Raw genomic sequence first — 106,634 nt, 5'->3', positions numbered from 1 at the left:
TCATGCCATTCTCCTCCCTCAGCCTCCCGTGTAGCTGGGACTACAGGTGCCCACCACCCCGCCCGGCTAATTTTTTTTGTATTTTTAGTAGAGATGGGGTTTCACCATGTTAGCCAGGATGGTCTCAATCTCCTGACCTCGTGATCCGCCCATTTTGGCCTCCCAATTCTATTTTAATAATCAAGTCTCCCCTTTTCCTATCTCAAAATACTTTATCCTTTTTTTTTTTGAGTTGTTTTTAAGACAGGGTCCCTCTCTGTCTCCCAGGCTGGAGTGCAGTGGCACAATCACAGCTCACTGCAATTTCCTGGGCTCAAGTGGTCCCCCCATCTCAGCCTCCCGAGTACTTGGGACTATGGTGCGTGCCACCATATTTGGCTAATTTTTTTGTATATTTTGTAGAGATGGGGGTTTCACCATGTTGCTCAGGCTGGTCTCAAACTCTTGGGCTCAAACAATACACCCTCCTCAGCCTCCCAAATTGTTGGGATTACAGGTATGATCCCACACCCAGTTCAAAATACTTTATTCTTTTAAAATTCACTTACCACATTCCACATCACATTCTGTACAGATACCAACTTACCTCATCTCCTCTGCAAAACTTCCCCTGCCCCACTCTAATCTGTCTCTTCACCCCCATTTCCCAAGGCAGAACTGATTCCTCCCACCTTTTCACCTTAACTTTACCTTGTATATTGCTTTTTGTATTTATCACGGTCAACTACAATTTTTTAGTTGCATGTCTCTATCTCTCACAAACCTGAGAGCTCCTTGTTCATCTTCTTGGTCCCAACACCCAAAGGCTCCTAGCAGGTGCTCAGTGAACATTTGATGACTATGGAATGAATATATTGATTTGTCACTGTTCCTTCTTTCTGCTATGTTCTAAAGCCTGAGCTCTATGATTTAACTTATGAGGGGACCCTGGGGCTCCCCTGACACACATCTTCTTTCATATAAGGAATTCTACCTCAATGGCAAGAATTTCCTTATCTAATGATAGACTATTCCTCCTGGACTGTTAGAGCAAGAAGTGATTTTTAAGTACGAGTCTAATTCCTTCATTGTATACATGGGGAAACCATAGTTCAGAGAGGTGAAGTAACTTGCCCAAGGTCATTCAACTGGTAAAAGGCAGACCCCAAAGTTGTATTCAGTAAGTGTTCATTCCAGTACATGACACTCTTAACGCATGAGAAACTCCTATAGTAAATAGCTTTTCTTAAAAATGAGACTGAGAAGGAAGCTTTTCCCATCTCATAATTCTGGTAGAAGAAATGAGTCTTCAGTGGAAACAATGTAGAGGGTATTAGCACTGAAGATCACATGGGACTGAGAGCCAGGAGACCCAATCCTAATATTCACTTTCTTACCAACTTTCAGGGTGAACTTGGGTGACCCAAGTCTAGTTTTTACACCTTTCGGGCATTCAGTTTCATTAATAAAATGGAGATAACACCTACATCGTCTGTCTGCCTCACCCAGGAGTTATATATATATATATGCATATTTATATAAACCTATAGACACATAAGATCATTTTTATCATCCTTGTGTCTGATAGATCTTAAAAGCCATTCTTTCAATAGATATTTATTAAATGCCTACTATGTGCAAGACACTGTGCTGAATGCTGTGAGGATTACAGAGATGCCCCGGGCAGGTCTCTGGCCACTACCTGCCTACAGCCTTGTTGGAGGATAAGAGGTACGTTTGCAGAACCAAGATCAGTACTGCTGAGTGCGCAGAAAGTTAAGTGCCAAGGGGCACAGAGGAGGGCACTATCACATAGCAGAGCTTGAGATAAGCCTTGAAGGGTAGGCAGAATTTAAATGAGCAGAGATGCTAGGGAGGGATAGAGAGGAGGGCGAAGTTGAACAAAGGACACTCAAAACAGAAATGAGAGGACAGAAAAACCCAAAAGGTACTTGAGGACTGGCAAATAGATTTGTTTGGCTGGAGCTCGGTTTCATGGGGAGAAGCCATGGAGAATCAAATTGGAAATATGGCTATAATATCAGTGACCAAGAATACCATACCAAGGAATATGAATTTGATCTGGGAGTCTAGAAACTGAAGTTCTAGCTCTAGCTTTACCTTCACCTCATTGTGTGGTCTTGGTAAAATAACTTCCTTTCCTTATCTGTAAATTATGGGAAAACAAATGAAATGATTTATTAAGCCCCTTTCTACTTGGCTTTCTTAATTCTGTAATTCTTGACTTTTCCCCCTTAAGGCCATAGGGCCACTGAAGACTCTTATAGTGGGGGAGAGATGTGGGAATAGCTGCGCATGAACCATGGGGTCTTCAAGGGCAGCAAGTGCTTGGCACCTTGCTAGTGCTCCAGTGGAACAGATGGGGGATGCAACTGTGTTAGAGAAGCCAGGGGTACATTTCATGGGCACATCAAGCCAGCTTGAGAAAGTGAGGTTCCAAACCCGGGAGTCAGGCTATAATCGGTGCCAGTGGCATTGTAAAGGTAAGCCGCGCAGAAGGAAGAGAAGGAGAATCCCTTCCTAGGAAACAAACTCAGCTTCCTAATTAAGCCATTTTTGGGCAGGAAACAATTTTCTAGACAGCAAGAAGGAAATCCAGCCACTCCTTTTTTTCCAAAGGAAGACCTGAGTTTGCAATGCAGGGTTTTCCCTATCTAGGACATCACAGTTGCTGGCATCTGAGCTTCCTGCCCAGTTGCATCACTTTGCAGGGAAGCACATGGGCCTTCGGTTCTGCTGGAGGAAAAACCTCAGTTCAAAAGGTGGGCAGGTGAAGGCCCTTGCCACTGGCTGGTAGTGCTGGGAGCTTTGCCCCACTTGCAGTTCCAGCTACCTTCCTGGGAGACAGCAGGGTGGGATAGGCGGGGTAGTTGACTATCAGAAGCGTACATTTTCGCTTCCTTGTCCTCAAAGCTGCCAGCATGAGTGACATCATTTCCCTTTCCTGCGTTTTTTCATCATGCTCTGTTTAACCAGCTCAACTTGTTTCCAGGCTTTCTCCTGAGACTTCTTCTGACATAGCTGGATCCCCAAAGTTGGTTAATTCCTCCTGCCCCGTGCCTGCAGAGCAAGAGACACTGGGCATTTATTTCCTCCTCTGGAATTGGAGTTGGGAACAAAAATCCAGACAAGGACTTGACTTAACAGTTTCTTCACCTGAGAGAGTAGGGATGTACCAGTTCTTTCCCTTCTATTTTATTTTATTAATTTATTTTTTGAGACCGAGTCTCACTCTGTCACCCAGGCTGGAGTGCAGTGGCGTGATCTCTGCTCACTGCAACCTCCACCTCTTGGGTTTAAGCAATTCTCATGACTCAGCCTCCCAAGTAGCTGAGATTACAGGTGCATGCCACCATGCCTGGCTAATTTATGTGTTTTTAGTAGAGACAAGGTTTGACCATGTTGCCCAGGCTGGTCTCAAACTCCTAGGCTCAAGCGATCCACCTGCCTCAGCCTCCCAAAGTCCTGGGATTACAGGCATGAGCCACCACACCCAGCCAGTTCTTTTCCTTTTAATTTCACAAACAAGCACAGAGAGTCTCCCATGTGTGAGCACTGAGCTGGATTGACCCAAGGGCTACCAAAGTGGAAAAGATGTGGTCTCTTGGGACCCCCCTCCATGGGACCTCATAGCATCATGAAAGCAACAGACCCTCTAATGCAGGAGTTCTTAACTTGGGAGAAGGTAGATGAGAAGACACTATGTCTTTTTTTTTTTTTTGCTAACCTCTAATTGAAATTCAGCATTTTCTTCAATTATAAGGATAAGCAACAAATACAAACCACAATAGTATTAGCAGTACCAATGACTTTGCCACTGATGGAAATCACAAATATTTTTGTATCACATTACAGTGGTTTCAGGTATCTCAAAATATCACTTATATTCATTACTACTTAGAAATGTCAGCAGTTTGTAGGCCTACTGCTAGATCATGCATTAATGCATTAATAAAGAAGCACATATATATTACCTATTTGTCATTTCCACATTTTGATAGCTGTATTTTACTACTACCGGTTTCCTTTATAACCCTATTTCTTTTACTTTATGCATTTAGAAATATTATTCTGAGTTCATAAGCTTCACTGGCATGCCAAAGGAATCCATGGCACACAAAAGGTTAAGAGGCTTTGCTGTAATACCTGTGGGCATGGTGACCACAACTCCCCAGTTGTGACACACAGTCTGAGAAAAATGAGGCGACATAAAGGGGATGATGGGAAGGATTTTTGTTATCAGGACATTCCTAAAAAATTCAGTCTATGTTCATAATAGGCATTTGGGTGAGGAGAGGAGAAAGGCACTGAGATTCCTTCTGAGGGGCAAGGAGGGTATCTGAGATTTCTTAGAGAAAGTCTGGTTTGAGCAAGGGTTAGTATGTCACAAACCCATTGACAGACTAATGGGTTTGTGAGCTTTGAGGATGGAGAATGTGGCAGGGTCAGAAGAACCCTTACTCCTTCCAGTAAAGAAAAATGGAACAAAATTCCTGAGGCCAGAGAGCACTTCTACCTCCTGTACCTGAGGTATGGTGACCCGGGGATGCTGGGCGGGGTTCAGGAGCAGGTATTGAAGAAAGTTGAAAAAAACGGTGGAATTGCAATGAACTGTGAGCAAGAACTTGAGAAACTACACTCTGAGACGTTCTAAGAATCAGTGACTGTTTTCCTTTGGTAACCCACTCAGAATCTAGACCAACATCATCCATCATAATAGGTCAACTGACTTGCTTACTGATGTGTTTCCCTAATTTCAAATTCAAAGCACCTTTTTTTTTTAGAGAGACATATAGAGACAGGGTCTTGTTTTGTCATCCAGGCTGGGGTGCGGTGGTATAGTCATAGCTCACTGTAACCTCAAACTCCTGGGTTTAAGCAACTCTCACATCTTAGCCTCCTTAGTAGCTAGGACTACAGGCATTCACCACCATGCCTGGCTAATTTTTTATTTTTGTAGCTGTGGTGTCTCGCTATTTTGCCCAGGCTGATCTCAAACTCTGGCTTTCAAAGTACTTTTTCATTCACTGGTTTCCTACAGAGAGACTGAGATTTCTACTATCCAACAACTTTCACATTAGACACCATTTCTAGCCACCTAGTGGTATCAGAAGGACCCTGCCTGCACTCTGCCTCAGGGGTATCTCATCTAGACTTACACCTTGCTCTTCTTGAGTGAGGTGTGAGGGACATTTTGGAGCCATTGAGGAGGTGAGGAAGAAGAGGTGAAGTCTTGAGTTCTTTCTCCCCAGTCATAGGGCGGCTGGTCTGAAAAAGCTGAACCTCTGGCCCAAGTGAGAAGGTGCTGCTTCTGCCACTACTGACCTTGTCGGAACAGATGATGCCCTCTAGCCTGCACGCTTGGGACTGCACCACTCCTAGGTGAGAAGGGCCCCAGTTAGCAAGACACCCAGAGCCCTGGCCAGCCAAGGAGTTGAGTGGAGACACTAGTCTTCAGGCTTCAGGATGTGAAGTTAAGGACCATAGGACAATAATCAGGGGTGAAAGAGAAATGAAAGACAAGAAGGACAGACAGAAAACTGACTCCTTTGCCATGGAGCTAGAAATCAAGGACATGGAACAGAGGCAGAGGATCCAAGTGGAGGATAAAAGGAAGGCTGAGAAGTTCCGAAACCAATGACAAAGCCACAGGCTTCCTTTAAGTGGGCTCCGCCTTTGCTTCATGCATGTATTCATTCATTCAATGAACATTTATATACTGAGTGCAGCCATTTACAAAGTAGCTGTACCCTCGGAAGCTCAGAATCTGAGACAGGAAATGGATACTGAGGTATCTCTGACTTGTCAAGAACTGGAAAACCATTCTGGGTCCCAAGGAACACAACTAAGAGTGGAGGTAGAGAGGAAGGAGCAAGAGGAAGACGGCTTTCTGCCCTGGGGGAAGCGCTGCAGTTCTTGGGAAGTTAAGCCTGTGCTGGGGGTAGAGTTAAGATGCACTAGAAGGTGACCACAGGCTCTTTTGTTGTTTGTTTGTAGCACTTACTGTGTGCCAGGCACTATGGACTTCATGAAATACTAGTTCCTTTAATTCTCATGCAACCCCATGAAGTATGTGTGCTTATTCTCTTCATTTTCCAAATAAGGAAATTGAGGCACAGAGTGCTCTTACATAGTCTAGGGAAGTGATCAGCAGAGGCATCCAGACCAGAGTGTGCTGAGTCACACTTATCTCCTGATATGAAAGCTAGATTCTGAACCCACTCCCACTCCCATGATGGTCCTTCCATGGGACCTGGTTCTGGATCCAGCCTCATTTACAGCACTTGAATCTTCGCTGAAGGTGGTTCTGTGGCAGAGCTCTGAAACTGAACTAATTGAATGTCTTTCAGTAACAGAATGCGAAGTATATAGACGTCTCTAGAATGCTCTAGAGCAGGGGTCCCCAACCCCCAGGCCATGGACCAGTACCGGTTGGTGGCCTGTTAGGAACCAGGCCACAGTAGGAGGTGAGCTGCAGGCCAGCGAGCATTACTGCCTGAGCTCTACCACCTGTCAGATCAGCGGTGGCATTAGATTCTCATAGGATGTGAACCCCAGTGAACTACGCATGTGAGGGATCTAACTTGCACTCCTTATGAGAATCTAACTAATGCCTGATGATCTGAGGTGGAACAGTTTCATCCCAAAACCATCCGCCCTCCCCACCCTTGACCTGGTGGCAAAATTGTCTTCCACAAAACCAGTCACTGGTGCCAAAAATGTTGGAGACTGCTGCTCTAGAGAATGCTCTATCTTGGGCCGAGTGCTGTGGCTCACACCTGTAATCCCAGCACTTTGAGGTGCCAAGGCAGGCAGATCACCTGAGGTCAGAAGGAGTTCGAGACCAGCCTGGCCAACATGGTGAAACCCCATCTCTACTAAAAAAATACAAAAATTAGCCAGGTGTGGTGGTGCACACCTGTAATCCCAGCTACTCGGGAGGCTGAGGCAGGAGAATTGCTTGAACCTGGGAGGCAGAGCTTGCAGTGAGCCAAGATCACACCAGTGCACTCCAGCCTGGTCCACAGAGTGAGACTCCATTTCAAAAAAAAAAAAAAAAAAAGAACACTCTATCTCTGGAATGTCTTATCTCACCTGCTACTTAAGAAACAAAAACAAACAAAAAAACCAATGTAACTTGAGCTCATAGCAACTTTTTAAGAATTTATCCTCTCCCAAAGTCCTTGGCCAAATGTGACATGCTGACTCCTGCTGTGGACCTACATCCAGGAATAATTGCTTAGCCCTGCCACCCACAGTCAGGCATTGCTCATGGCTGCATGGGGAGTATTGAGTGCATCTTATGAGCTAACGGTTGTTCTAGGCATGACAATCAGTGCTGAACAAAGCAGGGGTCTGGATAGAGTCAAGGGAAGAGTCCCACACTGATGAGTACTGTGACAGAGGAAGAACAGAGCACTGGACCAGCCTGCGGGAGGGGTACCTGAGTAGCAGGGAGAACCAGGAAGGCTACCTGGAGCCTGGTTGGCCATGCAGAAACTACAAGAGCCATTGCCAGGACATGGCAGAGAGCCATCTGGAGATGCAGACCTAGAGGAAAGTACAGCTGCTCTGGGCCAGAGTCTCTTGCCTTCATACTTGCTAGTTATAAGTAAATAAATAAATGTACAAGTAAAACTCTCCTAAAACAACACTGTTACATGGGAAATAAAATCGGAAAGTTGAGAATAATTAAATAGGACAATCAACATTTATTAAAATTTTTAATTTTTGTGAGTACACAGCAGGTGTATATATTTATGGGGCACATGAGATGCCTTGACACAGGCATACAATGTGTGACAACCACACCATAAAAATTGGGGCATCCATCCCCTCAAGCACTTATCTCCCATGTTACAAACAGTCCAGTTATACTCTTCTAGTTATTCTAAAATGTACAAACAAATTACTATTGACTATAGTCACCTTGTTGGGTCATCAAACACCAGGTCCCATTCATTCTATTTTTTTTTTTTTACCCATTAACCATCCCCCCTTCCCCCCAAACCCCCTACTACTCTTCTCAGCCTCTGGCAACCATCCTTCTACTCTCTATCTCCATGGGTTCAATTGTTTTGATTTTTCAGTCACACAAATAAGTGAGAACATGTGATATTTGTCTTTCTGTGCCTGGCTTATTTCACTTAACATAATGATCTCCAGTTGCATTCATGTTGTTGCAAATGACTGAACCTCATTCTTTTTTATGGCTGAATAGTATTCCACTGTGTTTATGTACCACATTTTCTTTATCCATTCATCTGTTTACAGACACTTAGGTTATTTTCCAGATCTTGGCTTTTGTGAACAGAGCTACAGCAAACATGGGAGTGCAGACATCTCTTCAATACAATGTTTCCATTCCTTTGAGTACATACCCAGCAGTGGGATTGCTGGATTGTATGGTAGCTCTATTTTTAGTTTTGTGAGGAACCTCCAAACTGTTCTCTGTAGTGGTTGTACTAATTTACATTCCCACTAACAGTGTACGAGGGTTCACTTTTCTCCATATCTTTGCCAGCATTTATTATTGCCTGTCTTTTAGATATAAGGCTTTTTAACTGGAGTGACATGATATCTCGTTGTAGTTTTGATTTGCATTTCTCTGATGATCAGTGGCATTGAGCACCTTTCACATGCTTGTTTGCCATTTGTATGCCTTCTTTAGAGAAATGTCTATTCAAATCTTTTGCCCATGTTTTGATTGGGTTATTAGATGTTTTCCTAGAGAATTATTTGAGCTCCTTATATATTCTGATGATTAATCCCTCATCATATGGGTGGTTTTAAAATATTTTCTCTCATTCTGTTGATTGCCTTTTCACTTTGTTGATTGTATTCTTTGCTGTACAGAAAAACTTGATGTGATCCCATTCATCTATGTTTGCTTTGGTTACCTGGGCTTGTGAAATATTGCTCAAGAAATTTTTGCCTGGGCCAATGTCCTGGAGAGTTTCCCTAATGTTTTATTGTAGTAGTTTCATGGTTTGGGGTCTTAGATTTAAGTCTTTAATCCATTTTGATTTGAATTTTGTATATGGTGAAAGGTAGGGGTCTCATTTCTTTCTTCTGCGTATGGATATCCAGTTTTCCAAGCACCATTTATTGAAAAGACTGTCTTTTTCCCAGTGTATGTTCTTGGCACCTTTGTCAAAAATGAGTTCACTGTAAGTGTGTAGATTTGTTTCTGGGTTCTCTATTCTATTCCATTGGTGTATATGTCTGTTTTTATGCCAGTACCATGCCGTTTTGGTTACTATAGCTCTGAAATATAATTTAAAGTCAGATAATATGATTCCTCCAGTTTTGTTCTTTTTGCTTAGGATAGCTTTGACTATTCAGGGTCTTTTGTGGTTCCATATAAATTTTGGGATAGTTTTTCTATTTCTATGAAGAATGTCTGTATTTTGATAGGGATTCCATTGAATCTGTAGATTGCTTTGTGTAGTATGGACATTTTAACAATGTTGGTTCTTCCAATCCATGAACATGGAATATCTTTCCATTTTTTGGTGTCCTCATCAATTTCTTTTATCAGTGTTTTATCATCGTCATTATAGAGACTTTTCACCTCTTCTGTTAATCCCTAGGTATTTAATTTTATTTGTGCCTAGTGTAAATGAGATTACTTTCTTGATGTATTTTTCAGATTGTTCACTACTGGCATAGAGAAATGCAACTGATTTTTGTGTGTTAATTTTGTATCCTGCCACTTTACTGAATGTGTTTATCAGTTCTAATAGTTTTTGGTTGAGTCTTTAGGTTTTTCCAAATATAAGATTATGTCATGTGTAAACAAGAATAATTTGACTTTTTCTTTTCCAATGTGGATGCCCTTCATTTCTTTCTTTTGCCTGATTGCTCTAGCTAGCACTTCAAGTACTACATTTAATAACAGTGGTGAAAGTGGACATCCTCATGGTGTTCCATATCTTAGGGGAAAGGCTTTCAGTTTTTCCTCATTCAGTATGATACTCGCTGTGAGTATGTCCTATATGGCTTTTATTATGTTGAAGTATGTTCCTTCTATATCCAGTTTTTTGGGGATTTTTATGAAGGGATGTTAAATTTTACCAAATCCTTTTTCAGCATCAATTGAAATAATCACGTGGTTTTTATCCTTCATTCTGTTGATATGATGTATCACATGGATTCATTTGCATATGTTGAAACATCCTTGCATGCCAGGGATAAACCCCACTTGGTCATGATGAATGATCTCACTGTATTGTGAAATTCGGTTTGCCAGTATTTTGTTGAGGATTTTTGCATCAATAGTTATCAGAGATATTGGCCTGTAGTTTTCTTTTTTTGAGAGGTCTTTGCCTGGTTTTGTCTTTAGTGGTTCATAGTAACCACTAATGATCCTTTGAATTTCTGTGGTTCAGGAGCGTATTGTTTAATTTCCATGTATCTGTATAATTTCCAAAATTCCTCTTGCTATTGGTTTCTAGTTTTATTCCATTGTGGTCAGAGAAGATGCTTGATATTTCCTTTTTTTAAAAATGTTTTGACTTGTTTTGTGACCTAACATATGGTCTATCCTTGAGAATGAGCCAATGATAATACTGGCCTCATAGAATGAGTTTGGAAATATTCCCTCTTCCTCTATTTTTCAGAATAGTTTGAGTAGGATTGGTACTAGTTCTTCTTTAAATGCTTGTAGAATTCAGCAGTGAAGCCATCGGGTCCCGGGCTTTTTTTTCCACTGGGAGACTTTTTCTTACAGCTTTAATCTTGTTACTTGTTATTGGTCTGTTCAGGTTTTGGATTTCTTCAAAAGCTTGATAGGTTGTATGTGTCTTCAAGCTTGATAGGTTGTATGTGTCTAGGACTTTTTTCATTTTTTCATTTCTTCTAGATTTTCCAATTCGTTGGCATATAGTTGCTCGTAGTAACCCACTAATGATCCTTTGAATTTCTGTGGTGTCAGTTGTAATGTCTCCTTTTTCATCTCCGATTTTATTTATTTGAATCTTTTTTCCTAGTTAGTCTGGCTAAAGGTTTGTCCACTTTGTTTAACTTTTCAAAAAACCAACTTTTTGTTTCATTGATCTTTTGTATTGTTTTCTTCATTTCAATTTCTTTTATTTCTGCGCTGATTTTATTATTTCTTTCCTTCTACTAATTTTGGATTAGGTTTGCTCTTACTTCTCAAGTTGTTTAAGATGTATTGTTAGGTTATTTAGTTGACATTTCTCTTCTTTTTTCATGTAGGCACTTATAGCTATAAACTTACTTTTTAGTACTGCTTTTCCTGTATCCCATAGGTTTTGGCATCTTGTGTTTCTGTTATCATTTGCTTCAAGAAATTTTTCAATTTCCGTCTTCATTTACCTGCTGGTTATTCAGGAGCATATTGTTTAATTTCCATGTATTTGTATAATTTCCAAAATTCCTCTTGTTGTTCGTTTCTAGTTTTATTCCATTGTGGTCAGAGAAGATGCTTGGTATCTCAAATTTTTTAAAATGTTTTGCCTTGTTTTATGACCTAAAATGTGGTCTATCCTTGAGAATGAGCCATGTGCCTCATGAGGAAAAGAATGTGTTCTGCAGCAGTTGGATGAAATGTTCTGTAAATATCTATTAGGTTCTTTTGGTCTATAGTGCAGATTAAGTTTCTTTGTGGATTTTCTGTCTGGAAGATCTTTTCAGTGCTGAAAGTGGGCTGTTGAAGTCTCCAGCTTTTATTGTATCAGGGTCTATCTCTCTTTTGTTCTAATATTTGCTTTATATATCTGGGTGCTCCAGTATCAAGTTCATATGTATTTATAATTGTTATATCCTCTTGCTGAATTGACCCATTTTCATTATGTAGTGACCTTCTTTGTCTCTTCTTACAGCTTTTGTCTTGAAATCTATTTTGTCTGATTTAACTGTAGCCACTCCTGCTCTTTTTTGGTTTCCATTTGCGTGGAATATGTTTGTCCATCCCTTTATTTTCACTCTGTGTGTCTTAATAGATGAAATATGTTTCTTGTAGGTAGTAGATCGTTGGGTCTTTTTTAAAAAATCCATTCAGTCACTCTATGTCTTTTGATTGGAGCATTTAGTCCATTTACATTCAATGTTATTATTGATAAGTAAGGACTTACTCCTGCCATTTTGTGATTTGTTTTCTGGCTGGTTTGTGATCTTCCCTTTCTTCTGTCTTTCCTTCCTGTCTTCCTTTTAGTGAAAGCGATTTTCTCTGGTGATAGAATTTAGTTTCTTGCTTTTCATTTTTGTGCCTGTGTGTATCCATTGTATGTTTTTTGGTTTGAGGTTACCATGAGGCTTGCAAATACTATTTTATAGTCCGTTAATTTAACTTGATAACAACTTAACACTGTTTGCATAAACAAGGAAACAAAAAGCAAGCAAAAAAAAAAAAACTAATAAAGACTCTATGCCTTAACTTTGTTCCCACACTTTTTAACTTTTTGTTGTTACTATTTATATCTTATTGTACTGTCTGTGTCTCGAAAACTTGTTCCACTCCTCAAGTGGAAGTTACTATTTTTCATAATTTTTCATTGTTTAGTCTTTCTACTTAAGATAAAAGTAGTTTACATACCACAGTTACAGTGTTATAATATTCTGTATTTTTCTGTGCACTTACTATTACCAGTGAGTTTTTTACTTTCAAATGATTCCTTACTGCTTATTAACATCCTTTTCTTTCTGATTAAAGCACTCCCTTTAACGTCTCTTGCAGGACAGGTCTGGTGTTGATGAAATCCCTCAGCTTTTGTTTGTCTTGGAAAGTCCTTATTTCTTTTTCATGTTTGAAGGCTATTTTCACTAGATCTGATATTCTACAGTAAAAGTTTTTTACTTCAGCACTTTAAATAGGTCATGATGCCACTCTCTCTTGGCCTACAAGGTTTCCACTGAAAAGTCTGCTGCCAGATGTATTGAAGCTACGGTGTATGTTGTTTCTTTTTTCTTCCTGCTTTTAGGATCCTTTCTTTATCTTTGACTTTTGGGAGTTTGATTATTAAATGCCTTGACGTAGTCTCCTTTGAGTTAAATTTGCTTGGTGTTCTATAAACTTCTTGTACTTCAATATTAATATCTTTCTCTGGGCTTGAGAAGTTCTCTGTTATTATTCCTTTCAATAAATTTTCTACCCCTACCCCTGTACTTCCTCTTTAAGGCCAATAACTCTTAGATTTGCCCTTTTGAAGTTATTTTCTAGATCCTGTAGGCGTGCTTCATTGTTTTTTATTACTTTTTCTTTTGTCTCCTCTTGCTGTATATTTTCAAATAGCCTGTCTTCTGCTTGCTGAATTCTGCTATTAAAAAACTCTGATGTGGCCGGGCGCAGCGGCTCATGCCTGTAATCCCAGCACTTTGGGAGGCCGAGGCGGGCAGATCACGAGGTCAGGAGATTGAGACCATCCTGGCTAACATGGTGAGACCCCGTCTCTACTAAAAATACAAAAACAAAATTAGCCGGAAGCAGTGGCAGGTGCCTGTAGTCCCAGCTACTGGGGAGGCTGAGGTGGGAGAATGGCGTGAACCTGGGAGGCGGAGCTTGCAGTGAGCCGAGATCGCCCACTGCACTCCAGCCTGGGCAACAGAGTGAGACTCTGTCAAAAAAAAAAAAAAAAAACCAAAAACGAAAAACAAACTCTGACGTATTCTTCAGTATGCCAATTGCATTTTTCAGCTCCAGAATTTCTGCTTTATTTTTCTCATTATTTCAATCTCTCTGTTAAATTTATCTGATAGAATTCTGAATTCCTTCTCTGTGTGATCTTGAATTTCTTTGGGTTTTCTCAACGCAGCTATTTTGAATTCTCTCCCTGAAAGGTCACATATCTCTGTTTCTCCAGGATTGGTTGGTCCCTGGTGCCTTATTTATTTCACTAGGTGAGGTAATATTTTCCTAGATTATCTTGATGCTTGTAGATGTTTCTCTGTGTCTAGGCATTTAGCTATTAATTGTAAGAGGTAGGTATTGTAATCTTCACAGTCTGGGCTTGTTTGTACCTGTCCTTCTTAGGAAGGCTTTCCAGATGTTCAAAAGGACTTGAGTGTTGTGATCTAAGCTCAATCTGCTTTAGGGGGCACCCCAAGCCCAGTAACACTGTGATTCTTGCAGACTTGTAGAGGTACCACCTTGACAATCTTGGACAAGATCCAGAAGAATTCTCTGGATTACCAGGCAAAGATTCCTGTTTTCTTCCCTTACTTTCTCCCAAACAGTCTATCTCTCTGTTTTGAGACACCTGGAGCTCAGGGTGGAGTGACACAAGCACCCCTGTGGCCACCAAGGACTGTGCTGGGTCAGACCTGAAGCCACCACAGCACTGGGTCTCACCCAAGGCCTTCTGTAACCATTGCCTAGCTACTGCCTGTGTTTGCTCAAGGCCCTGGGGCCCTACAATCAGCAGGTAGCAAAGCCAGCCAGGCCTGTGTCATTCTTATCAGGGTGACAAGTTCCCCCAGGCCCCCAGAGGTGCTATCTGGGAGTCAGAGACTAGAGTCTTCTTATCAGGGTGACAAGTTCCCCCAGGCCCCCAGAGGTGCTATCTAGGAGTCAGAGACTAGAGTAAAAAACCTCAGGAGTCTACCCTGTGTTCTGTTCTTTATTGTACTGCACCTGAGCTGGCACTCAAATCACAAGATGTAGACTTTCCCACTCTTTCTACCGCTTTCCAAAGGCAGGAGAGCCTCATCGGATGGCTACCGCCACTTCAGGCCCACAGAGAGTACTGCCACACTACTGCCAGTGTTCCCAAGGGCTCTTCAGTCAGCTTGTGGTGAATGCTTCTAGGCCTGGGACTCACCCTTCATGGCTGTGGGCTCCACTGTTCCCCAGGGCAGGTTCAGAAATGCCATCCAAGAGCCAAGTCCTAGAATCAGGGACCCCAGGAGCCCAGTTGGTTCTGTACCCCATTGTGTCCAAGCTGGTACCTAAGGTGCAAAACAAAGTCCCCTTTACGTTTCCCTCCACTTTTCCCAAGCAGAAGAAGTCTCACCCCATAGCTACCATAGTTAGGAATGTGCTGAGTCTCATGTGAAGCCAGCAAGTCTCAGAGTCTCACCCAAGGCCGTCGACATAGTACCTGGATATCATTGCTGGTTATTCAGGGCCCAAGGGCTCTTCAGTTAGCCAGTGATGTATCCTGCCAAAACTGGGTGCTTCCCTTCTAGGCAACTGGTTCCCTTCTGGCCCAGGGCGTGCCTAGAAATGTCAAGTGGGAGCTAGGGCCTGGAAAGGGGGCCTCATGACTGACCAGTGCCCTATCCTTCTGTGGTTGAGCTGGTATCCAAGATACAAGACAAAGTCCTCCCTACTCTTTTGTCTCCACTCCTGAAGTGGAAGGAAGGAGTCTCATTATTTTGAACTATGAGCTGTGCAGCCTGGGGTTAGAGGAGGGGTAATGCTGGTACCACTTTAGCTGCCTTGGTTGATGTCTCAGTATATTGTGTGCATTCACACCCTAGTCTGCTGGCTCTGGGCCCAGTTCAACACTAGTACTTGCCTAGGAGTTGCAGTCCTTCTGGCCTAGACTGAATTTCAAGTTTATTTGGAACCCCAGAGCACTTTAGCCCACAGTGGTAAGGCTTGCAGAAACTCAAGTTCTGACTGTTGGGGTCAGTGACTCCCCTCTGGGTAGGGCTGGTTTAAATCTCCCTCCATGGGTGGCCATCAGGTGAATGTGTTCCAGTTTTGCTTTCTCCTGTAACAAGGACAGTACTGATTTCAATGCCTCACAATTGCTGCGCTCTCCCTCTCCCCAGAACACAAAACTGCTCTCTGCACCACACTGCCACTGATGGGGGATTGGGGACAGGGTGGCATCAGCGATTCAAGACTGTTTTTCCTACCTCTTCAGTGCCTTTTTCAGCAGTATGAAGTTTCAGCAGTATGAACATGTGTGGCTATTAACAATTTGCTCTGGAAGATGGAAGGAGGATAGAGCATCCCCAGGAGGAGCCCAGGCCTCAGCTGGGCCGGGAACATTGCGTGACATACTCAGAAGTTGGCCTCTGCTCCTTTGCTCTGTGTATGTCCATAATTTCATGTGTAACTTCAGAAGCTTGTGGCTAGTTAGTCCAAGCCCCTTTTGGTGCATCTGGGTTTAGTTATCTTCATTGCTGGCATTCAACATAGTAACCTGGGCCCTAGGTTATACAGTCTTGTCCAGGATAAAAGGAACTCCCCTAGCAGCAAAAGGAGAGGGCACCAAAGCCAGGAAGATGGGGCCTGGATTCATTTTCTGGATCTGCCATCCCAAAGCTTTGTGGACTTGGGCAAGCTCCCCCACCTCCCTGAGCCTGAGATGCCTTCACTGACCGTGTGAGGATAAGAACTCCAACCCCCTTGGCTTCCTCTGAGGCTTGAATGAGGTCCTATGTGTAAAGTACCTGTCATGGCCCTGGTGCGTGACATGGATTCCCTCCCCTTGCACCTTAGCAGTGGAGGTGAGCTCCAGATTTTTCAAGGGTACCTACTAGGGGCTGACAGAGGACTCAGCATGGTTTGGGAGATAATGTTACTCTTGGCTTCTTAGCATGTATTTCTTAAGCACCAGCTCTGTGAAGAAACACACACAAACACACACGCACACACACACACACACACCCCACTATGCCAGAACTACTGCGAACTCAAAAAGCATTGGGACATATTCTTCAAGTCTGAAAAAAGAGAAAGGAAAAGTAGACGGGGAAAGGAAGCAAACAAGAGACCTAGGAGAGTTTTAAGCAAGATACTAGCCATTTCAGAAAGGATGAGCTCTTCTTCAATTATCTTCCTCCTGCTCCTCCTCCTCTCCTACTAGTACTTCTACTACCATTGATAATAACAATATTTCCTACAGGTGCAGGTCATTATGCCAGTAAATCACCTTCTCTTGTGGGCTTCTTGTCACATGAGCAAGATGCACAAGCCACAAACCATCATGATGGAGGGCTCAGGCTTTGGAGTAGGACACCCGGAGTTTGAATCTCTGTTGTACAACTAGAAACATGGCCTTAGGTGTATTGTCAAACCTCACTAATCTCCAGACAATTTTTTTTTTTTTTTGAGACAGAGTCTAGCTCTGTCACCCAGGCTGGAGTGCAATGAAGCAATCTCAGCTCACTGCAACCTCTGCCACCCGAGTTCAAGCAATTCTCTTGCCTCAGCCTCCCCAGTAGCTGGGATTATAGGTGCCCGCCACCATGCCTGGCTATTTTTTCTATTTTTAGTAGAGACGGAGTTTCACCGTGTTGACCTGGCTGGTCTCGAACTCCTGACCTAGTGATCCACCCACCTCAGCCTCCCAAAGTGCAGAGTTATTCACATTATAATTATAATCGTACCTTAGAGAACTATCGTGAGGAGTAAAGGAGGAGCCATAAGTTAAGTTCTCACCTTGGTGCCTGGCACATGATGAACTCAACATATGTACATTATTGTGGACATTATAGTTCATTCTGGAATGTGGCTGCCTGGATTGGAAGCTCAGCTCTTCTACTTATGCGATATGTGGCCTAGGGTAAGTTACTTAAGCTCTCTGTGCCTAGTTTCCTTCTTAGGGTTTAATTATCCATACTGCTAACAATCAATGAGGTGGCCTTTTTCATTTTATTTCATTCTAAAAACCTACAATAGGATTGTTGTGAGAATTAAATGAAATATATATATATGTATTTATATTATATTATATTACAAGAAGTGTATTTCTTAGACTATCGGCTGGCATATAGGAAGCACTATATACATGTTTGTGGTTATTCACATTTCTTGAATAAATAATCTAGGTGAATTGTGAATTTAACACCTACTAAGTGCCAGGCAGTGAACAAACTAAACCATCCCTACACTCATGAAGCTTACATTCATGTGGAGGAGCAGCTAATAAACAAAATAGGATGCTAGATAAACAGGAAAGGGGTACAAAGTGTGCTGAAGGTGGAAATGGGGGGTTATCCTCCAATACGAGACCTTTGGAGTGAAGGTCTGAAAGACGTGGAGGTGCAAGCCATGCAGGTGTCCAGGGGAAGCACATCCCAGGGCAGTGATAAAAGATCAGAAATGCTATAACTGCCATCACCCAGCCTGCTCAGGGTGGGTGCCCATCCAAGGTCACTTTGGAAAAGTTAGGTCCTCAGCAAACAACCCTGCTCCCTAATAGCGTATGAATCCCATTAACGCATAATGTGTGGAGGGTTTGTTTTATTTTTTAACCCTACCTCAGTTTATGAGTGTGCATGTACACAAAGTGCATACACTGTATGGTGAGAACATGCCTGGTGTGTTTGCGAAACACAGAGCAAACAACTATGGCTGGGTCACAGTGAGCCTGGGGAAGGAGCAGGGACACAGTTAGGGAAAACAGCCAGGAGGGGTGTGTGTGCAGATATCAGGGTTGTCAAAGCCCTCATAATGACTCCAGCTTTTAAATGATTATAGAGGCAGGTGTGGTGGCTTAAGTCTGTAATGCCAGAACTTTGGGAGGCCGAGGAGGGAGGATTGATTGAGCTAGGAGTTTGAGACTACAGTGAGCTATGACCATGCCACTGTGCTCCAGCCTGGGTGACAAAGTGAGACCCTGTCTCCATAAATAAATAAATAATTATATGGAGCAGGTAGTACAGAAGGGTCAGTATCCACAATACTAACAACTAAGGACCAAAGAAATGTACTGACCTGCCCTGGGAAATTCATGGCAGGAGATGCCTTAGAACCAGAAGGTGGCCCCTGAGTCGGCAGTCTTTATATTGCACCGTGCTGTCTCCCACCCTGCTGAGGTCATGAGAGACCTTTTCCTTACTCGATGCTCACAGCAACACTACAGGACTGGTGTTAATATCTCCACTTTACAACAGAGGACACTGAGTCTTAGAAACGTTAAGTGCTTTGTTCAAAGTCACATAGGATTGGAACCAGATCAATTGGACTTCAGAGGTCTTGTTCTTTCCATTAAAGCATGTGATATGAAATCTGAAAGATACACATTTGTGCTCTGAATCATCTATGCAGTGTCCATCTAGATGTTGGTACCCTTTTCAGCCTCTCTACCCAGTGGCCTCTCTACTTACTTGTGTCTGTGCTTGTTCAGCTTTGTCACCATGACAACCATCCCTCTGTCAGAAACACCCTGTCCTCAGTCTTGACTGACTCTCCCTGAATGAAAAGATCCTTCCATTCATAGGTAAAATATGGAATTTATTCAGAAAAACCACTCAGTACAATGTGTACTACAGGATATCACTTGGCTCACATCACAGACATGGACTATATGACTTTACAATAAATTAGATGGGAAGGCAGCCCTTTACTCCCAGGATGGCCTGCAGGCCCTTTCAGCAGATAGAGTTTATTACAAATACCACAGTAGACTTTTTGGCTATTTTCAAGCGGAATAAGACAGCCTGAGGCCAGCCAGTGGGACTTTCAGCTGCAAGGGGCCTTCCCCATCTCCTTCCCCTTCAAGGTGGGCTGTCTCCCACAGTAAACCGCACAGGGGGTGTTCATCCCTGGATCACTATACAGGTTCCTTGTCATCAAGCTGAGAACATTACTTCATGATTCTTATTAATCCAGGCTAGAAAGACGTCGAGCTCTCCCAGGGATTTAATGGCAGCAGCGTGGACCTCCAGCTGAAATCAGAGATCAATGTAAGAACCCACCTTTCTAGACTGTGTAATGGTTTTCAAGTCACTTTCTTCATATGCTGGTTCCCACAAGGTTTTGTTTCTGTTTTTGTTTTTTTGTCACGAAATATATTTGCATAACATACAGACTCAATATTATTTTCCTCGCAGGCAACCAATTTTTTTCCCCACAAACAAGTAGTTAAATTATGTCAGCTCCTTATAAACAGAACTTTAAAATTCTTCATTCTTTTCCCTCAGGTTTTTTTTTCCTCTGTTTTTCACAGGAAAAAAAAATCTGCCTTACTGGCCAGTTCCGCTGATTTTCTTCTCCACACCAGCTTGCTTTAGTGCTTCTGTTATCCCAGAACATCTTTGTCCCTGAGGTGCTGGACAGTGGGTAGGGAGAGCATGTTGTCCTCATTTGACATATTAGAGCACTAAAGCCCCTAGAGCAAGTGTCCTACCCAATGTCACACAGCCAGTTAGTAACAGAGCTGGAAATGAAACCCAAGTCTCCTGCCTTATTCCACCTCCTTCCTCAGCAGACTGAGTTCATGCTTTTAGCGCGTCCTGTAGAGCCAGCCAGCGTGGAATTGAATCCTACCTCTGCCGTGCAGTTGCAGTGTGAACTTAGTTTAGTTACTTTACCTGCTCGAGCCTCAGTTTCTTAATGTATCCAATGCAGATAATGACTCATAGCATTGTTGGGAAGGACGAATGTGTGTTAATACTTGTTGTGTGCCTAGAGCAATACCTGGCTTATAGTAAGAACCATGTAACTCTTAGCTATTTCTATAACATTATCTTACAGAGTCTCTCCACAAAGAAGCAGAGCCCATAACAGACTCCCTAACTCTTGCTCTTCAAAGCATTGGTATCATTTGACAGTGTGATCTAAATGCAGAAACTCAGGCTCATCCCAGCCCTGCTGAGCCAGAATCTGCATTTTAACAAGATCTTGAACTGATGCTCATGAGAAACACTGCTTCTTCCTCTACCTCCACGTGAGATGTGCATTTTACACCAACATCAACATGAGAAGTACCATGTCTTCATCACTACACACAATATGGGGGGGCAGGTAGTGATCGCAGTGACGGCGTGCAGGTAACACGTTTCAGGCGTAACAGCTCACATTTCATGGGGGATCTTTGCTCCCTCTGTGTCATCCCATCTTAAGCAGTGGGTGCTTTCCCCAAATCATACAGGTCAGGCTTGATATATGAGGGTATGAGAAAATGGTGGAGGAATGATGGAGATGGGGAGCCCAGGAGATTAGCAAATGAGGTAAAATCAAAACTCTCTTTACAGACACAGAGAATTGAGGCCTGCCCACAATGGCTGCTTATAGAGTGAATGCATGAATTTAAGTGGAGAGGAGGCTGAAGGCCTGGCACCCTCCTGATCTACCTCTCATCTTCCATCTTCCCCAACCTCTTCCCAGATCTTACCTGATCATAGTTGTCATGGATGACTCTGGTGGCATTGGTGGCTTCCTGCCTGCAGTGACACTGCCTCTGTTCCTGCTGTGATAAAGTGGAGGAAGCTCCTATCAGAGGACATTTCCACTCTGGCCCTCTCTTACTCCTGCCTCCCCACATGAGAAGTGACATTTCTCCTCCCTCCCACAGTGAGAGTCAGATGAGTAAACTCAGGTGGGAGCAGCCACGGAAGAATAGAGCTTGTCTGTAGAGTCACCTGCATCTGCCCACGCCTTTTGTTTTTTCTGCATTTAGAACACATCAGACTGTCAGCACTAGGAAAGCAGGCACCATATCTGTCTTATCACCACTCTGAGTGCTGCATCCCACAGGGTAGGCACTCAACAAACATTTGTTAAATGTTAATTATTAATTAGATAATTAATTTTAACGAATTGTTAATTAAACAACTGGTTAGGTGAATTTATTTGAGTCCATTATCATATTAATGCAAGTAGGACAGGGGCCATCAACTCTTCTAACAATTTTAGAATCCGAGGCACAGAGAGGTGAAGTCACTTGCCACAAAGTCTCACAGGAAATCATTAGCAGGAATGGGGCTAGAGCCCAGGTTCTCTCCTGGTCTAAGTTTTTGTTGGTTTGTGTTGGTTTTGTTTCTGATGTTGGATTTAAATAGATCGCAATGAATTTCTAAGTAACCTTTAGGGATAGGCCATACCAAGGAACTACCCAGAGGTTTATTGATGTAAAGACACCAAAGGGCCAGAAATAAAGAAACCAGGGGTATGCTTACAGTAGAACTGGAGTCCTTGCCATGCCTCTTACTAAGGAATATGTTGACATAAGTTGGTCACCCCAGGAGGGTTATCTAGGAGGAGACCATCTGAGGAGTTGTCAGCAGGCAGGGAGCCCTGGGGAAGCAGTGGCCACTGGGAGAGGTTCTCCACAGTTCTCCCTGTGGACGTGCGCAGAGAATTTCCTTTGACTCCAAGCACCATATCAGGAGGCCGATGGGGGCCAGCACTTCCTGGCCTCTCCTTGGGCAGACAGGGAGCAGATGCTGGAATTCTGACCCAGTGACTCACACATTGCCGCAGAGTTTTCTGCATGTAGAGGAAAGAGTTGGCAATGCTGCTGATTTTTCTCAAGATTTTGGGGTTTGGCTCCTGATGATCCTTGAACACCCTGTCCACGTAGAACGCCAGGAGGTTCTTGGTCACGCAGCACACATCTAAGGGCTACAAACACAAATTAGGGAAACACTAGAGGCCTCTTCTCTCATTATGTTGGAGACCAGGGCAGTCCATTTGAGTAGGGGCAGCGACACATGAGAGAACTAAAAGTCATTTTGGAAAAATTCGTAATGGTCTCAGAGTGTTCATCCTCTCTTATTCCCATCAAAGCTACTTATGACAAAAATAGTGAGAAGAGATTCCAGTTCTCCCCTTTTTCTGTATGGCCGAGAAATACATTTACTAAGGATGGGGCCCAGAATCCATCATAGGCTAATTCTCTCTGCAGTATCCCTAGCGTGTCATCACTAACTTCCACTGAAATCTTTCCAGGAACCAGTTGCCTCCTTTTTAAAAGGACTGATGGCTGAGCAGCTTTCTTGAAAAGAACTTCCCTACACTACAGGGGCTGAAGTTGCCTCTCTGTTATGTCTCCCATCTGCCAACATGCAAGGGCTGTTGCATGCCAGTCATCCTGCTAGGTATGCATTCCTCCAACTGTAATCACATTGCATTCATTCTGGCCACCTTACTCTGGACCACACTGCTCAGCTCTCCTGTAGTCTGTCCTTTTAAAACCAGAAAGGTCATTGGAATGAGGCTGAGATTTGCAAGAGAGACCGACAGCTGCAGAAATGGGCATATTTGGGTAGGTCTGCAGCCTGCAGAGTGCAGATGTCCCAAAGAAATAGTCTCTAAATTCCCAGGCACAGCCCAGTGAAGTTGGCTAGACAGTTTCCTTCTAGAAGTTTGCCCGCCATCTGCCCTGAGAGCCAGTTACTCTGCAGAAGATTAACTGTTCAGTCTAAGCAGGGAGTGGTTAACGGTGGGACAGCACACCCATCTTCATTCAAGAAGCAAAGCCTCCTTGGCCCCAGTGTCAGCTTTTCCTAGATGGCAACACAAAAACCCTTCTCTTCCTTCACTGTTGCTGATTCTCTTAACCAGAAGGGCAAAATGTTACACCCCTCTGCACTATCAAAGACTGTGGTACTAGAAAAAGGAACACTGCAGAAAAAAGGAAGGTGGGAGTGAGAAAGGAAGGGAAGGAGAGAGGAAGGGAAGGGAAGGGAAGGGAAGGGAAGGGAAGGGAAGGGAAGGGAAGGGAAGGGAAGGGAAAGGAAGGGAAGGAACCTGAATCCTTATTGACTCCTTTTCTTATTCCACATGAGCTACTTCCCAACCTTGAGAGGAGAAAGAATCTGAAGATGGGGGCATATATTTGGGGGTCTGTTCCTAACTCTGCCACTAACTAGTCATGCTCCCTCCCAAGGTCTCACTGTCCTCATTTGAAAATGATGGTTTTGGAATAGATGGTCTTTTGGGTCCCTTCTAGCTGTCATATCTTCTGTGTCTATAATACAGTTGGCTAGAATATTATTTAGTAAGTGGCTACATCTCTTCACCACAAATAAATCACTGCTTAGAAGAATTATGAAGAGGTGTGTGTGTGTGTCTCTCACGTATGCAGAGAAACCTGAGAAAAAAGTAACTCAATACAAATATACCTTACACTCTGTCATACAAAATCCCTCCCAAAACTGGATCTGTCTAGAATACTTCCCAGGACTGGAGGAGCTCTCTTTTAAAGGCATCTCTCATGGGCCTTTTTGTAAAATGAATGATCACCTGGTAAGCCAGCTATTTTGTAACATACTTTCATCACCTCCTGTCTAGATGATTGGGCAGATCTTGTCACTGGCTTTCCTGCCTCACGTTGTCCATTGTAAGAACAGCACCAGATTGTCTTTCTAAAACAATTTATGATCATATAACTTTGGGCTCAAAAATCTCATTGACTCTCTATTGCTGCTATTATTTTCTTTTATTCTTTTATACCCCCATGGGGCCTTCCAAAATTACCCCTAAGCCACAGAAATCCTAATCCCCTCTGAGCACTGGGAGCTCCCAATCACTCTCTAGGAAGCGGCACTTCTTTAATTCCTCCCAGGGATTCCAAGTCCTTGGGACACTAGCATGCCCTAACACACATTCTTTTATTCTTTTTGGGTGTCTCAATCTGGCACCCAGGCTGGAGTGCATTGACACAATCATGGCTCACTGCAGCTTTGACCTCCCAGGCTCAAGCAATCCTCCCATCTCAGCCGCCCAAGTAGCTGGGAATAGAGTTGCATGCCACTATGCCCTGATAATTGTTTTGTTTTGTTTTGTAGAGACGAGGTCATGCTATGTTGCTCTGGCTGGTCTCAAGCCCCGATCTCAAGCAATCCTACCAGCCTCAGCCTCCCAAAATGCTGAAATTACAGGCATAAGCCACTGCACCCAGCCTATTGTCTGTATTATAAGCCTGAGGCTCAGCCTGGCTCCAGGGACCTTTATAAAATGACTCCAGGGTATTTTTTCACTTCATCTCCCACCACTCACTTATATGTCCTTTGGGTCACAAACCTGGTCACCTCTATGTCCGACCTTCACTGATCTTACACCCATTATCTTATCCTGCCCAAATTCCTTCCTCCCTCTTATTCACTGATCTACAACCTCCTCGGGTTAAGTCACCGTTTGTTTTCTTAGCTACCTCCATGGGACCTTCCAAAATTACCCCCAAGCCACAGAAATCCTGTCCCCTCTGAGCACCTGGCACCCCCAATCACTCTCTAGGAAGCAGCACTTCTTTAATTCCTCCCAGGGGTTACATATCCCTGGGACACTAGCGTGCCCTAACACATCATCTGACAAAGAAGCCTGGTGCATTTAGAGTACATTGGAGATTAGGAAAGAGAAGGGGACAAGGTAGGGATTTCTTTCTCAGCCCAGAGCCATTTAGACATGAAGATAAAAATACTGGAAAAAGCAGACACAGGCCAATACCTTAATGATCTGCAGAGTCTCCAATGTGGACAGGATAGTGACATTTGGGAAGGTGTCCTTAGCTTGCTGTGGAGGGAAACATAAGAACAGACATAAGCAATCGGTATCCTATGTTCTTCTGAGATGCAAAAGGCAATGAGAAGGAACTCATTTTCAAGCTAAGATGTAAGGGGAGGGATACTCCGTCATCCACACCTTTACACCAACCCATACTCACGATGGCTCTTTTGATTTCTTGGAAACTCTCTTCTATATGGTGCATGTCTGTGGAAATCAGACATCTCCTGAGACCGTGGTTGTCTACTGAGCACAATATCAGTATTGTACCCAGGAGCCAAAGGGAAACACACTGTAACTTCATGCCTGCAGAAAGGAGAGGAAGTCAGCTGTCCAGCCAAGAGTGGAGGGCAATGAAAAAGAAGACCCCTGATTGACGCTCCTTTCCAGCCTCGAAGGCAAGCCGGGAGGAATACAAGAAAACAACACTAAACACTTCAGCCTTGAGGAGTTACAGGGGTATGTATCTCCTCTGGTTTTCTTGAGTCAACTGGATATGAGTTCTTCCCCACCCTCACCCCATGCCCCCACCTCCACCCCAGAAAACACGATACACCACTCTCTTAAGTCCCAGGAAGCATACTTGTATGCATATCACTCTCCTATGACTCAACACAGCCTACTTTGTCAACAGGGGTGAAAAGCATTGTTTTTAATAAATTAAATAGGAAAAGCAGGGTTGGTAAGATGCCCTAGGAATTCGGCAACAGATGTGAAAAACCATAAAAACACACTTGGTTTTTGATGTTTGCCCCTGAAATAAGTAACACCCTTTTATTATAAACCTCAAGAGTGTATCTGCTTAAAATCATTTGTTTGAAGCCAGCTGTGGAGATTTCACCTTCTGGAGAGATGGGAAAGGGAGGCACAAGGCATCTTCAAGAACTAATTAGCCACAATAAGGAGCTAGGGGAAGAAGCCAAAGGTAGAGGGCAGCTTGGCAACTTCCCGTCGGTCACCTGCTGAGCCAAAGGGTATGAGGGGCATGTTTGCAGCTAGCTGCTTCATAGCCAGGGCCAGACCCTGAGAGGTTTGCCACCGCTTCTCATTCTCTTACCCTTCTTGCCTCTGTCTTTCTTGCTGCCTCTTCATTTAACCACTTTGTATTGTGCCACATAATGCGCACAGAGAAAAGTGCGTAAAATATAATGGTACAGCTTATGGGGTTATCTCTGTTTTCACCCACATTTCACAAGCTTATAAATAGAGCTTAGCCTTAACGCATGTCTTATGACAACACATGTGACGAGAGCAGCCCTCTGCTATGCACTTTGCATGGTGCCCACTGAGATCTCCCATTTACAGCTGTGTGTGCCAAGGTAAGTGTATCGTGTGTGGCCGTGGAGGAGAGGAGGGCATAAGACACAGGGAGCCAGCTGCGAGGACTGTAGAGCTATAGTTAAAGCTGCTGTAACTCACACGTGTGAGTGTGAACCCCAGCTGCCCCCACTCCCCATGCCTTCCTCAGGATTCCCAGCTCCTCTGGAAAGCCAGAAACAGCAAATCCTGTTTAGAAACCATTTTTGCCTGTCTCTCCTTAACTGGGCATCATTCCCAGGGAATAGACAGGTGTATGTCAAGACCTTACCACGTGGCAGGCATTAAGCCAAAGAGCTCCTTTCCTCTTTTATCAACCTCTCTTTCTGGCTAAACAAGGATGGGCCCCATTGCCAGGGAAGTTTGTAGAGAGTCCCCCAGAGCTCTGTCTCCTCAGAACGCTACTGGGGTGCTTCTAGAAAGCCAAGAAAGAGAGTGCAGTTTTTCTTCTGACAAGGTAACTCTCAGAAGCAGGCAGATATTGCCTGCTCATCCCATGCCAGGAGACTTGCGCATTTTGTGGAGGAGAAAGATGTCTCCCTTAGCTTGGTGAGGCAATTCCAGACATCTTGGCTAATTCAGATATTAGTAGTAAGTAACATTTATCCTGCGTGCCATGTGCATTGGGCACTGTCCCAAGAATTTTACGTAATTTTCTCATTTAATGCTCACAACCACCCTATGAAGTAGGCTCTGTTTCTGTTCCCATTTTACCAAAAAAATGAAGTAACCTGCCCAAGCCAGGGTTTGAGAGAAGGCGGGCCAGTCCCTGAGCTGGCTGTCTTTACTGCTACTCCACCCCACTTACAACATTGTTTCCCTCTGACATCATAGCCTGGGATCCCAGTAGCTCCCCTGACACCAGACAGACAGGAACCCATTTCTGAACCAGTGATGCTCCTTACATTTAAAAAGATATTTCACATTGCAAAGGATTAAACAATGATAACACATTATAAAGTGCCCAACACAGTTCTTGGAACAAAAAAGCAATAGTAAAGACATTAAATCCTTGACCTTTCCTTCCTTCACTCCTTCTTTCCCACTCTCTATCTCTTCTCGTTGAAAATAAGATACTAGAAAATTCACCTTTTCTATAGAGTACCCCTTCCCATTCTACCAAATGCCCAGCATCTGGAACATCATAGCCATACACAATGGTAACAGGTCACCTCCCTGCGGCAGTGAAGGAGGAGGGCTAGGATGGCGGTGCATAGGAGCCCCTGATGACGGACAGCGTGAGCCTCACCTCTCACTTGGTGCTTGCGGGCTGCTCCTTGTGTCTCCTCTCAGTGCTCTCTGCCATTTGGAAAGGGCTGGTCATTTTTATTCAGGTGGATAAGAGGAAATGCTGTCAAGGTTTGCTGGGTGGATCCACCTTGGGGAGATTGTTTTTTCCCCTTGTTTTCTTAGTATTGTATTTCCTTAATTGTTTTCTTTCTTCTTTAAGATATAGCTGATTAATCATTATTATGAAATGCCTCTTTCTTCTGGGTCTTGACATGCAGCTTCTAGGAAAAATAAACTCCCCATCTCCATGCAAATGAGAATTTTTTGCAATTCTATGTCCATGCAGAAAAATCCAACTTAGGTCACTTTCCTGAGAGCTGTGGCACGTTACCAAGTGTACCCTGCAGGCCAACTCACAAAAGCACTCTCAATCAGCCACACCCTGCAGCAGCCAGCCCATGAGGCTCTGCAGGTGCCTCTGGCTGCAGCACGATCCAGTTCTCCAATGCCTTAGGCAGCTATGAGTGTCTGCCATGTGCCAGGTGCTAGCTAACTGCTTTACCTGCATCATTTTGTTGAACTTCATGAGGAACACTTTTTCCCCTCATAAAGCAAGGATTTCTTTGCACATCATCTATTTCCCCTTCATCTTGTCCCCTGGAGGGTTCTCTCATTCTTGATTAATGCAGAGAGAGAGAAAATGAGACTGGAAAGAAGAGAGGTTTAAGATCAGCCAGTGGCAGAGCCAGGACCTGAAATCCTTATTCTTGGGCTAGAAGACTCTCTAACTAAATTACCTTTTTACATAAACTCTTTACCAAGAAGTTCTCTAGGGATCAGGTTTGGGGCAATGAAAAGATAGGGTATAAACAGTTTCTTCCCATTAAATAAAATTTCCAGGGGGTAATTGGTTTGGACTGAGTTACTGCACTAGGCCAATAGGCCAAACCTAAATGGAGTCGCTCATGCTGAATGAAGTTCCACACCACCAAGCTGAAACTAAACTGTTTATCTAACCTTCTGAGAAATCAGGAGAGAGAAAGATAATAGCCAAATCCTGAAACAAGCCAGTTTTAGCCAGCGTATAAGGAAGTCTCCTCTGCTCTAACCTTTACAAGGAAAGTAACTTTTAAATGACCAGTTTGCTTTTTGTTCTCTGTTTCTGCTTCCTCTAGCAGTTGTCTGCCCACAAAACCACTCTCCTCTGTCAGCTCATGGGACCACTCATTCTATTTTTATAAAATAGGATGTTGCCTGATTCTAGAATTGCAAATAAAAGCCAATTAAGATCTTTAAACTAAATGTGTTGTAATTTTGTCTTTTGACATCCCCAAACACAGACTCCCAGAATAAATGGAGCTTATTTTTAACCAAATGAAGTGACCTTGGGATGAGGTGCAATTATGAGACCCCACTGGGCTGGTACAAACCCTGTTCCTGCAGCCAGATTTGGGAGACAGAGAGGGCCACAGGGCACCGGCAGAGAAGGAAAAGGGACAGGAAAGATCAGGGCCTTTTACGGGACAGGTGCAAGGGAAAGAAACCCCAGGGACTTGATGTCTTGTGGTCCAGCATCTTGGACATAATAAAATGGTAAGTGTTGAGGGAAGTGGTAGACTATAGTGGTTCACAACGTAGTTCTGGATTTAAACCCTGGTTCACTCTCTTCTCTTCTTCCTTATCTCCCTTCTCTTCTTGGTAGCATGCCACAGCTCTCAGGAAAGTGACCTAACTTGGATTTTTCTGTATGAACATAGAATTGCAAAAAAAATCTCATTTGCATGGAGATGGGGAGTTTATCATTTTTCCTAGAAGCTGCATGTCAAGACCCAGAAGAAAGAGGCATTTCATAATAATGATTAATCAGCTATATCTTAAAGAAGAAAGAAAACAATTAAGGAAATAAGACGAGGGTATGGCCAGGCAGGTACCCTCTCTGCCTTGCTCAGAAAGGTTACCATGCCTATTGCCTTCTATGGGAATGAGGTTCCATGGAGTTGAGCAATATGTGGCCCTATTGCAGAGTCTGGATGAAATGCATTAGGTCTATAGACACTGGAAAAGCTACTTAAAGCCTTTCTGAAGCTCCATAAAATAGGTAAAATAAAACTGTGAGGATTTGAATGAGCTAAAGGACCTGTGTCATAGTAAGTACTCCTTAATAAATATTATGTATTTCTATCCTGTGTGCCAGGCACCTGGAAAAGGAGAAGACACCTTTGTTAGGAGCTAATGGACATCTTTCTGCTCCTTTGGAGAGGGTGCAAAGAGCTACTCTTGACCTCGGGAATCTCCCCTACTCCCACCCTTGTTTCCCCCAGAGGGGTGGGATGGAGGGAGGTGGGTGCTGTTTTCCCAGCAGGGCCTGAGCTGCCTGGCTCGGAGTCCCTCTGCACATGTGAGAATAGCAGCTCAGAGCCCAGCTGCACATGTAAGGGGATTTGCAACACTGTCCATGCTGAGTCTCACCCCACATTCACCCCTTGTGCTCAGGCTATATGTTCTGACCTAGCTTTCATTTCAGGGCAGATATGTCATATCAGGAAGCTTGCAGGGGAAGGGAAATAAGTGATGTGTTTATAGCTCCTCTTCCAGCATGTGGTGTACCATAATCGCTGGTACTGGAAGCTGGGTTGACTGGCTCTGCTTTCTATGGCTGTCAGACTGAAGGCAAGCCACTTAATCTCAGTGCCTGTTTACTCATCTGTAAAATGGTACACATCATGCCTACTGCACGTTCACCATGTAGGCGCAGCATGAAGATGAAGTGATTACACATAATTCCTCAGCACAGTACCTGGCGCATAATAAGCAACTTGAAAATGACATTTATTATCAATTTTATAATTCCCTTTAGAGCTCCTAAATCAGGAAGAAGGGGGAACAATAAGAAATAAGTTCTCTTCATCTTAAGCCTTGCTGCCTGACCCCTAATATCAAAAATAAGAATATAGATTGAGATAGAATGGCATCTTTCCCAGGATTGCAATTCAATTATGAATCTGGTCTCCAGACACAAGGTTGCATCTGCCTTAGAATTAGGACTTCTGGGACCAATGGACCCACCATTGAGATATCAGAGCTCAATTTTCCACTTGTTGAGTAGGGAAGCAGAAAGAATGTGAGGGAAGATTGGCGAGCCAGAATGGAGAATGCTTTGAGTTTGACATGTTCTGGACACAACTCTCTCATGTCTTCCAATTCCTTATCCCCGCCTAACATGCACTCCAACCTCATGAATTTTTCATAATGATGCCAGGGCAATTTCCTTCCCTTAAAAGAGTGGATCCTGGCCATTCCTAAGTACTGAGTCTTGAGCGCATACAAAAATTGCATAATTCCAGAGGGTACCATGCCTATTGCCTTCTGTGGGAATGAGGCTCCATGGACTTGAGCAATGTGTGGCCCATTGCAGGATTTAGATGAAATGTATTAGATCTATATGAGTAATTTTGGTTAGATTTGAGAAAGAACCTATCATTATGAGGACTATAAAACACGAAGAAGTATGACTGAGAACGAATTTGTAAAAAAAGAAACGTAGGCCAGGAGCGGTGGCTCACGCCTGTAATCCCAGCACTTTGGGAGGCCAAGGCGGGCGGATCACGAGGTCAGGAGATCGAGACCATCCTAGCCAATGTGGTGAAACCCCGTCTCTACTAAAAATACAAAAAATTAGCCTGGCGTGGTGGCAGTACCTGTAATTCCAGCTACTCGGCAGGCAGAGGCGGGAGAATGGCATGAACCCGGGAGGCAGAGCTTGCAGTGAGCCGAGACCGCACCACTGCACTCCAGCCTGGGCAACAGAGCAAGACTCCATCTCAAATATATATATATATATAAAACTGATAATGATGGATGGGTATTTTATTTGGGAAGCTAATAGGGATTTTAAAACAGAATACATAAATGTTTAAATGTCTTGGTAAATATATCTAGATCATAATGATATGTGTGAACTTCTGTATAGCTTTGAAAATAAAACAAAAAAAAAGGTGAGAAAAAGAACTGGGAAATTTAAACCTAAAGAAGTTTCTCCTTTGTTTTGTTTTTGTTTTTTTATCTTTTCTCTCTCTTTTATTCCTCATTTTCAGTGGGGTTGGCTCTCCTTTATTGTGATATTTGGAAATGAGAGTCAGAAAATATAACAGAGATAACTCAGTTCAATGTTCACATTACAGTGATGAAGAAATAGAGAAGTGAACCAGCCCTCCATGGCACCGCAAGGAAGTGGCACAACTGCTCTCAAACCTCTATCTCCTTACCTCTGGCTCAGCGCCCTTTCTAACCCCATGCTGCCCTTTCACTCTAGGATTAGGTAGAGTGGAAAGGAACCTAGACTTGTGAGGAACCTCAAGCCCATTCAGCAGAGGAGGTGACATAACTCTCCCAAGCCATGCTGTTCTGACTTGTCATTACCCAGGAAGCTGAGGACTTAAGGAAATCCAAACTGGCCACACCTGTGCTCCTGGGGAGGGAAGCACAAATCCACATTGGGCACCTATGCCACTTCAGCCTGTACTTCCTTCTCCTCCTCCTTTTTTGCCCACAGGGATCTTGGTCAAAGTCTGTTCAAAGCCTCAGACCCTGGGTGACACATCTTATGTCAATGGGCTCTGTGGTTCAAATGTTATGAAAGAGCCCCAGTGGTGATGGGATGGAGGGATAGTAATGGAAAGAGCCCAACTGATGCCTCCCCATTCCTCTCCTGAACAATCCACTCTTCCCTAGGTAGGTGGACTTTTTAAAATGCAAACCCAGTCTTGGAACTCTCCAGTCTAAAACTCCCAGCATAACGCCCTGGGGCCTCCCAGTAGCAGGAAATCTGCTCCCCACAGCATCCAGACCCATCACAGCCTGGACTTCGCCTACATTTTCCGCCTCATCTCTCTTGCAGATCTCCCACACCTCACAGGCTCATCTCACCTAGAAAGCCCCGCTGCCTCACCTACCTTGTAAACACCAACCTAACGTTCAAAACCTAGCTCCAGTGTGACTTCCTTTGTGAAACTTCTCCCCTCTTCCTTTCCTCTCCCCACTCCCCTCCTCCTCCCCACTTCAACCCTGGTTGAGTTGACCACTACTTTCCTTTTTTATATTCCCGCTGGATACAAGATGCATATTTAACTTTGAATTTCAATGAAAACATCTCAGTGTTTATCTACCTGAAATTCCAAGTTAACTGGGTGTCTTGTATTTGTATTTGCTAAATCTGGCCATGCATAGCTCATACAATTGGGTGGGGAGAGTCCTTTTAAGAAATTGAATTCAGGCTGGGCACAGTGGCTCACACCTGTAATCTCTGCACTTTGGGAAGCCGAGGTGGGAGGATCCCTTGAGGCCAAGAGTTTGAGACCAGTGTAGGCAACAAAGCGAGACCACATCTCTGAAAAAAAAAAAAAAAAAAAGCTGCATGTGTTGGCACATGCCTGCCTGTAGTCCTCATGCACACCTGTAGTCAGGAAGTTGAGGAGGCAGGACAATTGCTTGAGGTCAGGAGTTGAAGACTGCAGTCTGCTATAATTTCACCATTGCACTCCAGCCTGGGCAACAGAGTGAGACCCTGTCTGCGGGAAAATAAATTGAATTCAAAAATAGAAATACAAAATTAGAGACAAAAGTAAACGTTTATTTAGAAAGAGAAATTACAACAAATTACAAATCATAAAAGCTAACAAATACCACAAACACCACAAAATCCAGAAAAAAAAATCTTTATTCTTTAACTCCTGACAACTTTTTGTTTCCTTCTTCTATGTCAATACTTTTTTTTACTGTGCCTCTGGGAGAACCAGAGAATGGTATTGGGTTCAAATGTTTACGTACCTTTCACTCCAATTTCTAACATTTCTCATGGTCACATACTCAAGATGTTGCCAGAAAAGAGGATCCCAATCTAGACCCCAAGAGTGGGTTCTTAGATCTCACACAGGAAAGAATTGGAGCACAGACAAAGAAGCAAATTTATTGGAAACTACTCCATTAGAGAGTAGGGCATGCCCAGAAAGCAGGAGGAGGAACCCCTGTCCTTTAGGAACATCTCTGCTTATAAGAAACTATAAGGAGCTATGATTAAACTTGGAATGTGCAGATGTGCTCACTAAAGGTAGGGGCTGTTGGTGCTCTAGTGACCATTAATCCTTCAACTTGAGTCTGCTCATTGACGTTATCTCTGAGTAAAGTGGGCTGTACTTGGGACATCTGGACATTCTGCAGGCTTGGTGGGAGATGTCCTATATAGCCATCAATCTTCTGTAATTATAAGTGGTGGTGAGCTTAGAAATGTGTCACTCCAGTCATGTTTTATTAAACCAGAGGCCTGGTAAGCAGGAGTTCCTCTAACAAAATTCATAGACTAAAAGAGTAGACTCACACTAATAACTAACAAGTACTGAGCACATTTGCCACCCCAGGGTCTGTGTGAAGCATCCATATGCATTGTCTGTTTTCATCTTCACACCTATTCCATGAGGTCAATACTATTTTTGTGTCCATCATTTTGGATAAGGAAGATGAGACTTGGAGCTACCAAGTACTTCACCCAAAGACACCCAGGTGGGGTGTGGTACAGCTGCGTGCAGTCATAGGCAGCCCACTCCAGGGCTTCATTACACCAGACATGAAAGAGCATCTGGCCCACCCTTCTCATTTACAGATGAGGGAACAGCTGAGGCCCAGAGAGAAGCATTTTGTTCTTTTTGTTTTTTTTGTTTTGTTTTGTTTTGTTTTTTGAGACGGAGTCTCGCTGTCACCCAGGCTGGAGTGCAGTGGCACGATCTCGGCTCACTGCAGGCTCCGCCCCCCGGGGTTCATGCCATTCTCCTGCCTCAGCCTCCCGAGTAGCTGGGACTACAGGCGCCCACCACCTCGCCTGGCTAATTTTTTGTATTTTTAGTAGAGACGGGGTTTCACTGTGTTAGCCAGGATGGTCTCGATCTCCTGACCTCGTGATCCGCCCTCCTCGACCTCCCAAAGTGCTGGGATTACAGGCGTGAGCCACCGTGCCCGGCCGAGAGAAGCGTTTTGAATTTGAAAATTGAATTCAAAAATAGATGGACAAAATTAGAGACAAAAGTAAATACTTATTTAGAAAGAAATTACAACAAATTACAAATTCATAAAAGCTAACAAATAACACAAACACCATAAAATCCAGAAAAAAATAATATTTCTATTCATTAACTCCTGACAACTTTTTGTTTCCTTCTCCTATGTCAATACTTTTTTTTACTGTTATTTTCTATAAAGAGAATAAAAAAATATTCAGTCTGTCCTTTGCTATGGTTGTTTCCATCAGCTTACCCCAATGGAAGGTTAAGATTTAATTCTTTCATAACACTCCATACAAACCTGTTATTTCTTTCCCCCATCCCACCAACATAAGCGTATCACAACGGCACTTCTTTCTAGGCAATGTGTCACCCACATTGTATCACAACTTTCTGTTTCCTTCGTCAGACAACTGAGTAGTGGTGGAGCTGGGACCGGAGGCCACATCCCTGAACTCTCAGTCCAGTGCTCTTTCCATTCACAGAATCTTTGTCCTCTCTTCTCACTTCAAACTTCCTCCCTATAGAAACAGGCATCTCTTCCCTCCAAGCAAAGGAACAGCAGAACGGCAAATGGCATAGAGGATGGCTTGAGAGTGTCCTTCCCAACTGGCAAGTCCAGGCGTGTCAGGAGGAACTCTAATTCTGTGGAAATCGGATGTGGTTTTTTCCTCTTATTGTTAAAATAAATCATGTCAGTTGAAAAGAGCTTCTCCCATGGGTACTGGGAGCCAGGGAGTTCCTGGGGAGGGCTTCACCCCAGAGCCCTGGGAGGAGGAGAGGGTGGACTGGAGGCTGCTGGCCTGCTGCAGAGTTACAGAAAGCAGGTGGCAGAGTGAGAGCTGACTCATCTGAAATACTAAAGCGGTAAGGGCAGGCCAGGGACGAGGACTGCATCTTGCATCCACATTGTTTCCTGGAAGAAACCCCACCCAGCTGCCCTCTCCCCTACTACCATCCCAGCTCCTCAAATCCTGTCCTTTCAGAAAGCCAGCGGTGTAGTTCAGACTTCCTTTCCTAGAGGATTTTCTGCCCTGGGTTGTCTAAATCTCCACCATGTCCTGGGGACAAAGCCATTCAATATGGCAGACCAAATAGAAGCCAGCTGTCAGCATCTACTTAGAAGTTAGCTAGGATTTGCAGCTTAGGGCTAAAATTCAAAGCAAGGTACAATTCCTCTAGGAATCCCTCTCTCAGTGCCCTCACCGCATTATCTTCCCCTTGGTCTCCCCTCAGCCCTTGAGGACTTATTTTGAACTCTGTTCACTTTTACTTTAGATTGTTTGGGCCACTCTGAAATCTCTCTCCTATCAGACTTGAAGGTGGAGGAGGGCTGAGACCGTGTGTCCCAAGCAGAGGGTGTATAACAGTTAGTGGCCAGATGGCCCCATTTTTAAGTTGGTCTCTCAGTTTGAAGGTCAAGCTCTGGTTTGAATATAGACTCCACAAGGGCAGGGATCTTGTCTGTGTTGTTCATCACTTTATCCTCAAAATGTAGCACATACTGGGTCCTCCAAGTTTGTTGACTGAATGAAGGAATGACAGGGAATGAGACCTTCCAAAGGCAGGGACAATCGTGCAGTTCTTTGGTGTTTCCGCACATCCACCTGCACGGGGTTTTGGCGAGTTCCACATGAACAGCCTGCCTGCTAAGCTGGGTTCCTGGTGGGGAGGAGCCCCTGGATCTATGCTGTAGAAACATTATTCTTCTGTGCCCCTTCAGTGAAGCCCTTCCAGAGAAAAATCAGAAAGGTCAGGCCCAAAGAGTCTACATGCTTCTCTCCCAGTATCCAACATAACTAGATTCAGAAGGGGTTGGAGACAGGCAATCCTGGCTACTGAAGAGTTGAATTACAGTCTTTTTTCGTCTAGGGTTTGCACCTAAGTTGAAGATTAAACAAAATGTGGTATCAGAAGGAAAAATTTTGATCTTGACATCTTATAGATATTGAAGAGTTATTAAGCCAGGAGAAAGAAAAATTCAAGTTGGCCAGCTGCATCAAAGGCAATTCAATCATTTTGACTCACAGCCTTGAAGCACAGTAACAATTAAGCACATTTTAAGTGCCAGAGTAACTTGCCATCACTAAAGCTTTTCTTGTAGTATGATCAATGTTTAAATACAGAAAGAGTTACTTATGCACCAACTACAGGTCCAAGATTTCTGATTCATTTGAGAAGTTGATTCAATATATGGAATCCCTCTCCCCACAAAAATGTACACATATGCAAACTTTCCTTCTGATGTCTTTCTGAGAACCCCTCAAGAGTCCATGAACCCTAAATTAGTAACATTAAAAGATTTGGATTCAGGGGGCCTGGCGCAGTGGCTCATGCCTATAATCCCAGCACTTTGGGAGGCCGAGGTGGACAGATTGCCTGAGGTCAGGAGTTCGAGAACAGCCTGGCCAACACAGTGAAACCCCATCTCTACTAAAAATACAGAAAATTAGCAGGGTGTGGTGATGGGCGCCTGTAATCCCAGGAGGCTAAGGCAGGATAATCGCTTGAACCCAGGAGGCAGAGGTTGCAGTGAGCCGAGATCGTGCCATTGCACTCCAGCCTGGGCAACAAGAACAAAACTCCATCTCAAAAAAAAGATTTTTTTCTTTTAGACTCAGGTATAACTTTCACACTTGCTGGCTCTATAACTTCAGACAAATGAATTAATCTCTCTGTGCCTCAGTTTCCTCATCCGGAGAAATGGGGGTGATAATTCCTCCCCTACTCTTACTAGCTCTGTGATCTTGGGAAAACCAGGTCAGTCTATCTTCCCTTAGCCCCAGTTTTCTCATCTATAACATGTGGCAAATGAGGAACAGACAGTATAACATACAGGAAGCTCCTACAAGAAGGAGGAAATGCCATACATGTTTTTGAATCGGCAGATGCAAGAAACATAAACTTAACTCACTGAAGAGAGTCTATGTTTTCCTCTATTCCACCAATACTCTTCTCATTCACAAACAGCATCTGTCCATCACTTTATGATCTCCAGGGCATTTTTCACATATAGCATTACTTCACACTCGGAATTCCATGTCAACAGGGAAGATCTTCCATATCAATAGGGAAGATGTCCTCCTTTCTTTAGATGGGAAGGCTAAGGCTCAATGATTGAAGGATCATGCAGCCAGCTAGAGCTAGAACTCAGCCTACCTAGGCTTCTTAACTCCGTCCGAGCCTCCTCCCTGCCTTCCCCCTGGGGCAACAGCTAGGGTTGCCCTCCATCCAGGGGACCCAAGCCTCTGGAGAGAAATAATCCGCTGATATCAAGTAACAGTGCTTGAGTGAGCAGCAGGAGCAGCAGTTTTGCCCCTCAAAACACTCAGGACCATTTCTTGGCAAAAGATTCAAGGTTGAGAACATTCTTTCCCTCTGAAGACACGGCGATCCTGCTAAAACTGAAACTTGCCCAAGTCACATCCTTCTTAAGACGGAGGGAAGCAGGGCCTCCACCCCCATGGCTTTGAGCTTTGAGAATTCCCTTGGCAGGAACATCCTGTGAAACCTCCAACAGGCCTTGGAAGGCTGAGAAGCCTTCCCATCACACACTGTTTATTCCCTGCATTTCTTACCCATTCTTATCCTTCAGTGATGGCTCCTCACCTCCAGACAACGGAGAGTGTTATGTTTGTTTAATAACATTTTCTTTTCTCAGCCATTAGAAAAGTAATCCTTGCTTTGGTATGGAAAAATTATAGAGAACACAAAAATAAAATAGATAATGGAATAAAAAACTAGAAGGAAAGAAAAATGGTCATCCACAGTTATTCTATCCAGGAATAATCTTGGTGTCTTGGTGTCTTTTTTTTTTTTTAGACGGAGTCTCGCTGTCACCAGGTTAGAGTGCAGTGGCATGATCTCGGCTCACTGCAATCTCCACCTCCCGGGTTCACACCTTTCTCCTGCCTCAGCAACCCGAGTAGCTGGGACTGCAGGCGCACGCCACCACGCCCAGCTAATTTTTTTTGTATTTTTAGTAGAGAAGGGGTTTCACCATGTTTGCCAGGATGGTCTCAATCTCCTGACCTCGTGATCCGCCCACCTCAGCCTCCCAAAGTGCTGGGATTACAGGAGTGAGCCACCACACCCAGCCATCTTGGTGTCTTTTCTAACTTGGATCACCTAGAAAAAAAATGTTTAGGCCAGGTGCGGTGGCATATGCCTCCCAGCACTTTGGGATGCCGAGGCTAGTGGATCACTTGAGGTCAGGGTTTTGAGACCAGCCTGGCCAACATGGAGAAACCCCGTCTCTACTACAAATACAAAAATTAGCCAGGCATGGTGGCACATGCCTTTAGTCCCAGCTACTCAGGAGGCTGAGACAGGAAAATCACTGGAACCTAGGAGGTGGAGGCTGCAGTGAGCCGAGATCACACCACTATACTCCAGCCCAGGCAACAGAGTGAGACTTCATTTCAAACAAAAAAAAAAGAAAGAAAAAGAAAGGATCCATGCAGTGAAATATAACCCTAGACCCTAACCCCCACAAGGCTGCAACCACCTGAGCCCACCCTGGTCACTTACACATTCATTCAGCTGGGACCCTACAACAAGCCAGGCCCTGCACTAGGTTTGGGGGACACCGAAGCGTTGGGGGACACCAAAGTGGACAGCATATTCCCGGCCCCACAGACCTCACAGTAGTAGGAGAGACAGGCCATTAAACAGATGTCATGATCACTCTTACCAGTCAAGACCTGGGCTCTGTGCTAAGCATTTTCAATATATTAATTTATTTAATCCTTACAACCTTGTGAGAAGGTACTATCTTTAGCCACATAACACAGATTGATAAAACTGAAGTTAAAAGAGTTTAAACACTTGGACAAGGTTGTCGAGCTTGTAAGTGAGGAGCTGAGATCCAGACCCATGGAGACTGACTCCGGAATGGAATGAGGGTTATGAGGATCAGGAAAGGCCTCTCTAAGGAAGTGAGGTTTAACCTGAGACATGGAAGAGGAGCACAAGTAGAACATCTCAACCCCATTCTTTCCTCCATATCACCCACCAGCCTCCAGCATTCTCCTCCAGGATTCTTGTGCCAACTTTGCCCATAGCTATGGCTCTTCGTGGGCCCTGCAGCTGCCATTCCCACTTATCTTGCTTCTTAGCCCTTCTACCCAGGGGTGTTTCCCTATCGCCCTTCTCCATTTCCCCCTTCATGCAAGCCTCTTACTCAGGACCCTGCCCCGCTCATTCTCTCGAGGGCATCTTGGAAATTCCCCTTTCCCCCTTGCCCAGAATAATTTCAGGCTTAGCCCAGAACCCCCAGTTTTCCCAGCACCAAATATTAATCACAGTTCAGGCTAAAACTGCCGTGCTCAAGTTCCTCCAGATTCCAGGCACGGTGGGGCACGGACATGACGAGAGAACTCTGGGACTTGTCAGCTTCTGACTACCCCAGAAAGGCAGGGCAAGAACAAGGCCTGTGGGAACTTGAAGAACCTGGACACCTCTTCCAAATTAAGGTGCAGACCAAACCCTTTCCCAAAGTGTGAGGAGTTTTCATTTCAGTGGGCGGCTTTCCTTCCAGCCTTCCCACAAAGGACATCCTGGGGGAAAGGGAGCTGTTGATCCCAGGGTGGCGGCATACCAGAGCACTCTGTCCCTGAACTCACTTCTCCCTTTTCTTAGCCCTGCTGTGCCTGGGGAAGCTTAGAAGCACCTGGCAGGTGGTGATCCCTGCATCCACCTGCTGCAGTGGAAGACAATAGGAGCGAAGCTAATGGTGCTAGAGCAGGGACTGAGCCTTTGCCAAGAGAAAAACACATGCAGACTCTGTTAGTCTTGAACACACTTTCTCTTCCAGAGGATTCCTCCCAGGGAACTCCCAGAGGAGGAGGAAGTGCCAACGTTGTCCAAGGTCCCTGTTAAAGAAAAACCCTAATGGGAGAGCAAAAAGAACCTTTGGCAAAGACAGCTCTACACCTGAAAGCCGCAAGCATCGTAACAATGATAATAGCAACAACAAATGCTTATATGGCGCCTACTATTTGTGAGACAGTGCTCCAAATGCTTTATGGACTTGAACTCATTTAATCTTATGTCCAGTAGAACCTGCTTCACTGTGGCTCTTTACAGGTGCCAGGTCCTGTTGCTAATCTGGTATTTCGATAGTATCATTTTAACTTCCAGAACCTGTCATCATCATATCACTCATTGATTCAACAGATTGAGCACCCACTGTATCTTACACACTATGCTATGGTCTGGGAATGCAAAATGACAACAATTTCATCCCCTGAAGAGCTGAGGATCTCATGGGAAAGACAGGCAAACAAAGAGGATAATCCATTACAGTGGTATAAGTGCTTTGAAAAGGGGAAATAAAGCATGCTGTGGAACACAGTAGAGAGACAGTAATGCAAACCAAGTTGTGTGGGGGCAGGGGATATCAGGGAAGGCTCCTAGGTAGAGGTGACACCTTGGCTGAGTCTTTGAGGATTCATGGAAAAGGACAGGCACACTGGATGGAGCCCTAGAGATGGTCAATGATGGCACATTGTGGGAAACACATGTTGGTCAATATGGGCAGTGTTTGAAAGCGGGGTGGGGAGGAGGCGGCAGGAAGCCATGAGAAAAGCTGACAAGACTCTCAGAGTTGTGCTAGAGGAACCTCATTGTGCCAGTCCACAGCTGTTCTTTAAGCTCAGCCAATGCCACAGTAAAGTAGAGGCCCACTGTTCTCACCCAGCCATGTCCACATTTCAAATTCATCAGCAAATAAATGATTGCTATTATTTGAAGCCGCTGTTGTGGGATGGTTTGCTTTTAGCAACAAATTATCAAACAACCACTTTAGAGGTGAGGGCAGCAAGGAGGGCTAAGTGGAAATGACAAGCATCAACACTGGTGCCAATATCTTGATCTTTCTGGCCCTTATGTTTGGTTAGAAGCAAACATTGTTTGGCTAACATCTGGAAGTCATTTATAACCAGCATATGATTCTAGATGGTGCTAGTAGGTCTTTAGGCTCCAAATATAGAACATATCCCTCAGAATCTGGAGATAAGAGTAGAAATGGGTTGGTATGCTGGTATCTTGAAGGTTACAGACTGGTAAACTGATGTCAACCTCAAGCGGGAGGGTTTCTGATAGCCGACCACAGGCCTTCATCCTTTCCCTTGTCTTAGCAATGATTTTTATCGATCACTCAGATGAAGTTTAGGGGGGCCATATTTATCAAAGTCAGTAAATACATGAAGCTTGGAAGGCGAGTGAGCATATGGAATGACAGGATGAGGATCCTAAAATATTTTGACAATCTGGAGCAATAAGCTTAATCCAACAAGACAAAATTTAGGAGGGATAAATATAAGACTCCATGGTTGAATATGAAAAGAATCCTTCACAAGTATAGAAGGAAAGGGGGATGGCCCAGTCACAGGAGATATGAGACCCACATAAGAACTTAGGCTTTGGGGTTAGATAGACATAGGTTTACATGTTAGGTATACCAGTTAGTAACTGCGACCCTTGGAAAATTATTCAAGCTTCTCTTAGTCTTTCCCTGCAAGAATTAGAGATAATTCATATAAAGGACCTGGCAGTTTCTGGCAAAAGTAAGTGCTCAATAAGCGGCCAGTGAAAGATCTAAGTTGCTTGTAATAGTGCTGAGTCTCTACATAGCCCAGGAAAAAGCTATCCAAAAGAACTTTCTCTAATGGCAGAAATGTTCTATAATCTGAACTCTCCAATATGTTGGCCTCTAGCCACAAATGGCTATTGAGTTCTTGGAATGTGCCTATTGCAACTAAGGACTGAGTTTTCCTTTTTTTTTTTTTAGACGGAGTCTTGCTCTGTCACCCAGGGTAGAGTTAGTGTCACATCTTGGCTCACTGCAACCTCCGCCTCCCAGGTTCAAGGGATTCTTCTGCCTCAGCCTCCCGAGTAGCTAGAACTACAGGCACACACCAACACACCCGGCTAATTTTTGTATTTTTAGTAGAGATGGGGTTTCACCATATTGGCCAGGCTGATCTGGAACTCCTGACCTCGTGATCTGCCCGCCTCAGCCTCCCAAAGTGCTGGGATTACAGGCGTGAGCTACTGTACCCAGCCCAGTTTTACATTTTAATTGTAATTAATTTAAATTTGGATGGCCACTTGTGGCTAGTAGGTTATTATATTGAACAGTGTGGGTTAAGATGATGTTAAGAAATGCTAAACTCTGAGACAGGAGGATTGCTTGAGCCCAGGAGTTTGAGGCCAGCCCAAGCAACACAGCAAGACCCATCCCTTAAAAGAAAAAATAAGCTGGGTGTGGTGGCTCACGCCTGTAATCCCAGCACTTTGGGAGGCCAAGGCAGGCAGATCACGAGGTCAGGAGTTCGAGACCAGCCTGGCCAACACAGTGAAACCCCATCTCTACTAAAAATACAAAAATTACCTGGGCGCTGTGGCAGGTGCCTGTAATCCCAGCTACTCAGGAGGCTGAGGCAGGAGAATCGCTTGAACCTGGGAGGCGGAGGTTGCAGTGAGCCAAGATCATGCCACTGCACTCCAGTCTGGGCGACAGAACTAGACTCTGCCTCAAAAAAAAAAAAAGAAAGAAAAAGAAAAAAGAAAGAAAGAAAGAAAGAAAATACAAACTCTAAACCTAAGTAAGATCTGGAGCAGAGAAACAATTTTCACTTTTCTTTATAAACTTCTAAATGGGCTGACTTTTTATTGTAACGAAAGTGTACAATTTGATAAGCTTTGGCATATCCAGACATCCATAAAACCATCACCTCAATTAAACTGTGAACATACTCAGTAGCCCCAGCAGTTTCTCCTGCTCTATTTTAATCCTTTTCTCCTACCCTCTCACCCACATCCCCACTCCAACCCTGCTCAGGCAAGCACTAATCTGCTTTCCGAAAGTATAGACTAATTTGGGTTTTCTAGTATATTATGTAAATAGAATCATACAGTATGTAGTCTTTTTTGTCTGGTTTCAACTGAACATAATTATCTTGAGATTTGTCCATGGTGTTGCATGTATGACCAATTAATTTCTTTCTAATGCTTAGTAGTAGCCATTATATGGCTATGCCGCAATTTGTTTGCCCATTCTCCTTCTGATGGACATTTGAGCTACTTCCAGTTTATCGGCCCAGAATATGGTCTGTCTTGGTAAAGATTCTGTTTGCACTCAAAAAGGATGAACATTCTAATATTGTTAGGTAGAGTGTTCTATATATGTTAATTAGGCCAACTTGGTTGACAGTGTTATTTAAGTCTACTATATCCTTGCTAACTCTGCCTCCTTATTCTATGGATTATTGAGAAATGGGTATTGAAATCTTCTACCATAATTGGCCGGGCGTGGTGGCTCACGCCTGCAATCCCAGCACTTTTGGAGGCTGAGGCAGGCAGATCACTTGAGGTCAGGAGTTTGAGACCAGCCTGGCCAACATGGTGAAACCCCATCTCTACTAAAAATACTACTATTAGCTGGTAGTGGTGGCACACGCCTGCAATCTTAGCTACTCAGGAGGCTGAGGCAGGAGAATCGCTTGAACCCAGAAGGCAGAGGTTGCAGTGAGACAAGATTGCACCATTGCACTCCAGCCTGGGCAAAAGAGAAAGACTTTGTCTCAAATTAAAAAAAAAAAAAAAGAAATCTTCTACCATAATTGTAAATTTTTCTATATCTCCTTGTAGTTCTGTGAAGTTTTATCTACTTTAAAGCTCTGTTATTAGGTGCATAAACACTTAAGACTGTTATGTCCTCTTGATAAATTTACCTCTTTATCATTATGAAATGACCTTCTTTATCCCTGGTAATATGCCTCTCTGAAATATGTGTGATAGAGATATAGATGAGATTTATGCCTCTAGATAAATAGGTAGACATATGTAGATAGCCAGCTTTCTTTTGACCATTATTAGTGTTACTGCACAAAAGTGTCTTGCTGCTGGATGTGCTAGAAGCCAATATAATGACATTGAGTTTTTGAGAAAAGAAAAGCTTTATATTGCAAGTTGACTCACAAGAAAATAAGAGTGTCAAGCTCAAATCTGTCTCCCTGTGCTGGCTTCAAGACAATATTTATTTTAGGAAAAGTTCAGGGGGTAGATTCTGAGATCAGTAGGTGATTGGTGGAAGGAAAGGGAGGTCTGGAAAGTCCTTAGGCATGCGCAGTTATCTCTTCATGCTAGATCACAGGTCTCATGTGCAAATCAGGGGGAGTTAGTATGAAACATATGGTGGAAATTTAGGCTGTGATGTCAGCAAGCTCATTCTGTGCAAACTCCAGTAGGCCATCTTGGTTCCAACTGATTTCAGCCAGTTTTTTTTTCTTGATATCAGAAGCCAAGGGAGTTTCAGCGTTTCAGCAAGTTGCTTCTTATCTGATATCCTGCCAGCTCAAGAGTTTCTGTTAGTTACTGGTTTCTTACTCTTTGGTGCACAGTTTCAGTTTCAGCTTTTCAGCAAGTTGTTTCTTTTCTTATCTGCTATCTTATAAGCCCAAAAATTTAGTCATTGGTTTCTTTAACTCACTGAGGGACAGTTCATTAGCATAGTATATCTTTCTCCATTTTCTGCATTCTTTCACTGTTAACCTATTTGTGTTTTTAAAGTATGTCTCTCATATAGTTTGTTCTCACGTATTTTCTTTAAAAATTCAGTCTGATTATGTCTCCTTTTTAATGGTCATATTTAGGCCATTTGTATTTAATGTGATTATTGATATGGCTAGGTTTGGGGCTATCCTCTTGCTATTTGTTTTCTATTTGTACCATCTTTTTTTAAATACCTTTGCCCCTTTTTCTGCCTTCTTTTGATTTCATTAAGTATTTTCATTATTCCATTTTATCTCCTTTGTTGACTTATTGTATATAACTTTGTTTTATTATATTAGTGGCAGTGGCTGCTTTAGGGTTTCATATGTACCATATGCTTTTAACTCACCACAGTCTGCCTTCAAATCATACTATATATTTCATGTAAGGTATAAGAGCCTTATGATAGTGTACTTCCGTTTCTTCACTCCCAGCTTTTATGCTATTATTTTCATACATTTTACCTATACCTATTTTATAAATTCCAAAGTACATTATTTTTTAAAAATAATTATCTTTTAAAGATATTCTTAAAATCTTATACATTTACGCATGTAGTACCATTTCCAGTGCCCTTTATTTCTTTGCATATATTCAGAATTCCATCTGATATCATTTTCTTCCTGCCTAAAGGACATTAGTGCAGGTCTGCTGGCAATGCATTTTTTCAACTTTTATATGCCTGAAAAGCCTTTATTTCATCTTTATTTTTCAGAGATAATTTCACTGGATACAGAATTTTAGGCTGGCAGGTTTTTTTGTTTTGTTTTGTTTTGTTTTGTTTTCAGTACAGTAGGTCCTCAATGTCATCAGTAGGTTCTTGGAAACTTTAAACAAAACAACGTATAATAAAAGCATTTTTTTCTCATCAACATTGTAATGAAAAAATGTCGAAGGAAACAATGTTATTCGAGGGCCTGCTGTACATCATTTTGCTAAAAGTTGCCATTTTCAAGAACCTATCTACAATGTTAAGTGAGGACTTACTGTACTTTAAAGATACTGCTTTGCCATCTTCTTATTTGCATTACTTCCAATGAGAAATTTGCTATCATTTTTATCTTTCTTCCTCTCCCATGGATGTCTCTTTTATATAGTTGCTTTTAAGATATGTCTGGTTATGACTTGCTTGGTGTCATTTTCTTACCAAGACTACGTTTCATATAGGATTATGCTACTCCTATTTTGCTGATGTTAATCTCCAAAATCGTGGTGGATAATCAGGTAGGATTGACCTAACTGAGTCATAAATAATAGTAAAAAAAGGAATATTTTTAACTCAGGATTTTAAAAGGACTTGTGTGACTAAATCCACCCAATCCAAAGAGAACTACATACACTTTATTTAGCAGTTAACTTGGCCTATTAGGAATTCTCAAGAGTAAAATTTTGGCTGCCTGTTCTAATTATTTCCTCTGTGGCCATCTTAAAACATGGTACCAAAATTATTTGACATTCTTCCCACTGAGACATGACATCTATATCTCCTGCCCTCGAATCTGGGTACTGTGACCACTTAACTGATAGAATGCAGCAGAACCAAGTTTTTTTGGTCCAGACATTAAGACTCCATCAGTTTCTCATTTTCTCTCTCAGGCTGTTTGTTCTTGGAACCCAGCCATAAATGATCCCAAACATCCTGGAGATAGACTCACATGGGAAGGAGGTTCACAGCCCACTGCTCTGGCAGAGCTCCCAGAGAGCCAGCCTCAGCCATATGAATGAAATATCTTGAAAGTGGATCTGGCAGTCCTCATTGAGCTGTTTCAGCTAAAATTATATGGAACAGAAATGACCTATCTGTACTGAGCCCTGCCCAGATTGTATATTTGTGAGCAAAATAAATGATTGTTGTTGTTTTAGGTCTCTAAGGTTTCAGATGATTAGTGACACAGAACTGTCTCAAGTAAGTAACTTCTGCTGTGATCCAGGGTTGTTTCCTCTTTTCTAACTTCTAATCTTCTATTTGACCCAAGGGGTTCCATTTGCTTTTTCTTCTGCATTGACACAGTCCTGTCCTAGTAGGACTCACATTGCTATTCATAGAAAGTAGTCGTGCTTCCACTCTGCATATGTTCAAAGTGAATTGTGTGTGTGTGTGTGTGTGTGTGTGTGTGTGTGTGACAGAGTTTCACTCTGTTGCCCAGGCTGGAGTGCAGTGGCACAGTCTCGATTCACTACAACCTCCACCTCCCAGGTTCAAGTGATTCTCATGCCTCAGCCCCTCGAGTAGCTGGGATTACAGGGGGCCGTCACTATGCCTGGTTAATTTTTTGTGTGTTTTTAGTAGAGACAGGGTTTCGCCATATTGGTTAGGCTGATCTCGAATGCCTGGCCTCATGTGATCTGCCCACCTTAGCCTCCTAAAGTGCTGGGATTACAGGTGTGAGCCACCACGCCAGGCCCAAAGCATTCTGATTCCCTCCATTATCCTCTGCAGAATGCTGTTTACCTGCTCTATGTGTTAACCATTTTCTCTTGCTGCTCTTCTAAGCTACATACTTGGGTTTGGCATATTCTCTGCCTAAGCAATGTTCTATTAATATTTACTGGCTGCAATCTGTGCTCATAATTGCCGTTCAAACTTACACTTAGTATAGGAGTCTTTATTGAAAACTTCCAATTGTGCATTGCTTGAATCAGTTAGAGTTCAATCAGGAGATGGAAACCACAACAGTTTTTTAAATATATGCAAATAGGTACAAAGATACTAACTAGATAACTATATCAGCCAGGGATCTTCAGAAAAACAGAACCAGCATCTCTTACTATATATAAAAAGATTTATTTCAAGAAATTAACTGATACAACCATGGGGGCTAGCAAGCCTGAAACCTGTAGGGCAGATTGGCAGGCTGGAAACTGTCACGCAAGAGCTAATTTGCAGTCTTGAGAATTTCTTCTTCCTCCAGGAAACCTCAGTTTTTGCTCTTCAGGTCATTCAACTGATTGAATGAGGCCCGCCCACCCTATTGAGGGCCATCTCCTTTACTTAAAGTCAATTTAGTGTAGCTCTGCAACATACCTTCACAACAATACCTGATTAGTGCTTAATTAAATAACTAGGTACTACAGCCAAGCCAAACTGATATATAAAACTAACAACCACAGTAACTAAAAAAAGTTAAAAGAGAACTCTAAAATATCATAAAGGTTGCAACTGCTGAGAGCCAAGAGGCAAAGAGAAAAGGTTAAAATTATTAAAAATTAGAAACAGTAGAGAAGCCCCAAGGAACTGAAACTCAGATCTGTAAGAGGCATTGCTTGGCCAGTGCTTGTTGTCTTAGTTCACAGGGAGGGATCCAGGGTATTAGGATCCAAATCTCTGCAGAAGAGACACTGGCTGGCTATTGCTGGTGTCCCCAAGGGACACATGCTGAAGCTGATTCTGCAAGTCAGAAAAACTGAAAACTAGATTTAGCTGCTGCTACAAGGGAAAAAAAAAGTTATGATGAAGGAGCTTCTCTGGGGTAACACTCACAGGAACCACAAGCAGACGGGAAACCCTCAGGAAGCATATAGGAAGGAGAAAACCCCTTTTTCTGCCTCCAGCTTTGAAGTCTCCAGCTAGTGCCCCTATTGGCAGAGCCAACTGGCAATGCAGAAATGTGGTTTTTAGGGTCCGGTCTCTAGGATCACAAAGCAGACTATAGAAGGTTGGGTTTAGAACTGAGAGGCAATAACTGATACAGTCCACCCCTTTGGCTATTTAGCATCCATTACACTGCTCCACAAAAATTTGAACTTTTATACAACCACAAAACAATTCATTTCCTCCCAACAAAATGCAACTATTCAGCATATAAAACAGGCGAGCATCACCTTCTCCCCAAATTCAGGATTATAAAGTCTCAAGTCATTGTATCCGTTTGAATTACTTCTCAAATTCAGTCACAGTCCCATCTGAATATGTTTTCTAAAAACCAAATTGCAAAGTTAACTTCCAACAAAACCTGTATAAAATGATATGAATAAGAAGAAAGAATAAAATAATTAATATATACAAATACACACAGTAAGCAACTAACTAGTCATGAGGCCATAATTATATTTATAACTTCCTTCTTCCACTGCCTATTTTATGTTTCCTTTGCCTTCATCCAGCACCTCACACGGTTGGGGTTTTTTATGTGGTGGGGTAATCCATCTGGCCTGAAGGGTCTGAATCATCAGTGGTTATGCCTTTAGCCAGGGGCTGGGGAAGTGGTCATCTTCCATTAACTTTTACTATTGGACATGAAAATCCTAAAAGGCACCCCAGAAAATCCCACTGGGTTCCAGATATTGTCCTCTTTGGGCCCATGGAGTGGCAGCAATCCAATTTCACTTTGGTAATCAGTCGCCCCAGTCATAGAGTAACCTTCTTCTTAGCCTGTTGGTTTGGCATCATGAGGATCCCCAAATGGCCAAATGGTAGTCTCATCTTCCAAACCAATGGGACATTGATGTATTTCCTGGTAGAGACATTTGTTCCTTAGGAACCAAGACTCCAAACCAACAGAGTTCAAAGGCACAGGGATGAAAAGCAAAAATTCTGTGAGTAGGCTATGAGATGTGAGAGTGTGAAGAGCTAGTCCCTCTTCCACCCCTGATTCGCAGACCTGTGTAGTCTGGCTACAGGAAATATGGAACCATATAGTTGGTTCTGTGATTCAAAGTATAATCTACATCCTGTAATGTAGAACCCCATCCCTTCAGACTGTAATCTCCCAACTGGTACCATAACTGAATCTTCAGTAGACCATCAAATCTTTCTATTAAGCCATCTGCTTCTGGGGATTAGCATATGTGGTTGTACCAGTTAATTCCATGGGCATAAACCCATTGCTGCAGTTCTTTTGAAATTACTTTCTTGATCAGAAGAAATGTTGTATGCAGTACACCATATTTTGTAGTCACAGCTGCCAGAAGATTTTTGGACAGGAAAGCAAATCTGCACTCAGAATTCATATCTCCTGCACTAAGGAAACATTTTTCCTTCCCTCCATGATGGAAGGGTTGCACTGTAATCAATCTGCCCCTGGGGGCTGGCTGGGACTTTTAGGGAGTTGTACCATAACAGAGGCTTACTTTAGTTGGCAAGCTAGGAATTCAGCAGTGTTGGTATTCAAAAAAGCCTTGACTAGGGTAAGTCCATGTTGTTAAATCCATGCATAGTCCTCATCCCTGACATTATGGCCACTTTATGCTCAGGGCCATTGAGCAAGCACAAGAATAGCTGGAGAAAGATATTAACTGAAATCCACAGGATGCGTCATTTGTCCACCTTCAATCAAGAGATTCTAAGTCTGGAACTGGCCTAGGTCTGGAAATAGAATGAAAGGCAGCTCAAGTTTTTGGTCACCAAACTTTTTTTTTTTTTTTTTTTTTGAGACGGAGTCTTGCTCTGTCACCCAGGCTGGAGTGCAGTGGCGAGATCTCGGCTCACTACAAGCTCCACCTCCTGGGTTCTCGCCATTCTCCCGCCTCAGCCTCCTGAGTAGCTGGGACTACAGTTTCCTGCCACCACACCTGGCTAATTTTTTTGTATTTTTAGTAGAGGTGGGGGTCACCAAACTTTTTATATAGTTCAGATGACATTTTAGTAGCTGGCCATCTTTTTCATTCCTAGATGCACCATGATCAATTCGCCTCACTAAAAATCTCTAGGTTTCAAAACAGTTTGATTATCACTATGCCCTTTCTGTTTTTTATGGTATTTATCTTAGTCTATTTTGCATTTCTATACAGGAATACCTGAGGCTGGATACTTTATAAAGAAAAGAGGTTTATTTTGGCTCGCAGTTCTGCAGACTGTGCAAGAAGCATTGCACTGGCATCTGCTTCTGGTGAGGGATCCAGGAAGAATCCAATCATGGTGGAAAGCAAAGGGGGCATGTTACATGGTGAGATAGGAAGCAAGAGAGATGCCATGCTCTTTTAAACAACTAGCTCTCAGGTGAACAAATAGAGTGAGAACTCACTCGTTACTCTGAGGAGGGCACCAAGCCATTCATGAAGGATCTGTCCCCCTGACCCAAACACTTCCCAGTAGGCCCCACCTCCAACTCCAGCATTGGGGATCACATTTCAGCATGAGATTTGGAGGGGACAGGCATCCAAACTATGTCAGTATTTGCAGTCCCCTTGTCTCTAATGGTTAAATTATAGCATTTGGCCTCTGCTATATGGGAGTCTCATCATTTCTATTAAAATCAGAGATTCAACTCAATGGAGGTGTCTTTCACCATCATACCTGGCTTATAGAAGACAGCCACCACAGAGCTTTTCAGAGATGCAAGTGCTACCTTCGTCAATGTGTTTCTTAATGTCTTTATGAAAGGATTGTCCTCTAGGCATTCTGGGGGATGGATGTGAGGCTGGTAGATGTAGAGATTTCATGTGATAAAGTCACTCCATCATTCCTTCCTCCTTAAGTCTTGGATGCCTTCCTCTACATTGTGTCAGGGAAGTTCTGGCATTCCAGCCTTATTGAACATATGCCACCATTGAGTCCAAGGTTTAGTCAGCCAACCAAGAAATTTTAGAGCCACTTCCAGTTACAAGAGCTAGCTCACTAAACCCAGAATGTCTCATAAATACCCCCAATAAATTCAATCCAATCCAGTGCTATAGTCTATCCTCCTTGGTCTAACACCCTTAGAATCTATTCTCACACATATTTCCCAAGATTCTGCCAGTATTTATTAGTAAAGTCTTGCACTTCTTTTAGTGTATAAACTATTCTGAGTCGGACTTTGTCCATGCCCTCCAACCCCCAAAGAAGGGTGAGATCCGACCCTAATGGTGAGGCAAGTGGCAATAAAGAGAGGTTGGGATGGGTCTTGAGAAGGAGAATTCATTCCCTTGAAGGAAACTGCCCCAAGTGAAGTTGTTATAAGGTTTTTCACAAACGTGGTTGGGATGGTTGATTCCACACCTGGTGGTGATTGCTGAGCTGCAACATGCAATCTACTGATGAATCTGGGGAAGTTCCTGTCAGACTCATTATAAATGAAGGACAGTATCTTGCAAGTCATTTAATGGAAATTTGTCCTTATCATTATCCTGGGCCCAACCCCACCTCCCAGCTACTATATTTCTTGTTTGAAGCAGGTCTCATCTAATGCACCCAGGCTGCTACAGTGCCATCTAGTGCCAATTGCACAACCCGCCTTATACTTTACATGCTACTTACAGTAGATCAAGAGGGCAGATTCACCTTTTCTGGTGGTTTTCCTAAAACTAGTTAGATGCCCAGAGGTTGGTATGGTACTTTTTCAGTCTACAATGGTGCAGTATAAAATCATCTTTTGAAGTCCCTACCAGAACTGTGGGCTGGGCAGAGAAATATTCTACCCAGTTGGCCAACAGAGTCTTCCCTTGAAGCTGAGCTAAAGTGAAGACCTGCAGGAAAAGCCAGTGGAGGTCAGGCCCACAGACAGCATCTTCTGAAGTTCATGCCCACCCACCCCACACCAAGTACAACTAACAGTACAGACTAAAAAGCCTATCACATGTGGAGATCTCACATAGGTATGTGGAAATCATGCATTATTATCCCTTCCTTTCAGATGAGAGCAGTCTTAAGATAATGAACCAGCTTGGGTTTACACAGATAGCAAATAGCAGAGACAGGTATTCCAGCCCAGGTCTGCTGCCTAGGAATGCTGTATCTACCACTCTTCACAGCTCCTAGGTGAAGCAGTGGGGGCAACACCCATGGGGGCTGCTTTGAGGGACATCATGATCAACATATACAAAGACTGTTTGCCAAGAACAGAGAGCAGCTTTGCTCTCTCTCCCTAAACAAGACCTGCTTTTGAGTTCATGGGGAGTAGTACAAGTTTGTTTCCAGAACCTTCTGCCTTCCTTCTCTGTCATACAGAATCCTCATGCACCCTCTTCACTCATGATGTCCCACCCAGGCTGTCCTTTCCTGGCCAGCATCTCTAGCCCCTGCAGCCTCTTCACTACATCTGTCTCTCACCTTCTTTGTTGCACCACAAGGGGTCCTTATTGTCCACAGACCAAATGGGCTGGGAGCCTTTTCTTAGGACTCCTGCTAAGACTTGTGTCAACTGCAGGCACACATACATAGCAACAAGCCCCTCTAAGGTGGATGCTTTGTCCTCATGGCAACACTTTCTACACTACCCTCTGTGAGTTTAACCTACCGCGAGTTTTCTTGTACCTGGAAGTCTTAGGGGCTCCTCACCCTCCCACCTCACTCCATTTACTCTGTCTCAGTGCCAGATCTCTGCTCACCTAGTTTTTTCCTACCTCACCCCACCATGCGTGCACATGGGCACACACACACACACACACACACACGCACACACACAATTCCCTTCATACCTCTCCCTAATTTTCTGAATTCTATCCTTCCTTCAAGGCCACAGTCACTCTACATGCACGGTTAATTCTACTCTCAGAGCTTCACATCACATCAGTCAATATCTTTTGTTTGGTATGGTTTGTTTTTTGTTGTTGTTTATTTTTGTTTAGATGGAGTCTCGCTCTGTTTCTCAGGCTGGAGTGCAGTAGTGCAATCTTGGCTCACCGCAACTCCGCCTTCAGGGTTCAAGTGATTTTCGTGCCTCAGCCACCAGAGTAGCTGGGATTACAGGCATATATCACCACACCTGGCTAATTTTTGTATTTTTAGTAGAGACAGGGTTTCGCCATGTTGGCCAGGCTGGTCTTGAACTCCTGGCCTCAAGTGATCTGCCTGCCTCAGCCTCCCAAAGTGTTGGGATTACAGGCATGAGCTGCCACACCTGGCCTATATCAATTTTTATGGCACCAAATTAGGAACCAAAAGCACTATATAATGAATGTGTTTATTTACTGTTTTAAATATGCTTTCTGCTCCATTTTTTAACATCATAGTTCATCTCTTTAATAGAAAAAAAGTTTACCATCACCTTAGAAATTATAGTTAAATCAATTCCCATAACTTCTTTCTATATATTTGCTTCTATATATAGTTACACCATTTCAATGTTTCTTTTTGCCTTCCTCCTACAAATATAAATTGCACACCATTTCTTTGTCATACACAGTGCTAAGACCTGGGAATTCAGTGACAAATAAAATAAACATGGTCCCTGCTTTTGTGGGGTTCATACTCTAAGAGAAGACAAATGTAACACAACTAAACACATAAATATATAGCTACAATTTGTGATTAGTGGTCTGAAATAAGGGTGCCAAAAAAACAAAGGAAACTTATTTTCAGATTTTGAGACCAGAGAACATCTGAAGAGGTGATATAAGTAAGCTGAGATGTAATGAGAAAGAAGGAGCCAGGAAAAGAAAGGGTTGAGGGGAGAGAGTTCCAGGTTGAGGGAACAGCATGAGTGAAGGCCCTGAGAGAAGAAGGAGCTTAGCATGTGCACAGCAAGAACTGATCAGTGGCTATATGACTATAGCATGGTGAGTAGAGGATAGTGTGGCTGGGCTGGGAATAACTGCAGAGGTGGAATCAGGCAAGGTCTTGAAGGTCATAGTAAGGAACTTGAGTTGACTCTACATGCCATAGGATATGGTTTGGCTGTATCTCCACCCAAATCTCATCTTGAATTGTAGTTCCCATAATTCCCACATGTCATGGGAGGGACCTGGTGGGAGGTAATTCAATTATGGGAGCAGTTACCCCCATGCTGCTGTTCTCGTAATAGTGGGTGAGTTCTCATGAGATCTGCTGGTTTTGTAAGGGGCTTTTCCCTCTTTGCTCAGCACTTCTTCCTGCCACCATATGAAGAAGGACATGTTTGCTTCCACTTATGCCATGATTGTAAGTTTCCTGAGGCCTCCCCAGCCCTGCAGGACTGTGAGTCCATTAAACCTCTTTCCTTTATAAATTACCCAGTCTTGGGTATGTTTTTATAGCAGTGGGAGAACGAACTAATACCCATAAGAAGCTTTAAAATTATTTTAAGCAAGGAAGTGACATGATCTGGTTTACTAGACCATTGGATGACATGTACAAAATGGCTTAGAAGGGTTGAGAGTGGAAGAGACAGGCAACTTAATAGGCTGTGACAGTGGTCCGGATAAAATATGATATTGACTTGGACTAACACGATACCAGATTGATAGTGGAAAGGGGACCAAATCGTAATATATTTCAGAGGTAGAATGATAGGACTGGGTGATAATTTGTACCAACTCTAATTTATCCTTATTGTGATACATTTTTTACTGGCTTGCTCAGGGAGAGTTCCGGGAATTGTATTTTCCGAGTGCATACGTTATGAGTGACAATTTACCTAGGCATAGAATTCTCAGGTCACACAACTTCTTTCCTTCACAGATTAAAATACTTTGTTTCATTGTCTTCTCACATTTAGAGTTATGGAAAATAAATCTGAAAAATGCTTGACTTGTTTTCTCCCTGCCTATTTATTTATTGAGTTTTTGTAGTATTTTAGATGTAAAAGTTCTACCTGAATATATTTCAGAGTAGTAGCTCTTTTCTATCTGCCAATGTGATGTTATTTAGCCTACCTAGCATTCATCCCCCTTTCTTCTGAAAGTAGCAACCCCATTTTCCTCTGGGAAATGATATTTCCCTTATTTGCAGTCCATATGACTCTAGGTAAAGCTGACCCATCCTCTCATCCCAGGAGTGGGTGTGTGCTGCCGGTGAAATTAAGGCAACAACGCTTCTCAATTGCATAGATTGATTCAAGGGTGAGTACATGACCCAAGCCAAGCCAATCAAAATCAACGAGGATTAACCCAAGGTTAATGGTACATGTATTAGAACTCTCTTTTCCACTGGGATTGGTAAACTGGGAGAATGTGAGTCTGGAGATACTGAATGTCACCCTACAGGAACAACCCTCCCAAGAATGATGGCAACCCAGAAAAAAGCAAGAGCAGCAGGGATGGATTCCTAGTGAACCCTTGGACTTCATTAAGTGAGCCAGCAAAATTCCTTTTTTGTTTAAGCTGGTTTGAACTGAGCCTGACACGATCCAGACTCCTGATGAATACAGTAAGCGCATTCAGTTTTTAAAATAAGATTTTACTTAAAGCCATTATATTTTCTACATATGGCTTCTGCTCCAAAAGAATCTGTTCATTATCTTTAGGAACTCCTGTTATGTGTAGGTTAGCTCTTTGATATCTGTATTTCACGTTTACTCTATTCTTTCATTTTCATTTCTTTATCTTTTGCTTTTGTGTTCTAGGAAATTTATCTTCAGTTTGCCTTTTACTCATTAATTCAGTTTTCTGCAGTGTCCATTTGTAAGCTATGGCTTCCATTTTGGAGTTTAATTCAATAACTGTGTTTTCCAGCCTGATAAAATATTTCTTCCATTTGGATTGTTTCCTTTTTATAATGGCTTGCTCTAGTCACACAGATGTAAATTGTTTTAGCATCTAGCATATGGCATTCTTTGATAAACAGAAAAAAGTGAATGAGGTTATTATTCATTTTTCAGCTCAATGATTTTCCTGAATCTATCACTTAACTCCCCTTAGCCTGCTTTGTCTTTATAGCCTCTACCACCTGGTATATATCTGTATCAAGACCTAGAGCAATGGCTGCACAAGTTGGCACTAAAATCTATTTATTGGACATGTAAACGGATCAGTACAGATGTGTTTTCACTCTTAATTTGCTCAAAGTCCCATTGAGAAGGTAAAACTAGCACAAAAAGGTAAATAACCATCCCAGGCAGCTAACTGAGAGCTATCAGAAACACATACATGACTAATAGCTAAATAAATTGTGCCGATACAGGTGTGTACTCTAGAAGCAGAGCCAGGTATGCAGACAGCAGGTAGCAGGTGATCATTTAGTGCTTGAATGATCAGAACAGTGTCCACAGAGGATCCAAGGATTGAAAGGAACTTCAAAGAAGGGTATGATTTAGAAAGGAAGGAGTCTGGTGGATTCTTCTAAAGAGCATTTCTCTGGGATTCAGATAATTTCACCCATGCAGTTAGCACCCATTCTATCCTTGAAAGATACAGCTGCTCTTCCTATAAGGTAAGAGAATTTCAGGTTTGAACAGAGAATTTTAGATTGAAAAATTCAAGCCCATTTTCTATTCTTCCACCCGCAAACAAAGGTGCGGAAAGCAGTTGAGGAAACAGGCTGAGGTGAGTTTCCTTGAAGCCTTGCTCTCTTGCATCTCTGTTTGATCCCTGGGTCATTCCCTCAGGCATCTCTGGTCAGAAACACTTTTAAACCCCAAATCTCATTCTCACTGGGTTTGCATTGTACCTGGAAAGATGCTGACACCAATAAAAGCTTGTTGCTTAAAGACACAGCCTATGACTCACACAATGCACACTTTATACACCCTAATTCCTTCCATCTGTAGTAACTTTCAGCTTCTCATTACCTAAATTATTTCAGTGCACTCAACCTGGGGGTTATTGTCATATAGGGAATCAAATGAGGTGCCAGAAACAGATAAAAATCAAGAAAACAACAATTTGAAAAGGTTATCATTGGCATCAGGGAATGTCTGTGTTGGAAAGGATCTCCAGGTTCATTAGCCCCCACTCCCAGCACAGGAACCCTCTTTGTCATGACTCGGACAGATGTTATCCAATTCTGCTTCATGACTTTCAAGACCTGGGTGCCACATTCTGCAGTTGTCATCTGCAAACTTGATAGGCAGGTGAATGTGGCAAGCAACCCATATTTAAATATACCTGAAGCCCTCCTGGAATTTACACAGCTACATCTTTCCCTGTACTGCCCTGCAAGAAGCGTGAGAGAAGAAGCTCTTCTGAGCCTCCTGCCTGTTACAGAGAGCAAGAAAGGGAAGGGAAGAGACAGGGCGAAGAGAGAAAGGATTACTTGATATTGTAGTGTTCAAGCTGGAATAATTTTCCCTCCCACCTTGCTGGAGTGCTTTCCAAGTGCTATTTCCTAGAGCAATGCCAGATTAGTTGTTCCAGAATTCCCAGGGGGCTTTGCACAGAGTCCCAGACCCTGTCCCTGAGAGTTGAATTTTGTACATCTGGGATGAAGCCTGGGCATCTCTATTTGTTAAAGCTTAGGATTATTTTGAAGTGCAGTCAGTTTGAAAGTCACTTTATTAGAGGGCTCTGGACTAGGTCACCCCATTCCTGGTGGTTGAAAAACCTCATTGCAAGCAGATCACTCCTATGTCCTCCAGCAGTTTTCTGTAAGCATGTTTTTGTGTTGCTGAAGGCAGCCCCATCAGCCCCCAGGGGAATAATCCTTTCCTGTTCTCTCCAGCCATGCTCTGTAGGATCACCTGAGGCCTGTGTCTGGGCCTCTTTATCGCAGCACAGTACAAGCATCCAGCTTGTACTCTTTGTTGTGGGCTGGCCAAGATGCTGACAGGAACAAAAATGACTTGTTTTTGAGAGTAAAGATACAAGCTTTGACTCAGATGACGCACACATGTTCATGGAGGGAGACTCTCACATCCGACCTACCTTCTTCCGTCCACAGAGAGTCACGTTGCTACTCTAACCACATCACTAATTCCGAAAGATGGGGACTCCTACACAGGGCCTCCAGGTCAATGCCTCTGATTAGGGCAGGGAACTGGAAGGCATCCAACCCCGACTTCCTGGCACCCCAAGTTCTCTCAGCAGCAACAGCGAAAGCCCATGGATGTAACTGCATTACAGAAGCCAAGGCCCTCAATGTGTAGACTCTCTGGGGTGCTATTTTAAAAGGCAGACTCTCAAGCCCCACAAAAAGATGTTTTGAAGATTGGAGTGAGGCCAGAAAATCCACCTTTTGAGCAAGCAGGACTAGGGAATTCTGAGTAAGACTAGTATTTGAACTTTACCCATTTGGGACTGAACCTCAAAGGAAAAAAGGGATCTGGAAAAGGAAATGACGTCCCCCTCGCCCTTCCAGGGCCACAGCTGCTTCTGTTCTTGAGATATTGGCCAGGCCCCTTATTTCTTTGACATTCCCCTTGCTTTCCTGTCCCCTCGTCTTCCTTAACAGTCCTTCTTATCTGCCAGAAGATTGGTCTTTCTTTAAGGCTAGCAGTTAGCCTTGATTGGGGATCCAGTTCTATACATGTGGGCATAGAGGACAGAGCAAGAAGACAGGACAAGTGAGCAGAACTATACAGGGAAGGGAGGGACAGTGTTGGAAGAGAAGCCCAGGCTTGGAACTTGCCCATGGCAAAAAAAAAAGAAAAAAAAAATTGAAAATTTGTACCCTCATTATGTCACCAGGAATTGAAATTAAGTATGACTCACGATTTACCCATGAAGCTCTTTCCCAATTAGTCTGGGTTGTGTCACCAAAAGACCTGAATTTAAGTCATGACTCCATCACTTATTGGCTTCGTGATCTTGGGAAAATTATTGAACTCTCTGACATTTAGTTTCCTTATCTGTAAAATAGGGGTAATCGCTTGATAAAGGTGCTGTTCGTTTTGATGAGGTAATATATAAAAATGCTTAGCCCAGGTTTTGGTACATGGAAGGCAGAAAAAAAAACCACCCAGATATTATGAATAATATAATTCTGTCATGTACACCTTTCCTCTCACAACCTACTGACTTACTGTAGGCACCAGGCAACCTGAATTACTAGGTGTTCTCTAGGGCCCCAATAAGCCATGTGTTTTAAAGTCTAATGGAATGGTCTAATCCCATCTCCATCACCAACTCATAAGCTGTGTGACCTTCCTTCCTGGGCCTCTGTTCCCTTCTCTATGGATCAGTGCCAATACATCAAGTTTCTGCAAAGGCCTGGTGCATTCACTGATGCACACAAGGAGCCCAGGACCATGCTGGGAGCCCCCTGTGCTGCAGCCTCCCCTTCCCCTCCTTTCCTGCAAGCTCCCATGTTTGTCCATGCCTTTCTATGGAGGTGCCTTCGTTCAAACTGTTTCTTCCACCCAAATGTCCCTTCCCTTTTTCTGCTCACTGGAGTTCTTCCCAAAGCTGCCTTCATCCTACCTCAATCCCAACAGTCAAGATACCCAGGTAATCACCCTTCATTGACAAACAGAGTATGTATTGTGAGTCTGTGATGTGTCAGGCACTGTTGCTCATGACCAGGGATATAGAGATGATTAAGGTCTAGTCCCCAAGAAATTCAGTCTACTTAAGAACATAAGAACAATATGAACATAAGAACAGATAACTGTCCTCCAAGGAAGTGGGGGTAATAATAGAAGTGACTCAAAAGTGCTGGGACAGCACAGAAGAGGGAGCTCTTGGGTCTGACTCAGGTGGGATGGAGAAGCCTTTATAGAGACACAGAACTTTGACCGGAAGGATAAGTGATGCTTGACAGGGAGAGAAGAGGGAGTAGTTTGTCTAAGACTGACCCAGAGCCATAGAGGTCTGAGATAGGCAGTTGGGCCAACAGTGCTGGAGGCTGACCAGGAATGGGGAGGGCACAGAGACAGAGCTGGAAAGAGACAAGGACCAGGTGCCAATGGCCTTGAGTCTGGCCAGGGAAAGGTCCAGGAAGTTGCCTCCATTCCACCCCCCGCCTCCAGGCACATGAGGACAGTGGAGAGCAGATCTGTCATCTCCAAGGAACATTCCAGAGCAGGAGCAGTCCATGGAAATCCCTCATCTCTAGTCCCACTCATATCATTGGCTAGAAGGCCATGGGCTACAGGCTTGTAATTCAAAGGACACAGGGGTCTGGAGGCAGACATCTGTGGTTTTTTTTTTTTTTTAAACTACGAATGGACAACTTTCTTTGATTTCTTAAATTCAATTGCAAAATTTAGAAAATCCCACTCTACTAGGGAGAGAGTGAAAGTTAGAAGATCCAGTGCTTTCTGAGGAAGGTTGCAATTTGGGAGTGACAAATTTCACCAGAATCTCAGCATGCAGCCATCTCGCTCCATAAGCCAGAGGTCAACGACCACAGGCAGGAGTAATGTCTCATCCTAAGGCCTTCTGGAATATGTTTCTGGCCAGAGGTGGTTGGTCTCCAGGCTGTGCCTGGTCCTCATGCCCAGCCAACATCATTGCCTTCCAGACCCCAAGGCAATTGGCAGTGGCTACTTACCCACTGCCTCCCGGACTTAACACACACGGCCAGGAGGGGCCAGGGCCAATCTCCCCATTCTTTTCCCCATATTTTTTGTGTTCCAGATATACTAAATGTCTCACCTTCCTCCAGACACAGCAGCTCTTTCACAATGCCTAAAATCTTTTTCCAGATAAATGACTTCATCTGGAAGGGCTTGATCACCATCATTCCTGTCTCCTTTCCCCATCCCGGTTTCCTAAACACATGCACACTCACATACTCAACTCCCACTCTCCCTGGCAAACTCCTATTCACCCTTCAAGTTCAGTCATGTGTCACTGTTCTTAGCAAAACCTCCCTTGACCACACCCTCCTCCTCCAGGTGGTAAATCACTCTCTCTTTGGGGTCTTACGGCACTTCCTCCCCAACCCTTAACTAATAATACTGTCATGTTGCACAGCAACATATCGGAGCATTCATCTGTGACCTTCCCCCCTACCCCACCACCACTGCCCTGCCCCAGGGAGACAACTCCTCCAGGGCAATGCTGGAGACTTACACATTTCTATCCTTGGCACCCAGCTGAAAGCCTAGTTTAGAGGAAACGGTGTTGACTGATTGATGGTCTTCACCACTACACTGGAAGCTCAATGGGGTATGGACTTTGTCTTGTTCAGTGTTGTGTCCTCAGCAGTCTGGTGTGTAGAAGGCACTCAATAAAAATTGGTTGAATTAATTGCATTTAATCAAGCCTGGACAATTCAGTGAAATGAAACACTTGGCCAAGTTGCTTAAGTTCCTGAAAATTGATTTATCTGAAGATTATCAATGACTTTGGATAATTATTAAATATATCTTTTTTTGTGCAAGCTGTGAAATATATGGAGATAAACAAACTTGCTTATAGATAAGTGGGAGAGGGGATGAGATGTTTGTAAAAATAATAGTACACAAGATAGAAAGCAATACATGTCAAGAAGAGAAAGTGCTGTGGGTATTCAGGAGAGAGGTCACTTCCTCCATAGGATTGATCAGAGGGTCTTCACAGAGGACAAGCCATTTAACTTGGGACACCATTGATGATGTTTTCCACCCTGACCTTGGTCCACAGGCAGCCATGTGACCCTGGTCTCCTGGCTATAGCTGATTGGAAAGTGGACAACTGACCTAAGCTGTTCTGTTAGTCTCTGTCTCCCAGTAATTTGGTCTTGGGACTTTAGAGCACTAGTCAGTCTTGGCTGGTCCCTTGAATTAAAGACTGGTAGCCTCTAGAGCTGTGCAGTTGCAGTCCTCTGCAAACTGCTCAGAGATGCAGAGAAAGCTGCCAAGAAAAGCAGAAAGGAGTGACTACGTGGCCTCAGAGAGCGAGAAGCTGAGTTCTGGCTTTCTGATGACTTCTGCTCCTGGTTCCAGTCCCTCTGTGTCGTGCAGCAGCTTCCATCCCATGGATATTCTGAGACACCCCAGGCTCCTTACAGTAAATTCCCCCTTTTTGCTGCAGCTAGCTGGACTGTACCATTGCAGCTAGCAACCTTGGTGAAGACTCTTGTTGTGTGAAGAAATGGGCCATGACCAGTATGGGAGCTGATGGGGAAGGGGTATGCAGATATGGTTTATTTGTCTGCCTTTCCACCCTACACTCCCTCACTCACCCTCAGCATCTCCAGTATGGTGACCCCCCCTTCTCCCCTAAACCTGGCCAGCAGTCTGGCAATAAGGAACTTTATGACAGACAAAGGCAGTCCTGTCAGTTCATAGGTGTCTGAAAACCCAGTCTTCCAGAGTCTTGAAATAAACTGGATATCTCTGGTCCCAGAGAATGGCTCCACATCCAGGGTCCCTATAGCAGAAATTACTTACCCCGTGGAACAGAGCCCCAAAGCACTGGCACACACACATGGATATGTGTGTGCACATGTGTGAGTGGTAAGGAACACGCAGATCTGTGCGGAAACGCTCCCTCAGTGCACATTCTTGGACTCCTGTCAGTGTGTGCAAGCACCGCTCTATGGAGAAAATCATAGAGAGTCATCATTACAAAAAGGTACACTCAGCTCCCTCCTTCTGGTGGCTTTGAGGTCGGCAAAAGTGCACACACGGCAACCTCTTTACAAAAATTCAACCCAGCTACTCTGAACCGAATCACACCCTCAGTCAAGGCCTGTATTGTGTGGGAGAGCTCCAGGAGGACAGTGGTGTTTCTCGGTGCGCTGTGGGACTCTGACATTTGGTAAATCGGGTCGGGGAAGAGGGTGGCCAGATTTTATGGGGCCCAGAGGCATATATAATGGGAGGGAGAACTGTCTTTTAAGAAAAAAAAATGTGTATATAATTACTTTGGCTGTGGAAAGGACTAATGAAAGTAAGAGATCCTGAAGCTTTTATTAGCGTCACAGGAAATTGACTTGGGGGTGGGAAGGTGGGCGCTTAAAATTAAATCCCACTTTCCTTTGCTCTGTCCTTGTCATTTCTATACAAATTGAAGCCCCCCAAGGACTGCAGGTCCACAACAGCACCACTTCCCTTGCAGAGGGGATGCCTGGGCTGTAGTGTGGGCTTGCACACGCCCCCTGCAGGCTAGCGAGGTCAAGACTGGATGGAACAACGGGCCAGGTGAAGAATGTGAACTAGGCAGCTGCAGTGCACTATGATCGCACCTATGAATGAAGAGCCATTGCACTCCAGCCTGGGCAATATAGTGAGACCCCATCTCAAAAAAAATTAAAAGAGGAACTAGGCAGCAAGAGGTCTGGGGAATGTCATCTGTCCCCATGACCTACAGCAGGTGTGCCATGCTTCCTCCTTCAACTCCACCTCAACACAACCAAACACAGAAGGTGCTGGGCTCTCTGAGAAAGGACTGCCTGTCAGGAGGTCTGTGGCCTGTGAGTCACGGCTCTGCCACTAGCTAGCTCTGAAATCCACTTCTTCTGCCTGTAAAATCAGGGATTAGGTTGGATGACATCTAAGGTTTTTATCTTAACCCTCTTCAGAAATTGCTTCATCTCATAGTCACGTGGAGAAAGAGCCAGAAGTCAATATCCCTGAATGTGGCACTTCCTGCCAACCACGACACCTTCTCCAGACTCCCATCATGTCCCAGGGAGTCCTGATCCCTGTGGGGACATAGTCTGAAATGGCCAGCTGCTGTCCTCCTTTGGCCACGGAACCTCTAGGGTTTGTGAGTGATAAGAGTAGGTCTGGAGGAGGCAGCAGGAAATGTCCTTGAGAAAAAAGATCAGGAAAATGATTTTTCCATTTAAAGGGCAATGTTTCAAATAATTTTTTAAAGCAAATGAATGTAGACACCTGCCCATTCCCAATATACAAATTCCCAAACATTTTCTTGTTTTCCAGGAAAAACAGTAAAGGGCTCAGGATAAGCTACAGTAGCAGAAATGGAGACATTTGCAAGAATACCTGAACTCTCGGAGGTGGGGGATGTGTAAATGGGTGACTGCAGGTCAATGTGGAAACCCTCTGGTGCCTCTGACGTCCATGTGTCTGCTTAGGAGGATGTACGACATGACCTCCACCTCACCCCACCCTCCGCCATGAATTCCCTTCCTGCCTGAGAATTCTACACCAGTTGAGCAAGAAAGTACAAAGGAGGACTGACTTGGCAAAATCCCATGGGGCCCTGGTGAAATGAACAGGTTTGGCAATGATTGTGTCACTATGACCCCGGACAAGTGACTTAACTTGACCATGCAAAAGCCAAGGATGTTCACATCCTGTCCCGCAGCAAAGTCTCTACACTGCAGGGAGTGAGCCCTGACCCTTAGAGGCTGACCCCAGCGAAGGAGTCAGGGAAGGTTCTTCTTCCTCCAAGTCTTACCCCAGCCTCAGCACAAGGAGGCTTTGTGATCCGGTTTTCGAGCAATACTTCCCATTTACTGGGCTGTGAACATCCCTGAGTCTGTAGTCCTGGGCTGGACAAAGGGTGAGAATCCAGACAAAGATCACAAGACAGCCATTACTGTCTGGGCCTCCCAGAATGGTGGAGGAAGCTGCCAGACTAATGAAGGTGATATAGAACACATTAAAATACAGTCATGTGTCACTTAACGGTGGGGATATGTTCTGGGAGATGCCTTATTAGGAGGTTTTGTCATTGTGCAAACATCATAGAGTGTATTTACACAATAAGATAGGCCATACAGTAAGGCCTATTGCTCCTAGGCTACAAACCTGTACAGCATGATGCTGTACTGAATATTGCAGACAATTGTAACATGATGGTAGGTTATTTGTGTATCTAAACATATCTAAACATAGAAAAGGTATAGTAAAATACAGCATCATAATCTTATGAGACCACCATCATATATGTGGTCCATTATTGACAGACACCATTACTTGGTGTATGGCTGTAATCCTACAGGAACTCATGGGGGAAAAACAATGGTAAGTGAAAATTAACATAGTACAAGCCACCAGCCTCGTAAAGAATGGAGGATTGTGATGGCTAATTTATGGTCAACCTGACTGAATCACAGGATTTCCAGATGTCTGGTTAAGCATGATTTCTGGGTGTGCCTGTGAGAATGTTTCTGGAAGAGATTAGCATTTGAAGTTGTGGACCGAGTGAAGCAGATTGCCCCTGCCAGTGTAAGTGGGCATGGTCTGATCTACAAAGCGTAACAGTAGAACAAAAAAGTAGGGGAAAGGAGAATTCCCCTTTTCTGCCTGACTGCTTGGACTGAAACATCCATCTTCTCCTGCCTGGGAGCTTCTGGTTCTTAGGCCTTCAGACCTGAACTAGAATCTAGACCATGGGACTCTCCAACTGGCCTTCGAACTATACCATCGGCTTTCCTGGGTCTCCAGCTGCAGACAGGTGATCATGGGGCTTCTCAGCCTCCATAATCATGTGAGCCATACCTTATACCTTATAATAAATCATACACACACACACACACACACACACACACACACATATATATATTTATATTGGTTCTGTTTCTCTGGAAAATCCTCATACAAAAATGAACTGAATTAATCAAAGAAGGCTTCTTCTTGGGGAAGGTGAGTTTTAAGGCTGTTAATAGAAGGAATAAAAAGAAGGGAGTCTTTGATTCAGACACAACTGATGGAACAAGAGTGGGCTATGGGGGATAACTTGAGGGCAGGCTCTGATCCAGGAGCAGGAAGGTAAACAGTTATCCATGTGTAGTATGCAGAGGCTGTAAGAAGCTCATAGCAAATCGCCCCAAGTCTTGGGTCTGTCTGCCCATCCATAGAATGAGGAAGAAGGTAGACTAGCTAGTCTCTACAGCTCCTTCCAACTCCAGCATTCTACAGTTCACAATCCTAAAGGTGTGGGAAGGAGTCAAATGGTGAGTTGGCTTGGGTTGAGTAGAAAACAGATGGTCAGTAGGAGAGGAGTAGGCCAGGCTCTTGAGGCATCCAATCTGAGAGTAATTTAAGCATACCTGCTTGGGCTGAGCAAACTCAAACCTCATCCCTGACCAAACACCATCCAGGACTAGTTCTTATAAAGCAGCCTCAGAGCCAAAGGCAACTTGTGTATATGACAGAATACACCCAGCTGGATGCAAAGAGACTGAAATGTTCAAGAAGGTGGGCTTGGTCTAGAAAAGTGCTGCAGCTTCAAGGTGACATATCTGTCCCCTTTCACAACAGACTACTGCCCTCAGACTGTTGTCAGGCTGAACTGTACCAGCCTTGGTGGCCAGGTGTTACTGTACTTCCCAATTCTCCAGCTGGCCCTTGTGTCTGGATCTAGACTGGCCCCTATGCCTAAGCTTTTTGTGTGGAGAATGAAAGGCCCTGAAAGACACCTGGGCCAGAGCATAACAGCCAAGGTTGCTTTAGCTGGCATGGGGAAATGGAGGAAGTGTTTGGGTGATCTGCCAGGCACAAAGCAGTTTTGGGACCCCACATCCTGCCCTGAAGGATGCACTCACTGACCCTTTTCCCTGAGATTCCAATATTTTCCATCCCACAGCACTTTTGCCAATTCACATGAGTGCCATGGGCAGAAATAGGTATGGAAAGTGGGGAGCATAGCAGGATTCCAGCTTGACAAAGCACCGGGCTTGGTACAGGTCACAAAATGTGGTCCAGGGAAATCCCCAAACAGAAGTGCCCCAGATGGTTTCCCCATTACTTTGGGTAACTTTCCATTGCCACACACCCACCCCTACCCACCTCGCAGGTCTCTTCTAAAGAACCTATTGCTCACCTTGTGACTTGTCAGGCATGAGAATCAAAAGAAGCAATGAGCCCAGTTCCTGAACTTGAGAAGCTAAAATCTACGTGAGAAGATGAAACTTACACCCATGCTACAAGTAGGGAGGACCCAACAGGAGGACCCGGGGCCAACCATAGTATAAGAGCTCAGAGAGGGGGTGTCGACGTGAGCTGGAACAGTGGGAAGAGGCTTCACAAAGGAGGGACACGGGGTCATGGGAATCAGTGAATGTGTGGGAGGCAGGGCAGGAGTCATGGAACAGGTGACAGACAATGAAGTGTAAGATGTGACGGACCGTAGACAGAAATAGAGTGAAATAAACCACCACGCATTGAGTGCCTACTGTATGCCGTGCCAGGAACTTTCCATCTGTTATTTCATTTTATCCTCCCAATAAGAGCAGCAGTATCTTTATTTCCAAGTTGCAGGTGGGGAAACTGAAAGGTTCATATGAATTTAGAGTTGTTCTGGTGGCCAATGAGAAGTCTCTCCCAATGACCAAACTGGGGAATAACTTGAAGGTGATGGTGATGAAATGAGATTGGCCTGGCCATGGTGTCCAAGGTACTAGAGAACATTGCCCATCCACCACCTGAAGAGCCATGACCCAGGAGTCCCTAGATGTCTTTGGAACATTAAGTGGTGGTCTCTAACTTAGGGATCTGCCCTCTTGACTCAGGTGCTGTAACGCTAGCCTTAGCCCAGGCTTCCACCCACACCTCCCTGTCCCCACTCTCCTTCCCCTGCTACTCAGCCCCTCTTTCTTGTCAACAGGCACACTCCTCCCTAGCCCTTCGACCAGATGATGCCATTAATCACTACCAACAGTTAAGGAAGCCACCGAGGTGTTATCATAACAAGCACTCGAACTATGACTGTGACTAATCGAGTGGCGTTAGAGGTTCAGAAAGCATTAATAATTATTATAATTATTTTTTTCTGCCTCGTGTTTTTTTCTGTTGTTTGAGGTTCCAGGCATAAAATGGAGGGTGAAAGGAAGGCCCAACCTTTCTGGACTTGAGAGGATGTGCCATTTTGTTCAGCCTCCCAACCAGCCTTGCAGTGGGCAAGGGGATTGCCTGCTGCAGCCTCTTTGACTCTCCGAGCAGCACCTTGACAGAGGTCTGAGCGATGCAGGGTGAGTCAGGCCGGCTGGGGGAATCGGAGGCATTCGATCAGAGCACGACTGCCAGGCCGCACAGTCGGGGAATCCCTCAAGGGAACCAGGGGCCCATGCTGACCAAATCCAGCCCGTAGGAAAGCCCTGTCTTGCTACATGACCCCTGATTCATGGCTTTCCCCTCCTGGGGCCCAGCTCACGTGCTGCCCCTAAAGCAGCCATCACCAGCTGCCTTACATTATTTTTAAAACTGTTACCCCCAAAGTCCTCAGAGAACCAGCTCCCTGAGATGAAGAGACTGAAATGTCAGAAGCTATAAAAGTCATCGGCAGAAGTCCCCGTCGGGATTTAGCTCCAGGTATAAACCTCTGAGGATGGGGCTGACCAACCCTGAGGATTGTCAGTGGCTTGCGTGGGTGTCCCACAAGCGCATTCATGCACTCAGATGCAAATCCTTCTAACTCTAATGGATCCTGAAAGCCCTTCATTCCACAGTCATTAAAATGCAAACCATTCTTGGGGCAAGGGAACTAATATTTATTGTGGTACCTTTGTGCCAGGCACCACGAAGTACTTCATTTCAGCTAATTATATGCCAATTAGTTCCCCATAGCTCTGTTAAGGGACAGCAGAGTGTGGCCTCTGCAGCCACACTGCCCAGGATTCAATCCTGGTTCTGACACTTATCAGCTGTGTAGGCTTGGATTGGGCACATTACCTCTCTGAACTCAGATTCCTCACCTATAAGATGGGCTTAAGAGAGGTACATACATCTAGCCAGGCATAGTGGCTCACTTCCGTAATCCCAGCACTTTAGGAGGCTGAGGCGGGTGGATCATGAGGTCAGGAGATCGAGACCATCCTGGCCAACATGGTGAAACCCTGTCTCTACTAAAAATACAAAAATTAGCTGGGCGTGGTGGCATGCACCTCTAATCCCAGCTACTCGGGAGGCTGAGGCAGGAGAATCACTTGAACCCAGGAAGCGGAGTTTGCAGTGAGCCAAGATCATGCAATTCCACCCCAGCATGTGCGACAGAGCAAGACTCCATCTCAGAAAAAAAAAGGCGGGGTGGGGGGATTGTGAATGTACTAAACCACAAAGGGTCAATCAGAGCATCATGTTTTTGTCATTACACAATTTTTTCTAGGGTGGCCCTGTCAGGGAGCATCCATCACTGCTCATAAATACAGCCTTTAATGGAGGGGCAGAGGGGTATGAGGCCGTGCCAGGTTGGGAAAGGGAAGAAAAAGATGGTTAAGGAATTTAGGTCTGCCCCTGACTCAGGAACACTCAGCAATGTTCACTCAGGAAGTGGGTGGGCAGTTGGTTTGCTTGTATACTATTTCCAGGGTGGAATTTTTATGCTGTTCCCCAGGCTTTCTCAGAATCTTGGAACCAAGAGAAGGCATCTCAGACTCAGCCTTCAGAAGCCACAAATATTACCAGGATGGGGCAATTCCAGAGAAGTGGGCATCTGCCCGTGAGTGGCACTGCCCATCTTAAATGTTGGGAAAGGCAGAAGAGATGATAAATCCAACCAGCCTGGGAAGACCCAGGGCCTCCCCACCCACAGTTAAATGCACACACACACACACATGCACAGGACCAGGAACATTCCAATTTACTTAGACACCCTGTCTGGGATATTACCAGTGAAAACTACAAGTCTTTTTCTGGGATGGTGAGAGGTGCAGTTACAACCTATTTTTAAAAGTGTTCAGTTGGCCAGTTACCTTTAAGAAAACGGGGCTTTTACAGGGGGAGGAGAAAGGAGCCTCTGATGAGGGTGAAGTTTTGGTGAAGGAAACCACACTGAGGCTTTGAAAGCCAAAACGCTAGTGAGAGGCCACTGGGGCTGGGCATGGGGCACAGGAAGCTTTGGGACTGAGCACAGTGTGCAGACAGCCAAAGTCAAAACATAGGGACTGGGCATGGTGGCTCATGCCTGTAATCCCAGCACTTTGGGAGGCCAAGGCGGGCAGATCACTTGAGGCCAGGAGTTCGAGACCAGCCTGGCCAACATGGTGAAACCCCATCTCTACTAAAAATACAAAAATTAGCTGGGCATGATGGCCGGCGCCTGTGATCCCAGCTTCTCAGGAGGCTGAGGCAGAAGAACCGCTTGAACCCAGGAGGTGGAGGTTGCAGTGAGCCAAGATCATGCCATTGTACTCCAGCCTGGTCAACAAGACCGAAACTCCATCTAAAAAAAAAAAAAAAAAAACCTAAGGACCTCCTGGTCATACCCAGCAGCAGAGCTGCTGGGAATTTGCCCAGCTCCATCCTGATAATGAACAAATGACTTTCCAATTAGTCCTCTCTGTCTAACTCTACAGTTGTCCCTTGAAACAATCTCTTTCTTACCAAGAAGGAAAAGGAAAAGTTCACTCTGGCATTCTGACTGGTATCTGTTTATTGGTGGATACAACATACACGGTCCATCTTCGTATCTTGATCAGCAAATGAGGTGGTAAAACTGACCAGATGTGGGAAAGCCCCTCTGCCTAGAAATGCCTTACACACACAGGCACCACACAACAGAGAATAACTTAGCAAAAAAGAATGAAGAAAGATATCAAAGGTCATCTATCATGTCATCCTCAACTTTCTGGAATCTGTGCTAAAAGAAACCCCTATGGAATTGAGGCTCTTGCCTGCGTCCTGCCTGCACTGCCTTAGGTTGAGGCATGTGCTAAGCAGATTCTGGAGATGGTGAAAACCCTAACAACTTTCCAGCACCTCTAACTGCTTCTGCCTCCGCTAATCTGGTCCTGGGCAGTGGGGGGCAATGGGGGAAGGGGATGAGGTGTCAGAGGCCCGGACAAGTTCGTAAACCCCCAGACACCTGCCAGAGCCTTAAACTTGCGTCAGAGTCTGTCTCCACCAAAATGAAAGAAACCAAGAGTGCCACAACCAAATCACAGTAGCCGGAGTGGAAAATATAGCTCTGACACAGGCCGTTGGCTCTGGGGAAAATTCTGCCGATGAACCATACTGAGACTCAACGTTGTTTATCTTCTATAGTTGCCGAGCTTGGGTTTTTACATTTTACATTTTTTCCCTCTTTTTCTACCTGGGAGGTGCTGGGTATTTTCCTTCCCCTGCAGTAGACGGGGAAGGAATGACCATAAGCAGGCCACAATCAGAGACAGAAACAGAACGTGCCATGGGGCTCAGTTTTTTTTCTGGGATACTGAGAGGATGGCACAATGAGAGGACCGTGCCCTGATGACATTTTTCAGCCTTTTAAAAATTATTGGAAGAACCACAATGAGATACCACCTTACCCCAGCCAGAAAGGCCATTATTAAAAAGTCAAGAAACAATAGATGCCGGTGTGGAAGTGGTGAAAAGGGAACGCTTATACACTGCTGGTAGGAATGTATATTAGTACAACCTTTATGGAAAAGAGTATGGAGATTTTTCAAAAAACTAAAAGCACATTTACCACTCAATCCTGCAATCCCACTACTGGGTATCTACTTAAAGGAAAAGAAGTCACTATATATATCAAAAAGACAACTAACTGCACATATATGTTTACTGCAGCACAATTCACAATTGGAAAGATATGGAACTAACCTAAGTGTCCACCAACAAATTAGTGAAAAAAGAATGAGATCATATCCTTTGCAGGGACATGAAAGGAGCTGAAGGCCATTATCCTTAGCAAACTAACACAGGAACAGAAAACCAAATGCCACATGTTCTCACTTGTAAGTCGGAGCTCATTGATGAGAACACATGGACACATAGAGGGGAACAACATACACTGGGCCTATTGGAGGGTGGGAGGAGGGAAAGGATCAGGAAAAATAATTAATGGGTACTAGGCTTAATACCCATTAGTTATTAGTAAGACAACAAACCCCCATGACACAAGGTTACCTATGTAACAAACCTGCACATGCATCCCGAGCTTAAAAGTCGAAAAAAACTACTGAAACATAAAAAAAGAAAATATGGCATATATACACCATGGAGTACCACTCAGCCATAAAAAAGTATAAAATAATGTCCTTTGCAGCAACTTGGATGGAACTGGAGGCCATTATTCTAGGTGATATAACTCAGGAATCAAAAACCAAACACCCATGTTCTCACTTACAAGTGGGAGCTAAGCTATGGATTCACAAAGGCATAAGGGGTGGTATAATGGTCACTGGATCCTCAGAAGGGCAGGGGATAAGGGATTTAAAATTACCTGTTGGGTACAATGTTTAGTAGTTTCCAAAAAGGGAACTTCAGTGAGAAGGTTCCATAGTGTCTAATGACCCTAATGGTCAGAGCATCTTCTTCAGTTCAACAAAGATCTCTCGTACTGTACTATAAGCCCAGAGCAACCTTCATGGAATGCCAGGACTTCAGATCATCAAATCACTTTCCAGTCAGTCCTCTCTATCTAACCCTACAGCTGTTCCTTGAAACAATCTCTTTCTTTCCAAGGCGGAAAAGGAAAAGGTCACTCTAGCATTCTGACTGGTATCTGATTATTGGTGGAAACAACAGACACTGTCCATCTTTTATATCTTGATCAGCAGATGAGATGGTAAAACTGACCAGACCCAGGAAAGCTCCTCTGCCTAGAAATGCCTTACACACACAGGCACCACACAACAGAGAATAACTTAGCAAAAAGGAATGAAGAAAGATATCAAGGGTCATCTATCATGTCATCCTCAACTTTCTGGAATCTGTGCTAAGAGAAACCGCTATGGAATCAAGGCTCTTGCCTCCATCCTGCCTGCACTGCCTTAGGTTGAGACATGTGCTAAGCAGATTCTGGAGATGGTGAAAACCCTAATGCTTTTCTAGCACCTCCAACTGCTTCTGCCTCAACTAATCTGGTCCTGGGGCAGTGAGGGGCAATGAGGGAAGGGGATGAGGTGTCAGAGGCCTGGATGAGGCGCACTAAAATCCTAGATTTCACCACTGTACAGTTCATCCATGTAACCAAAAATCACTTGTACCTCTAAAGCTCTTGAGATAAAAAAAAAAAGTTAATTATTAGCGTCACATTATTTGTCTCTGCATGGAGATATGGGTAAAGGAATGAACTGATTATCAGGAGACTTGAGCCTTATTTTGCGCTACTATAAAATAGATTCAATGATTGGATCAAATCTTTAGATTGTTGTAAAACTTAAAATGAAACAATATGAAGTGTCTTGTATATAGTAAGACATCAAAGAGCAATAGGGGAAACCAACTAAGACAGGTAGTAGTTTGCCATTGGCCTTGCTTGGGGTCTAGGGCTTGGGTCAGGACATGTCTTAGTCTATAGCATATGGTGGGCACACAGTATACAGTATCAGATAGCTGGCATCAGTTAGTCATAGAACAGCTGCAAAGAGTCACACACGCACACACATGTGAGCACACTCACACAACAGATAAGATTGCTCAAGCCACCTCCGGGATCGTGAAGATGAATAAGAGGTCTGCAGACCAGTGTGTTTCCCCAACCATGTCACAAGGAAGGAAGGTCCACAGGGTCCCCAGGAACTCTGGGCAGAGGGGGATTTTAGAAGGAAGCTTGCTGAAAAACACGGATTCCCATGGCTATGAATGTGGCTGGTGGAAAGGAAAGCGAGACCTGATGGGGCTGCACCACATGGTGCAGTGGAAAGGATAACGCAGCCCAGGAAAAGATTGTGTAGCTTGGTGGTATGTGGCATGGCTGGAGAGGAGAAACTCCTGGATCCTAGTCCTACTGCTGGTTCTGAGAAAAGCCACCAGAGCCTCCCTTCTTGAGTCAAAGACAAGACCACAGAGGGGCTCTTTCATGTATTTAGCTATTTTATGGCTTTAAAGTATTTCAACCTATTGACAAATCTCTTTGATCCTCTGTAAAGCAGGAGAAAGAACTGAGGAGTCTCTCCATTTCACAGAGACAGAAATCAAGACTCATTGAAGGTGGAAGACATCTCCACAGTCACACAGAAGAAAGACCGAAACCCAGGCCTCCTTTTCCCGGACCTAGGTCTTTACCATTTGAGAATCGTAAACCTGTGCCTTAGTCAAAATGAGCAAAATATTCACACCAAGCTAGACTGCATCTCCTCTCTATCTCTGGCATATATAAAACATGTGTCCAGTCCACAGGGATGAAATACACACAATACACCCACACATATGCATATGTGCACACATGCATCCATGCAGGCAAAGACATCTCACAACTCTAAGGCAGGGTACACAAAGTACTGCCAAGGATGGTCATAAGCACTGGAGGATTTTTTTAAAAATGAAATCTCAGTGGAGTCAGGTTGTTAAAGGAAGGCTCATGGAAGAGGCAGTGCTGAATTGAAAGAATTCTGTTGGTGAAAAGGAAGGGTGGTCATTGCAGGCCAGTGAAGCCATGAGTGGAAGTAAGGACGTGGGAGAGCACAGGGCATATTCTGACAATAGTGAGAGCCCCCGTGTTTTGGTCAGAGATCTTGTGGAGAGAACCTGTGGGAAGGAAAGCTGTGAAGGCATTTGGGAGTGCAAATGTCAAGCTAGGTTGGGCTGTGTTCTGAAAGCCCTGGGCTTTGTGAGAGTGGAGTTTTGCTGATAAAATGAGTGCTTTGAAAAGTGAACCTGGCTTGGTGGTTTGGAAAAACTAAGACTTTAAGAATGCGTTCTGTTCTCCGGTGGCTTGGGGGCTGGAGAGCAGAATTTAACATGTTAATTTGTTGTTCTCAGAATGTTGATGGCAGTAACTACAGCTGAATAAACCTCCATGTGGCCTTTAGCTCAGCTAGGCTGGGAAGTACTGGGGAGAAGGGTGAGGTCAATATGAAGAGCTCAGCATCCCTTGCACCATTTCCACAGGCCCGCACCTTGGTTACAGTGGCAATAGCAGCCTCAACCTCAATTTTCCCACCACTGCAGCCAATAGAGAAGCAAGTTCTGGCTCAACGTGGGCTGCTGCAACTCAGTCTCTCCTCCTCCCCTCCTGTTTACTCTAAAGCCCTCTGATTTTACCTGAAATGAAACAGCAGCCCCAGCTATGGTCACAGTGACCAGAAGCTCCTGCTTCCCACTCCACCAAGAACCTTGCCTTGTAGTCCCCAGCCAACCCTCACTCACACAGAAAGGACTGTGGGGACACTAACTCTCCCTCCACTTGCACCAATCTTTGGATGTTCAGTCATTTCAGGAAGCCCAGAAGAGAAAGAGAAATTGTGGTGATATCAACAGTCATAGCTGTCGTGATAGTACTGGCCGTAGTAGCTGTAGTAGTCTCAGTACAGTTACAGTCATTGCAGAGTAAGCAATGGCTTGTCAGGTAAAAGTCATTGAGTGCTTGCTATAAACCGTGCACTATGACAAGCATTTTTCCCATTTTTTTCTCATAGCCAGCAGGTAAGTATCATTATGTTTTCCATCTTACAGATATGATAGGGTATCTTTGGTAAAGATGTACATGGGATTCTGGATTCCAATGGCAGAGCTTTGGTGAGGCCAGCTTGCTCATGATACCCTCTAAGGATGTCCTATATCCCTCCCCTTTCACTTCCCCACCCCAAGTCCCCGTCACCACCCCTCCCTAACACACAGTTTACATCCTGTGACCCCTTTGACCAGATATATGTTTATACACTTCGGTGCAGGTAGCTTTCCAATTTTGTACAGATGTCTGTAAGTCACTTTTTTGGAAACTGGAGCAACATCTCTGTAGAAACTCTACTTATAAATGTTGATTCATTCACAGCCTACAAAGCAGGGGTTACACTATAAATAGGACCAAACTTAGTTCAGGTTCTTGGGAGCTGGGGGTCTATGAGATTTACAAAGGACAGCTTCTTTCTCCTACTGGACATATGAACAGCCTCAGGCAACATCTGAAATAGTCGAGGTCGTCTTGGGTCAACTTCTGTCACACTCTGCTCCCTCTCCCTGGCTGCCCTCTCTGGAGGTCCCTCTGCACTTTCCCCTCTGAGGGGCTGTAAGCCCTCCATTGAAATGCTAACCTTCTGCTCTGCTTAACCACATGCTCCCAGATGACCTACTCTCCTCCCCACCTGTCCCAGCTCACAGATCAGCCCCACAGGAACTCAGCTTCCAGGATTAGAACCACCCAGGGATTTCAGTGTTATTTTCATGGCTTCTTTCCCACCACTGTATTTGACCTCCTGACTCTCTAGAAGTTGCTGGTGATTTCGTAAAGGATTTCTCACAAGCACGGTTAAGGAAGTGCCAATGGTTGCCACTCAAGTCCATAGAAAACAGGCACTTCTAAATTGGGGGTGGTGTATGTGTTCTTTTGCATTATATATATGTTTGTGTTCCATGGGTCTTCAGTCTACCTGAAGTCTACCTGCATGGACCCTCCTTCAAGGATCCAAGAATCTGCTGATCCAGAGCCTGCATGACCCGAGTATTCATCCACAGTGGTTTTCACAGGGGTCAGATATCCTGTTTCTAGCACTGGCCATTCCTCCCTGCCTGCTCGCCTTTTCCCATGGGATACAATGGAGGCATTGGGGGACTTTAATACTTCAAAGCCCGTAGCAGCTGGCAACTCCTGGGACTGAACCAGCACCCAGACTGGCCTCACTGTGCTCTGCCACGGGAATCCAGGATCCCATGGTCACCTCTCTCAAGGGAATTTATTATCTGAGTCCCACGTCAGGAGCCAAGTACACCAACAACACTTCCTCCTCGGCATAGGCCTGCGTCGCGCAGGCATCAACGCAACACAGACATTTTACTGCGTGGTGCAGATAATTGCTTGAGAACGCAAAGTTCTTTCTGAAAGAGATGTGAAGCGCTTTCTAGGGCTTTCCAGTAATCTTCTTTTCTCCCTGAAACAGTCAATGTGAGAAATCCACTTCCGGAAGGTGACCACCTCCCTTCCACACCCCCGCCGCCCCCGGGGCCATGCTCTTGAGGAAAAGGCAGCATCACGTCCTCCCCTACCAAGTGGAGGCTCTTCTGATTTCCACTGCTCTCAGCAGGCCTGACTCACAACGAAACTGCAACCTCAAAGTGCTGGGGGCCAGGATTGCGAGAAGGAAATACAGGTGAACACACGCAAAAGCTGCCGGAGGAAAAGGTTTTGTTTCTCTTACAGAATGGCACTTCCAGGGCTGGGCAGAAGCTATGAGCTAGAAGAGGCTGACAGGGCCTGGTCTTGTGCTGACCTGGTGGATTTGGAAAGGAAGGAAAATATGTATCAGAACCACTCATGTTCGCTCGCTCCTGCCGAGGGGAACAGAAGGGGCAGGCTGGGAGGAGAGATAGGGGAATCACAAAATTTAAGGGCATTAGCTTTGGAAATCTTCTTAGAAAAACAACTCTGGCAAGCCCTTGGATTATTGATGCGGAAAGCAAGGCCAAGGGATGAAAAGGAACTTGTTTGGGATCTCATAGTAGAAGGTCCAGGGCTGGAAACTAGGCCTCCTAAATGCCTGAGCCAGTCAGTCTTTCTACTATGAGACTGACTTCTCTGTCTCCCTGTAACATCCTCAGAATATTGGAGTTGAAATTGGTCTGTTCCAAGTCTTCAGATCCACGAAGAGACATACTTAGCTTTTAGCAGCTGAGTATTCCCAAGGAAAAACATCAACCACTACACTTCAGGTGGGCTGGCTACTTGCTGTATGTCAAGTATTCATCCAAGCATTGTGTACAGTCACTCATTCCGCCCTTGCAACACTACGACAGCACCAATTATCATCTCCAATTGTATATAGATACTGCCGCACAGGGAGGCTCAGAAACTTGCCCAAGGTCACACAGATGGGAAAGGGCAGAGCTGGGTTGCAAACCCAGTCCGACTCCAGGGCCCGCACACTTAACCACCATGCTCTGCTGCAAAGACAAGCCCAAAGACAGAGCACATCTTGGGGTTTCCAATAACAGAACACTTGGACCCAGGGTAGGGCTGGGGGTTGAGCAAAGTGGGGAAGGCACTTCCAGCCTTTGCTGTCAGAGGTATATAAGGTCTGCCACATAAGAGAGGCTCAAGTGCACAACCCTTAGCCGCTTTCGTGAAACCAGTTGACTACCTGATACCAATTTATATCCAACCCACTGCTTGAGGCACCTGAATTCAAGGTTCTTGCTGGGAACAGTCTCAGATCACCCAAAAGCCAAGGTACAAACAGATTCTCCTTAATTACTTGAAAGAATAATACTGTTTAGAAAGTATTCCTTGTATTTTAAGTATTTTAATCTTAAAAAGAATACTTTTAAAATCATCAAAAGAGTATCAGAACCTTGTTGGGCCTCCTTAAACTATTTTGAACTACATCTGAAGGTCGAGACAACTTAGGGCCTCTGGAGTTCTTAGTCCAGCACCCTGGGAAAAGGAGTTTCTTTTTCCCCTCCTTCTATAGATGGTCTCCCACAATCAGGTGGGCAACCAGGGATTGAGCTTTAATATGACCACACAATGTCTGACCCAGTTCCTAAAAGGGTGCCCTCCTTATAAAATGATTTCTAAGTTCACCAGAGCACTTAGAGCTCACCTACTGTGTGTGCCAGGCAAATCTGCATGGGATGAGACGAGAATGGCAAGCCAATGATATTGATTTAATTGGACAAATTCTGGCCAGTGGGGCTAGGAAATGTCTGTTTTTATTTTCAATGTTGTTCTAAAAACTGAGAAAGCACAAGAGTTACCAAAGACTAAGCAGGGTTTTTAATGCCCCTTAGAATTAAAGAGGAGGGAGAGAGGAGAATAAAAGGCAGAAGAAGAAAGCAGAGCCCAAAATAAGCCTGCAGTAGAGCCTGTCCAACAGCTCTGTGCCCCTTGACCACACCCAGCCTCTAGAACCTAGTCCTAGGCCTGGGGCCCCTTGGAGAAGGGGTTTACAGTAATGACAGGTCACTGGCAAATCAACCCCAGAACTCCCATGGGTTTTGACTTGAAACCACAAACACCGCTTGTGAGGCACTGTAGCTTCCGTGACATGTGAGAGGCTCACAGGAGCTGCTAAACTGAAAGACCACCCTGGCTATTTGGAAACTCTGAATAAAGAATACAGCAGTAGGCTTCTCCCTTGTCTACCCAAGCCAGGTGCCCTTTGGGTACATCCTCTGCACCTGCCTCTGAGGCCACACTTTGATCATTCTCCTCCTACTTGTCCTCACCCAGAGATTTCTGTGAAACACTTACAGCATTCATTCTCTAAGGGTGGTCTGAGAAACCCTGAGAGGTCTTCCCTTTTCCAGGGGAAAATTCTTATGCTCCAACTAAAACGGCATATTACAACAGACCGCATGTAAGAGCAGTTGTGAGGATCCTGCTTCTATCAAGCCAGAGAGTTAAAAATGCTTGGAAAAAAATGCAGAACACTGCCACTCTTCTCACTAAATGTGTTTTGGTTTGGAAAATAGTTACATCTCATTTAAAAATGCCATGTTAACATGTAAGGGTTTATTATTGTTTATGACTTTAAAAAGATGTCATAGGAGGTATTTTTAAAAATTTATCAGTTTTACTTTCTAATATGATAAATGTTTACACATATATGTATATATAACTATATACATATATATGTATATATAACTATATACATATATATGTATATATAACATATACATATATATGTATATATAACATATACATATATATGTATATATAACTATATACATATATATGTATATATAACTATATACATATATATGTATATATAACTATATACATATATATGTATATATAACTATATACATATATATGTATATATAACCCACATAAGTGAAAGCTCTTTGGGGGTCCTCTATAACTTTGAAGATGTAAAAGAGTCCTGGATCCACATAGTTCGCCAACAGCTGACTTAGGGAACCGGGGGCAAGGCTGGACGCAGTTGCTCGCACCCACTCCCTTTCCCTTCTCCCTTAGTCTATGAGCTAAGAGGGGCACATGTAAATGACAGTCATAGTGGAAGTAGCATGAATCCAGGGTGGGAGGAAGCAACTGCATCTTCATGTGTGATGCAGCTGTGCATCCAAAATGCACAAAACACACGGAGTATGGGGAGGATTGAGAGTCAGTGGCACGTTTTAGAGGTAAGGACCAGAATGGGCAGGATGATGTCCTTCTGAGCAAAGTGCTCAACTTCCTCCTCTCTCTCTTTTTTTTCTTTTTTTTTCTTTTTTTTTTTTTTTTTTTTTTTTGAGACAGAGTCTTGCTCTGTCGCCCAGGCTGGAGCACAGTGGCGCGATCTCTGCTCACTGCAGCCTCAGCCTCCCAGATTCAAGTGATTCTCCTGCCTCAGCCTCACCACGCCCAGCTAATTTTTGTATTTTTAGTAGAGACAGGGTTTCACCATGTTGGCCAGGCTGGTCTTGAACTACTGACCTAGTGATCCGCCCATCTCGGCCTCCCAAAGTGCTGGGATTACAGGCGTGAGCCACCGCGCCTGGCCCCTCTCCTCTCTTTTATAAGGTTTCTGGAAGGTGTTGCTCCTGTAGGGGTACTGCAGTGGGAAGGCAGGCCAAACTATGCTTTATAACACTGTGACACTCATGGATCAGAGACAAAATAGAAACACCATTCTGTCTGAAAACACTCCAAGGCAGAAATCTTCCCCTAAGACAAAAATATCTAAGCCACCCTCACTATCATTCCCAATTCCTAAACTTAAGGTACCCAAGGAGTACAAAATAGATTCATAACTGTTTAATGGATGGAAACTTATTGTCACAGACTTTCAACTTCTTACCACCACAACCTCACACACCGAACACATCTTAGACAGCTGCCCCTAATTGTTGCTGCAGGCCCAGAGAACCCAGAGTGATTTGATACTTACATGAGTAAAGGAATTAGGTACTGATCTGAAAAAGAATTGCATTCAGATTCTACCTTTGCCATTAACTACCTCTAGGACCTGGGAAAGTCTTCTTCTCTAGGCCTCTGTTTGCCCATTTATAAAAGAAGACACGTGAATTTGATAAGACCCCCTCTTCTTCTGACGTCCATATAGAATTTTAACATTCCAGCAGCCATGGAGGAGTTAACATCCGCCTGGAAGAGCACTAATTAGTAATCAGATCAATTCTTTTAAAAACTGGAAAAGCTATAATAGGTATAGGCATATAGTTTGTAAGGACAGTGGTTTCTTCAGATGAATCCATTCTCTACTTCTACTTTATAAGAGATGGAAGAACAGACATATAGCCATGTAGCACTACAAAAAGTTTAGGAAGCACATGCTCAGCCGCCCAGTCAGCCAACAAATATTTAGTGAGAACCTTGGATGTGCCCAGAACCATGCTGAGTACTGAGCAAACAACACTCATCAAAAACAGATACAGGCCCTGCCCTCGAAGTGGTCACAGTCTCACAGGAGAGACAGAGGTCAATCAAATGATCACATAGCCACATGTCTAATTACAAACTGACATAAATACTACAGAGGGGTGGGAGCAAGGTGTTCTGAGAAGATACACCCAGGGGGCCTGACCTAGACTGGGGAATGATGAACTCATTTAAGGAAGGAACATCTGAGCTGAGAGCTGAAGGATGAAGACAGGAGGAGAGCAGGAAGGGAGAACTAAATGTGCAAAGGCCCTGTGATAGGAGAGAGAGGGGATAAATCACTGGGCATAGTGGCTGGTGCAATGTAAGCCCAGCCACTTGGAGGCTGAGGCAAGAGGATTACTTGAGCCTAGGAGTTCAAAAACAGCCTGGGCAACATAGCAAGACCCTGTCTCTTTAAAAAAAAAAAAAGAGAGAGAGAGAGCATGCGGATCATTTGAAAAAAAAGAAGAAGAAAGTCAATGAGGCTGGAGTGCAGAGGGAAGTAGAAAGTGAAGAGTGCCGCAAGTTGAAGCAGAAGAGATAGGCAGTGTCAGATGATAAAGGAAGTTATAGAAAACATTAGAATATGAGTCCTTATTTGACCAAGAGAGGGAAAGTGGGAAGCCATGGAAGGGTTCAAGTAGCAACAGAGTCATGATCAGATTGGTGCTTGGAAATAATTACTCTTGCTACAACGTGGAGAACGGTCTAGAGAATGGATATTAGAATAACAATTTGGCATTTATTTTGGAGTCCAGGAGAGATGAGACAGTGTTGGGGTGATTAGACCCAACACTAGGCCATGGGGGCTACAAAGTCCAGCAGAGTCAAAGGAATGAGAAAAGACAAGTTAAGGGTGCATAAAATGGGTCCAGTGGGCCAACACTGGTATGGAGGCTGCAAAGGCCCTGAGCTCTGGGAGCCCACACTATTTATTGGTGATCAAACAAAGAAGCAGGTGGTGAGGACGTGGGGGTAAACAGGTGAGGGCGTGAGGATGTGGGGGTAGAAAGGTAGTGGTGCATCAAGCATAGCTGTGATGGTTTAGCATTTTCTTTGACACATATAGAATATGCTCTGCTGCTCAAGATAATGGAGAGCATGTTTACGAGCCTGGGAGAGCAACCAACAAGTCTGTGCACATTCCATCCAAGCCACGAGGGATTTTATGCCCTGGGCTTAGATTTGTGGTGCAGCAGGGCAGCCTTCTACCCTTTGGCACAGAGCTTGGTGTTCCAAAGGCCACGAGCGGTTTTAGACCCTGGACCCCGGACATCTCCCAAGACTCTTTTATATTATGACAGACAAGCCAGTCCTGCCTCAGCTCTTCTACCAACAGATAGTAGCTTGAACCAGACAGTCATTGCTGGTGATGATGGAAATGGAGACAAATCAGTAGATTAGAGAAATGTTTATGAAGAAAAATGTGGAGGTTCTGGTGATAGATTGAACATAGATTGGCAAGGAAGAGGGAGGGACCAACAAATCATTTCTAGAGTTAATTGATAGTTCCATTTACTGAGCGAGGGTGCACTGGATGAAGGTGAAACCAGAGAGAGATGATTTTACTCTCAGATACAGAATCAACTACATAAATTGGCAGGGGAAGACAGTACAAAATAAAAATGTGGAACCCCCTGCTCAACAGTTATTGAGAATTTCAAGATGGTGGTAGCAGAGTAAGGGGAGGACTTTTTTAGTCATGGGACCCTGTGTGACTGCAGAAGTCACTTATCTACAAACCCAGCCCTGCTTGGATATGTTGGGTTGGAGGTGCCAGCCATCCAGTGGAGACTGGAGCAAACTAAAGCGCACCAGAGGGACAGTCCTGGAGCTAAAAGAATCCATTTGTGCCCCACACTCAGGAGCCCACTAGTTATCCTAGGTAGTCATGCAGACAGAGCAGAAACAACTATGGTCCTCTGGGTGGCCAAGGCTCAAACACCTGGTGTCCTGGTCCCTGATAAGCCAAATTTCTCATATGAGAAGTTACAGAGCACAGTGTCCATCCCCTAAGGAAAATCCAAATTGCCTGATTTGGTGCCATAGTTGCACAAAGGGGAATTCCACATTGGCTGCCCAAAGATCAGCCCTTCCGCTCATCTGTGGTTTGCAGTGTCTGCCGGCCATGATCCTCGGAAGGGCGCTTAATCCGGTTTGCATAACCCTTGTTCCATTCCACCTAAGGGCCAGCCCCAGCCCGGGCTCCTCTTAAACTTCTGGCCCACCAGGCGTTTATTCTGAAGTACCCCAGACACTATCAAAGCCAATGTCAGGAAAGCCCAGAGGAATACAGTGCTCACAGACTCCTGTCTCCTTGCACCCCAAACTGGCCACACTTTGGGTGTGTGATAGGCATTGGGGTCTGTTGCAGCACAGCTTCTGAGGAAGCCTCTGTCCTAGGAGCTGAGGAAGCTTATTCGAGGGAATACTAGAAATTTCAAGCTGGCAAAGCTATTTTACACACTAAATGTCCTGGATAAGAAGAAATGAAACTCCCGTTATCAGCTTTAAAAAATAACTACTAATGGCAAATAGGAGTCAAGCCCGGAGGGGCTTCTTCATCAGGACAGTTGTCACCCATCCCCAAGATGGGCACGGTCTCACCTTCTCTGCCTGCATCGTCAACCTGCCTGCTCTCTGCCGGCTGACCGTGTTGCCCAACAAGCTGTCTAAACCCAGAGTCCAGCAAGCCCGGATCCCTGAACCTTCCCTCTGCAGCTCCAGAGCCACCCTCACAAGGCTGCTAGCCTGCTCCCCACTCTTGGGTTTGAGCTGCAGAATTGCAGTAAGGCATGGGGTAACTACACCAAGAAGGCTGCCATTTTGCTTAGCATGAGAGTAGCTGGGAGGCAGATTCTTTTTTTTTTTTTTTTTTTGAGACGGAGTCTCGCTCTGTCGCCCAGGCTGGAGTGCAGTGACGCGATCTCGGCTCACTGCAACCTCCGCCTCCCAGGTTCACGCCATTCTTCTGCCTCAGCCTCCCAAGTAGCTGGGACTACAGGCGCCAACCACCACACCTAGCTAAATTTTTTTTTTTTTTTTTTTTTTTTTTGAGACGGAGTCTCGCTCTGTCGCCCAGGCTGGAGTGCAGTGACGCGATCTCGGCTCACTGCAAGCTCCGCCTCCCAGGTTCACGCCATTCTCCTGCCTCAGCCTCCCGAGTAGCTGGGACTACAGGCACCTGCCACCACGCCCAGCTAATTTTTTCTATTTTTAGTAGAGACAGGGTTTCACCGTGTTAGCCAGGGTGGTCTCAATCTCCTGACCTCGTGATCCGTCCACCTCGGCCTCCCAAAGTGTTGGGATTACAGGCGTGAGCCACCGTGCCCGACAAGGGAGGCAGATTCTTTTTTTTTTTTTTTTTTTTTTTTTTGTAGTTGCAAGATTTAATACAGTGAAAACAGAGCTCCCATACAAAGGGAAGGGACCCAAAGAGGGTAGCCATTGCCGGCTTGGATGCCCGGGTTTATGTCCCGATCATTGTCCCTCCCGCTGTGCTCTCAGGCGATAGATGATTGGCTATTTCTTTACCTCCCGTTTTTGCCTAATTAGCATTTTAGTGAGCTCTCTTTACCACCTGATTGGTCGGGTGTGAGCTAAGTTGCAAGCCCCGTGTTTAAAGGTATATGCGGTCACCTTCCCAGCTAGGCTTAGGGATTCTTAGTTGGTCTAGGAAATCCAGCTAGTCCTGTCTCTCAGTCCCCGCTCTCAACAGGAAAACCCAAGTGCTGTTGGGGAGGTTGGCCGATGACTGCTCTAATGGGAGGCAGATTCTTTATAAGATCTTGTAAACTGTAGAATGCACCCTCCAAAATCTATTTGCATAAGCACACACACACACACACACACACACACCCCAGCAGTTCTTGCCTGCCCAGATTCCTCTGCAGCTAAAGTGATGAAACTTACTGGGCGGAGCTTCCTAAAAAGATTATTAGGGTCTCCTGGGTTGGTGTGCCTTTAAACCTTTGGACTTTACCACCTCCTATCTCTCCTATCTCCTTGCAACAAAGGTTAGGAGAACAAGAATGCAGAAAAAACGGGTCCTGGATGACATCTGAGTGCCTGCTTTGGGCTTCTTGATGAGTGAGACAGAAAATAAAATACAACCCCCTCTTTTAAAAGCCATGCTTACTCAGGTTTTCCTTCATTTGCAGCTAAATACAGAAATGAGAGAATATTTTGGAGCAGGGATGGAAGAAGAGAGGTATTCCCCTTCCCACAACCTTCTGATTTCCCAGTACATCCCCCACTGGAAAAATTCATTTAAAATCAGTATAATAAGCATTGATTAGATGCCTACTATGCATCTGGGCTTGAGGGCAAACTGGACTCAGGCCTTTTGGCCTCAAGAAGCTCACAGTGTGAGAGTGGCATTTGTGTCCTCTTGAAATTCACAGGACTAAATTGTGCCCAGGCTGACATTCTATCCATCCATAGGTGCCTGCCTTCTCACTTCCCTCTCTTCATGGGCTCTTGCCTTGTACCAAAATCCAAACCCAAATCTCCTCACATGTGAGTGTTGGCATTCATGTCTCAGACATGACCTATGGGCTTGGGACTTTTCCCCGTGGACCCCAGTGACTTTTCAGATGAACAGGTATCTTCAAAAACTTGAGAAATAGGAGTCCTGTTTGTTGTTCTTGTTGCTTTGTCAATATAAGGACACAGGGTCTTTATTCAAATGTTCATATCTATCTCTTGACAGAAATACTATGAGACATATTGATGGAGAAGCCGTTATCTCCATATGCTAAATGAGGACTTGCACCAGGGAACTTGCCCATGGTTCTCTCCAACCACTTAAATTCTGAAATTTTGAAATGAGAGTGGACAGTAATTTCAAATCAATGGGGAAAGAATCAAATCTTCAGCAAATGGCTTGAGATAATTAGCTACACATTTCAGAACAAATAAAGAAGTCAGATCCGGGCCGGGCACAGTGGCTCATGCCTGTAATCTCAGCACTCTGGGAGGCCAAGGCGGGCGGATCATAAGGTCAGGAGATCGAGACCATCCTGGTTAACACAGTGAAACCCCGTCTCTAATAAAAATACAAAAAAAAATAAAAAAACTTAGCCGGGCGTGGTGCCAGGCGCCTGTAGTCCCAGCTACTCGGGACGCTGAGGCAGGAGAATGGCTTGAACTCGGGAGGCAGAGCTTGCAGTGAGCTGAGATCATGCCACTGCACTCCAGCCTGGGCAACAGAGCGAGACTCTGTCTCAAAAAAAAAAAAGAAGTCAGATCCTAACCTCAACCCTATTTAACAGATTATAGATGAAAGAAAGGTACAAATGGCTTTTACATACCTCCCTTCTCCCTGACATTTTGTATGTGTGTGTGTGTGTATTTACACACACATCTCATATAAGGAAATTGAAGGGAGGCTGCCTGCATCCCTGAGTCACTCTCCCTCTCCTTCTGAATGCTTACCTGTGCCCAGACCACCTCCTTAGCCTCGCACCCTCCAGGCTTACAGGGCACTCTTCTATGCCCATCCCAAGTATAGCTGATACCTTCCAAGGGCCAGACTTGGTGCTAAGTACCAAGTACGCAAAGATTAATAAAACAATGTCCTGTTTCAGGGAGCTCAAAGCTGATTCGGCAGGGCATGGTGTGTACATGAATGATAACCACGTAGGGTTGCAGGTTTCCTAGTGAGGTAAGCACAAGGCAAGATGGGAAACAAAGGAAGGAGGGGTTCACAGCCTCACCCAGAGTCCAGAACCCCTGGCCTGCCTGGTGCCCATGCTGAGTCCACTTCTGGAACACCCAGCTCAGAGAGGGGGTTAGACCTGCAGGCTAACACAGACACAGCCCAGAAAACCCAGGAGCCGAGGGGGAAGGAGAAAGGTGCAAGAAGGGGAAACCCAGGTCCTGGTCCCCTTCTCTCTGCTTCCTGGCAGCAGAACTCAGACAGAACCCTTAAGCCAGTCTAAGTCTGGCAGGACCAGTAAGTTCTGAGTTAGCTCCATACTAGTTTCTAGCAGGCTCTTTCTCACTTCCTGATTCTTAGGTTTCTACATTGACACTCCCTGAAGAGTTGGGAAGAGACACCACAGTCCCCTGACCCTGATCCATAGGTCACACAGCAGGGACATCCACAGGGTGGGCGTGGGCCCTCTCATCCCTCCCTCCCACTCACTTCACGCTGGCTGGGCCCCAAGGTGTTTGCACCCCTTGCAGTGAGTGACCTTCTCTAGTGCAGCAAGCTCAGAACCTGCTGCCACTGGAGTTGTCCCATTGCTGATGCAGAAAGGTGAAGAACTAGCAGAACACTGGAAATGCCCTCCATCTGGGTCCATGGCTACTTAAGCTCAATGCTCCCTGGCAGGCAGGAGGACAGGTGCTATTGCCCTGTTGGGACAGATGAAAAACAGACACAGGGAGGATGAGTGATTTGCCCTGACTATAGAGTGGCAGGGCCAAGGCAGAGCCCAGGCCTCCTGCACCTAGGTCAGTGTTCCTCCCAGTTACAGTCTAAACTGGAATGGCAGGCAAAGCCCCTGTGGAAGGGGAAGGTGAAGGCTCAATCAAAGGATCCCCAGAGACTTTCCAGATATCTGAAGAAGTCCTGATGTCACTGCCCCGGTCCTTCCCCAGGTAGAGCAACACTCCTCGCCGCAACCCAACTGGCTCCCCTTACCTTCTACACACACACACACACACACACACACACACACACACACACACACAAATCCAAGACAACACTACTAAGGCTTCTTTGGGAAGGGGAAGTAGGGATAGGTAAGAGGAAAGTAAGGGACCTCCTATCCAGCCTCCATGGAATCCTGACTTCTTTTCCTTGTTATTTCAACTTCTTCCACCCCATCTTTTAAACTTTAGACTCCAGCCACAGAAGCTTACAACTAAAAGAAACTCTAAGGCCAATTTAATCCAAGGTTTCATTCTATGTGCTGGAGATGGTGTACAGTAGGGTGAGGAAACCAAATTCTCAGTTGGCACTGGTGTACCCTTGTACAGGTGATGTAATATCTCTGTGCCTCAGTTTGCTCACTATAAAATAGAGACGGTAGGGGTCATGGTGAGCACTACCTGACTAGCATATAAGAAGCTTTCAGCAAGTGCAGACTACTCTTACCCACTTCCCCCAAGCACAGTTGGGGTGGGGGACAGCTGAAGAGGTGGAAACATGTGCCTGAGAATCCTAATGAAATCGGGGTAAAGGAGCCTGGAACACATCCTGTGACCCCGCCTGTACTGTAGGAAGCCAGTCTCTGGAAAGTAAAATGGAAGGGCTGCTTGGGAACTTTGAGGATATTTAGCCCACCCCCTCATTTTTACTTGGGGAAACTAAGGCCCAGAGACCTAAGGTGACTGCCTAAGTTAGCAAGGAGAAGTCTTGGGTATTCATCCCAGGTTGGGGGGACCCAATTATTTCTCAATCCCATTGTATTCTGGAATGGGCAATTTGTCCACGTCACTGTGACCTAGGAACACGCGAATGAGAACCCACAGCTGAGGGCCTCTGCGCACAGAACAGCTGTTCTCCCCAGGAAATCAACTTTTTTTAATTGAGAAGCTAAAAAATTATTCTAAGAGAGGTAGCCCATCCTAAAAATAGCTGTAATGCAGAAGTTCATGTTCAACCAATCATTTTTGCTTACGATGCAAAAATTGAAAACTAAGTTTATTAGAGAGGTTAGAGAAGGAGGAGCTCTAAGCAGAAAAAATCCTGTGCCGGGAAACCTTGATTGTGGCTTTTTAATGAATGAAGAGGCCTCCCTGAGCTTACAATATAAAAGGGGGACAGAGAGGTGAAGGTCTACACATCAGGGGCTTGCTCTTGCAAAACCAAACCACAAGACAGACTTGCAAAAGAAGGCATGCACAGCTCAGCACTGCTCTGTTGCCTGGTCCTCCTGACTGGGGTGAGGGCCAGCCCAGGCCAGGGCACCCAGTCTGAGAACAGCTGCACCCACTTCCCAGGCAACCTGCCTAACATGCTTCGAGATCTCCGAGATGCCTTCAGCAGAGTGAAGACTTTCTTTGTGAGTATGATTCCTTCCTGTCCTTTCTCTCTTCCTGGGACTGCCTGAACTAGACATTCTCCTGGAACTATAAGAACCCTCCTCCTGCGCCTCCACCTCCATCCCCAACACCTATTCCCCCAAACTTAAATTCTTAAGAGAATCCTAGATCAAGCCATGGGTTTGGTGAGTTAAGCTAAGCCAGATGATACAGTAAATGTGCAGGAAACCTGCCTTATAAAGTAAATGCGTTCTCTCTCGTGCTGAGAAACTTATAAGATCCTGCTGGCGCTCTATACTTTATTGGCTAGGAGAAGTAAAGAAATGTCTGATTCGAGGTGAAGATGCTCCCCATGCCTTGCAGCAGGGAAATTTAAATTGCCTCTGCTTAGAGCGTTTCCAGACCTGAAAGACCAGTGGTTTAGGGAAGCACTCTACATGAGGGAAACCTGCATTAGAAGGAGCTTCTTAATCCCTGGGATCTTTCCAAGCTAAACTGGATGTCTACAGTGGGGAGAAAGAAAAGCAGAGAACAGGACATGAGGGGGGCTCAAGGCCCCGAAGGGTTGACATAGGTGTCCCTTAAAGCCGAATGTAGCTCCGCAGAAAGAAGACCAGGACTGAGTCAAGCTTCTGCTTTCCCTTCAAAATCGGCCAGATTTTTTAAATAACTTGACTCTGAGGAGGAGGACCTGATTTAAGTGATGGTCCCATCACTGTTGAATCCTCTGTTTTTAAAACTCCCCTTTTGATTTTTTTGGGCCAGAGCCAATTTTATTTAAAAAAAAAAATCTCTAAATGAAAGGGCATCAAAAAGACCGCATTTCAGTTATTTCCCCAAACCTCAAGTTCATTCTCCTTTTGTTCTTCCTGCAGCAAATGAAGGATCAGCTGGACAACTTGTTGTTAAAGGAGTCCTTGCTGGAGGACTTTAAGGTGAGAGCAGGGGCGGGGTGCTGGGGGAGTGTGCAGCATGATTAAGGGAAGGGAGACTCTGCTTCCTGATTGCAGGGAATTGGGTTTGTTTCCTTCGCTTTGAAAAGGAGAAGTGGGAAGATGTTAACTCAGCACATCCAGCAGCCAGAGGGTTTACAAAGGGCTCAGTCCCTTCGGGGAGGCTTCTGGTGAAGGAGGATCGCTAGAACCAAGCTGTCCTCTTAAGCTAGTTGCAGCAGCCCCTCCTCCCAGCCACCTCCGCCAATCTCTCACTCACCTTTGGCTCCTGCCCTTAGGGTTACCTGGGTTGCCAAGCCTTGTCTGAGATGATCCAGTTTTACCTGGAGGAGGTGATGCCCCAAGCTGAGAACCAAGACCCAGACATCAAGGCGCATGTGAACTCCCTGGGGGAGAACCTGAAGACCCTCAGGCTGAGGCTACGGCGCTGTGTAAGTAGCAGATCAGTTTTTTCCCTTGCAGCTGCCCCCAAAATACCATCTCCTACAGACCAGCAGGGACACTCACATCCACAGACACAGCAAAGACACAGACTGGCAGAGCTAGCTGTAAATGAGGAAAGACTCCTGGAGTCAGATCTCTTGCTCATTTCTCTTTGAGCAGGCGTTGGGGGTGGCTGCTAGGCATTTACATGTGAAATTTGCAAACAGCTTTCCTGTTATTTGTGAGTCATTTGTGGGTTATTAACTACTCCCCTCTCTCTTCATAAAAGGAGCCCAGAGCTTCAGTCAGGCCTCCACTGCCTCTTTGTAACTAGACCCTGGGCGGGGAGCTAAGGTTCCCAAGCAGAGGAAACATCATTCACCTCTTTTAATCTCAATGTTTTGAAAGCAAAGCTCTAAGAAGGGCCCAATTGACTGACAGGATTTCCCCTGGCATTTTAGAAGGGACAAGGGGGCTATTCATCCCCAGGCTAGTGTCTATGAGTAATTCCTCCAGGTAATTTATTTCTCCAACTGAAATGATGCCCTCACTACTAATGGTTTCCCCTGTTCTGTCACCAATATTGGAAAATCAGTTGGTGTCTATTTGTAGGACAAGGCTATGTGAAGGGTTTGGTCCCAGTAGCTTCCCTCCTCAGATGCTTAGAAGTGTTCCTCGGTGGCTGTGACTGACGGGGAGGAACAGGAGAGAGAGGCAGAAAAGGACAGGCTGAAGAATGCCTCGCTCAGCACTGCAGGAGATACTGTAGAGTTCTGGGGGAGGAAGGAATCCCAAGACCTGGGTTGTCATCCAAGCCTTGCAAACATCTTGGAGTGAGTCCTGGAGAAATACATTTAACTCCCAGGGCCATGGAAGCAGGGCTCAGTTCTCTCTGGGAGCTGTGAGGCAAGGCATTTGGATAAATCTGGCCTCCTCATGATGCCACCAGCTTGTCCCCTAAGTGTGATGGACATGGAGCTGGAAGCCAGGATCACCAACACTTTCTCTTTTCTTCCACAGCATCGATTTCTTCCCTGTGAAAACAAGAGCAAGGCCGTGGAGCAGGTGAAGAATGCCTTTAATAAGGTGAGCTTGGATGGTGGCAGAGAGGGTCTGCAGAGCACAACCCATGCCCACTCCCCAACCCCAAAGCATGGAAGGTGGTGGGGACTCAATAGGCCCCATTCTTCATTGGAGAGAGTGTGGGAACCTGACAGATGGTATGACCTGCTCAGCCAGTGAGGAGCTGCTGCCTTGATTGTATTTGTTTTCTGTTAAGTGTCTTTGGGGGTTTCTAAATGACTGCTCGCTGCCTTTGCAGGCTTGCGGGTTAGGCTGGCCGGCCAGCCTGTGAACACAGTGAGCTGCATGCTGGGGAGAGTGACAAAGGAAACAGAAAGTACAGAAAGTAGCTTGTTGGGAATCTAGGCTGAACCCACACGTGCAGGAAGCTGGCACATAAATGTGCACATACAAATACACCTGGGGGTTCAGCCCAGACTCCCCAGAACTCAGAATGAGCAGGAAGCTGGATTCTCACTTAACCTGGAGTTGGTTCAAGCCCGCTTTCCATCTGCCCTTCGCACCTGCGGAGGTGCCTGAGAATGTCAGTTCCCAAACGAAATGGGGTTTCACACTTCCAACTGTGCGTGAACTTTTTCAGTCTGATTTCCCAGAAACCGTGCGGCCTATGTCCTCCTCGTGGGCTGGGGACAGACACTGCACAGAGTGCCAACATCAGGGGGTGTGAATTTCTCATAGTAGGTCAGGGCGGCAGGGCAGGGCCTGCTCAGTGTGTTGGTGGGAGAACACAGACATTTAAAAGGCTCCCTCCTCTCCTCTCACCGTCTTGCTTTCGAAGCGCTTCCTCTAATGTCTTTTCATCAAACTCTGCATAATCATCATGTGAATACGTGACCTTTAAAATTGTTGAAAAGGCATCATTTTGAAGACAGTGCTTTGCAAAATGAATGCTCCCCTTGCTAGGGGGAGGCCTGGAGGAGATGAAGGTCAATGCACAGCCTTTCCCAAGGCAGCTAGGCCTATCCTCTGGTTTACTTCCCAGCGTGAGGGAGAACAAGCAACCTCTGCACTCAAGGTCATGCCCATCCATGAGCATGAGGGAGGGGAGCCTATTTAGTCCCCAGAAAGGATTTTAACTGTATGTTTCTTATCTCTCTGCACAGCTCCAAGAGAAAGGCATCTACAAAGCCATGAGTGAGTTTGACATCTTCATCAACTACATAGAAGCCTACATGACAATGAAGATACGAAACTGAGACATCAGGGTGGCGACTCTATAGACTCTAGGACATAAATTAGAGGTCTCCAAAATCGGATCTGGGGCTCTGGGATAGCTGACCCAGCCCCTTGAGAAACCTTATTGTACCTCTCTTATAGAATATTTATTACCTCTGATACCTCAACCCCCATTTCTATTTATTTACTGAGCTTCTCTGTGAACGATTTAGAAAGAAGCCCAATATTATAATTTTTTTCAATATTTATTATTTTCACCTGTTTTTAAGCTGTTTCCATAGGGTGACACACTATGGTATTTGAGTGTTTTAAGATAAATTATAAGTTACATAAGGGAGGAAAAAAAATGTTCTTTGGGGAGCCAACAGAAGCTTCCATTCCAAGCCTGACCACGCTTTCTAGCTGTTGAGCTGTTTTCCCTGACCTCCCTCTAATTTATCTTGTCTCTGGGCTTGGGGCTTCCTAACTGCTACAAATACTCTTAGGAAGAGAAACCAGGGAGCCCCTTTGATGATTAATTCACCTTCCAGTGTCTCGGAGGGATTCCCCTAACCTCATTCCCCAACCACTTCATTCTTGAAAGCTGTGGCCAGCTTGTTATTTATAACAACCTAAATTTGGTTCTAGGCCGGGCGCGGTGGCTCACGCCTGTAATCCCAGCACTTTGGGAGGCTGAGGCGGGTGGATCACTTGAGGTCAGGAGTTCCTAACCAGCCTGGTCAACATGGTGAAACCCCGTCTCTACTAAAAATACAAAAATTAGCCGGGCATGGTGGCGCGCACCTGTAATCCCAGCTACTTGGGAGGCTGAGGCAAGAGAATTGCTTGAACCCAGGAGATGGAAGTTGCAGTGAGCTGATATCATGCCCCTGTACTCCAGCCTGGGTGACAGAGCAAGACTCTGTCTCAAAAAATAAAAATAAAAATAAATTTGGTTCTAATAGAACTCAGTTTTAACTAGAATTTATTCAATTCCTCTGGGAATGTTACATTGTTTGTCTGTCTTCATAGCAGATTTTAATTTTGAATAAATAAATGTATCTTATTCACATCATGTTCTGGTGTCAGTTGACTCTTGTCTGACTAAAATTGTTCTCTCAAAGCTCCCAAGACAAAAGAGAGTGGGTGAATGAATTCTGCATTTCAGAGAAAGGAAGCCAGCTACCCCCTACCCCCAGGAGAGAGGGAAGGCTCCAAACCTGATCAGAGAAAAAGCTATTCTCACTGCAAAAGCCAGTAGCAAAGACATCATGGTCTTCCCACAACTCAATCCTTTAAAGATTTGCTCCTAAATCCTTAAAGATCATGCTGATTTTCAAGGCTAACGGGGAGATTCTGTAGGTACCAAAATTAGAAAGGTAAACAGGGGAAGGTTTTTTGGAGGTTGTTTTTGTTTTTGTTGTTGCTTTTCGAGACGGAGTCTCGCCCTGTCTCCAGGCTGGAGTGCAATGGCATGATCTCAGCTCACTGCAACCTCCGCCTCCCAGGTTCAAGTGATTCTCCTGCCTCAGCCTCCCAAGTAGCTGGGACTACAGGCATGTGCCACCACGCCCGGCTAATTTTTTGCATTTTTAGTACAGATGGGGTTTCACCATGTTGGCCAGGCTGGTTAGGAACTCCTGGCCTCAAGTGATCCGCCTGCCTCAGTCTCCCAAATTGCTGGGATTACAGGCGTGAGCCACCACACCCGGCCAGGGGAAGTTTTTAGGGTGAATACAAATTGCCTGGGTTATCCTGAGGATTAAGATAATGAGCTAACAGGGCTTCTGGCACTAGGAGATGTTCGCAGTGCGTATAGTTGGTTGTTATTGGTTATCACAACCAAAAACTCCCGCCAAATCCTCTTTGAGCTGAGATCAGAGGCAACAGGGCTGGACCCAACAGAGTTGAAAATAAGCAAATTAGCCCACTTGAGAGGATAGCCAAGGACATAAGCTGCTGCTCTTTCTGTCCCCTCTCTGAGCCACCAGACAAATGTGAGATTGGCTTCTGACTGCGGTCTGCTGGGAGGGGCACGGTGGCTGGGGAAGCCCTACTCAAAGCCCCGTGACTTAGAGGAGAGAGGAGGAAAAAAATGAGCTGAGTAAACACTAGTCCCCCTCACGCTCTGCCTGGGCAGCCCTGGTCTGGGGAAGGCTGGGAGCGGACAGGCTGTGGTCAGTTTTTCAGTAAGACCTGACTCACTTCGGTTAAAGTAACCATAGGAAGGAAGTGGGAAACATCAAAGCGAAAATTCTGAGATGAAAGGGTAGGAGTAAGAATGGAGGTTAGCAGAAGATAAGGAGAGGGGGCCTGAAGCTCTCTACTCTGAGGCTGTCCATCCTGAACTGAAGAAGACATCCTGAGTCTGTGAAAGGAAAATCTTGGGGCCTCAAAATCACCAAGCTAAAGGGAAAAGTCAAGCTGGGAACTACTCAGGGCAAACCTGCCTCCCATTCTATTCAAAGTCATCCCTCTGTTCACTGAGATAGATGCATATCTGATAGCCTCCTTTGGAAAAGAATCAGAAACTCAAAAGAATGCAACCATTTGTCTCTTACCTACCTGTGACCTGGAAGCCCCTTCCCTGCTTTGAGTTGTCCCCATCTTTCTGGATGGAACCAATGTACTTCTTACATATATTGATTGATGTCTCATGTCTCCCTAAAATGTATAAAACCAAACTGTGCCCCAACCACCTTGGGCACATGTCATCAGAACTTCCTGAGGCTGTGTGACAAAGCTGTGTCACGGGCACATGTCCTCAACCTTGGCAAAATAAACTTTCTAAATTAACTGAGACCTGTCTTAAATTTTCAGGGTTCACAAGTCCCCTGGCCTGGAAGGCTTAGGCCATTAGCCTTCCAGGCAATGCATACTGACTTTAGTTTGAGCCTGGCATTTCATCTGAGCGAAGTGGGCATCTGAAACAAACAGAAACTCACCTGAAAAAAAGCTGTACAGCTGAAAAGATGTTAATGATAGCTACAATTTATTAAGCAACTACAGTTTATTAAGCTAGTCACTTATTTTAAGCCATTTGGTATGTATTATGTAGCAATAAGATGGCATTATTGCTGTTTTCTCCAAGAGGAAGCTGATAGTCATTTTTTTCTGTTACATTTGCTTTATTGGGATTTAATAATCTAACATTCTGTAGATCATATTTGACAGTCAGGGTTTCTAAACAACCATATTAACCCAGCTTTTTAAATCATGAGTTGATCACAGGTTAACCTGGGAGAAAACATAGGCTCTGCACTTCCAATTTATCATCTGTTTGTGTGTATAATTGTTCCAGTATACCTGATATTTATGTTAATGGCAATATGAACATTGACTAAAGTCATTTGCTGGCTACTTTGCTAAGTACTTGATATATATTAGCTCATTAATTATCAGGTAAAACTATTAGGCACTATTAATATCTCCATTTTTTCATGTAGTGAAAATGAGACCCAGAGAAGCTATATAATTTACCTTTGGTCATCCAGCTATTAAAAGACAGTCCGTGGTCTTAATGATTATCCTACACTCCTAAAGTCATTTTCACAGGTAAATTACTGCATCATTCTTCTTTCCTAATATAATTCTGTTTGTATCATGAAAAATTAAGATACAGGTTTTATAGTATGTTGTGTATCCACTTTTGTTTGTCTCAAGATGTTTTTAAATTTCTCTTTTAATTTCTTCTTTGACCCACTGGCTGTCTGGGAGCATGAGAAATGTCAATCTGGCTTGGCCACATGGGTAACATGGAGAATGGAGAACTGAGTATAGAATAAAATACTTTTCTCTTTGTATTAATTATCTATTGCTGTCTTCAAAATTTAGCTGCTTAAAACAACAGTCATTTGTTATCTCACAGCTTCTGTAAGTCAGGAGTCTGGGAGTGACAACTAGGAATTCCATCTCAGGATTTCTAATGAGGCTTTGTCAGAAGTACAGCCAGGGCTGCAGTCACCTGGTGGCCTGACTGGGCTAACGGATTCATGAGTAACATGGCACACTCACAGGGCTGTTGGCAGGTGGCCTTGGTTCTTCTTCACAGGGCTTCTTGAGTGTCCTCGCAACATGGCAGCTGTCCTCCCCAGAGCCAATGATGCAAGAGAGAATAAGGAGAAAGTTGCAGTATATTTTACGACCTAATTCCAGAAATCTCACACCATCACTTCTGCTATATTCCGTTTGTTAGAAGTGAACCAGTAAGTCTAGCCCACATTCAAGGGAAAAGGAATTAGATTCTGCCTTTTGAAGGGAGGAGTGTCCAAGAATTTGTGCACCTATTTTAAAACAATCACAACCTTTTAAGAATCTAGAAGAAATAGTTTTGCGCTCTTGAGCTGGCAGGGCAAAGGGGAGGAGTTGGGTGGGCCTCAGTGTGCCTGGATAGGCCATCATCATGCACACTCCCACCAGTCCTCTCTCATAGGCTCACTCTAATAGATTTATTTCTCTAAGGCTTAGTTTCTCATCTGGAATACTAGCAAAACGTCTCCCCAGGTGCTATGGCCTGAATGTTTGTGTCTCACCAAAATTCATATTTTAAAGCCCTTTCCCCCAGTGTGATGGTACTTGAAGTGGGGAACTTTTTGAGGTGAGTAGGGTTAGATGAGGTCATAAGGGTGGGACCCTCAGGATGAGATTAGTGCCCTTATGAGGAAGACACTAGAGAGCTTGCTGTCTTCCCCCCACTACCCCCAAGTGTGCTCAAAGAAGAGGTCATGTGAGCACACAGTGAGATGACGGCCACCTCCAAGCCAAGAGAAGAGGACTCAGAATGAAACCTGCCTTGCCAGCACCTTGATTTTGGACTTCCTAGCCTCCAGAACATTGAGAAAACACGTTTTTGTTGTTTAAGCCACCCAGTCTGTGGTATTTTGCTATGGCAGCCTGAGCTGACTAATATACCAGGTTTGCTATAACTGCCAAATGAAATCTCAGGTATGAAGGTACATATGTGTTTTGAACAGGGAGCACAGAGATGAGGTTTTGATGGGATTTTTTTTTCAACAAGCCTTTATTCTCTAAGAAAAGCATCCATTTCCTCTCTTCCATGTCTACTCTGTGCCCTTACACTTGAGTTTGGAAAACAGTGGAGAATGAAAATCTGTTTGTCTGTGATGCTGGCTTTGGAGGTAAGGAAGGTGGAACTGGTGAGAAGCCCCTGCAATCTGTGATGACAATGTGGTTACCTATGCAGCCACTGACAGAAATTAGAGAAGAAGCAAATGGGTTCTTCCACCCTGGGAGTGAAGCACAAGGCAGAAGGAAGGGGAAGAGATCAGAGATGAAAAGAAAGAAGAGAGCAGGTGCCGTGGCTCCCACCTGTAATCCCAGCACTTTGAGAGGCCGAGGCGGGTGGATCACCTGAGTTCAGGAGTTCAAGACCAGTCTGGCCAACGTGATGAAACCCTATCTCTACTAAAAATACAAAAAAAATAGTCAGGCGCGAGCCTGTAGTCCCAGCTACTTATGAGGCTGAAACAGGAGAATCGCTAGAACCTGGGAGGCAGGGGTTGCAGTGAGCCAAGATCGTGCCATTGCACTCCAGCCTGGGCAACAAAAGCGAAACTTAAAAAAAAAAAAGAAAGAAAGAAAGAAAAGAAAAAAGAAAAAGAACGAAAGAACGAAAGAAAAAAAGAAAGAAAGAAGGAAGGAAGAAAGAAAGAAAGAGAGAAGAAAGGAAGGAAGAAAGAGAAAAAGAAAAAGAAAGAAGAAAGAAAGAAAGAAAAAGAAAAAGAAAGAAAGAAAGGAAGGAAGGAAGAAAGAGAGAGAGAGAGAAAGGAAAGGAAAGGAAAGGAAAGGAAAGGAAAGGAAAGGAGAAAGGCAAGTTAGTTCAGTGACAAAACTTCCCATTCTGTGACATGTGTCCCCCTCAAAACACTTATATGAGTAGTTTTAACTGTGGAATACGGGAACCAGCTTTAGTCCTGGGGTGATTTAGGGAAAACCAGACCTAACACTCCAAGGAAATGGGAGCTGAATTGTAAGAACATAAACCCAGAATTTTAAATAATGGGAAGATCTTTCAACTTTCATAAGCGACAGAACTGGCTACAGAATGAACCAGTCAATTGCATATCTTCAGGGGCTAGTGGGTCCCAGGTGACACATGGGTTCCATTATTCAATACCCCTTCTAGGCACTAACTCACTTGGTGACTTCAAAGATTTTACTTAACTTGTCTGGGACTCAGTTTCCTCAACAATAAATAAGAAAATAGGTCTGAATCAATGGTTTCCCTTGGGGAAAACCATTCACCTCTGTGGCCACTACAGTGGAGCCAGTCGCTCCTGGGGACAAGAGTGACAGCGCTTATAGCAGGTGATGGGGGTAGTCTGAGCAATTTCCAAAATTTGAAAAAGCCTCATGGAAATTGTGCATTTAGCAACACCTCCTCTCATAAGTCTGCACAAGCTCATTAAAAAGCACTTCTCCCTGTTTGGATGGAGTCATCCACTTTGTGTGGGAAGACAGTTTGTCCCATGCCAATCAGAGTTCTATTTGGCCGTTATCTATTACATCTTTTTCTTTTCTTTTTTTTTTTTTTTTTTGCCAAGGAGTCTCGCTCTGTCGCTCAGGCTGGAGTGTGCAGTGGCACGATCTCAGCTCACTGTAACCTCTGCCTCCCAGGTTCAAGCGATTCTTACGCCTCAGCCTCCCATGTAGCTGAGATTACAGGTGCCCGCCACCACGCCCAGCTAATTTTTGTATTTTTAGTAGAGACGGGGTTTCACCATGTTGGCCAGGCTGGTCTTGAACTCCTGGCCTCCAGAGATCCACCTGCCTCAGCCTCCCAAAATGCTAGGATTACAGGTATGAGCTACCATGCCCAGCCCATCTATTACATCTTTGATTAAGGCAATCAGAAAATGGAATTATTTCTTTAAAAAGTTTTTAAGCAGCCAAAACATTTTAAAACAGAGAGTCTCTGGAGAAATTTAATAGCAGCAGTCCTTCAATTAAAAGCTTAAAAGTCGCTAAACTAGATGACCTCTAAATTCTGTTCGAGCCTGTAGTTCCTCATTCCAGCCACTGACTCCTCCAGTCCACCAGGCCTATTCCCACTGGAATCCTCCTCCAGGACTCATTCCTGTGTCTACAGCATCTGCACTCCTAATTTGCCAGGCAGTTCCCATTTATCTGTGTATTATCAACAGCTCCCTCCCCCAGCAGAATTGAGCTGCCATTGAGCCTTTAGCTTCCAGAGGCCTCCTTGGCACCCTGGCTGGAGAGGACAAGGGGGACATAAAAGACCTAAGGAAAGTGACACAGCGTACCTCTGACTCTACAGCACAGGGTGACATGCACAGCCTCTGGAGTCTGAGCCCAGGCTTCCACTTACTTCTCAGCTACATGACCTTGAGACATTCCCTAGCTTGGTATTCTCCTCTGTAACATGGAGAGAATAATTACTCTTTCAAGGTGTCGTCAGAAAAAATAAAGGCTTGAATACATAAAAGTCTCCCGGCACAGAGTAAATACTTAATAAAAGCAGCTCTATCGCAGACATTTGGGAAAATGCTCCCATCCAACCAGATGGAACAATAGGTGCCAACACCATGGAAAATAGCTGGACATGCCTTGCGCTTGTACCAATCATAGACCTGGGCTTTTCCTTACAGTGCCTTCTGCCTCCCTACCACCATTTCTGGGCGGAAAGAGTAAATGGTTTGTCCCTGCACTTGGAAGGGAAAGAAAGGAAGCAACCATTTTTGAGTGCCCACTTTCAATTTCCTGAAGGTGACCTCAGAAATGCTTGGCTTGGTGAAGTAAAAAAATACACATTATGAATTATAGCCCCTAGAGTTCTATAAATCCAGTGAACAGCTTAATATACATGCCTAACTGCCATTTAGAGCAATAATAGCTACACATACTATTAAGTATAGATTAGATCAACCATGTAGAAAGCTTATTCGATTACAGCACTGGACTTTGCTCAAATATGCTTTCTCCATCATTGCTGCTGATCTGCTAGCAATATGAAATATGAGAATTCAGCCAACTATTCTATTCTCCCTTACTATTATTCAAGAAAAAAATATTTTCCAAGGTCATGAAGCCATTGCATAACAGAGCTCATTGTGTGTCCAGTATACAACCCGGAATCTTATGCTTATTTAAAGAAGTCTTCCTGCATTACTTAGGGAAGTGGGATGTTATTTCCGCAAACTGACCCTATTATATACTCTTCACCAAGGCTGAATTAGTAACTTTGGTCAGTATGTGGCATTAAGTAACTAATTGAATCTCCCTACATAATAATCTCCACATTCATGTCTGATGATCATGACACCCAAATCGAAAGAGAAGCAGATTGCTTCTCCATAATCTGCAAAGATGGAGTCATCCACTTTGTGTGGAAAGACAGGTTGCCTCATGTCAATCAGAGTTCTATTTGGCAGTCATCTATTACATCTTTTTCTTTTTCTTTTTTTTTTTTTTTTTTTTTTGGAAAGGAGTCTCCAAACCTCTGGCTTGGAGGCAAGCCAAGCCAGAGGTTTTACAAGATACACACTTATTCACTCAGAACTTATTATGCTCCAGGTACTATGCTGGGTGTCGAAGAAAAAGCAGTGAATAAGACAGACATAATCCTTGCCCTCGTGGATTTCTTTTAATTTTTTAAATAGAGATGGGGGTCTCACTATGTTGCCCAGGCTGGATTTGAACTCCTAGGTGCAAGTGATCCTCCTTCCTCAGCCTCCCACCAATCCTGGCTCCAGCTACACGGATTTAATAGCTAGTTGAGGAAACAGATATTATAAAGTTAACTATATAATGTTATTATAATCATGATTATTTCTATTAATTAGAAGTGTGAGATTTCAGAAAGCAACTAACCTAGACTCAGGGCTAGGGGATGCTTTCATGAGATGGTAACATTCAACTGGACATGAAGGATGAGCAGGAGCTGGCCCAATGAAGAGAGAGGTGGTAAGAAGCAGAGCATTTTGCAGATTTAAAGACCACTAAGAACAGCAAAGAACGGGGGAGAAGGGGTTTATCTCTGGAGCAAAGGTAAATTTGTACCAATTCACGACCCAGCTGGACCCTGGGCTCTCTTCACAGCTCTCTGACTTCTCCATCCCATCTCATGTTCTGAGGCCCTGAGGCAAGAAGAAACTTAAACTCTTTGAGAAACTAAAAGATGAATCACAGAGAGTAAGGGACATTATATGTGATGGGGAGAGATTTAAGACGAGCTTGAAGAAGTGGGCATGGGTCTGATCACTCAGGGATGGTAGGCTATGGTCAAAAATTTAGACTCTAAGAGCAAAGGGAAGCCATTGAAGGCTATTAAACAGAGAGGATAATATATACCTTCTGTATGAGACCATTTAGGAGCCATTTGCTTCCAGTCCAGACAGGAAGAAATTGTGTTCTGGACTAAGGTGGTAATAAACAGGAATTGAGAGAAGTGCAAGGTTTCAAATAGTCTGCAATTATTTAGGTCAGAATGGTGAGAGTGGGCGACGGCCAAGGTGAACCCTCATCTCTTGTCTGAGCAGCTGGGTGGAGAAGCAGCAAGTTTGAAGGGGAAGGTGATCTGGTCTACACTGGTCCTGCTGAGTTGGAGGTGCCTCTGAGTCTTTAAGTGAAAATATACACGTGGTCAGATGGACATCAAGATTGAGTCTGGAGATCACTATGTGGGGGTCATTGATACAAAGATGGTGAGTAAAATCGTGGGAGTGGGTAAGATTACCAAGGGAAAACAGTGCAGAATGGAAGAGAAGAGAGCCCAGAACCAAGCTCCGAAGAACCCAGATATTCATAAGCCAGAGCAGGAGAAGCTGTCAAAGAGACTCATTAAAGAGTGGCCTGAGCGATAAAAAGAAACACCAGAAGAGAGTGGCATCCCTGAGGACAAGGAAAGAAACTATTTCGAGAAAGAGAATGGTCAGCTAGATCAAATGCTATCAAAACGTCAAGTAAAATCAAGGCAAAAGAGCCCCTAGTGCATGGAACACATGAAAGGCACTGTTGATTTTATCAAGAAGAGCTGTAAGGATGTAGAGCTGTAGGGATGTAGAGCGGTAGGGATGGAAGACGGATGGTTGCACATGAAATAGGAGGTGAAAAAATGGGGTGGCTCATGCCTGCTATACCAGCGTGGTGGCTTACGCCTTCAATCCCAGCACTTTGGGAGGCCAAGGCAGGCAGATCATCTGAAGTCAGAAGTTCAAGACCAGCCAGCCTGGCCAACATGGTGAAACCCCATCTCTACTAAAAATACAAAATTTAGTCGGGTGTGGTGGTGCACGCCTGTAATCCCAGCTACTCGGGAGGCTGAGGTGGGAGAATCGCTTGAACCAGGGAGGTGGAAGTTGCAGTGAGCCAAGATCATGCCATTGCACTCCAGCCTGGGTGACAGAGCAAGACTCCATCTCAAATAATAATAATAGGATGACAAGCGTGGACAACTGTTTCAAGACATTGGGCCAGGAGAGGAGAAGAAGAAGTTGAAGACAGAAGAGTGAGATGGGAGAACTGATGAAGTCAGGTTACTCAGAAAGCAGGACGGGGTGGGATGCAGGCAGAGCAAAGAACTACCTTTGAAATGAAGAGGGCACCTCCTCTGAATAATAACAGGAAGAAAGTAGAGACGGTGGGTACAGAAGCAGGTTGGTTTGAAGAATCGTTGGCAGGAAGTTGAGGTTAATTTCATCAGATGACTTATATTTACTCTTAAGAGAATGAATAAGGAGAGAATGCAGGGCGGTTTAAGGAGAGAAACAAAGGTTTGAAATGATGTTTGCAGAGACACGGAAGACAAACGACTCTAGAGAAATGTAGTAGATTCCCAGGCAGTGTTGAGCTCAGTTGAGGTAGGTGATCATGAATTGAAATGGTCTGCCAGACTATATCATTTTTCTCAGGATTCTTTTGGCAGCCGGGGGAGCAATACATAGAAGGCAGAATTGTTTTGCCCCGTGAGTATAACAAAAAGACGAGGAGGAGGAGTTGAGAGTACAAGTGTACCTCATTTTATTACACTTCACTTTATTGTGCTTTGTAGATAATGCAGGGTTTTTTCATAAATTGAAGGTTCGTGGCAATCCATGACGAGCAAGTCTATCGACACTATTTTTCCAACAGCATGTGCTCACTTTGTGTCTCTGTGTCACATTTTGGTAATTCTCAGAATATTCCAAAGTTTTCATGATTATTCAGTCTGTTGTGATGTCCTGTGACCAGTGATCTTTGATGCTAATACTGTAGTTGTTTTGGGGCACCACAAACTGTGTCCATATAAGACAGAGAACTTAACTGATCAATGTCATGTGTATTCTATTTTCTTGCACAAAATATAAAATGCTTTAATTTCATCCTATAAATTGCTATCACTTATATTGTAATTTTTATCTCTTAAAGCAATATCTAGAACCATATGCTACATCTTAAATTATTTCAAAGTTACCAATTTGTTCAAATCTCTCTACTGTTGAGATTATGGCTTGTTCTATAATGAGCAGAAAATAGGTTCTATTGAAATTAGTTTGAGGATTATTTGTGCATGAATTTTTGCCTTCAAAGTCAGAAAAATATTTTCCTTGCTCTGATTTTCTTATGTTGTATTGAACTGTCACTTTTGTTCATATGTCGCATGCAGTTTCACTCAATTTAAATAGACAATTTTCTCTAAAATTAAAACAACATTTTAAAAAGTAAATCTATTTTTGTTTTTGTAAGCTTTTGATAACATTATTGATATAAGTGATACACAAAAACTTTATGGTAGCAAATATAAAATTAATCTTGTTTTTCACCAACAACTACAATTCACTCTTCATTTAAGGATCTTCTAATGTTTCACTTATACATCTTCTGTCTTGTCTAGACTAAGTCTAATTGCTTTAGTAGCATTATTTTAGGGGAAAAGGGAATTGTTCATTTCCCTCCATGGGGTTTAGAAAGTAATTTCACATTTCATTTATGTTGTATGTGCTCTGACTTCTCCACCAACTGCCTGCTCTTCCAGCTCTCTCCTTCTCCTAGGACCTCTCTATTATTTGAGATGTAACAATATTGAAATTAGGCCAAATAATAATCCTACAATGGTCTCTAAGTGTTCAAGGAGAAGGAAGACTCACACATCTCTTACTTCAAATTAAAACCTAGAGATGATTAAGCTTAGTGAGGAAGGCATGTTGAAAGCTGAGACAGGCCAAAAGCTAGGGCTTTTGTACCAAACAGCCAGTAAATGTGAAGGAAAAGTTTCTGAAGGAAATTAAAAGTGATACTCCACTGAATACACAGATGGTAAGTCAGTGAAACAGCCTTATTGCTGATACAGAGAAAGTTTGAGGGATCTGGATAGATCAAATCCACCACAACACTCCCTTAAGTCAAAGCATAATCCAGAGTAAGGCCCTCACTCTCTTCAATTCAAGGTCCTTGCTCTGGATTAGAAGAAGCTGCAGAAGAGAAGTTGGAAGCTATGAGTAGTTGGTTCATGAGGTTTAAGGAAAAAGAACCATCTTCTTAACGTAAAAGTACAAGGTGAAACAGCAAGTGCTAACGTAGAAGCTGCAGCAAATTAAACAGAAGATCTAGCTAAGATCATGGATAAAAGTGGCTACATTAAAGAATGGATTTTCAATGTAGATAAAACATTCTTATATTGGAAGAAAATGTCATCTAGGGCTTTCATAGCTAGAAAGAAGTCAATGCCTAACTTCAAAGCTTCCAAGGACAGGCTTACTGTCTTGTTAGGGGCTGATGCAGCTGGTGACTCTAAGTTGAGGCCAAGGTCCTTTTTTATTTTTATTTTTATTTTTTTTTTGAGACGGAGTCTCGCTCTGTCACCAGGCTGGAGTGCAGTGGCGAAAACTTGGCTCACTGCAACCTCTGCCTCCCAGGTTCAAGTGATTCTCCTGCCTCAGCCTCTCGAGTAGCTGGGACTGCAGGCATGCGCAACCATGCCCAGCTAATTTTTGTATTTTTAGTAGAGATGGGGTTTCACCATGTTGGCCAGGATGGTCTTGATCTCTTGACCTTGTGATCCGCCCACCTTGAGGGCATTTACCATTCTAAAAATCCTAGGACCCTTAATAATTATACTAATTCTACTCTGCCTATGCTCTATCAATGGAACAATAAAGCCAAGATGACAATACATCTCTTTACAGCATGGTTTACTTAATATTTTAAGCCCACTGTTGAGATCTACTGCTCAGAAAAAAG

General features: G+C 44.3%; 2 protein-coding genes and 1 long non-coding RNA gene across 11 annotated transcripts, besides 15 other annotated features; 2 read left to right on the top strand and 1 right to left on the bottom strand.

Moving 5' to 3' along the window:
* Window positions 1-19,132: 19,132 nt before the first annotated feature.
* On the bottom strand, window positions 19,133-91,341 carry IL19 (interleukin 19). Of its 6 annotated transcripts, none has more exons than NM_153758.5 (7): window positions 91,036-91,341; window positions 63,108-63,253; window positions 25,308-25,453; window positions 25,091-25,156; window positions 22,112-22,264; window positions 21,036-21,110; window positions 19,133-19,587 (listed from the first exon to the last, which is right to left on the bottom strand). In NM_153758.5, the coding sequence occupies exons 3-7, from the start codon at window positions 25,449-25,451 to the stop codon at window positions 19,492-19,494; spliced, it is 534 nt and encodes a 177-aa protein (NP_715639.2). In that variant the 5' UTR covers window positions 25,452-25,453; window positions 63,108-63,253; window positions 91,036-91,341; the 3' UTR covers window positions 19,133-19,491. The 6 variants fall into 6 exon arrangements, with proteins under 6 accessions (NP_715639.2, NP_001380419.1, NP_037503.2 ...); NM_001393490.1 differs by having other exon boundaries at window positions 91,284-91,341; NM_013371.5 differs by lacking the exons at window positions 63,108-63,253; window positions 91,036-91,341 and adding exons at window positions 27,714-28,400; window positions 32,988-33,082.
* Window positions 19,293-21,074, top strand: LOC105372878 (uncharacterized). The gene is made up of 3 exons (XR_922482.3): window positions 19,293-19,605; window positions 20,396-20,691; window positions 20,896-21,074. It is a non-coding gene; the product is annotated as an uncharacterized LOC105372878 (long non-coding RNA).
* Window positions 30,128-30,347: a silencer, noted in NCBI's record as "silent region_1767". NCBI's record gives its function as "represses an Ori minimal core promoter by ATAC-STARR-seq in GM12878 lymphoblastoid cells {active_cell/tissue: GM12878}" and the evidence as "EXISTENCE:reporter gene assay evidence [ECO:0000049][PMID:35858748]".
* Window positions 58,887-58,936: an enhancer, noted in NCBI's record as "active region_2425". NCBI's record gives its function as "activates an Ori minimal core promoter by ATAC-STARR-seq in GM12878 lymphoblastoid cells {active_cell/tissue: GM12878}" and the evidence as "EXISTENCE:reporter gene assay evidence [ECO:0000049][PMID:35858748]".
* Window positions 67,321-67,460: an enhancer, noted in NCBI's record as "active region_2424". NCBI's record gives its function as "activates an Ori minimal core promoter by ATAC-STARR-seq in GM12878 lymphoblastoid cells {active_cell/tissue: GM12878}" and the evidence as "EXISTENCE:reporter gene assay evidence [ECO:0000049][PMID:35858748]".
* Window positions 67,491-67,590: an enhancer, noted in NCBI's record as "active region_2423". NCBI's record gives its function as "activates an Ori minimal core promoter by ATAC-STARR-seq in GM12878 lymphoblastoid cells {active_cell/tissue: GM12878}" and the evidence as "EXISTENCE:reporter gene assay evidence [ECO:0000049][PMID:35858748]".
* Window positions 68,428-68,928: a transcriptional cis regulatory region, noted in NCBI's record as "chr1:206966531-206967031 region (GRCh37/hg19 assembly coordinates) targeted for CRISPR interference". NCBI's record gives its function as "positively regulates IL10 gene expression in BJAB lymphoma cells {active_cell/tissue: BJAB}" and the evidence as "EXISTENCE:mutant phenotype evidence [ECO:0000015][PMID:33828297]".
* Window positions 68,428-68,931: a biological region, named in NCBI's record as "CRISPRi-FlowFISH-validated IL10 regulatory elements GRCh37_chr1:206966528-206967028 and GRCh37_chr1:206966531-206967031". NCBI's record gives its function as "regulatory_interactions: IL10".
* Window positions 68,431-68,931: a transcriptional cis regulatory region, noted in NCBI's record as "chr1:206966528-206967028 region (GRCh37/hg19 assembly coordinates) targeted for CRISPR interference". NCBI's record gives its function as "positively regulates IL10 gene expression in anti-CD40- and anti-IgM-stimulated BJAB lymphoma cells {active_cell/tissue: BJAB(+anti-IgM and anti-CD40 for 4hr)}" and the evidence as "EXISTENCE:mutant phenotype evidence [ECO:0000015][PMID:33828297]".
* Window positions 70,614-70,733: an enhancer, noted in NCBI's record as "active region_2422". NCBI's record gives its function as "activates an Ori minimal core promoter by ATAC-STARR-seq in GM12878 lymphoblastoid cells {active_cell/tissue: GM12878}" and the evidence as "EXISTENCE:reporter gene assay evidence [ECO:0000049][PMID:35858748]".
* Window positions 70,917-71,016: an enhancer, noted in NCBI's record as "active region_2421". NCBI's record gives its function as "activates an Ori minimal core promoter by ATAC-STARR-seq in GM12878 lymphoblastoid cells {active_cell/tissue: GM12878}" and the evidence as "EXISTENCE:reporter gene assay evidence [ECO:0000049][PMID:35858748]".
* Window positions 77,711-77,770: an enhancer, noted in NCBI's record as "active region_2420". NCBI's record gives its function as "activates an Ori minimal core promoter by ATAC-STARR-seq in GM12878 lymphoblastoid cells {active_cell/tissue: GM12878}" and the evidence as "EXISTENCE:reporter gene assay evidence [ECO:0000049][PMID:35858748]".
* Window positions 89,370-89,909: a transcriptional cis regulatory region, noted in NCBI's record as "chr1:206945550-206946089 region (GRCh37/hg19 assembly coordinates) targeted for CRISPR interference". NCBI's record gives its function as "positively regulates IL10 gene expression in anti-CD40- and anti-IgM-stimulated BJAB lymphoma cells {active_cell/tissue: BJAB(+anti-IgM and anti-CD40 for 4hr)}" and the evidence as "EXISTENCE:mutant phenotype evidence [ECO:0000015][PMID:33828297]".
* Window positions 89,370-89,991: a transcriptional cis regulatory region, noted in NCBI's record as "chr1:206945468-206946089 region (GRCh37/hg19 assembly coordinates) targeted for CRISPR interference". NCBI's record gives its function as "positively regulates IL10 gene expression in BJAB lymphoma cells {active_cell/tissue: BJAB}" and the evidence as "EXISTENCE:mutant phenotype evidence [ECO:0000015][PMID:33828297]".
* On the top strand, window positions 89,620-94,512 carry IL10 (interleukin 10). 4 transcript variants are annotated; one of them, NR_168466.1, is made up of 6 exons: window positions 89,620-89,843; window positions 90,699-90,758; window positions 91,055-91,207; window positions 91,795-92,032; window positions 92,220-92,285; window positions 93,386-94,512. NR_168466.1 is itself a non-coding variant. In NM_000572.3 (5 exons), the coding sequence occupies exons 1-5, from the start codon at window positions 89,679-89,681 to the stop codon at window positions 93,476-93,478; spliced, it is 537 nt and encodes a 178-aa protein (NP_000563.1). In that variant the 5' UTR covers window positions 89,620-89,678; the 3' UTR covers window positions 93,479-94,512. The 4 variants fall into 4 exon arrangements, 2 of the variants coding, with proteins under 2 accessions (NP_000563.1, NP_001369553.1); NM_000572.3 differs by lacking the exon at window positions 91,795-92,032; NM_001382624.1 differs by lacking the exons at window positions 89,620-89,843; window positions 90,699-90,758; window positions 91,795-92,032 and having other exon boundaries at window positions 90,925-91,207.
* Window positions 90,991-91,180: an enhancer, noted in NCBI's record as "active region_2419". NCBI's record gives its function as "activates an Ori minimal core promoter by ATAC-STARR-seq in GM12878 lymphoblastoid cells {active_cell/tissue: GM12878}" and the evidence as "EXISTENCE:reporter gene assay evidence [ECO:0000049][PMID:35858748]".
* Window positions 92,741-92,850: an enhancer, noted in NCBI's record as "active region_2418". NCBI's record gives its function as "activates an Ori minimal core promoter by ATAC-STARR-seq in GM12878 lymphoblastoid cells {active_cell/tissue: GM12878}" and the evidence as "EXISTENCE:reporter gene assay evidence [ECO:0000049][PMID:35858748]".
* Window positions 98,138-98,336: a silencer, noted in NCBI's record as "fragment chr1:206937123-206937321 (GRCh37/hg19 assembly coordinates)". NCBI's record gives its function as "represses an EF-1alpha promoter that drives an FKBP-Casp9 reporter gene in an ReSE screen in phorbol 12-myristate 13-acetate-treated (for megakaryocytic differentiation) K562 erythroleukemia cells {active_cell/tissue: K562(+PMA)}" and the evidence as "EXISTENCE:reporter gene assay evidence [ECO:0000049][PMID:32094911]".

This window comes from Homo sapiens, chromosome 1, assembly GCF_000001405.40.
Source record: "Homo sapiens chromosome 1, GRCh38.p14 Primary Assembly".
Classification (NCBI taxonomy): domain Eukaryota; kingdom Metazoa; phylum Chordata; class Mammalia; order Primates; family Hominidae; genus Homo; species Homo sapiens.
Note: the sequence above shows the minus strand (reverse complement) of the source record. Positions and strands in the feature narration are given on the sequence as shown.

Coding starts and splice junctions, on each gene's coding strand:
- IL19 (XM_011509450.3), bottom strand. CDS start 25,451: ATGAAGTTACAGTGTGTTTCCCTTTGGCTCCTGGGTACAATACTGATA. Junction 25,157..25,307: donor AAGAAATCAAAAGAGCCATC/GTGAGTATGGGT, acceptor TTCCCTCCACAG/CAAGCTAAGGACACCTTCCC. Junction 22,265..25,090: donor AGACTCTGCAGATCATTAAG/GTATTGGCCTGT, acceptor TTGTGTTTGTAG/CCCTTAGATGTGTGCTGCGT.
- IL10 (NM_000572.3), top strand. CDS start 89,679: ATGCACAGCTCAGCACTGCTCTGTTGCCTGGTCCTCCTGACTGGGGTG. Junction 90,759..91,054: donor CCTTGCTGGAGGACTTTAAG/GTGAGAGCAGGG, acceptor TCCTGCCCTTAG/GGTTACCTGGGTTGCCAAGC. Junction 92,286..93,385: donor TGAAGAATGCCTTTAATAAG/GTGAGCTTGGAT, acceptor CTCTCTGCACAG/CTCCAAGAGAAAGGCATCTA.